Source organism: Aotus nancymaae, unplaced genomic scaffold (assembly GCF_030222135.1).
Source record: "Aotus nancymaae isolate 86718 unplaced genomic scaffold, 86718_ANA_hifiasm-v0.15.2.pri h1tg000040l, whole genome shotgun sequence".
Taxonomy (NCBI): Eukaryota; Metazoa; Chordata; class Mammalia; order Primates; family Aotidae; genus Aotus; species Aotus nancymaae.
In genome coordinates, this window is record NW_026988454.1 from 13883289 (window position 1) to 14027467 (window position 144179).

The 144179-nt window shown below is 36.7% G+C and overlaps 1 protein-coding gene and 1 pseudogene across 4 annotated transcripts; one reads left to right on the forward strand and one right to left on the reverse strand.

Moving 5' to 3' along the window:
• Window positions 1-13070: 13070 nt before the first annotated feature.
• On the reverse strand, window positions 13071-81197 carry OPRM1 (opioid receptor mu 1). 4 transcript variants are annotated; one of them, XR_001107435.2, is made up of 5 exons: window positions 80722-81145; window positions 23828-24180; window positions 22507-23027; window positions 19681-19789; window positions 13071-14330 (listed from the first exon to the last, which is right to left on the reverse strand). XR_001107435.2 is itself a non-coding variant. In XM_012451991.2 (4 exons), exons 1-4 carry the CDS (start codon window positions 81009-81011, stop codon window positions 14053-14055), a joined length of 1194 nt encoding a protein of 397 aa, XP_012307414.1. In that variant the 5' UTR covers window positions 81012-81145; the 3' UTR covers window positions 13071-14052. The 4 variants fall into 4 exon arrangements, 3 of the variants coding, with proteins under 3 accessions (XP_012307414.1, XP_012307389.1, XP_012307359.1); XM_012451991.2 differs by lacking the exon at window positions 19681-19789 and having other exon boundaries at window positions 13071-14082; XM_012451966.2 differs by lacking the exon at window positions 19681-19789.
• A 39024-nt stretch (window positions 81198-120221) lies between these two features.
• On the forward strand, window positions 120222-120530 carry LOC105717995 (cytochrome c oxidase subunit 6A1, mitochondrial-like; annotated as a pseudogene).
• The last annotated feature ends 23649 nt before the right edge of the window (window positions 120531-144179 follow it).

The following is a 144179-nucleotide window of genomic DNA, read 5'->3' on the forward strand; positions in this document are numbered from 1 at the left end:
ATCTGCCTACTGATTTAAGAAATATCATGGTGGTATTACATAACAAAAGGTTGAACATTTGCCACACACTGCAGCTCACAACGCTATCCACATTTGGTTTTGCTTCTGGAGCAGTTTGTAATGTACACAATTCCTTGTACTTTTACATTTTTGATGACAGTGGGGAACATTGACTATGGGTTGAAATTTTTTGTAATTAGATGGATTAAATGGCTCTTAAATGGATGTCCCAGAGTTGAACTCTTTAATTGACTTTTGCCTTAGACCTTACTGGCAGTGGTCTTAAATGGAATCTGCATGCCCTCTTCTATGACTATAGATCCTGAACCATCTCAAACTGGGGGAAATATGGCAGTCCCAGACATTTACAAAGTTTCATGTTCTCACTCTTCTCCTGAGCCCAAGCAATAGACCTGTGAGTAAAGAATTATGTTGAGAATCTAGGCAATAATCTTGATGTTTCTAAAATGGCAGTAAGGATTCCTTGAGAAACTAATTTTCTGTTGGTGGATATTTCTATGAAGAGGATAATATTTCTTCCAGCAACAGTTTTTTGGTTCTGATTGACCTCAAGAATTGTTCGACCACAACTTTGATGTGTGTGGCCAGTTGAGAAGCTGAGAAACTTAAGCTACCGTGTCTTATTCTTAGGCTGCTTTGGCTAGAACCCTCTAGAATTTGTAATACCCTAACAGATAGTATCAGCTTCTACAATATTCATGGCATAAGCTGGAGAAATTTCTAGTGCCATCTTATCTTGGTAATTATCAGTAGATGGAAACTGTATAAAACTCATTATCTTTATTATATGAGAGATGTTGTATGCATCTTATTTCCACATATTTAGATGAAACATTTAATTGAAGCATTACCAAAAATATCTTGTTTTTAGCTTTTAAACATATAAATAGACTTGACTTAAGTAAAGACTTTGAATGCTTTGGGGCTTTGTGATAAATATGGTGAGAATCTTTTCAGAGGTATTTTCTTTGTATCTTAGTTGCATTTCATATCTATGTTTCTGAATTTCAACTTTTGCCTGTATCCTGAGATGTAAAGGGCATGCTGTGATAATGCTGGAAACGGAATTTGTTAGCATTTTTTGGTAATACTAAATGAGCTAAGTGAGACTTTTTCAATAATAAAATTTGCAAGTGAATGGATATCAGTTTTATCAACACAGTCATATTATTGGAGAAAATAAATGTTCTCTTACCTCCTCGTAACTATTTCTTAGAAGAGTTTATTTTAACTGCAACTATTTATTTCAATGTTGAGAAGTGTTTCAAATGGCCAGATTGGGAGTCCTCCTTCTGACAGCCCTGTTGGGGTTGTCTATTACAGAAGGCTCCCCTTGAGGGGCTTCCTGCCTTCTCAAGGAGGTTTCTCTCAGGGTTTTGTGCCAAAGGTGAGCAGAGGTTGTTCTCAGTGAATTCCCCAAGTTTCCCTTGTTGTTTTGGTATCGATAGTTTTCATTTGTAATTTTCATTGCAAATGGAAAGCATTTGCTGCCTGGTAGGCCAAGATTTTGTATATATCATGTCACTTAATCTTTAGCACAATTCAGTAAGGTTGCTATTATCCATGGTTTCAAGGGAAGACTGAAGCTAGGAGAGCTTAAATATGTTGCTCAAAACCACAAAGCCAAAAAATTTCAAAGTGTGTTCAGACATGGGTCTGCATGACCCCGAAGCTCAAATTTTAGCTTCTTCACTATACTCTATTATTCAGCATCATTAAATTGTTAAGGTAGGTCTGGAATGTTACAGCTAGAGGCTTAAAACAAAAGTATGATCAAATCCCCTTCTGAGGACAGATACCCTTTTCCCATGGGGCCATTAATAGCAGAGTCCTAAGGATTCACCATTGCCCCAGCCAAGTCTCTTTCCTCTTCTTTCCTTTCTAATGATTAGCAAGGAAAGGGGGATGTAGGAGCAAAGTAACAGTGGAGACTGAAGGACAAAAGATCACTAACTACTTGGGACACAACAAGCTAGAATTTCCATAGCAAGTGATCAGGTGAAGAAGCAAAACTTCTGCCCCATATCTACAGTCTGCATTTCTGGGATACCAACCCAGGGAGAAATCTCATCCTTAGGCAAGGGAGAAATTAGAAGGAAGAAAAAAGCAGAATATTCTATTTTCTTTATCTTCAGATTTTATCAGAAACCTTAGCCCATCTAGTTGAGTCAGGGTTGTTATGTTGCTACTTACCTTGGAATTGCCAGGAGGTTCTAACAAATTTACCTTAAAAAATGCTTTTGAGTGAAAAATGTTGACAATGCACTTGTTTATTGTTTAGTTTAGAATGTCCCTTAAAAAATAACCCCCTTTATTGTGTATTCTGTATAGAGTCTCAAAAATGACATGGAAGAAACTTGTTCAAACACATGACATTTGTGGGAAAATATAGATCAGGGCCTACTTGAAGACGAAGTTGCTCTCAACAATGTGCCAGGTAATTCATACTAGGAGCTAGTGTTAGACAGAAACAATGATTGTTGAAAAACAGCCTGATGAGCAAAAGCAATACTATGTCGTCCCTTGAGAGAAACCATCATAGCCCATGAAAAGCATGAATTTTCCTCCTCAGTTATTTACATACAAATATTTCATTGTGTTCTGTTTGAATTATCCATTTTACTTATGGAAGCTCTAGTAGTGTATACACGTAAATATATACACACTAATATACTTGTTTAACATTCTAAATCTTTCTAAGGTTCTAGTTTTAGTTACTTTGGTCAGAAAATATAAAAAATTAAACATAATGTATGTCTGTTATGGAACATAATATTTGAGAAATAGAAATTATTACAAACAAACATGAGACTTCATCAGAAGGAAACACTAAAACACTTATTTTGTTTTTTCTCATCTACTGGACACATGGGCTGAGTCCACATAACTAGAGCCAATAGATCTGAGGGTAAATTCAGTTATTCTGATCCATGACAGATGTTTTCCAGAAACATTGCTTTCAGATGTCTGGCACGTATTTGCACCTTGTCAGATCAATGAAGAAATACGAATTTTGCAATGGAGTCTTCTGGCAGATTGTAGACTGAGGAATACTCAGAAGTCAGCAGCCTAGTTTTTTTACTTGTGTCTTCATAGATAACTACATGGTATTTGATTCACTTAATCAGTGCTGACAAAAGTTCAAAGGGGAGAGCTTCTCGGCATAAGCCATCTGACTTGGCTGTCTACCTAGATCAAGTAAAATGGGTGATTGCCAAATCTCTACCGTATTTTACAACAAAGAAAACCAGTCAAACAGAATTGTCTTAGAGAAACTATTTAGAAGACTGACACTTTACAAAGGAAATCTTGACATTAAGCAGAGATCAAAAAGACCAAAATATTGGTGATGATATTATATAAATACAATCTTCAGGAAAATATTTTTGGGCCATTGTTAATATTTCACGTTCAAGTAACTACACAGGATTGAAAAGTAGATGACACACTTTTCTACATGGTCATTTGAGTCTTTCTGTCTTGAGATTACATTTATTGGATCTATTTTTTTAAAAAACAGTTTAAACTGTTCTGGCAATCAACAAAAACATCTGTCATTTTATCACACTGATTCAAAAGGCATAAGAATTCTAAACTGAGTTAAAAAAAGAAAATAATATGTGGGGAACATACAGTATGGAGAAACCAGTGAGAAATAAAGAACACATTTTAATGTTTGACTTCCTGCATGGGTGAAGTGATGAGCTCATTGACGATTACCTTTTGTGAACACTTAAATAGGAGCAAGAAAACTGCACATTTAAAACCAGGAAACAAACCACTGAAGGCCTGAGAATGAAAAATCCCCCATGACAATTCTTTGGAAGTATTTGCAGTGCATGGGAATCAACTTTTCTACAGCCTGACACATTACTGTGTTTCAGATTACCTTTCATGCTAATCTCTTCCCTTGTAGTTGTGGAGCTAGATGAGAGAGAGATGCTATTTTTTCAAACAATACAAAACCAAGAAATGGAGGTGAAAATGATGTCTTAGCCAGATACTAAGTTTAAGGTGAACATTAAAGGTCAAAAAATAGCATAATGCATTCATTGCCTTGCAAAGCACTAGAAGGACTTGGACCTTTCATACACGGTCCTTTGATCAGAGGTAGCATTTACTTTGTGTGTTACTATGGTGAACTTAACAAAAGTGGGTTTTCTTTGATGAGGTCATAAATATTTGCTTGAAAACAATATATTACAGACAGAAGGATCACCCTTTATGATGACTTCAATTCACATACCATGGTGGGTTTTGGTTCCATTGGGTGTCTTGCACAAACTGGACTTGTCAGTGTGGTATATTCCTTTCCTTCCAAATGCTCCACTTACTTTGGCTGTCCCTCTAATGTGCAGAGTGGAGTGGCCAGAGAGGAGAGAGGTTGGATGACCTAAAAGCACACACGTTCCTAGAGAATTAGAGCCTCCTATGCATTCTTGAAGCAACCTGCTTTCACATACATGGTGGCTTCTAAGCTTGGTGAAGGTCAGAATGGCATGAGACCCCGTTAGGGCAATGGAGCAGTTTCTGCTTCCAGATTTTCTAGCTGAAAGGAGAGAAGGAGCAAAGACAGTGAACATTTCAGATGTGGTTGCAGCACACACTTGTTGAGTATCTTCTGCCCATAAGAACTGTTCTGAAGACCTTTACGTATACTTTCACCTGCGATCCTGAGTTTTTCTTAAATGTTAAGACATTAATCAATCTCTTCAGACATTATGAATAGTCTTCTGGCTCATTATGAATATGCTCTTGAATTTGTGTACACTGCTGAGAAGAACTGCATACTAGTCATCATAGAGATATCATTGATAATTTCCTTAGAAAATAGTTTTAATCCAAACCCTTGCTCCCCCTTTTTCACTCTTTCCTTTTCTTTAGCCTAAAATCATTTATGACTTGACCAAGATTTTAAAAGAAAAGCAATGCTTTTTTCAGTACTTCTAAGCTTATTTCCAGATAAAGAGATTTTTATTTTTTCCCAATTCTCAAAATTAATGACTTTTTTCCCCGTAACTGATTTGAAGTACACCCCACCCAACCCCCAGTGTAAAACTGGCATATAGGTTGAACAGTAACAACATTTGCCCAGAGACATGGAAACGTGGTCTGCTATTTTCAGGTAAGGAAAGAGGACTGTGGAATTAGAACAAGTTTTGTAACTAACAAATAATTGTTGCTATCACTCATTATAATATTGCTGAGGAGAAAGAAAGGAGCTGTTTGTATAGTAAGTGTAAAGGGATAAAAGATCATTTAAAAAATTTTTATTTTGGTAAATTTGCTTTATCCATGTGCTTTACCATTTGCTTTCTCTCTCTCTCTCTCTCTCTCTCTCTCTCTCTCTGTCTCACACACACACAGACACACAGACACACAGACACACACACACACACCCCTTTTTAAACCATTTGATGCTTTACCCTTAAATATTCCAGTACAGGTTTCCTAAGAATAAAGAATAGATCAGATCATTCTCCCTTTAGGGACAGGAAGTCCATCATGGGCCAGGAGTGTCCCTGCACATCCTTGCTGACCCTGACAAATTGCAAGGCCTAACTGTCCTCTGACTCTGATCATTTCTGCAGCTGGTCACACAGGCAATTAAGGTAGGCACAGAGAACTACAGCACAAGTGGCTGCTTGCTCCTAAGGGAGGCTTGTTTATTGCTCCCCCAGGTGCTGAGACTTCAGCTCTGGGTTCCTCAACTGTGATACAACCCACTGTGTGTGTACTGCCATCTGGTCCAATCATATTGCCTTGTGGGATTTGGGAGTAGGGAAACTGGCACTATCATGCTAAAGCTTCTGCTATTTGCTGTGCTGTGAGTAGTCAATTGCCTGAGTCTTTTGTCTACTTTTGGCACGTACAGAGTTGTGGCGAAGCAATCTACTTGCTTGCTTAATCATCTCCTTTGGAATCCTGTTACTTCTTGCCACCTGACTTCTAAGAGGTTGAGAGTTTTCCCAAAATGGCACAAAGTGCAGGGTGCCAAGATAGACAAGAACGTTTTGGAAGAATAAAAAGGCAATAACTCATAAGCTGGGTTCAGGGACATTTGTGAACTCCCTGGGTCTGGTAGCAGATATTCTGGCCCAAATGGTGCAGAAGGTGGGCAGCGAGTGGTCCACCTCTGTCCTACCTGCTGATGAACAAGAGTTGAGTTAACAGATGGAGGCTGAGAGGTGAGGGATAAAATCTAACAAGCTGCCATGGTTTTCTGTTTGCTCTCCGATGGGCTAGGGGACTGAGAGAACACTCTGAGCTCTTAGGTGGGGAAGCACAAGTGTGTCAGGTTTAAAGTTACAATTGTATGCATCTGAAGGGCAACATATTCCCAGAGAGAGTACCAAGACGCAGATCCATGGGGAAAGGGAAAGGAAAGAAGTCCAGGGGTGCTTTGATCAGCCGACAGAGGGGATGTTCCACACTTGGCCACTGCATTGGTGCAACGAAGGAGTAAGAAAGGTTACGCCTTAGAGCATGCGCACCAAGGCTGTCTCACGTGGGAACCTATGCTTTAAACCACTGTGCAAATTACATCATTGAGATAGAATCACGTCCTATAATAAGGTTTGCTACTCTGAATTTCTGTTTTAGTGATTACATTATGGCCAGTCCAAGAAGATTTTCTTTTCTTTTCTGTTTTTTTGAGGCAGAGCCTCATTCTGTCACCCAAGCTGGAGTGCAGTGGCGCAATCTTGCCTGACTAGAACCTCCAGCTCCCAGATTCAAGCAATTCTTAATGCTTCAGCCTCCTGAGTAGCTGGAATTATAGACATGTGCCACCACGCCCATCTAAGTTTTGTATTTTCAGTAGAGACAGGGTTTCCCATGTTGACCAGTCTGGTCTCAAGCTCTTAACCTCAAGTGATTCTCCCGCCTTGGCCTCCCAAAGCACTGGGATTACAAGCATGAACCACCGCGCCGCCTATGCCTGTTTTTGATATCCATGCTCAAATGACTAAGTACCAGTTTCCCTTGAGGTCCTTCTCTTGTAAGGAGCACACATTTAATTGACCAAATTTGAAACAAAAAAGAAAAAAAAAAAGGGAAAGGAAGTAACTGTAGTCACCGGGCAAGGTTATTTAGAGCTCTGTTACCTACTACTTTGGCTGCTCTCAGGGCTGAATGTGTAATTGGTATTGATAATTTACATTCTTGTTCTGTAAATGCTCATGATATCTAGGAGAGATTTTCTTGATTGGAAGAGCCATTTGTAGAGAGGGATAGAGGGTTGCATGCACAACTGATCACAGATTGGCTTTGATTCTCTTCTAAGTTTTTTTTTTTAAAAAACAATTTAGAATTCCAGAAGGAGAAAAGGAAACCACAGCCTTGATCAAGGACTTAAATACAACAGGACTCATGAAAAATGTAATATCTCAATGTAACAGCCTTGTGTGGCCAGTGGAAAAAAGCTAATGGGAATCTGGAGGCTTGTGGTAGATCGCTGCCAACTGAATTTACTTGGTGTTATAGTTCTGGCTGTTACAGACATTGTGACTGTAAATGAATCAATTCCCTGTGATAGCACCTGGTGTGCCATTTTGGACTTTGGTCATGTATTTTTCTCAATCCCTTTTGCACCCAAATATTAAGACCTCTTCTCTGGCTGACCCTCTAAAACATGTTTCCTGGGCTGTTGCAGTACTACTTGAATTTTTCTGCTATTTATTGCCAGCAGGTGGATCAAAACACAGGACAACCCTTTCTCTCTCTCTCTCTCTCTCTCTCTCTCTTTTTCACAGAGAAATTAGGCTTATATTGATGATACTCTATTGATAGGCTTCAATAATATTAGCAGATGCTAAATTACATGAAGGTCTAGAAAGACTCTTAATTCTGATAAGATACAGGACTGGCCACCCAAGTCAAAATTTTCAAAGTGATGTGTACTAAGACTCAAAAGTTGATCCTAGACGGTAAAGAAAACATTTTCTGCTCTATGGCTCTCCTAAGAGAAAGGAAGCCTGGCACTTAATTGGACTATTTAGGTTTTAGAGACAAGACGTGCCTTACCTATGCATGCCTCCTGTTGAGTCCTATGTACACCCTGATCAAAAAGTCTGCCATATATGGCTGGGGACCTAAGCTGCAGGTGGTACTTGGGTCAGTGTAGCAGGATGTTGCAGCAGACCACCCAGGGGGCCCTTTTCAACTCCAGGCTTCTGGAAGGGGAAACAGTCTTCACCTGGAGGTAGACCCTTGGCATTATGAACTGACTGCCTCCCTGGCACCACTACCCACTTCATTGGGGAAAGAACACCTTACACCCTGGAGATGCTCAGATGAGGGAATAATCCACGCTGTTTTTGTCTCTGAATCCCAGCCCCTCAGTTAGCAAAATAATCAGAGATAAGTAGCAGCTCTGATTGCCAGCTGGTACCACTGCTAGATTTATCAGCTGGATTTATCATCCTCATCTCTGCGCTGTGACATCAGAAAATCTCCTGATGGTATTTTCTGAATTTGTATGGAGTTTGTATGGAATTCGTATGAATTTGCAGGAGGTGAGTGCCAGCTGTTCCTGTTGTGTTTGGATTAATATCAGGGTACAGTGGAGCAATCTATGGATTGTATGCATATGTATGGTAGAGCAATCTATGCATACCATAAGAAAGGAAGCTAGGTGCTCATCTGAAATTTGACCTGTTGGTCTTCTCTGTGACTTATTCTGTTGGGTCTGGGATCCTGAAGTGCACAGTTGAGGTCAACACTGCAGACTGACGTCATCCTGTGGATTGGATTCTGTTAATCCTATCCACAGGCCTGCTTGGCCTGGAATTATTCTACTGTGCCTGGTGTATCGAAGGCAGCTCCCCAAAATGAATCATGATGCTTTTACCTGCATAATTGCTCAGATAGCTCATACTGATTCATGTGCTTCTCCTGACACTAAGTGCCTTTGAGTCATGCTATGTAGGGCTGGCCAGGTGACAACTACTTGATGACCCTGCCCATAGAGCTTAACCAGACCAAGGTCATGGTGATCAAATCAAATAATATGTTCATATGTGGGAGAGAGTGGTCCAGAGGATATCTATCCACTGGAGCATGGTGGGGAGGTTGCTGTTTGGTTATTCTTTGAGTCCTTGCAACGATTGGCAATGGCACCACTCTTTGGATTACATTCCCACTGTTAGCCCCCTAGGTTAAGAGGGCTGTCCTATCTAAGGGTTACGTGGTTTTCTATTTCCACACAGCAGTGTGAGCACTGTTCCCCAGCAACAGAGTCCACATTTTAAAGACAGACCAGGAGCTATTCTTAAGTTTAGCTACCAGAGCCAATGAGATGGAAGAAACCATAGACGATCAGCAGGTCAGTCTTAGCTCCCTGCTTGTAAATGGATCATTGGCCTTAGACTACTTAGTCTGGCAGAATTGGGGAGAATTTGTATGGTTGCCAACTGTTCCTGTTGTGTTTGGATTAATACCTACGGTGTGGTGGAGCAATCCATGCATACCATAAGAAAGGAAGCTGGGTGATTATCTGAAATTCAACCTGTTAGTCTTCTCTGTGACTTATTCAACCGGTTCTGGATCTTGGAGCACATGATTAAGGTCAATACTGCGAACTGACCTCATCCTGTGGATGGGATTCTGTTGACAATAGCCCTAATCCAGTATTGACTGAAATAAGTGGAAACAGATTTGGTCGTAGTCCTTGTCAGTATGTCTAATTCAAGTTGCTGATGGGGTGGCATAATCATATAAAAATTTAAGTACAGCCAAGGATATGCTAGGCTGAACATGAATTATTGGGAGAGGCAGTCCACTGAACAACCCTGCCCATTCTTGCTGACTGAGCTGAACTGCAAGATCTAATTATCTTCTCACCCTGAGTTGTTTCTACAGCTAGTCAATTAACAACCTTCTCTGCCTGACCACATGAGGACCACAGCGTGACCAATTTGAGACCCTGACTCCTGGAGAAGGAGGACTGGTTTGTTTACTGCTTGCTACAAAAGACACTGAACCTTTGTCTCTGGGCTCCTCAGCTGCTGTGCAACTCATTGTATGTGTAGCAGCAATTTGGGTTCATTGTGTCACATTATGAGATGTAAAGGCAAAGGAGCGGCATTACCATGCTGATACTCCTGCTGTTTGCTGTGCTGTAATAAGTGACTTTTCTCTGGCTCACTGAGTCACATTCTCTATTTCTAGCACGCATAGAATTGTGACAAGCCAACCTGCTTGCTTGCTAAGACATCCTTTGCAGTTTTGGAACTTCCTACCACTTTCTAAAGCTGGGTTTCTTTTCTGATGATAACCACAGTGCAGTTAGTAGATTTGACATTTGACATGAGATATGATACTTAGACATATATGTTAGATAAATAGACATAACACAATTCTCTGCTATCAGTTTTCTATTTTTGTCAACAGTTTTTTAAACTATAGTTTTTCCAAGAAGTCAACTAGCAAATCCCCTTTGGCTGTTTTGTGTCCTATTTTAAAAAATTAAATGTTTGAAAAGCTTTCAAGGTTCAAACTAAAGCTGATTTAAGGCACTTGTAATCTTTATCCACACAAAGATTGGTGTGTATTTCCTGAACTTTTGGAGCTAAAGAAAATTGAAGAGATCCTTTTCAATGTTGTTGATCTATGGAAGCAAACATAACCTTGAGAGGTGAAGTGACATGCCCAGGTGCATTGGAGGAGGAAAGCTGGTTTAATATTTTCATTCTGTGGGCACTCTCCTCCACTTCCATTTTTTCTTTTCTCTTTGTGATGCCATCTAAAGTTACAATTGAAGGCAATAACAGGCTTGGGGACTTTTGAAGCTGATTAGAGTTTCAGCCAGTAATAGGCTTCAAAATCTCATTCATTTCAGAAAGCATAAAAACAGAACCATATAGAAAACCATGAGAGCTGATGGCTCATAGGCAAAGATCTCCATGTACCTAAATAATAATAATAATAGGAAACTTATCCCTTCTTCCAAGCTCCATTGCCTGAATCAGACGTACGGAATCTATAGTACAAGGGCTCCAACTTTAGCAAAGAAGAATTCAAGGCGAGGTGGCATATAATCTGGTAGTTCAAAAGATCCAGACTTGATCTGCCATATGTGTTCTTCTGCTGTGAATATGGCCTTATTTTGTTTAATATAATACATCTTTCTTTCATAAGAGAAAGCTTTGGCCATTACATTTATTGTTCTCTAACAGAAGCTGGTCCTGGAGTCTGAATGGTATAATCAGTCAAACCCAGAAATGAGTCCTAATTCTTGAGCAGTCAAGAAAGCTCAGAAACTCCTGCTTGTGAAGGGATCTCTTAAGCGACCATAAGCAGCCCTTAAGCCATGGGATGACAAACTTACACACGTGGTCTCCACTAGGGCTAGCACCAGAACCCAGGCTCTCTGGCTTCCAATCTCACATTCTTTCACAGGAAAATATTGTAATTGTTAGCCCTTGGTATGCTCACAGTTGAGTATAGATGACTTTTAAAGGAAATCTATTTTCTGCAAAGATATTTCATTCAAAATTAAAACAATGTGCCAATTATAATGCTTATTCTTAGCGTGTATAGTTTAATTCCACGATTTATACCCCAAAGCTACATAGATTTTTTTCTTATAACCAGAAAACAAAGCAAAACAAAAGTGAAAACCCAAATAAAACAAAAGAGAAAACCTTGCTCTATTTTCAGAGATATGAAATTTTAACGTCTTTTTGTATACTGAAGTATTTAGAGCATACATGTTTAATGAGTAAGAATAAGAGTTTAATAATCAATTTTAGGATTCTGATTAATGTCTAGAATTATGAGACCTTGCCATTTATTCCAGTAAAACACTGAATTTTGAATAGATTCATGCCTAACTAGGACTGATGATCTACGGTAGCTTTTAAACATTGCTTAGTGAAACCTTTGTTCTGTGAGATGTCCCTTGAAAAATGGCCCGTGCTCAGATAAATTGGAGAACTGGAGAATTGTGGCTTAGATAATGAGATGTATATGTATGTAATACACACACACACACACACACACACACACACACACACACACACACTAGGGCTTTTCAAAGCATTTTATACATATTATCAGTCCCCAATATGTATAAACATAATAAGATAGGCCAGATTTCCTAATATTTGTCTATAGAGTTTCCCATTCATGAACCACATCAGCATTTCACTGTAGTAGTATTCTACAAGAAGCTGGTAGAGCTTGTGAAAACTGATAACCTTATTCAAAGGGTCAATCCCTCTAATTCCCTAATCATCAAATCTTAATATCTGAATCATCTCAATATCCTTTCATGTAGGCAAAACGCTGACATTTGAATATTAGACTCCAGTAACAAGAAAAACCTCTGTAACCCACAGTTTAGAAAATTCTAAACTTGGCCGGGCATGCTGGCTCATGCCTGTAATCACAGCACTTTGGGAGGCTGAGGCGGGTGAATCACGAGGTCAGGAGATCGAGACCATCCTGGCTAACATGGTGAAACCCCATCTTTACTAAAAATAGTGTGGGTATGGTGGTGCGCATCTGGAGTCCCAGCTACACAGGAGGCTGAGGCAGGAGAATCGCTTGAACCTGGGAGGTGGAGGTTTCAGTGAGCCGAGATTGTACCACTGCACTCCAGCCTGAGCACAAGAGCAAGACTTCATCTCAAAAAAAAATTTCCAACTCATCAAGTTGTATATATTAAATAGGTACGCCTTTTTGTAAGTCAATCACATCTCAAGAAAGTGGCTTAAATTTTTTTTCCTTTGGTTGTACTGGAATAGCATTCTCTGTAATCTCTACCCATTGGCTTTAATAAGTGGGGCTATATTGGTTAAGTCCAATTTCTTGTTCACATTGCTTCAAGTACATGAAGATAACCATGTTGTGCTTTCTGAGCCTTCTATTTCTCAGAGTAATCATGAGCAGTTATTTTAATTCCCTCTACCATCTTCATTATTCATCTCTGCATGCCATCTAGTTTGCTTATTTCATTCCTGAAGCGTATTGTCTATTAGAGTGAGGCTAACATTTCTTTAGTTCTAGACACAAGAATTCTGTTGATGTGACCTATGATTCCAACAGGTTAGATGGTTTATATCATCATATTGTTGGTCCATGAAATAAAATCCCCACAACTTTTTTCTCATATGCTACCACTCACTTTCCAAATTTCTATAGTTGGATTTTTGGACTAAAATTTTTCTCTAGTAACTACTGTATTTTTAATTTTAGCTAACACTTCTAGTATGCTTGATTTTTTATCTTTTATCTACCTAGGTTATCAACTATTCCTCCATTGATTGCAACTATTAAGATGGGAGTTAATTAAAAGTTTATAGATCAAGGTTAGAGACCAGACTTAGGATGGTCAGAGTCCCTTCTAAGATTCAGGGTATTAGAGACCCCTCTTGGTAAAGTCCCTTTCGGCTAAGAACAAGTTTGATGCTTGGGATGTTAATTGCTATTATCTTTGGATTAATCTGTTTTGCACGCTTTGCATTCTTTGCACTCTTTGCTGATGGCTGTAGGTGACAGGGTTGGACATGTACAGTATCGTGGGACATGGGGAGATTTTTCCTCCCTAAAAGGGGAAACTTGAGAGCTAATAGGATTGCTGGAAAAGATCCTTTTGCTACTGAGAAGTAGCCACCTGAAGTTTACAGTGTCACCGCAATGGGTGGGTCTTTCTCTGGTCTCCCTGATCTTCCCCACAGTACCACAGGCGACCCTTTTCTCTTTCTCCTTTTCCTTTCCTATCTTTTCTATTACTCAGGGCAATCATCTTGCCCAGAGACCACGTGCTGAAACTCCAAGTTGGGGGTCAGATTAAAGATAATGGGGCCCATCTGGGGCAGATTTAAGCCTTGCCAGTTTGATATTAGGCAATAAGCAGAGTGTCTAATGTCTATGTTTTGTCACATGTGTTTTGCTCTGGCCAGAATGAAAAAAAGTACTTTTCCTCTAGGATGCAGCTTGGCAATGGTGTTGCAAGCGAGATCACTAGGTCTGCTCAGGGAAAGGGAACCCAGAAGTCTGGCATGCCAGCAAAAGTTTAAGGATTTCTTACCAGTCAGATGTCTGGCTTCTTTCTCTCTATGCAGATGGCTGAATGAATGGTAATAAAATAAAATGAATAAATCAGCGTTTATCTCCTCTGCAAAATTTTGATTAATGCAAAAAAGAACTCTAAGGCCAGTCTTAAGCTTGTGCATTTTGTGTTATGCATTTGTTTTTCTATGTTGAGGGATACTTTAGGATAAAATACGGGCTTAGAATACCTGTGAGCCTGCTTTTCGAGATGATCTAGCAAGCCGGTCAGTAACAAACTTGGCTGTAGGTCCCTGAAACAAACAAAAAAAACTGGATGAAGTATCCACCTTATTTTATGTCCTTGGGAGCTTGACCTTTTAAACACATGGTCTCCGCCTTCAAAGAAACAGGAATGTTACGGTTCATGTCATAGTCAGCTCTAAAAATCATATTAAATAGTTAAAAGCCTTTGCAAACTCAGAATTAACTACTTTAGACTCTTCCTGGGAAGGGAAATGGAGACTGCCCTACATTGTAGCTCAGTAGCCAGGGCTTTGCACTTTCACAGCGGCAGTTCAGGTTCAATCTCCCCTAGAAAGTCAGTCATTTTTGGTTTAATATCGGTGTGAACTTGTCTATTCTCCTCCATGGACTGTCTGAAATTTTTCTTTCTCTAAGCACCAGGGAGGTCATCTTTGGTGAAGTTCAAAAGCCAGAAATGTTGGATCCTTCCAACAGACTGTTATTCTGTTGCCCAGCCTGGAGTGCAGTGGCACAATCAGTACTCATTGCAACCTCAACTTCCTGGGCTCAATCAATTCTCCCATCTCAGCCTCCTGAGTAGCTAGAACTACAGGTATGTGCCACCACATCTGGAATTATTATTATTTTTTTTTTTTGCAGAGATCAACTTTCGTCAAGTTGCCCAGGCTGGTCTTGAACTCCTGGGCTCAAGCAATTCACTGGCCTCAGCCTCCCAAAATGTTGGGATTACAGATGAGGGCCACCGCACCTGGCCGGTCTCTAATTTTTTTTTCATCATGAAAAGTTCCTATTTATGTCAAACTCAGAAACTCTAAAAGGAAACAAATTCTGAGTGTGAAGGAAGAAGACTGATGAAATTGTGGCTCTAGATTCTTTATTTCCAGGGAAATAATAATTAGAAAAGGAAAATTATCAGTAAGACAAATTTTATTCTGGATCCCACAAAAATTTCTATTTCTCATAATGTCCTCTCTAAATTAATTTTGCCATTTTTGTCAAATTTTAGCAATTTACAAATATTTATTTGCAACCTACCAAAACATATAGTGATCAGAATGATATGCAAAAGTTAATAGCTGGTTTGTGATAGGTCATATGCATTCAAATATCCTTTCCTTTAGTGCGAAGGAGAAAATGCAAAAGCAAAAATAAATACTGTGAAACTGCATTTTAAAATCACAGAGGTAGAAGTAAAAATAGATGTGGTGTTGTTGAAAGTTTAAAGAGAAAAAGATGCACCTTTCATATATGGCATCCAAAACTACGTGAGGTAGAAAATAAAGATTGACATGTTCCAAAACACTAAATCTCCGTGAGAATAGTTTTATGAAAAAATGGCTACAAAATAGCAATTCACCACTTAAGATTAACCAAATAAGATGACATCTCATTTTAAGTTAGTTTTTAAAGGAAAAATATGTTGCTTTGTTTTTCAGTTAGTTACATTAGTTGGAACAGTAAGCACAAGAAGATATTGCACCATTTTAGTTAATCTAATCTTTAAATTTCCCTAAATTTCTCAGAGGTCTGACACTACTCTGAGAAGAATGAAAAATAGACTGGCATATATCAGGGCACATTGATTAAAAGTCTGGATTATGAGATGGAATTTAACTGGAGTCAATACTTAGTCACTAATTTTTTAAAAAATTAATTTTTAAAATTTTTTAATAAATTTAGTAAAGACAAGGTCTCACTATGTTGGCCAGGATGGTCTTGAACTCCTGGCCTCAAGCAATCCTCCTACCTTGGCTTCCCAAAGTGCTAGGATAACAGGGGTGAGCCACTGCATCCAACCCTCAGCCTCTACTTTTTAACTATGACCTTGGGCAAGTTTTTCCCTTAAACATTAGTTCCCTCGACTATAGAGTAGAGGTTACAGTCCATATCTAATATGATTAAGTAAGATATCCCATCCCAGACACAAAATGGTCAATATATGTTGTTATTAATAGTCTTAAAGCCGGATTTTTCTAGGAATAAACACATTTTTAATCAAACAACATTTTCTCTCACATATCACAATAATTTATAGAAACATACTAATTTCTCCTGCTATGTATAAAATATTAATTTTAAACCCATATATACTCTAATTCCATACACTCATAAAGAAACACACCTATATCTCACACACACACACACACACACACACACAACTGGAACCATTTTATTTTTAAACTATACAACTGAAAGAATAGCCATTTTGATTTCATTCACAAAATATGTGTTAATGTTGTCCAGTGCTGTAATTTTGGGAGCTATTCTCATTTGAGTTTTTTTCCATTGAATTGAAACCATTTATTTCCCAAATTAACTCTCCACAGATGTCTTGAAAAAAAACAAAACTGAGATCAGCTTTTGAGAGTGATGTAGTTGATATTAAAAGTAGGCTTCTGCTTTTAGTTTAGCTGGGGATAATATAGTTCATAGTTAAACCAAATACAAAGCATCTCCTTCTTGACCTGCTATTTTGATTAAAATGTCAAGAAAGTGCTTTGATAATAGTAATTAGAAGATTCAGGACTGGACTTGCCATATAAATGAAAAGGAATTAGCAGGACATACCACAACATCCGCTTTATCACTATTATATTACTTTTTCCTATAAGACCCACTGATAGAGATATCAGAATATTAAGGCTTTCCCAAGAATAATTACATTATTTCACAAAACACATAACTCATTTGGTGAAAACATTCATGTCAATCAACTTGACTGAAATGGTTAGGCAGGTTAGACTAAACAGTGAATTTGCTACTTTGGAGATGAAGGTGCAGTTTGAAGAAGAGTTTTCAGTTTATCGTTTTATTTGAAATGCAGATTCTTGGACTCTCACATAATGAACCATAATTTCTTAGAGCAGTTCATAAGAACTTACATTCTTCTGGAGCTCACAGGAAATTTTGAGAATCTCTGGCTGAGCTCATGTGATAATAATTGAGTGAAAAGTGGCATTGTGTGGCAAAGCAGAGAAAAGCTGTGGAGTAATATTTGAAGCTGGGGTGCTTGTCTGGATTCTACTTCTTCCTGGCTGTTTGATCTCATATAATGATTTAACTTCCTTGAGCATTTATTTTCTCACATTTACCCATCAGAGTTGTTATAGGAAGCAGATGTGATAATGCCCACGAAAGCACTTTTAAATCTGTACATTGCCATAAAAAGGTAAGGCAGCATTACTATCGTGGTTGTAGTTAGTACTAGCTTGGTGCAAATGCCATTGTGGTGTTTGCCATTGAAAGCAATTGCAAAAACTGCAATGACTTTTATACCAACTGTTTTAGTGATAATTCAACTGATCTAACAGTGTTGCGTTTTTCCCAATACAATGCTAAACGTTTTCAATAAACACCTACATGTCAAAATACAAAACGCATTGGAGGCCAGGAACAGTGGCTGACACCTGTAATCTCAGCACTTTGGGAGGCCAAGGTGGGCGAATCACTTGGGGTCAGAAGTTCAAGACCAGCCTGACCAACATGGTGAAACCTCGTCTCTACTAAAAATACAAAAATTAGTTGAGTGTGGTGGCACATGCCTGTAATCACAGCTACTCAGGAGGCTGAGGCAGGAGAATTGTTTGAACCAGGAGGCAGAGGTTGCAGTGAGCTGAGATTGCACCACTGCACTCCAGCCTGGGCGACAGAGTGACTCCGTCTCAAAAACAAAAAAACAAAAAAGAAAATGCATTAGAGAATACGATTCGGGTTGAAACCAAGTAGGCAAGGCAGGTTAGCAGTGGTCAACAGTTCATGTCTGAGTTGATCCCAAAGTGATCAGAATAAACAGGGAAGTGTTTGAAAGCAAAGTGGAGTTCAATAGGACAACAGCAGTGTAGGGAGTGTGTGGAGAAATTAAATTGCAGTGAAAGCAGATGGAAAATGAATGCCTATGACTGAGTCTACCTAATACAGATATAAATGTCATAAAGACAGCGAGCTGAACATCAATCAGGCACAGATGCTACAGCTGGAGCAGTAGGCTGAGCCTAGGCATGCACAAAGAAACACGAGACCATCTTTTTTATTTTTTTCATATTCAGCCAGGGAAAGACCTCTTTAGGGCACTGAATCTATCTCTTGGTCAGACACCATCAAAAGGACTTGTTAGAAGTAAAATTAGAAAACAACCATGAATGTAACCCATGTTTTGAAAAGTATAACATTGGATCAGAGTAATAAAGGCTGAGGAGGAGAAAAGGAAGAAGGCCTATTTTGAATATTTTCCCATTACTGACGGTAAGCCTGAAATGATGTTAGAGGGTTACACAATCATTTAGATTGTTTGTCAGTTGCATGAGAAAGGGGTCATGTCTGCTGCATCTCCTGAAATATCCTCAGCCCTCTCATCACTCATTCAACAGATATGAATCTGTCCAGTGTTTTGGACGTTTCGGAAGTACTTTCTTTTCTTTTTGACATGGAGTTTTGCACTTGTTGCCCAGGCTGGAGTGCAGTGGCACAATCTGGACTCACTGCAACCTCTGCCTCCTGGGTTCAAGTGATTCTCCTGCCTCAGCCTCCCAAGTAACTGGGATTACAGGCATGTGCCACCACATCTGACTAATTTTGTATTTTTAGTAGAGGTGAGGTTTTATCATGTTGGCCAGACTGGTCTTGAACTCCTGACCCCAAGTGATCCACGAGCTTTGGCCTCCCAAAGTGCTGGGATTATGGGAGTGAGCCACCACGGCCAGCCGGAAGTACTTTCTTTTTAATATGCTAGACACTGTTCTGGGAGAGTAAGACAGATATGGCTCCTATCCTCAGGAAGTAATGGCGTCCCGGTTTCATGCAGCGTGTCCTTATTACAGATTGTCAGCAAAAGTGGTCACAATTATTCTTCTCCCTGTATCCCCATCCTTTTGCAATGTGATTGCAGATCCTATCAGCAAGAGGTGGAGTCTAATTTCCCACTCTTTGAATCTAGGTTGGCAGGATGACTTTATCTGACCTATAAAAAGCACAGAGGTAACTGTATGCCAGTCCCTACTCTATGCCTAAGGAAACTTTCATCTCTTTTGTCTCTCTCTTTCTCTCTTTCAGAATCTGTGACCACTGTGAGAACAAGGCTGGGCTAACATGCTAGAGGGTAAGAGTCCATGTGGAGTTAGTCATTCTTGCTGAGGCCATCTAGATCAGCTAGTTGACCACCTGCCTGTCTGGCAGGTCCCCTCAGAGCAAGCCCAGCTAACAATGGAAGAATGATCCTGCCAACCCCAACCCCAGTCGCTGTTCTACAGAACTGTAAACTACGTGAATGATTGCTTCCAGCCACTAAATTTTGAAATGATTTGTTATATAGCAAAAGCTGACTGAGCAGCTCTTAACTATGTAAGTATGAATCCAAGCTTATTTTGGGCACAGAATTTTCTCATTGGCTTATCAAATTACCTTGATAACTGCCAAATCGCCACTCCACTTTGCGCTGTATGGACATTGGCTCACTGGACAGTTGTCAGAATACAGACACCCTGGGAAGGTTTGATATTGGATCTCTGATCTGCAGAATATGAAGTTGACTAATGTGCTTGAAATGTGACATTTAGAGTATAATATATTCCTCAAAGAAAATACAAATACATAAGGCAGAACATAAACATCTACAACCAGTATAAACTTCAAACAAATAGTTGAAAAGTTAAATGCAAATCCTGTTAGCTTTGTTTTCCAACATGATGACTCATGATGTGAAACTATGACCAAACACCTGTTTGTCACATTCTGGATTTGTATGACTAATTTAACATGTCCTATAGACACAGCCATTGAGTCTCCAATTTCTCCTTCAAGTCATTTTATGATGTTGATATATCATTGAAACTATCACCAGCAGCTTATGTATTGCTCCAGTTGTCTAGATGTAACCGCATTAATTCTAATGATGACATATTAGTGGAAATTAGCAAAAGGGAGCTTTGATTTATTTTAATTTTCAAATATGTCGGAGTGTCTTTCCCTCTTTTCCTGGCAGCCTCTCTTCTGTGTCCAGTTCTCTCAGCTGGGCATTTTGGGACAGCAGCCAATTCCAGGGCTAATGTGTTTCTGCTGTTATCTTACACCGATGCTGCTTCATAGAGGCAGCAATGAAGATAAGCCCTAATTGGATGTATTTTCAAAGCAAACCTTTTAGTTACTTAGAACAGAACTGCTCTAATTAGCTTCCTTTCTCCTCTGTCTGGCCATACAATAGCCACACTGATGTGAAAATGCTGAACTTGGAAGGGAGTCAAGGTCAGTGTTGGGCAACTGAGGAATAATCATGCTTAGCTCAGAGAAATGCTCCACCATACAGGCTGGGAGCTGCCTTTCCACAAAGGCAGGAGGAGTGAAGGATAGCTGGGAGGTCCTATGTGATGAGAGGTCCTTACAGTGGTCCAGGGTACACTACCTAGCAGCCATGCTCTAGAGCCCAGCAAGACAGAGAAGGCACAGGGAGGCACTTAAGGAGAAAGAGTCAATACTTTGTAATGGCCGTTATTTTGCTCCAATGGAAATATTTTACTCCAAAGCAAAATATTTTACCCTTAGCTGAGGACTGGGCATTTTAAATTGTATTCTTTAACATGTTATTCCCAGGTTGGTGAAAATCTATTTTAATCCCTGCCCTTTCTGAGTTATTTATAAATTCAAGCAGCCACCGAATAGGAGAGCTGTTTAGTATTAGGTTGGTGCAAAAGTAATTGCTGTTTTTTGCAGTTACTTTTAAAAAGTAGCTCCTAGTAAAAGGAGTAGGTTTAGAGGTCTTGATGTGTAAAAAAACAGAGGAAAGAAGCAGAGTCAAAACCATTTCTTTCTGGCATTCATTTCTGAAATGAAATTAGAAGTGAGACACAATAAGTTAATAATTTCCCTTTGGCTGGAAGTGGGTCTGCCATCATTACCTCATGCTCTCTAGGGGATACGAGTTCCTGTGTTCCTTTGAGCATCACTGAATACCAGGGGTATGAGGATTAATGCCGCCTATAACAGATGCATCTGGGCCATATTACATTACTCCTCTGGTCAATTAGAAAAGGTGAGCCTGGACTGGGCTGGATGGCAGAGTGTGGTAAAGAGGGGACAGTGAGAGGCCGGCTGTGGTCAAGAGACAGCAGGAGGAAGCAGCTTCACCCTGTGGCGGCGAAGGCGTCCTCTGGTTCCTCATCCATTTGACTTCCTATTCTCTTCTCTGGAGCCATCTGTCCCCAGAGTCCTGACCCCTGACTCTAGGAACTTTAGCCAAGATTCTGGCTCTAGCCTTTACTTCATAGGAAGTTTGAATTTGAATTCACTGTTAAAAAAATTATAAAGGCTGTGATTTTTGGATGCTGGCATCATTTAAAATTTACTTATTTATATTCATATTAATAATTGTCATGTGTTTTATTGATTTTATAGATCAGAGGTCAAATTTAGCCAACTAGTGGCTTAACCAAGTAATATTAACTTGGAGACAGCCTTTTCTCTTTCCTCTTTGTTGATTTACCATATGATTATAATATTGTGTGTAAGGCTTGAATATTCTGTACTCTTCTGGGCGCAGAAGTACACCTTCTAAAAGCTAGTCCCTATTCACCCTATTATCACCAATGAGCATGAAGTCTGTTAAAAATTGTTTAATCTAATGGGCTTAATATTCATATATTAAGTAATAATATATTATTCAGTCTAATATGTTTGATATTTGTGCTAGAGCTCAGGTAGCAAACCAATAGCTTAGGAAAAGTTACGGACGGTCGTTTTTTAATCTTTTCTCCTTTTCCGTGATGCTAATTTTCTATGACTATCTTGCATCCATGACCACAGTGAGCAAGGCACTGACCCTCTCTCTTTAACCACAGAGCTGGATCAAGACTGGCTTTTGAGAAGTAAGAGGGATATAGAAGTGACATCTATGAATTATATAATAGTTCTGGGGAAAAAGTTTCTAGATCAGAATTACTTCTACAATATGCTAAAGTCATACATTTTGCATAGAAGTAAAGGCCATGAAAATAATGATTTTTAATAGTTTCACAGATTTCTCATTGGTGCATCTTTACACCAAAATGAATATGTGAGTCAAATATAAAGAGCACAGTTTATATAACAAATGTCTTCTCTAACACTAGAATCACAATTTGCTCCCCCCTTCCCTCCATTCTAACCCTTGACAATGGATTAAACTCTTCTTCTGTCACAAAGCTCTATGTTTTACTTCATCCCCAGTGGATATACCTAATTCTAGAGACTGCGTACCTGATGATTAGTTCTATCCACTGTATTGGCCGTGGAGGGGTGGTCTCTAGTGTTCTGACGAATTCGAGCTGAGTTTTGTTGCTCAATGGCAGAAGAGGTTGGGATACAGAACTCTCTGAAGCATCGTTTGAAGTTTTCATCCAGAAATGCATAAAGGACTGGGTTGAGGCAGCTGTTTGTGTAACCTAGAGCAATGCAGAAGTGCCAAGAAACAGTCTGGAATGTAGTTTCCGGGATTGTAACCAAGGCTTTAATAATGACGTAAATGTGAATGGGAGTCCAGCAGACGATGAACACAGCCACCACCACCAACACCATCCTGGTGATCCTTCGAAGATTCCTGTCCTTTTCTTTGGAGCCAGAGAGCATGCGGACACTCTTGAGGCGCAAGATCATCAGTCCATAGCACACGGTGATGATGAGCACGGGCATGACGAAGGCGAAGATGAAAACACAAATCTTCAGCAGGTTTTCCCAGTACCAGGTTGGATGAGAGAATGTTAGTGTACAATCTATGGAACCTAGAAGGAAAGAATTTAGAGGAAAAATTAGCAACAACATTTAATTATGTCATAAGGTGTTGATACTGCCATTCTGCTCATTCATTTGTAGCCTTGACCAGAGCTAACTTAAGGCTGTAAGGAAATTGTGGAAGAAACTCAGCTGTTTGCTGATTTTCAAAGAAAGTTTAAATTCTAATTTTTTTTTCTAAATTTCCCATTTTGTGGTCCACTTTGATCACATTAAGCTTTCATTGAGGGAACGATAATGAACCTCTCAATATGAGCTTAACCATTTATGAGGTCTATGTTGATATCGAATGTAATAATTATCCAGAGTCTCTAGGAGGCTCCAGCTAATGAATGTTTTCACTTCTTCTTTTTTTTTTTTTTTTTTTTTTTTTTTTTTTTTTTTTTTTTACAGATTATTCAATATTCTGCTGTTAGGTGTAGAAAGATAAATTTGCCATGTAGTCAGCCACTTGGAAATTTTAAATAAGCCTCAGTATAATACTCTTTGGGTTTAAGCTCCAATTACTCTTGGGAGAGCTATGTTCTAATTTACCACCTCTTTTTATGAAGTAAATACAGAGAAATCAGGAATACATAGATTGTATTATCTGTAAAGAGTTTAATAGGCCTAAAATTATGAGGAAAATTCCTACTTTAAAGTATTCCAAGGTATTTTTTACTAGAAAGAATAATTAAAATTACAATTTGATGAAGACAATGGACCACTCCATAAATACTACTTTGCTCATGACATCACCAACATGTCAGGCTATGAACCCTCCATCTCTCAGGTCTGTAACATCACTCACCTTGCCTGTATTTTGTTGTAGCCATGAACATTACAGGAAGACCAATGGCTGAAGAGATGATCCAGTTGCAGACATTGACAATTTTGGCATTTCGGGGAGTACGGAAATCTAAGGCCTTGACGGGGTGGCAGACTGCAATGTATCGATCAACACTCATGGTGCAGAGCGTGAATATGCTGGTGAACATATTATAGTAGTCTATGGAGATCACTATCTTGCAAAGGATGGTTCCAAATGGCCATGTTCCCATTAGGTAATTCACACTCTGGAAGGGCAGGGTACTGGTGGCTAAGGCATCTGCCAGAGCAAGGTTGAAAATGTAGATGTTGGTGGCAGTCTTCATTTTGGTGTATCTAGGAGATAAAGGAAGAAGAGTGACAGCGTCAGTAAAAGGCACTGATGTAAAATACAGGTAAGCTTCCAATGATAAATTTGCATGAATTAGTAGAAAGCTTCTTTGAGATTAGATAAAAAATTCTTTTCCAGTATTAGCTTGGCTATTTACAATGATGTCAATGATGTGCCTATGGGCTTAATAGCTGTAGTAATAGCAACTATGCTGCTTTGTTGAGTTTCTTTTTTCATTTCTTTTAAGATAGGATCTTGCTCTGTTACCCAGGCTGGAGTGTAATGGTATGAACAGCGATCACTACAGCTTCAACTTCCTGAACTCAAGAGAGTCTCTTGCTTCAGGTTCCTGAGTAGCTGGGACCACAGGTGCATACCACTATACTCTGTTAATTTTTTTAAAAACTTTCGTAGGGACAGAATCTTGACATTTTTCTCAGGCTAGTCTTGAACTTCTGGTCTCAAACAATCTTCCACCCTGAGCCTACCAAAATGTTGGGATTAGAGGTGTGAGCCACTGCACACAATGAGTTTTTTTTTTTTTTTTTTTTGTAATGTGCCAGTCATTGTGATAGGTCTAACAGAAAGAGGGAGATTCCAGTAAAGTAGCAGAGGCAGAGACTGGATAGTTATTCTAAATATAAAAGAGAACATTTTAGGCCGGGCGCGGTGGCTCAAGCCTGTAATCCCAGCACTTTGGGAGGCCGAGGCGGGTGGATCACGAGGTCAAGAGATCGAGACCATCCTGGTCAACATGGTGAAACCCCGTCTCTACTAATACAAAAAATTAGCTGGGCACGGTGACGCGTGCCTGTAATCCCAGCTACTCAGGAGGCTGAGGCAGGAGAATTGCCTGAACCCAGGAGGCGGAGGTTGCGGTGAGCCGAGATCGCGCCATTGCACTCCAGCCTGGGTAACGAGCGAAACTCCGTCTCAAAAAAAAAAAAAAAAAAAAAAAAAGAGAACATTTTAGATACATAAATATAGTTACAATTATCAAGAACTATAGTCATGCAAGTGTCTGTAGGTGTGTACACAAACACATGCACATACAAACACACAGGCTATTACGGGGCACAGAGATGAGGTATCTCACAGAGTGTAAGGCAGGGGGAATAAGAGGACTAAGATGTTGAAGGCATCCTGGAAGTGCAAGTTTAATCCCAAAGTACAAGTGGGATGATCGAGTAAGACAGTTGGTGGGAGCAGTTCATTCCAGATAGAGAGGTAGCAGAGAGCACCCCAGCAAAGGTGTAGAGTTGGAATGGCATGATGTGTGTGTCAAGCACATTCTACCAGGGAATGTCAATGGATCTGATAGGGGAAGAAGAGAGGCCAGTACATGAAGAACTTGTATGCCATGGTAAGAAGATTAGAGTTTATCTAATCCATGATGAGGAACACAGGTATGTTTTCTTTGTTTTTATTTGTTAATAGCTTTACTGAGGTATAACTGACCTATAATAATTAATGCATGATTAAAGGGTACAATTTGATAAACTTTGATACATATATACACGTGTGAAACCATAACCATAATTAAGATCAGAGGTTGGCAAACTATGGTGTGCAGACCCAATTGGGCCACTGCCTGTTTTTATAAATAGTTTTATTGGAACACGGATACACCCATTAAAAAACCCATAAGTGTTTTGATGTTACAATGGCAGAGTGCAGTAGTTGCAACAGAGATCAGATGATATGCAAAGCCTAAGTTATTTACTATCTTGCACTTTACAGAAAAAAATGTCTACCCCTGATCAAGATAATGGTATCAATTGTTTCCAAGAGTGGCCTGTGTAGCTCTTTAATCTTTCCTTCTTGCCCCTCCCTGTCCTCAGAGCCAACCCTTACTATTCCATAGGGAATTGCTGATCTTGGTTTGCTTTCTGTTCTTATAGATTAGTTTGCATTTCCTAGAACATGAAAGTAGAATCATTCAGTATGTACCCTTTTTTTTGTGAAGCTTCTTTCACTCAGTGTAATTATTTTGAGATTCGTCCATGTTGTTGTATATAACAAGAATTCATCCTTTTTATTGACAAGTGTGTGTGTTACATTACATTACATTGTGTGTTTATACTGCACTTGTTTATCCATTCATCTGTGTGTGTTTTTTTTTTTTCTGAGACAATGTCTCACTCTGTCGCCCAGGTTGGAGTACAGTGGTGCAATCTCAGCTCACTGCAACCTCTGCCTCCTGGCTTCAAGTGATTCTCCTGCCTCAGTCTCCCAAGTAGCTGGGACTACAGGCGTGTGCCATCATGCCCTGCTAATTTTTGTATTTTTGGTAGAGATGGGGTTTCACCATGTTGGCCAGGATGATCTTGATCTCTTGACCACATGATCCACCCGCCTCGGCCTCCCAAAGTGCTGGGGTTACAGGTGTGAACCACTGTGCCCAGCCCATTCATCTGTTTTTTAATCCATTCTTCTATTAATGGGAACTGAGTTGCATACAACTTTTGGATATTACAAATGAACTGTTATGAACATTCATGTGCAATTCTTTATATGAACATATGCTTTTCTTTCTCCTGGGTAAGTATCTAGGAGTGTTATATATATTTTTATTTTTATTTATTTTTTCTTTCTCTCTTGTGTTATACGTTTTTAAGGCCTGCGGAAATTAGAAATATCATGATAATAGAATAGATAAGCACATACACTTGCAATAATACATTATATCTGAGGGCAGAAGTATACCTTGCAAATATTTGATAGCAATTTTTTTTAACATTCCACATACATTTACCTTAATTTAGTAATAGTACCTCAATTTCACTCTGGGAATCACTCATTTCCCATCCTCAGTCCAGTTGCTTTGCAATGGACTCCATTACTAGGGTGTGAAGACATTCAGTGACTAGGGCCATGGTGAATGGCCAAGCACGGTCTCATGTTTCAACCAGATTCAGTGAGAGTTTATTTTGAGACTTATGGAGAAAAAGTGCATTAGTTTTCCCGCAGGACCCACACCTGAGAAGATGCATGGTATGTAGTTGCTGGAGGAGCTTGTCTGAAAATGGACCTAATCCAGAGGATGTGGATTGGAGAGCATGAGAGAGAACCCCATACCTGAAGCCAGGCTCTACTTGGGCTTCCGATTTATACCATGCCATCAATTCCTTTTAAATGTTAGCTTGTGTTTACTGTTTTCCCATCACACGATGTTGAGTCTAACTCATTCAGCCCATGACAGCTATTGGTTGGAGGTCCTTTGTTTAGGACTGAATTCAGTGTCCAGGAAAGTGTTGCAGTTTCAGTAACATCAGGAAAGTGATTTCATAAATCTCCTCAGAGTCCACAGGGTGGCTTTGTTACCGGAGCTTTAAAATTCTGATACCGAATCTGGTTTGTAATATTTGCAGAAGTTGCGTTACTGCTAGAAAAGCTACCCCATTTTCAGATTTGGGGCATTTTTTTTTTTTTTTGACTTGCTTTAGAAGTTTTACTTTCTTAAAGGATTTTAAAGAAAAACGTAGAAAGAGCCATTTAACTTGAGGAGAGAAAAAATTTGATTTTACTTTGGACTCTAAATATGGCAAATATAGAAAGATAAGGTAGACAAATACTCCAAAGTACAAAAACCAACGAAAAAGCAAAATTAAAACTGTGGTTTTAAGATTTACAATAATTGACCTTGGTGCTCAAGAAGTTTAAACATTTTTGATTTTTTTTTTAATAAGCAGAAGTTTCTCCCCTAAATCAGAAAATAACTTTTGCTAGATTCACTGTTGGTTATAGACCTGCGTGGTATAAAGACATGCTTCACTGCAGTCGCCGCTTTCCCACCCAGCAGACCTTGCATTTCATGGCTTATCTTCAATAGTGTTTTATGTTAAATAATTGGTTTCTTTACAGTCAGTTTTCTGACTTACCATACTTCTGTCCTTTCCTTCAGGCTTATCTTAGCACTAAGTATTTCCAGTGTATGTTTATTTTAGTTAAAAAAAATCATTTCCTTCTCCAGAATGAGATATTTGTGAAAAAAAAATTATGTCAGGGTTCAACATCGTGAAAGGAAACGTGGTTATGCTTATGTTAATCAGCATGCTAGCCATTCCACAATGTGTGTCTATTTCAAAACATCATGTTGTATATGGTAAATATATATAATTTTATCTGTCCACCTACAAAATAAAAATGATAAAAAATTAAAGTGAATATCTATAAAAGCTCTTTCAGTGGGCATTTTATAGGAATGATGCTTTACATTTTTCTCAATTTATTTAAAAAGCCTTCCTCTAAAGATAGCCAGCATTCTTATCCCAGTTACTCATGCTTTGGATCACAGCAACACATAAAAGGGGGCTCAGCAATCTTCCAAATATGTGAAAAAATGTTATACAAAGCGGAAGGTTTAAGAATTCCAATTGCCTCCAGTATATGTACCCAAAGGCTTTAATCTGAAGAGATAGTTTAATCAGAAAAGGAGTAATGTGGGATGGGCACAGTGGTTCACACCTGTAATACCAGCACTTTGAGAGGCTAAGACATCACTTGAGGTCAGGAGATGGAGAGCAGCCTGGCCAACACTGTATCTACTAAAATTAGAAAAATTAGCTGAAGGTGGTGGTAGGCACCTGTAATCCCAGCTACTGGGGAGGCTGAGGCAGGAGAATCGTGCCACTGCATTCCAGCCTAAGCAACAGAGTGAGACTCTGTCTCAAAAGAAAAAAAAAAGGGCAAGCTTTTCATTCTATTCTGTTCTGATGTGGTGGCATGAATGTTGTCCGAGCAAAGTTCATTGAATGGTCAGAGTCACACCATAAGCCTCACACAGGAGCATAGGACTCAGACTTAGCAAACTAGCCAAAGAAGTGACCTGCAGGAATAATTATTTTTGCCATTCAGTTTACCTGAGTGGGTCCGAGTAGGACTCCTGACTATTAAAACACGAGCTTGCTTCCATCCTCCATGCCTACTGCTTTGTACTATACTTAGTACAAAGTATACTATACTATACTTTGTACTGTACTATGAATGTGTTCTGTGGCAAATGAGCAAAGAGAGACTCATCTGGACTCACAGGCACTCCTGACATAGACCCTTCTTAGGGTAGCATTGAACTCCGTCTTCTGCTGTAAGCAGTGGCCCAAGCTATTTCTTTCTAATTATCCCTTTAACAATTTTTGTAGTAGATATTTCTTTAACTTTGGTCTAGATGGTTAAATAGCTGTTTTGTTTTATGCATGAATTCAAATGAATTTACCGTGTTATTCTTCTTTGAAAATAATTGTGTTCTTCTGAGAACCTTCAATGTTTGACCCATTAGAGTGCTTATGGAGCTTCCAGAAGCATTGAGGAGAAGGCATTGTGAGGCCCATTTGTTGGCAGCTTACCTATTCTTTGATGCTGCATATATGACTTTTGTTTATAAATGTCCTTCCTTTCTTATGGTTATAAAATAATTCCTATTTGTCTTTTGACCTATTCTTCACATATTTCTCAAACTATTGCTACTTACCAAAATGTGATTGATTTCGTGCTAAATGAAGCTAGACTGAATAAATTATTTCTGTATACCTGATGGGTTTGCAAACTTTCGTTTTGTGGTTAATTCTTTGAATTGTGATGATCATGTCTCAGTTCAGAAATAAAACTGATCAAGAGAGCCTGAGAGGAGGAAGGACACTGTTTAGAATCCAGCCTGTTGGTTTTTTATTTTATTCCACATCATGGCCTTCATCTTGCTCAACCACCTTTTTCTTAAGTTCACAATAGAGTCAATTGTGATGGATGGAAGAGTTTCACTTCTTTTGGGGCTGATTTTTCTGCCTTTCATTTTTTTTACCAAGTGGTGTGAAGAAAGATATCTAATTCAGTAAGAATTCAATGAGCCCCTTTTATATGTTCAGCACTGTGCTTGAAAAGATATGTTTATTATTTGCAGTGACTTTTATTGTCCACTTACCGTTACATAGAAATTAACATTTTTAGCAAGAAAAAAAAAACACAACACTGTCTAGAGTGTCATCCTTTAATACTCATAATTAATTAGATCAATCCAATGAAATAAAGATACTTTCCTACATTTCAAGTCATTATTTAGACAAAGAATGTGGTCAAATGAGTATCTACCTGAATTAATTTATCCATCATTATCCATCTATTCCATTCTTATATCCCAGGTGTGTTTTTACTTGTGAGTGTGTGTGTGTGTTTTGGGGGGGCGGTTCTAAAATAAAAAACATAATCCAAACTAGTGATTATCCTCTCGTTTGGTATTAACATGGAGAAAAACTATGTATTAGGTTGTTATTCTGAATTATATTCTCCACTAGTTTAGTGAAGAGGAGAACAGAGGACTTCTCACTTTGCTATAAAGTGTTCTGATACATTTAATTTACATTTATTTCAAAGTGATGGTATGTGGTTAATGACCATATTTCCAATGAGCAACTACCAGCGAAGGGAAAGAGTGGTCATATCAGACCTCTGAATCCTGCAACTAGGAAGGAACTATTGCTTGCTAGTTTGCCTCAAAAAGAGAAGACTGGGAGAGGCGTCTATGAAATAAAGCAAAGGCGCATCTCCATCCAGAGGGCAAGTGGCTGTTTCCATCTCTGTGTATCACCAGAGTTTGATGACTATCAGTCTTGTTGGTTGCATGTCATGCTTTCTCTCCACAGCCTCTTCGCTTTTTTGTCTTCTCCCAATCTTCTCTGCTTTCTTCCTCCTCCAGGTCCCCGAATGACAAGCCATGAGTAAAGTATCTTTCAGAGAGAGCAAGGGGAAGTTGCTTTCTTAGAACCATGATGAACTTTGTATATAGAAAATGTAAAATGAATAACTAATATATTTTTATTCTTGCATCTGGTGCTCAAAAATATCAGAGGAAAATCTGTGTATCCTCAGAATAATTCTGTAGACGTGAACAGCACACATTTCTATTGTGTTACCTCTCCTGCTAATCTCATTGTTTCATTCTCTCCTGGATTCTATTTGCCTGCCTTCTTCTTTATTTCTCTTCTTTTCTGGTATGCATTTTTGTAAGTCTCTTCAAATTCTTGTTTTGGAATTGGAAACTGGGGTGGAGGATGAGGAGAGAACATGGCCGCACATCACTGCACTGCTCCTCTGGGTATAGGAAAGGAAATGGAAAGAGAGATGCTTCCATTACAGCCAACAGATCTTGCTTTCCCGTTTTTGTATTATGCTTTCTGGAAGTACCCATTTCCTGCTTTATTCGATTTCTGAAAATTTTACTTCAGGACGTGAATAGCACTTATCAAAAATTTATATAAAAATGACATGTTTTGCTTCTCTGATTTTTGTATTCTGTGATAAATAGTATTTATACATATTATTACATATATATCAGAGAATATAGCATAGTAATATTTTTAGTAATATATATCATATATTTTAGTAATATATGTCATATATAGTAATATATATAGTAATGTATACACTAATATTTTTAGCAATATATATTAGAATATATATAGATGTATATATGTATCAGAGAATATAGCACAGTAATATTTTTTATATATCAGATGAAATATTCCTACTTGTGGCTTTGGTTTTTGTTTACAAATATATAGAATATTTAGTTTTTTGGACGAAAGACTTTGAAAACAGCATCAGCGCATCCATCTCAGGAGCTAGAGCTCTTTGGTTTACAGAAAACACTGCGGTTTTTATTCTAAGAAACTGTTAACCTTCTAAAGCTAAGCTTAGAAATATCTTAGCTTTCAAACTTCTAACTTCTAAAAGGAAATGACATTTCTTATATTTTAGAACCTGGGTGTTTTATATATGAAAAATCAAGTATGCATTACTAGGCACTTCAAATCACGGTATGGCCCTAGGTATTCCTTTAATATGGAAGGAACAACAAAGAAGACAGCTTCAAAATATGCTAAAACAATTTAATCATTATTAATATTAGAGAATTACCTTTTGTAGAATCACAAGCATATTCTGTAGATTTTAAATTTCTAGAGAGCTTAGACTACTAGTAAAATTATTTTTTATTGCACTTAGTATAATAAATATAAGGCTTCTTGTATACTTTTGGCAAGGACATTGTACATATAATCACTTAATATAAGTAAAATATATAAAGTAACATGGACAAAAAAATTTAACAAAATAAAATAGAAAAAACATCCATTCAGCACAGAACCCAGCACAAGATGGCACCAACAAATGCTTGTTGAATGGAATTAAATAAAGAAATAAGGGCTTGGGTTACTTTATTTTTGTGTGTGTGGAATAACACATTTTTTTTTTCTTAGGAAGCCAGCAATTTTTGAAGTAAAACGAAGAGGGAATATTTGTTTTTACTGTGCCAATTAGTTGTCAAATTAAAGAGAACTTCAATCATAGAAAGTCATGGAATAATGAGAGGTAAGATCCCAATGAGACTTTCAAGATCACCCTGTCTAATCACCTTGTTTGATGGTGAAGGACCTGAGGGACAGAGAAGTACAAGTATTGGAGGGTTTTCTCCCATTTCTCTAGACTCCATCTAAAACTAAAGTGGAGTCTAGACTGTATTGTGAGCCACGTGTATTTCTGGGGGTGCACTGCCTATCATGTTGTAAGCAATGTATCCCAGAAATACTCTTCCACCTCTCCAGCCACACCGAGGTAGGCATGCAAAGTTTTCTTATCTTCCTTTCAAAGATGACTGTGCTGAGAGTATCTTGGAAATCTTGAGACATTTTCTCATTATAGTGAATGCTGTAACATAGTTGTTTAAAGGAAAGCTGAGATTTTTCCATATCCTTTGCTTTATTTTCTTACAATGCATGGTTTGAAACTTTCAGTTCTATGTAAATCGATTCACAGCCTCTCTGTTCCCAGTTTTGTGACTAGGTTTTCTCCTTTCGTTTGGACATCTGTGCCCGCTTGTCGTATTGGTTTCTCAGAGACAATACTTCTCAAAATGCACTTATTCTTTCTCACCTCTTCACCCCACCACGCCCACAATGAGAACAACGCAATAATCCATAAAATCACTTACGAAGATACAACAGATGGAGAATTGAGACTATTAGAAAGAAGGATCAACAAGATTTAATTCTTTTTTAGAAGGAGGGAGTAAAAGAAGGGTGTAATATGACTTCCGCATTTCTAGCATGGGAGAATGGATAGCTGGTGATATCATTATCGAGCAGAGAAGGCAGAGAGGAAAAGCAGATAGGAGACTATTCATTAAGCCATTGGAAATGTCTACAATTTAGCCAGAGCCACTCACGCATGGGTCACCAGACTCTAGATGGTGACTGCAAGCAACTGGGATGGCTCTGTGCTGTAATGCAGAATAGAAAGAATGCCGAAGGCAGAGAAAGACCAAGTTCCAGAAAAGAGCAGAGAGGAAAGGAAGGAGCGAGACAGGGAGGAAAGGTAGGAATACACTTTGCAGGCAACATCAGAAATATGTGAGTGTGAGATAAATGATGTTTGAAATGTCAGAGCCAGAAGCCAGTCTGTGGGAGATTTTTCTAATCATCTGACACACATTTTTCTAAGTAGAGGATATGGTTTTTATCAATATCAAATCAAAGCAATTGTCATTTATCATGACTATAGCTGGTTATACATGTAAAATGCAATTATTCATGGACTATAATTCCTTTGATGGCAATTGTTTGAAATAGAATTTGTCAGAATTCTTGCATTTGAAGGCATTAAGTTTGCTGGAGTACTATAGTCATTCATGTGTCTATATGTGAATCACATATTTTGTGCATCCTAACTACATTTCACTTATGTGACACATACTTTCCTAATAAATCTTATAGCTCATATAAGAAATGATCTTGATAGAAATGTCCCCAAATCTGACAATCTTAAAAATTTAAATTGATTCCAGGATCAATTTGCAAACTAAAAAATTATCTAAAATATCAATAAAAATAAATAAATTTTTGATTAACCATGCTAGAGAAACTAGTTATTATTTCCTTTTCCATACAGAAAATGATAATCTGAAATTGTCATCAAATGATCTGGCATTCCAAAAGTATGCAGCCTATCCTTTAAGAAAGCATGACAGAGGTATGGCAGGGAATTAACTAATAAAAATATTATTATTTTTCTGACCAGGTTCAGTTGGTCACATGTGTAATTCTAAGCTCTTTGGGAGGCCAAGGTGGGAGGATCTACTGAGCCTTGGCGGTCAAGGCTGCAGTGAGCTACAATTATGTCACTGCGCTCCAGCCTGGGCAATAGAGCAAGATCTCATTTCTGAAAAATGAAAACAAATTAAAGATAAATAACAAAATATTATCTTTTCTGAATTTTGTGATATTTGTGGGATTTATTGACTTTTAAAATTTTATATTTCTAAATGATTTTTCCATTGAATTATCTGCTTTAGTTTCTTATTTTTACTTGTGATTTTCTGTCATTTTCTTACGGAGCATTCCAATGTGTATGAGCCTTGAGCCCCACCTCACATATTTCAAGCCCCTCCCCGCTCACCTCTCAGCTCTGGCTCTCAGGGCTGTTCCTGGACTGAGCCTGATGATCTCTCTGGTCTCTGCCCAGGATTTCTGCCACAGGAATCTAGAGGGCTCACTTGCCGCATGCAGCGCAGGTGCCTCTGGCTGGCACAAAAGTTCCCAACTCCATTAACCTCCCGTACCCCATTTTGGGCTCTTCCAACATATTGCAAGACCATCTCAGTTTCTCTTTGCCTAGCGCCACCTGGCCAGATTTCTACTCTCCTCTAGTACTCCAGGGGACCCTGGGGCACTTTGTGAAGTGTCTCACTCCAGAATTCCAGTCAGGTAAGGGGTCACACCTCTTATTGTTTGAGATTCCTTTTATTTCCCAATAAAGAGTTTTTCCTGGAGTGAGGGAATGAGATGATCAGGTGGTAAAAGCAGGGCTCCCACTGAGTTGAATTCTCTTGCTCCCTTTCTTCTATCCTCTCAAATGTCTTTCCCCAGCCCAGAACCCTTTCCTCTCTCCTCTCTGTGTGGCAGAACATCAACATTTTCACCAGCTTTTATTTTCTAATCTATAACCTATGGCATAAGCTATATTCTTTCAGTCTTTTAGGATGAGATTTCTTTTTTCCTCCTGAGAGAAGGTCTGGCTCTGTCTGGAGTGCAGTGGCATAATCATGACTCACTGCATCCTTCACCTCCATATATGACATGATATACTAGATCCTCCTACCTCAGCCTCCCATGTAGCTGGGATCACAGGCATGCACCACCATGCCTGGCTAATTTTTTGTATTTTTTGTAGAGATGAGAGATGGGGTTTTGCCATGTTGCTCAGACTTGTCTCAAATTCCTGGGCTCAAGGGATCCTCCCTCCTTGGCCTCCCAAAGTGCTGGGATTACAGGTGTGAGCCACCATACATGGCCTAGGATGTGTTTTTCATAATTAAGTCCAAGCTTTTAGAATTCATTAAAGATGTTTTCCTTTTTCATCCATCTAGTTTCACATTTGAAAGCTAAAGCTTTCAAAATTCTATAACGGAATTGATAGTCAATTGCTCTCCCTGTGGGTTCTTTTGTAGCCTTCTCTTTCTTGGGAATACAGGCTTACTGTATTCCCAAATAGTCTGGTTTGAAGGATAATAGACCTGCAGTATAAAAAGGAATTACTGAAAGGAAATATACGCAATGGATATTATTTCTTATTTTTGCTAAGTGCCTATTAGGTAACTGGTAAGGAAATTAAATAGGCTGTTGGAATATGGAGTTCAGAAGAGAGGACAGGGCTAGAGGTGTGACTTTGGGAGTAGTTGACCTATGTGTAATTTATAAAGCATGGAACAGAGGAACTTAAGGAGAAAGTATATGCACAGAAGAGAAGAGGGCCTAGGTTAAAGCTCTGAGAAAGATAGAGGAACTAAGGAATGGTCAGAGAATTTCAGCAAGAAACCCAGATCTGGGGTTAAGGAAGCCAAGAGAGGAAAGATTATCATCAAGTCTATAGTGGTCAAATGTGCTGAATGCAGAGAGATTGAGTAAAAGAAATATGTTTACTGCTCTTGGCAAAATAATCTTTAATAACCTTGGCAAATTCCATAGAGTGGTAGGGTTGGATGATAAATAGGTATGAGTTAAAAGAAAAAAAAGAAGACAGAGAGTAAGGATCTGGAAGCCAGCAATTTAGAAAACTCTTTGGAGATATTTTGGTATGAAGAGGGAAGGAGAGAAATGTGAGTTCAAGAAAGAGTTTTTATTTAATTAATTAATTAACTAACTAATTTTTATTTTCATTTTTTTGAGATGGAGTCTTGCTCTGTCACCCAGGCTGGAGTGTGGTAGTGTGATCTGGCTGACCACAACCTCTGCATCCCAGGTTCAAGCGATTCTTCTGCCTTAGTCTCCAAGGTAGCTGGAATTACAGGCGTGTGCCACCACACTCAACTAATTTTTGTATTTTTAGTAGAGATGGGGTTTCATCATGTTGGCCAGGCTGGTCTTGAATTTCTGACCTCAAGTGATCCACCTGCCTCAGCCTCCCAAAGTGCTGGGATTACAGGCGTGAGCTACCATGCCTGGCCTTATTTTGTTTTTTTTGAAAAAACATGATTTGAAGGCTGGGCGTAGTGGCTTATGCCCTAAGTCCCAGCACTTTGGGAGGCCGAGGTGGGTGGATCACTTAAGCCCAGGAGTTTGAGACCAGCCAGGGCAGCATGGTGGAACTCTGTCTCTAAAAACAAAACAAAACAAAATCCCAGAAACCACCCCGTTATGATTTGACATACTAGAGAATATATGTGTGGTATTAAATCATGTTGTAGCAATGGAAGCTGGAAGAAGCAGGGAAAATAGAGCATGAGCAACGTCCTTGAGAAACTGACAGGGGATGTGCTTTGGAGCACATGTGGTTTGGTTGATCTCTTCTCGATTATTACTAGCAATGGAACTAAAAATGTGGATACAGATACAGAAAAGACTTGTAGATCTGTTGAAGACATTTTTGCCTGCTTTTATTTTTTTTTCACTGAAAGCCCTCTCTTAACCACATTTTTTTCTCTTTTATAATTTTTATTTCTATTTTATTTTTCAGCAAAACTTCTAGAAAGAATCCATATTCACTAACTTGAATTCTGTTGGAAAGGAACAAAATAAATATTTGTTGGAGTAATAAATAAAATAAAACCCAGAAGTATCAATGAAAGGAAATGATAGATAAAAAAAGTGGGAGGTCTAGAAGAGAAGAGAACCGGAAAGTAAACTTAGCAAAGAAACATTTGCTCGGCAGTATTTATTAAGCACTCATTTGAAATATATAGTTTATACAAAAAAGGAGTTAGGACGATGGATTGAAAAGCTGTTTTGGGGGAGGTATCAGATTCAGGGGCTGGAAAGGAAGAGGTGTTGGTCTGGAAGGTGGTGATTCTCACAGGGGAGATTTTGAATCTCTTGGTGACCAGTTCTAGGGTATGACTATGGAAGGCTGGGCCAAAATTTACCTACAGTGAAATACTGATAATGAGCCCAATTCAAAGACCATCTCCTTCATGATGTCTTTTGATCCTTTCCACAGGTGTGATCTCTCTTGGGCTGAGTTCTGCTAATGACTACCATCACTATCTCTGTGGTTACTGCTACTGCTACTACTTACTCCTTTTGTTCTTACTCTTGTTATTTTTCTTCTTCCTTCTCTTATTCCTCTTGCTCTTCCTCCATTCTTCTTCTTTCTCTTAATTCTCCTCTTCTGGTTAGTCTCTTTTATATTATGGTTATGACTTGACTATACCTCCTTTAGCACATATGCTCTTTAAAACAAGTATTGTGTCTAACTTGTCTTTTTTTCTATTCAATTTTAAAATTAATTTTAATCAGTTTTTGGAAACATAAATTTTTGTTTACAAAAAACGTGTACACAAGTTTCAAATAATACTAAAGGCCCCTTTAAGCCAATTCCAGTATCATACCTCTTTTTTTCCTCAAATATATACACACGACACACTCTCTTTGTCTCATGAATTTGGACTGTTACATTGCCTTGACAATAATTATGTGCATAAATATGTACTCTTAGAAAATATGCTATGCTGCATTATTTCTTTTCTTCTTCTTTCTTTCCTTCCTTCCTCCCTCCCGCCCTCCCTCCCTCCCTTCCTTTCTTCCTTCATTCTTTTTGATGGAGTCTCACTCTGCAGCTGAGGCTGGAGTGCTGTGGCACAATCTTGGCTCACTGCAACCTCTGCCTCCAGGGCTCAAGCGATTCTCATGCCTCAGCCTCCCGAGTAGCTGGGATTACATGCGTGCACCACCATGCCCAGCTAAATTTTTTAGTATTTTAGTTGAGGAGGGGTTTCACCATGTTGCCCAGGGTAGTCTCAAACTGCTGAGCTCAGGCGATTGGTCTGTCTCAGCCTACCAAAGTGCTGGGATTACAGGCGTGAGCCACTGCACTGGACCTGCATCATTTATTTTCTTAACTTAAATAGTGGCACACTCTATCCACCTTGTATATATTTTATGAGTTCCTTTAACTTATTAGTTAGCAATACAATTTTGTGGGCTCTTCATTTTAATGCCTGTAGACTTAGTTCATTTTTATTTTCAGATGGAGTTTCACTCTTGTTGCCCAGGCTGAAGTGCAATGACAGGATCTCAGCTCCCTGCCACTTCCACCTCCCGGGTTCAAGAGATTTTCCTGCCTCAGACTCCCGAGTAGCTGGGATTACAGGCAACCACCACCATGTCTGGCTAATTTTTGTACTTTCAGTAGAGACAGGGTTTTGCCATGTTGGCCTGGCTGGTCTCAAACTCCTAACCTCAGGTGATCCAACACCTCAGCCTCCCAAAGTGCTGGGGTTATAGGTGTGAGCCACTCCACCTGGCTTAGTTCATTTTTTAAAGCAGCTGTGTAGTAGTATTTTATACGAATTTGCCACATTGTATGTATCCTTTTTGCTTCTTGGCATTTACGATGTTCATTTTTCAATATTGTTAACAATGCTCCAGTGAGTGTTCCTGTACCTGTCCCTTTGTGCAAATCTTTCACTGGGCTGGCGTTAGCAGATCCCGGAGGATCCAAATTTCTGTTTAGAGAAGGTCACCCAAATTACCTGGAAAAGCGGTTGTGCTTCTATCTGAGGCACATGATAGTTTGTTCCTCTCATTCTCCCAGTAATTGAGGTTAAAAAACTAAAACATCTACCAATCTTTTTTTTTTTTTTTTTTTTTTTTTGCCAGAGTCTTGAGCTGTCACCCAGGCTGGAGTGCAGTGGGGTGATCACAGCTCACTACACACTGCAACCTTGACCCCACTGGCTTAAGCGATCCTCCCACCTCAAACTCCCAAGTAGCTGGGACTGCAGGCACACACCACTGCACCTGGCTAATTTTTGTTTACTTTTTGTTGAAATGAGGTCTCCCTAAATAACCCAGGCTGGTCTTGAATTCCTGAGCTCAAATGATCTGCCTGCCTCAGCCTCCAAAAGTGCTGGGATTACAGGCGTGACCCACCATGTCCAGTCATATCTACCAAGATTATGAATGATATGTAATATGCCATTATTGTTTCAATTAACAGTATACTAATTAGAGGTTGAAAATAATTTCATATATTTCTGGGTTAATCATACTGCCTTTTTTATGAATTTATTTTCTTTTTTTGACCATTTTTATTGGGTTGTCTTTTTCTTACTGATTTAGAAAAAATTAAAATATATACTGCAAATATTTCCTCAAAGATTGCTATTGTTTAACTTTATTCATAGTGTTTTTGTCCCTTAGGAGCATTACATTTTGACTACCTGTGGTGTGTATGTTTGCACGTTTTTTTTAATAAAGATCTTACTTATTCTGAGGTTATTAAAAATGATGTCTGAAATTTTCTCCTGACAATTTAAAAATATTGATTCTTTTAAACTTTGTAAAAATAATGCATGCTTACTGTACAAATACACAATATAGGAAAATACAAAGAATAACATAAAAATAAGGTAAAATCCTATTATATGGAGATAGCCTTTCAAGCAACATTCTTTCAAGCATCTCCTTATACATAAGAAGAGTAATGATAATGAATACTACCTACATGCCTGATATTGCATTAAGTAATTTATAAAACTGATGGGATGGGTACCTCATTGTCTCCATTTTACAGGCAAGAAAACTAAGGCTCAGAGAGATCAGCTCCCTTCCCACAACTTGTAAAGCCAGTAAAGGGATTCCCCGGGTCTGTTCACTTTTCTACCCTTCCTCCCTCTAACAGATGGGGAATATCTCAGAGGTGGGGTTGAGTCTTCTGTGTCTTCCAAGCCCTCTGCATAGGAGCACTCAAAATGCTTATTTTAGGCTGAGGTGGGTAGAGCACTTGAGGTCAGGAGTTTGATACCAGTCTGGCCAAAATGGTGAAACCCTGTTTCTATTAAAATTACAAAAATTAGCCATGCATGGTGGTGTGCACTCATAACTACAGCTCTTTAGGAGGCTGAGGCAGGAGAATCGCTTGAACCTGGGAGGTGGAGGTTGCAGTGAGCCTAGATCGTGCCATTGCACTCTAGCCTGGGAGCAGAGTGAAACTCCATCTGAAAAAAAAGTGCTTATTTTAGTTGGTTATATAAAAAACAGATTTAATCTCTATGAAAAAGGTACATAAACATAATTTCATCCTTGTGATGAAAAATGCCAATTCTTTTTACCTTGTCTCATTCCTATTGCTCACAGTATCATTTTCAATACTTGTAACTGATTATTTTGCTATTTACTTCAATATCTCTAAAGAGCACGTTTCTAGTGTATGTTGAGGATGTAACCTCTAAGAGAGCCGGTTTGGCTTAACATTCAAAGTAGTTTTTGTTCACTTTGAAAATGTTACTCTATTCATTGTCTTCTTTGTGCCAATTGTGTTGATAAGAACTCTTATTCTATTCCCTTTAAAAATATCATTTTCTCTTCTCTTGTAGGACTTGCAATCTTATCTCTTTTGTGTGTTCTGGAATTTCATTAAAATGTGGCAAGAATTTTAAAAATATTTATTGTGCTTGGAGCACAGAGACATCAGTTCAGTCTCATCTCTTTCTTTAGTTACAGGATGTTTGGGGATGTTATTTCTTCAAATATTGCCTTTCTTCCATTTCCTTTGTTCTCTTCCTTTAATAGATACATTTAGCGTTTCTGTGTCTATCCTTCTAGTATCTTATATCTTATATGTTTCTTCATACTCTATTTTTATCCCATTCATTTTCTTTTCTTTTTCTTTTTCTTTTTTTTTTTTTTTTGAGATGGAATCTTGCTCTGACTTCCAGGCTGGACTGCAGTGGTGTGATCTCAGCTCACTACAACCTCCGCCTCCTGGGTTCAAGTGATTCTCCTGCCTCAGCCTCCTGAATAGCTTGGGAATACAGGCGCCTGCCATCATGCCCGGCTAATTTTTGTATTTTTAGTAGACTATGTTTCACCATATTGGCCAGGCTGGTCTTGAACTCCTGACCTCAGTTGATCTGCCTACTTTGGCCTCCCAAAGTGCTGGGATTACAGGTGTGAGCCACTGTGCCTGGCCTCCATCCCATTACTATGTTCTTCCAGCTCATTAATATGCTCTTTGCCTTCTCTCTTTCTGCTTTTCAGCTCACCCATAAAATCCTGAAGGTCAAAAATTATGGTTGTTATTTTCAGAATTTCCAATTTGTTCCTTTATTTAACAAACACTTATGTGTCAAATACTGTTCAGAGTGCTTTACTAATGCTAAACTATTTAATTTTTATACCACATATATAAGGTATATACTATGACTATATCCATTTACAGATGAAAAAATGAAGACACAGATTTGATTAGTAATTTGCCCTGGAGACAGCCAGCTAGTGATTATTGGAGGAGCCAGGATTGAAACCCAGGTTGTCTGGGAATTTAGTCACTATGCTTTGTCTGTTAATAACCACCTCTTATTATTTTTGAATTGCTTCCTCTTGTTTCATAGAAACAATTCTCTCCTTTATCTCTCTGAAGATATGTAATATGACTTACTATTATTCTTTTTTTTGAGACAGGGTCTTGCTCTATTGCCGAGGCTGGCATGCAGTGGGGCAATCTCAGCTCATTGCAACCTCCACCTCTCTAGTTGAAATGATTCTGCTGCCTCAGCCTCCCAAGTAGCTGGGATCACAGGTGTAGGCCACCATACGTGGCTAATTTTTGTATTTTTAGTAGAGGCAGAGTTTTGCCATATTGGCTAGGCTGATCTCGAACTCCTGGCCTCAAGTGACTCACCCACCTTGGCCTTCCAAAGTGGTGGGATTACAGATGTGAGCCACTATGCCTGATATGACTTATTTTAAAGTCCTTGCATGATTGCTTTCTTAGTCCATTTCCTCAAATGTAAATTCTTCGGTTTCTTGTTTTCCCACCACTGCTCTATCTCTTTCCTGGTGTAGTCACTCTTCAACAGTGTGATGATTATTGGCTTTGAGATGATCCTTGAAGTTAATATTCCCTGGTAGACTGTTCATTGCTTCTGCTTGTGCAGCCTGGCTGAGGATAAAAGTTAGAATTAGCTCCTGAGCTTTGCACACCATGCAGTTTTCAATAAAAACAGGATGAGACGGGCTTGTTGTAGACATAATACGTTAGTGGCTGGTCATCTGATTTCGACTACTTAATCTTTCCTTCTAATCCTATAGAGAAGTGCTACTTTCCCAGGTATAGCCTAGTATCTCTGCCCTAAGGACTGCATGAGTTTTATAAAGGACACTATTGCTTATGTCTAGCCTGGAAGATATAAAAGAGTAAACTAACATGCCTGCTACCACTGTGGAAATCTGCCTCATTATGGAATATCAATGGGGTTACCTCCACTGCCTGCAGCTTATATTGGCTGTTCTTAGTTTCAGGTATTCTTTCGGCATTTTAGTTTATCTGAAATGGGAGAACCTCCTTTCTTCTGACTTCATGTTTCATGAGTAAAGTAATACATGATTTCTCTCAGTTCCATTATTCACTCCTTTCAAAAGGAGGCGTGACATAGCTAGTTTATATGTTTAAAGAATAGGATATGTATAGCTTTCTCCCTTTCTCTCTTTCTTTGAGATTCAGCTTCCCAAGGAAAACACAAAGATACTCTACATTCTAAATTTCAAAGGGGCTGGTATCCGGATGTGGAGGTCATCAGTGGTCCAAGCAGGCAATCAGGTGGTTTAGTAAGCTGCATTCTGGGATTAGAATTGGGAAGCCATTGTTACCATACTTGGTAACATAAAGATATTTATCAGTTGTGAAGCTGTTTTCTGGGATTAGAATTGGGAAGCCATTGTTACCATACTTGGTAACATAAAGATATTTATCAGTTGTGAAGCTGTTTTCTGGGATTAGAATTGGGAAGCCATTGTTACCATACTTGGTAACATAAAGATATTTATCAGTTGTGAAGCTGTTAACTCATTTTGTCTTATCTCTCAGTTGGTTCAAAAAATGGCAGAGAAAACAGAAATAACCTTTAATAGAGCCCTTTAAAAGATCAAATTGTTTAGTAAGAATTTCTCTATCATTTTCATAAATTCATGTATGGCTGTCCATTGAGTTACTGCTTTATATTCTCTAGAAAAGTAGTTTCTATTGTGTTCTGGAGTTTAGGGACCAGGAGTAAAGTTTTGTGCTTGTTTTCAATTAGTTATGTTGAAAATGAAAGATTTGTACTCACTTTAAAGAAGTACTTAGTTTTAGTATTGAATAAAAGCAAATCTTTTTTTGCTATCAATGAACTTTAAAATACATTTTAACCTTTTGCATGCTTGCATATGAAATCCTAGTGCTATGTAACACATATAATGATTATAGTAGTATTACCTGTTTTATCTATTGGTTTATAAGCTTCTGGAGTACAGAGACCATCTTCAATCTGCACTCAACTGCCTGCCTTGCTATGCCTGAGCAACATGATTCATTCTCTCAATCCCAATGGCCACAGTTATACATACTTGTTTAATTATGACATTCCTGATCATCTCACATTCACAGGAGATTTCCCTCCAATAGGAATAAATGATAGCTTCCCAGCCCTTATTATGTTACCACTCCCACATTGATTTTCATTTTTATCCCCCTCCTATTACCAAAGGAGAATGGACAGTATATAATAGTCAGTTGCATAATTGTGAGAAAGACAAAAAAAAACAAAGTCCCTGACAGCTTTTGAAGAGCAGTCTAGTTGCTAACCATCAGTCTGTGGTATTCCTCCGTGGAACAAAATTCCATAGGAAATAAACATCAGATGAGGACTCTCTGTGGTGTGATGCAACAAGGCAAAAATAAGTTAACCTGGTAACCGTGCCTGCAGTGGAGATAAAACCAAAATCACTCACAACCATAAAAATGCCGAGCATCTCCCTTTCCTGGTTAACATTAAGCAACCACTGCTTCTTACCGTTATTGACCACTGCTCAATGACAACTCTAGCCTGTCATGCTTAATTTCGCCTCCTAGATAAAAAGCTATTGATGCTCATTCATCAAATTTCTCTGGCTTTAAGACAGCATGCTGTCTAGATAGACCTTTGTTTCTTTGAATCCTTTCTCAAATCAAATATAAACTGAAATCCTTGGGTGTTCTGTGTCCCTTGCTGCAGCAAGCTCAAAAAGCCTATTTTATTCTTTTTTAAACTACAGGGATATTCCCGGTAGTTTGAGCTGGTGAGCATGGATAATAGAGTGTACTTGAAGATAACAATGAGAATCAGGCCTCATGATGAGCCAGTTGACAAAAATCAGCAATTAGAGGGAAGCATTAGACGTTTTCCAGTGATGTTGACAGATGGGTACAGGCCACTTAGGGGGCATTGTAGCTACATCAGCTGCTGGACCACTCAAATCTCGGCATATATACTTACCCAGTGTCATATAGCAGGCAAAATTCACCCCAGGAGGACCTGGTGGTATGAAAGCTAGTATACCATCTCACCTTTTTTTCAGAGCTGCTTCCTTCTTTCAGCAGCTATGACTACCCATTGTACTTTTAGCTGGATCTTCCACATTCTCTAGGTTAAATCTCTTTCCATGTTATGCATTCCATATCTCCAAATATCAGTTAAATATGGTCTTTAGGTCTAGAAGTTAACAAAGTGAAGACCTGTTTCCTCAGTTGTAATCAACTGGCTTATACTTACAGTGAGTATTTTCAATACCTTCTAGAGGTATTTTGCACCTTATAATGTCTATCCAATGCTCCCCTAATTAAAATCTTAATTGTTAAAGGATTAAGAAACACAAACTTACCTTTTAAGGTAGAAACATTGCTAGAGATATGCTGAGCCATACCAACTGCTTACTCCATCTTAAGAGCAAATTCAGCTCCATTAAAATGCTGTGAACCGACAGACCAATGAGTAACTAAAACTACCTTGATTTGTTAATTTCCTTCTGTATTTGGCTTCTTAACCAAGTTAGGAGTAAAACAGTCCAGCATATTCTAATAGTAAGAATATTAGGTTTGAAATTAGGATATATAAATCTGAGCACTGTGTCTGTGATGTTAATCAAGTTACTGAGTTTCAGTTTCCATAAATGTGAAGTGGTGAAGATATTACCACAAAAATTATCATGAAAACAAATTAAATGATATTGGAGATAGATACCATTTTTGAGCATTATAATTATAGCCAACATTTGTTGAATGCTAGGCTTTGCTCTAAGGAGTTTACTTGGATTTTTCTTACTTAATCTTCGTCACAGCCTTTCAAGATGCATGCTATCGCCTCTTAAATAACAGTGGCAAAGATTCTGGGTAGATGGACGAGTAGAAGCATCAAGAGTCTGTCTCCCTATCTAGATAACAACTGTATTGGCATCATCTGTTTGTTGTAAATGTTTTTGAACTTTGGAGTGCTATTGAAGGCTTGCAACGTTCAGGGTAATGCTTGACAGTAAACTGTGGTTAATTTTGGTCAATTTCTGCTCTTATCTGGCTAGCAGCTTTCTATGGAGGCAGTGCTTGAGCTGCAGGAGCAGCTTGCATGCAGCTTGCAGGAGCTAGCAATAAGGTAGGCAATAAGAACCTTGTCCTCCAGATATCATAATCTATGTTCTGAGTGCTGACTGCTGCTTCTGATCATCTGCAGACACAAAGGCAGATAGTCATTGTTGTACCTCCTCACCTCCAAATATTGCAAATTCCTTTCCCTATAGCTGAAGCAACTTCCAGGGGATTTAAATTACCAGGACCATTTCCCCCTTACTTCATTTGTTTTCCCTTGTTATCTTTTTTTTTGAGGGTCAGACATTAAAGTCTAGGATACTCTAAAGCAACTACATATACAAGGAAAATATGAAAGTAACTAACAAGCTGAGAGAGAGGCACAGGCTCAGAAAAAAAGGCTGAGAAGAACTTAAGTTTACATCTTAGGCTAATCCTTGGCACAGAGATAACCTACAAGAATTAAAACCAAATTTAAATGTCTATTTTTCAACAAAATTTACTAGGCATACAAAGAAAGAAAGAAGTATGAACAACAACCAACAGAAACTGTTACTGAGAGAAACCAGATGACAAACCTACTAAAGAAGTCTTGAAAACAACTATTTGAAAGCTTCTGAAATAACAAAAGGAAGATATGGAGAAGGTCAAGAAAACAATGTATGAACAAAGTGGAAATATCAATAAGGAAATAAGAAATCAAAAGAAAAACCAAAAAGAAGTTCTAGAGCTGAATATAATAATAACTGAAATAAAAAATTAACCAGAAGGATTCAAAGGCAGGTTTGAGTAGGAAGAAGAATTACCGAACTTGAAAATAGAACAATTGAAACTATCAACTCTGAAGAAGAGAAAGAAAAAAGGTGAAGAAAAGTGAGTACAGCTTAAGGAACCTGTGAGATGCCATGAAATGGACTAACACACATATTGTGGCAGTCCAAAAATATAAACAAACAAATAAATAAAAGAGTGGAGGTGATGGGGAGATTATTTGAAGAAATAATGGTTGAAACTTCCCATGTTAGGTGAAAGACAAGAATATAAACATCCACAAAGCTAATGACCCCTAAGTAAGTTGAACCTAAAGAGACCCACATTGAGATACATAATGAAACTGTTGAAAGACAAAGATAAAGGGAGAATCTTGAAAGCAGAAAGAAAGAAGAAACTTGTCACATATAAGAGATTCTTAGGACACAATCAAAATGTTGAAAAACAAAAATAAAGAGAGAATCTTGAAAGCAGCAAGAAAGAAGAAACTTGTCACATATAAGAGATTCTCAATCAGATTTTCAGCATATTTCTTATCAGAAACTTTGGAAGCCAGAGGCAGTGGGTTGGGTAGTTTCTAAGTGCTAAAAGAAGCAGTTAGCTGTCACCCAAAAATTCTATATCTGTCTTTAAAAAGTGAGGGAGAAATTAAGATATTTCCAGAAAAACAAAAGCTGAAGGAGTTTGTTACCACTAGGCTTGTTTTGCAAGAAATGCCAAAGGGGAGTGATGTGAACAAGATGGCAAAATAGAAGTTCTCATGCTTCACTTCCTCTTCACATAAATCCAACTAGCCACCAACCACAGACAAAAATACCATCCCAAACATCCCAGAACTTGGTAACCACAGAAACTAGCTAACAGCATTTCCAGCCCAGGCTGTACTGGCCATGGCAGTCCTGGATAGGCACTCCCTAGTGCTGAAATAGTTGCAGCAGTAAGGGTCTTAGATACCACAGCAGACAATCTACCCAGAATATTTGGACTACTGAAGGACATTTGCATATAAAGTCAGACTGCAAAGATTAGGATAAGTACTCACTTTTTCAATGCACAGACATCAATGTATGACCATGAAGATCAAGGACAATTAAGGAAACATGACATCATCAAATGGCAAAATAAGGTACTAAGGTCTAACTCTAAAGAGATGGATATATATGAACTATCAGAAAAGAAATTCAAAATACTGTTCTTAAAAAGCTTAGTAAGGCCAGGCCTAGTGGCTCACACCTGTAATCCCAGCACTTTGAGAGGCCAAGGTGGCAGATGACTTGAGATGAGGAGTTTGAGACAAGCCTGGCCAACATGCTTAAACCCCATCTTTACTACAAATATAAAAATTAGCTGGGTGTAGTGGTGCGTGCTTGTACTCCCAGCTACTTGGGAGGTAAAGGCAGGAGAATCACTTGAACCCAGGAGGTAGAGGTTGCAGTGAGCTGAGACTGCACTACTGTACTCCAGCCTGTGTGACAGAGTGGGGCTCCATCTCAAATAAATGACTAAATAAATACATAAATAAGCTAGGTACACTTCAAGAAAATATAGCAAAACAATTCAGAAATGTATCAGAGAAATTTAACAGAGATATTGAAGGAATAAAACATCAAACAAAAATCTTGGAGCTGAAAAATAAAGAACAAAGTGAAAAATGCAATAAAGAGCATCAACAGCATATTTATCAAGCAAAATAAACACAGCAAACACATCTGTGAACTCAAACATGTTATTTAAAAATTTACAGTCAGAGGAGGAAAAAGAGAATGAAAGGATTGAAGAAAGCTTATGGAATTCATGGGCAACATTGGAAGAGCAAATTCAGTTATTGGCATTCAAGAGGGATTAGAGATAGATAAAGGGGTAGAAAGCTTATTTAAAGAATGATAGCAAAGAAATTTCCAAACCTGGAGAAAAATATAGATATCCAGGTAAAGGAAGGTCAAAGGTCTCCAATCAGGCTTAATCCAAATACAACTAAACCAAGACATACTATAAGTTCACTGTTGAAGTTGAAGATTAAAGACAAAAAGAGGATCCTGAAAGTGACAAGAGGAAAGAAGCAAGTAACATAAAAGGAGTTTCAATACATTTAGTAGCAGACTTGTCAACAGAAACTTGTCAACAGCCTGGCCGACACAGTGAATACCCATCTCCACTAAACAAACACACAAACAAACAAACAAACAAATAAAAAACTACAAAAATTATCTGGACATGGTGGTCCATGCCTGTAGTCCCAGCTACTTGGAAGGTTGAGGTGGGAGAATTGCTTGAGTTCAGGAGGTAGAGGTTGCAGTGAGCCAAGATTGTGCCACTGCACTCCAGCCTGAGTGACAGAACCAGACCTTGTGATATGGTTTGACTCTGTGTCCCCATCCAAATCTCACATCCAATTGTAATCCTCATAATCCCCACATGTCAAGGGTGGGACCAGGTGGAGGTAGTTGGATCATGGGGGCAGTTTCCCTCATGCTGTTTTCATGATAGTGAGCGAGTTATCAGAAAGGCTGATGGTTTTATAAGCATCTGACATTTCTCTTGCTTGCACTCACTTCATCTTGCCACCTTGTGAAGAAAGTGCCTGCTTTTCCTTTGCCTTCTGCCATGATTGTAAGTTTCTTGAGGCCTTTCCAGCAATGTAGAACTGTGAGGCAATAAAACCTCTTTCCTTTATAAATTACTCAGTCTCAGATATTTCTTCATAGCAGGGTGAAAATGAAGTAATACATCCTCTCTCTCTCTCTCAAAAAAAAAAAAAAAAAGGCAATGAATCAAACATATAGCTAGAGAAAATCACTCAACCACAAAGGAAGAAAGCAAGAGAGAAAGAAAGGAATAACGGATATGCATAACAGGTAGAAAACAGAAAACAACAAAATGTCAGTAGCAAGCTCTTACCTATCAACAATTACCTTGAATGTAAATGGATTCAAGAATCCAATTAAAAACATAAAATGGCTAAATGAATAATAATAAAAAAAGCTGACTACATGTTGCCTACAAAAGACTCACTTCACCTGTAAGAACAGTCATAGATAGCAAGTGAAGGTATGGAAAAAGATTTTTCATGCAAATGAAAACCATGAGAGAGCAGGAGTAGCTATACTTATATCAGATAAAATAACTTTTAAGTCGAAAACTATAAAAAGAAATAAAAGAGGTCATTATACAACGATAAAGGGGTTCATTCAACAAGAAAATATAACAATTGTAAATACAAATATACCCAACATCAGAGCACCTAAATACATAAAGTGAATACTAGTAGCTCTAAAGGAAGAGACAGACTGCAATACAATAGTAGCAGGAGACTTCAACACCTCATTTTCAGCAACAGACAGGTCATGCAGACAGACAGAAAAATCAATAAAGAAACATTGGATTTAATTTGTACTCTAGACCAAAGGAAACTTACAGACATTTATAGGACATTCTATCCAAAGACTACAGAATATCTCATCTGCACATAAAATATTTTCCAGGATAGATCATATGTAAGACCCAAAACAAGTTTGAAAAAAATTTAAGAACGTTAAAATCGTATCAGGTAACTTTTCTGAACATAATGGTATAAAGGTAAAAATCTTGGAAACTTTACAAAAATGAACATTTAGCAATATGCTTTTGAAAAGCCAATGAATCAATTAAGAAACTGAAAGGGAAATTAAAAAATTACTTGAGATAAATGAAAATAGAAACACAACATGTCAAAACCTATGGAATACACCAAAAGCAGTACCTAGTGGGAAATTTGGAGCAGTAAACACCTACATCAAAAAAAGAAGAAAGATCTCAAATAAAAAAACCCAATGTTGCACCTCAAGGAACCAGAAAAATAAGAATAAAATAAATGAAAACTTAGTGTAAGAAAGAAAATAATAAAGATTAGAGCAGAAACAAATGAGAGACTATAGAAAATTACAAAGGATCAATAAAATAAATAGTTTACTTTTTGAAAAGATAAAATTGACAAATCTTTAGACTAAGAAAAAAGAAAAGATTCAAATGAAGAACATCAGTGATGAAAAGGAGACATTACAACTGATATCACAGAAAAAAAAAAGACTATAATAGACTATTATATGCCAACAAATTGGATAACCTAGAAGAAATATATAATTTCCTGGGAACATATAATCTACCAAGATTGAATTACAAAGAAATAGAAAACTGAGAAGACCAACAATGAATAAGGACATGGAATCATTTAGAAAAAGTCTTCCATCAAAGAGAAGTCCAGTACCTAAACACTCAATTGCCGAATTCTGTCAAATATTTAAAGAAGAACTAATACTTACTATTCTCAAATTATTTCAAAAAAATTGAGGGAGAAAAAATGGTCTAAACTCATTCTGTGAGGCCAGCATTACCCTGATACCAAACCAGACAAGGATAAACACACATATAAAAGAAAAATACAGGCCAGTACTCCTGATGAACATACATGCAAAAATCCTCAATAAAAAACTAGCAAACTTAATTTAACATCCTATTAAAGAGATCGTTCACTATGATCAAGTGTGATTCATCCCAGTGATGTAATGATGGTTCAACATATGCAAATGAATAAACATGATGTATCACATTAATAGAATGCAGAACAAAAACCATAGGATCATTTCAATAGATACGGAAAATGAATTTGATAAAATTTAAAGTTCCTTTGTGATTAAAATTCGCAACAAATTAAGTATAGAAGAAATATACCTCAACACAAGAAATACCATATATGAAAAACCCACCACTAACATTACACTGAATGAGGGAAAGTTGAAAATGTTTCCTTTAAAATCTGGAACGAGACAAGCACACCCACTCTCACTACTTCCATTCAACATAGTTCTGGAAGTCTTAATCTGAGCAATTAGGCAAGAGAAAGAAAAGGTATTCAGATTAGAAAGGAAGAAGTTAAGGTGTTCCTGTTTGCAGATGACATAATCTTATGTATAGAGAATCCTAAAGACTACCAAAAAATCATTAGAACTGATAAAATTCAGCAAAGCTATAGACTACGATCAATGTAAAAAATCAGTAGCATTTTAATACAGTAACAATGCCTATCTGATAAAGGAAATTTTAAAAATCTCATTTACAATAGCTCAAAAAAATCCTTGGAAATAAGTATAACCAAGGAGGTAAAATATGACTACACTGAAAAAAGCTATAAAACATTGATGAAAATATTGAAGAAGACAGAAACAAATGGAAATATATCTCATGTTCCTAGGTTAGAAGAATTAATACTGTTAGACTGTCCATACTGCTGAATCCAATCTATAGATTCAATGAAATCCATGTTAAAAAATGTAATTGTATCAGTTTGCTGAGAATGATGGTTGCAGGATGCATGCAGGATGTGCACATGTACCCCAGAGCCCAAAGTACAATTAAAAAAAAAGGTAATTGTAGTTTTATAAGTGAGAACATGCAGTTTTGGTTTTCTGTTTCTGTGTTAGTTGCTGAAGATAACAGCTTCTAGTTCCACCCATGTCCCTGCAAAAGACATGATCTAGTTCCTTTTTATGACATTTTCTTTGTCCAGTCTATCACTGATGGGTGTTTGGGTTAATTCCATGTATTTGCTATTGTGAATAGTGCTGCAGTGAACAAATGTGTGCATGTGCCTTTATAACAGAATGATTTATATTCCTTTGGGTATATATCCAGTAATGGAATTGCTGGGTCAAATGATATTTCTGATTCTAGGTCACTGAGGAATTGCCACACTGTCTTCCACAATGGTTGAACTAATTTAATTCCCATCAACAGTGTAAAAGCATTCCTGTTTCTCTGCAGCCTCACCAGCATCTGTGGTTTCTTGACATTTTAATAATCTCACTGGCATGAGATGGTATCTCATTGTGGTTTTGATTTGCATTTCTCTAATGATCAATGATGTTGAGCTTTTTTTCCATATGTATGTTGGCTGCATAAATGTCTTCTTTTGAGAAGTATCTGTTCAAGTTATTTGCCCATTTTTTAATGAGGTTGTTTTTATCTTGTAAATTTAAGTTCTTTGTAGATTCTGTTGTAGATTCTGTATATTAGACCTTTGTCAGATGAATAGATTGCAAAATTTTTCTACCATTCTATAGGTTATCTGTTCATTCAGATGTTAGTTTCTTTTGCTGTGCAAAAGCTCTTTCCCATTTGTCAATTGTTGCTTTTGTTGAAGTTTCTTTTGATGTTTTCATCATGAAATATTTGTCCATGCTATGTCCTGAATGGTATTGCCTAGATTTTCTTTTAGGGTCTTTATAGTTTTGGGTTGTACATTTAAGTCTTTAATCTATCTTGAGTTAATTTTTGTATAAGGTGTAAAGAAGGGGTCCAATTTCAATTTTCTGCCTATGGCTAGCCAGTTTTCCCAGCACCATTGATTAAAAAAGGAATCTTTTCCCCATTGCTTGTTTTTGTCAGGTTTGTCAAAGATAAGATGGCTGTAGGTGGGTGGTCTTATTTCTGAGATCTCTATTCTGTTCCATTGGTCTATGTGTCTGTTTTTGTACCAGTACCATGCTGTCTTGGTTACTATAGTCCTATAGTATAGTTTGAAGTTGGGTAGCATGAAGCCTACAGCTTTGTTCAATTTGCTTAGGATTGTTCCATGTGAATTTTAGAATAGCTTTTTTTCTAATTCTATGAAGAATGTCAATGGTAGTTTAATGGGAATAGCACTGAATCTATAATTTACTTTGGGCATTAAGGGCATTTTCACTATATTGATTCTTCCTATCCATGAGCATGGAGTGTTTTTCATTTGTTCGTGTCCTCTCTGATTTCCTTGAGCAGTGATTTGTAGTTCTCCTTGAAGAGGTTGTTTACTTCCCTTGATAGATGTATTCCTAGATATTTTATTCTCTTTGTAGCAATTGTGAATGGGAGTTCATTCACGATTTGGCTCTCTGCTTGTCTATTGTTGGTGTGTAGGGATGCTTGTAATTGTTGCACATTAATTTTGTATCCTGAGACATTGTTGAAGTTGCTTAGCAGCTTAAGAAGCTTTTCGGTTGAGATTACGGGGTTTTTCCATATATAGAATCATGACATCTGCAATACAATGACATTCTTCACAGAAAAAAACTCCTTAAATTCAAATGGAATAATAAAAGACCCCTAAAAGTCAAAGTAATCTTGATCAAAAAGAGCAAAGCATGAGGCAGCACAGTACTTGACTTTAAAGTATACTACAGAACTATAATAATAATAATAATAGTAAAAGGTATGAGCATAAAAACAGACACACAGGCCAATGGAACAGAATAAAGAGTCCAGAAATAAATTCATGCATCTACAATCAACTAACTTTCAACCCAAAGTGCCAAGTGAACACAATGGGGAAAGGAAAGTCTTTTCAATAAATAATGTTGGAAAAACTGAATATCCACATGCAGAAGAATAAAATTAGACCTTATCTTTCACCAAATACAGTATAAATTCAAAGTAAGTTAGCAACTTAAAAGTGAGACCCCCAAACTATGAAACTCCTAAAAGAAAACAGAAAAATGTTTCATGACATTGCTTTCTGCAATGATTTTCTGGCTATGACCTTAAAAGCACAGGCTAAAAAAGCAAAATTAGACAAATGAGATTACGTCAAACTAAAAAGCTGCTGCACAGTGCAGGAGACAATTACCAGAGTGAAGAGACAACATTCAAAATAGGAGAAAATATCTGCAAAATATACTGCTGATAAGGGGTCGATATCCAAAATACGTAAGAAACTCTTACAAGTCAATAGCAAGAAAGCAAATAACCTAATTAACAAATGGGCAAAAGACCTGCATGGACATTTTTCAAAAGACATACACATGGTCAACAGATATATGAAAAAATGTTCAACATTGGTAATCATCAAGGATATGAAAGTCAAAATTACAATGAGATAACAGCTTGTACTTGATAGAATGATGATTACAATAAATACAAAAGGTAAGTGGTGGCAAGGATGAGAAATGAAAATCATCATATAATGTTGGTGGGAATGCAAATTAGTAGAGCCATTATGGAGAAGACTGTGGAGGCACCTCAAAAAACTAAATATAGAATTAGCATATGATCTAGTAATCTCACTACTAGGTATGTATATCCAAAGGGAACAAAATAAATATGTCAAAGAGCTAGCAACATTCCCATGTTGATTGCAGCACTATTCACAATGACCAAGATATGAAATGAATCTGAGTGTCCATTAATATATGAATGGATAAAGAAAATGTGGTTAATATACACAATGGGATACTACTCAGCCATAAAAAAAGGAGTAAGTCTTGTTATTTGCAACAATGGATGAACCTGGAGGATATTATATTGAGTGCAATCTGCTAGGCACAGAAAGACAAATACCTCATCATTTCACTCATATGAGAAATCTACAATATTGGTCTCAGACAAGTAGAGAATGGAATCGAGGCTGGGGTTATTAGAGTGAATTGGGGTTGAGGTGATGTTGATCAAAGAAACATACAGTTAGGAGGAATAAATTCAAGAGATCTATTGTACAAGATGGTGACTGTAGTTAATATTGATACATGGTACTATTGAAAAATGCTGAGAGTGGATGTTGTGTTTTCATTACAAAAATGGTAACTATTAGATTTAACCACCATAGAATGTATGTATACTTCAAAATATCCTGTTGTACATGATTTAAGAAATTTACATGGATTACTTATTGAAATGATAATATAGATATAGTGGATTAAATAAAATATACTATTAAAATTTTTAAAAATGCTAAAGGGAGTCTTGCAGGTTGAAAGGAAAGTACAGTAGGCAATACCTCAAAGTCATGCAGAGAAATAAAGGTCTCAGCAAAGGTAAATACATTGACAGTTATAAAAGCTAGCATTATTGCAACAATAATTTTGTAACTTTACTTTTTGTAAGTGAAAAAGGTTTACAAGTGACAAAGAAAGACATTATATGTCAATAAAAGTTCTACAGCAAGAAGATATAACAATTACAAACACTACTCAACAACAGAATATTAAAAGAGATAAAGCAAAAATGGACAGAATTGAAGGGGGAAAGAGACAGTGCCAATATCTTACTCTGAACAAAGGATAGGATAAGCAGACAAGATAAATAAGGAAATAGAGGACCTACAAAACACAATAAACCAACTAGGTTTAACAGATATATACAGACCACTCTACTCAACAACAACAGAAATCATTCCTCTTAAGTGCACATGGAATATTTTCAAGATAGATTATATGTTAGGCTACAAATGAAATCTTAATAAATTTTTTAAAATAAATGTTATATATATATATATAAATGTATTTCCTCTGACCAAAATTTAAAAAATCAATAACATAATAACATACAGAAAACTGGAAATTCACAGGTTTGTGAAAATTGAGGACACCTTTTTTTTTTTTTTTTTTTTTGAGACTAAGTCTCCCTCTGTCACCCAGGCTGGAGTGCAGTGGTTTGACTTTGGCTCACTGTAACCTCTGCCTCCCAGATTCAAGTGATTCTCCTGACTCATCCTCCCAAGAACCTGAGATGACAGGCGTGTGCCATGATGCCTGCCTAATTTTTGTACTTTCAGTACAGATGGGGTTTCACTATGTTGGCCATGCTGGTCTCGAACTCCTGACCTCATGATCCACCTGCCTTGGCCTCTCAAAGTGCTGGGATTACTGGCGTGAGCCACTATACCTGGCCAGCACACTCTTAAATAACCAATGGTTCAAAAAGAAAAATCACAAGAGAAATTAGAAAATACTGGGAGGGATAACATGGGGAGAAATGCCAGATATAGGTGACAGGGGGATGGAGGCAGCAAACCACATTGCCATGCATGTACCTATGCAACAATCCTGCATGATCTGCACAGGTACCCCATAAAGTACAATAAAAGTAAAATAAAAAAGAGAGAGAAATTGGAAAATACTTAGAGATAAATGAAAATTTAAACACAACACACTGATTTTTGCAATTCCCCTGCCTTGGCCTCCAGAGTAGCTGGGACTACAGGTGTGTGCCACCATGCCCGGCTAATTTTTTGTGTTTTAGTAGAGGCGGGGTTTCACCATAGCCAGGATGGTCTCAATCTCCTGACTTTGTGATCCACCCACCTCAGCCTCCCAACGTGCTGGGATTACAGGTGTGAGCCACCGTGCCTGGCCCAACACACTGAAATTTTTGTGATGCAACTAATATAGTGCTAAGGGAAAATTTGTAGGTATAAATAAAAATCTCAAATTAACAAATTAAAAACTTAAGGAACTAGAAAAAGAACAAGGTAAGCACTAAACTAGCAGAAGAAAGGAAAAACTCTTCTATAGGCTTTTGTGCAAACTGATGTTCACAAAAATTCTAAGACAACTATGATTATTGTACCTATTTTAAAGAGAAAAGTACTGAAATTTTGAACAATTGTCAAAGGCAAAAATGTTTAACATTGTTAGCATTGTACATTTGAAATACCTGGGTGTTTGTTCCCATGCAAGCAAAATATCTAGATAGTTAAGAGTTGTTCTAGTTGTAGTTGTGTGTGTGTGTATGTGTGTGTGTGTGTGTTTTCTGGAGATTTAACCATTTGCAATATTTAATAATAGCACAACACGTTAGAAAGAATTATATAGGCTGGACAGTGCCTCATACCTGTAACCCCAGCACTTTGGGAGGCAGAGGCGGACGGATCATGAGGTCAGGAGTTTGAGACCAGCCTGGCCAGAATGGTGAAACCCTGTCTCTACTAAAGATACAAAAACTTAGCCAGGCATGGTGGCAGGCACCTGTAATCTCAGCTTCTTGGGAGGCTGAAGCAGGAGAATCGCTTAAACCCAGGAGGTGGAGGTTGCAGTGAGCTGAGATTGTGCCACTGCACTACAACCTGAATGACAGAGTGAGACTCCGTCTCAAGAAAAAAAAACAAAAGAACTATATGTCAGGATACTGTGTAGGAAGCTGAAACTGAAATACAGATGTTCTCATTTTTCCTAAGTTTTACAAACAGGAGATTTAATTCAGGTCTATAAAGACTTAATTTCAAATTCTGTTAATGAGCATTCCCTGTTTATCCCGTTTACTGTGCCATATACCTGCTGATGTCTGAATATTTTGGTATTTAATGAATTCCTACAACAGTAGGTTTCCAAAATAGTTTAGGACCAATTGATGGAAAAATAAAGGTAATGCAATTAGTTCCTGTAGATCTTGATTTACATAAAATTATGTATTTTTGATGACTGTTTTCCATCCAAGAATTATGTAGTTATTTATAATTTAACAATCATGTTGACTTGAGATTTTTCTAGGAAACAGAAAGAAGCTTATTGAGAATTTTTTTTTCAGTCAGAGAGCTTTTTTGGAAGGTATTTTCCTCTCCCTGTGGAGAACTCAATAGCATTTGTGAGGAGAAAATATGATTCATGAATAAACCAGTAATTTGGCAAAGCAAATAGTCCTATTAGTTTTTAAAGCCTGCAATTTTAGTCTTATGGTGCAATAAGGTTATTAAATCAATGTAGAGTTGTCTTCCAACTTGGAATAGACTCATTTGGCACTACCAACATTTTTAGCCACAAATTATGTAACTGTTTTTCAATAGGAAAACTCCAAACACTGATTTATATTTTAGTGAAAAAGCTCTCTAATGTGATACTTTATTACTTTTCAGGATAATCTACGACTTCTGATATTTTCTTCTTTTTTATTCATTTTCATATGATTAATTATATTTAATTATATTTTTCTTTATTATACTATTGGACATTCATATTTAAAAATCTGAAGAACACAGAACTAGATAAAAACTAAAATACAAATCACTCTAAACTTAACAAGTACAGCCAAACTCTGAGAACATTTAGGCGTATTTAATACTCTAACTTTGTGATCAAGTTATATATTTCACACTTTTCCTAACTAAAGACAAAAATGTTACTGAACTTTATGTATTAAAGCATTTTAAGAATTATGGGCATGTTTTTAATTTTCATAGAATGCATTTTCATAATTACTTTTGTTCACCATAAAATCTCCTTAGTGTCAACACTGAGTCAACATACATTTATTTAACACCTTTATTTCTTCCAACTATTATTTTTGCTGAAGGTAGTACATGTGCATGTTTGTTACATAGATAAATTGCATGTCACTGAGGTGCACTGTTGAAATGATTTTGTCACTCAGGTAGTGAGCATAGTGCCTGATAGGCAGCTTTTTGATCTTTACCTTCCTTGTACCCTCCACCCTCAAGTAAGCCCCAGTGTCTGTTTTTCCCCTCTTTGTCTGTGTGTACTCAATGTTTAGCTCTCACTTGTAAGTGGAACATGGGGTATTTGGTTTTTCTGTTCCTGCATACATTCCCTCAGGAAAATAGCCTTTAACTTCATCCAAGTTGCTGCAAAGGACATGATTTCATTCTTTTTTATGGCTGCATAGTATTCCATAGTAACACCTTTCTTATTTTTATTTTTGCCAAGCACGTGATAGGCACTGGTTCTACAGTAAGACATGTCTCTCCTAAGTCTGGTGACAAACCAGAACCAAGTGATTTCTAAATGGTGTGTTAGATACTACAGCATGGGTTGGGGGTGGGGTGACACGGCAGTGTTGTGAGGAATACCTAATGCTCATGTAGGTAACAGGAATGTTGCAATTATTCAAAATTTGTTTTATTAGATGGAGAGTGTCTATGAGAATATTAAATTCACTTATCAGTGTCATGTTCCTGACCCATTTTGCTAAGGATTTTGTCTCTGATGGTGGCAGAAAGCCATTAATTTAGGATGGGCCCCAAATTTTCCAGACAAAAATAATAAATCTAGTATTTCCAATTAGCCTGCCATGTGTCTATTTTTCAGAAATAGACATACACCACTGTTAAATATGTTTAAATTAACAAATTTTACTACCCATTTTACTGAGAGTGAGATATTTGTCAATATTTTATTACCAGTGTATTTTCTGCTCTTTGAAGTAGGAATTTCTTTTTCTGACATAAACTCTGTACTTCTGAATATTTGCGAAATAATTGGTGCATAGTAGAGGCTAGAAATTTTCTTGTGTCACCTAGTATAACCTCCTTGTGTGATACATCTCTAAGATGAATCTGCATTTCTTAGTCACACATTGTCTTGTGACTTCTTCCTTCCCATTTTCTAGGGAAGAATTCTACCCTATTGTTCTCCTGTTATTATGGGTCTTGCCATCTCATCTTCTCCCAGGGAAGCAGAAATCCACCGATGTTTTTCAGGGGAAAAATACATACGACTAATAATTCTTCTCTCAGTATTTATCAGTTTTCAGATTATCATATTGATTCAGTAAGTAAAATCTCATTTACTGGAAGTCTCCCCAAATACCTTATTCTTTTCCAACCTGTTTCTAAGACAAAGAATGTGGAATGGACAGGAGTAGTCTATGGGAAAAATTTGGCATGGGAGTTGAACGGGCTGTTTCCATACTTTTGGTAAGTGACCCCATTAGCCATTTGAGAAGCAAAGAAAGAGTTACGGAGAAGAGTCATGAGTTAAAAGGGGGAGTTTCTACTACTTTTCTAGGCACTTTTGTTTCTTTTGGTCTATTTATGTAGGCTCGCGGAAGTACCACCGACATGCCTGGTTACTTGCACTTGGCAATGATTCCAGCTCATTTGCCTTCAGCCTGTCCATCTGGTGTTTTGTTCACTAGGGTACGGATGCAAGGATACGGAGCAGGATTCCTTTTCTTGAATTTAATTAGTGCTGCTTAAAAAAAAAAATCCTTGAGTAAAGCTGTACCTTTTATTCCAGATTGATTCTTCTTCGATTCTTCCAGATTTAATTTGTCTTCTAGATTCAATTTTTCTCAGTTACTGTCTTATAACCCCTCTCCCATTTGGATCCTTGTGACAATAAATTGGAAAAAGGAAAAGGCAGACACTTCATGGGCTTAGGTTCTCTTCTGAACTCAGACGTGGAAAATAACCTTGGAAAATATCTTTGCATCCAAATCAAACAATATTAGCTCTTTTACAATAATTTTAATCTTGGGAATTTCAAGTTTCAACCATTATCTCTCAGTGGAACAATGATCTAAAAGTTACTTTCAAAAATTAGAAATGGAACACTGAGACACAAAGCTGAAATAAATGTAGCATTAACATAGCATTGTAATTAATTCAGTGTAGTGAAACATTTCCACTACTGTCGTCCCACGAGTATTTGTTACTTTGTTACGTTTTGAGATACAAGAATTAAAACAGGCAACCAAACAACAACAACAAAACCAGACACAGTCTGTCCTCAAGGAGCTTGCATTCCCCAAACTGGAAATCTCATTAAAAAAAAAAAGTGTAAAAAAAGGATCATTCATTTAAATGGAGATATGCAAATGTCACAGTGCTTGGCTGAATAATACATCCAGGAAGCCTGACTAGACCTCCAGCTTTCAGCACTGAGCCTGGCCGAGTGGCTGTCTCTTGACCAGTTTGCTGATAGGAATTAGTAGCACTCACTAGTCACACACTGAGTAATGACACTGTCGAGGATAGATGATGACAGCACCTGTAGATCACAATTGAGATTTTGTAAATAGAAGTTCCACCAATAATTAATGGGTTCTATTTTTCCAGGCTAAAAGGCTGACTCAATTAGAGACCTAGATCCAGTTGTCCCAGAGACAAAAGGTCAATTCAAAATGTCACAGCCTAATATGAAGGAAAAGCTCCAGGGTTTGACCTGCAAGGAGACAGCCAACTCATTTCCTTCATTCCCATTTCCATGAGGAAGAGCCTATCAATAAGGAAAATAGGTTGCCAATTAGGGAACATTCTGGGAAGTAAGATATAAAAGCTACCTTAATATACCTGTCAGCCATCCATGAACCCTCAAGAACTGGTTTAAAAATCTCTCATTGATGCAATTGAATAAAACAGTTTTTAAGCACTTAAGTTTCAGGGTAATGTAGCTTCTCAATTCAAATCTTACTTCCATCATTTACTAGTTGGACAAATTTGGGCTTATTACACAAAATTTCTGAATTTTATTTTTCCCATCTGTAATAGATGGAAAACATTAATACTTTCTTCAAGTGGTGGGTGTACAGATGAAAATTTTTTCAATGTAGTGTATTTAAGGATTGTTAGTATGAAATCTGAACTGCCGTTTCTTTCACTAAAAGTCAGTGATGATGATGATAATGCTGATGGTGATGATGATAATGCTTTCTATGGGTTTCAAATTTAATGAGTGCTATTCTCCAGGACACATTGCTAGAGACCAGTATTCTACTATGTTCATGTTTATTTGTCCTTAGAATATGGGCCCAGGTTAAGCATTCATTTTTACTCAAGTGTTACTTTTTGTTTTGATTGTACTAACATTGCTTCTAGATGTTTCTCATGTGTGCTAAAGATAATTGATGCATTCTGACCTACGATTGTTCTGAAAATACAACTGTTTTCAAAGGGCTTCTTTGACCAATTATCTTTCCAAAAATGTTTTTGTCTGCTAAATTTTATAACTTCATCTGTTTCAACTAGAATACTGACCCAATATATTATGCTTTAATATCAACTTAACTTCAAACAACTGTGTGAATAAAAACATGACAGCATCGTTTTTTTTTTATCATTTTACTAGAGTTAGGATTTTTTTTGACATAGTAGAAGACATATATCTTTATATAAAATATTTTCAAAAAGATGAATAAAAGCAAGGGTATGTATAAAGAATGTTAATTTCTTCATTCATATGCTGTTATTTTGAGTTTCTAAATTGCTGAGAAAATAATACTTTTGTGGAAATGATCACTGGTGTGGTTTGTTTGTTTTAAGTTATGCTTTGTGGCATTGATTAATGTACCAAAGTCTTTTGTGGAAATGTGATGTATTTTTATATACAGGCAATTTTTAAAAATTTTTATTTGTTTATATGCAGGCAATTTTTTAAAAATTGTATTTGTTTATATGCAGGTCCTTTTTTAAAAGGTAGTGTCAATTTCTCTTTTGATTGTTACATTTACATTCCATAAAACTGATAAAATACTTTTTAAAATGTGAAAGTTTCAGATTTGACTTCCTGCTTGATTTTTCTCCTGCGTGTCTTCCTGTGATAGGGTATTCACAAGTAGACTGGTCATTTCAATACAATGACACAGTAACAAATGTCCAAAAGGAATGATTCCTGAAATTTTCTTCCTACAAATTCCACTCATACAGGACTCTGCTCTTCTGTGCTGATATCCTTACTATTTGTAAAATTTTTACAATATCTACTTTGAGAAAGATACTTGTTAATTATGGTCAATAACATTTTTTAAATTCTTTTATGAAAATGAACCAAGGCCTTTTCCACTTACTTCTCTCTATCTTGCCTCTGAGACATGAATAATACCTTTAACAAAATTTGAGAAATGGAATAAAGACTTAAATTAAAAGTTATCCCATTCATTGACGGGCTTGGTGATGGAGTAAGATGAGCTGTAGTAATTGATTGTAATAAACCTTGAGAACAGTGTTTCTCTGATAGTGTGATGGAAAGAACACAAAGTCAGTTATTATAGTCCTATTCTTGGCATTTATTAACTGGCAAAATTGTTTAATTTTCTTATCCACTATAGTGTACCTTTGGAAAAAAGTTGGTCTGTGTCTATTTTGCTCACCGATATCTGAAACTCCTAAGAGAGTGCTTCGTACATAGTACTCAACAAATTTAGTTCATGTTTCTTCTTTAAAATTCATCTATTTCTTTAAAATGAATCTGTTCAATTTCTTCCCTGTCTAGACTCACAAAAGTTTTATGAGAATCAAACTGCTCAATATAGGAAAAAGTTTAAAGTTCTGTAAAATTTTAAGGCATTATCTTTAGTCCTTATATATGTGTTTTATTTATTTTATAAGGAAGTTGAAAAAGCTTCCTTTTGTCATCAGCAGGAAAGACTATTTGAAGGATTTCAATTAATGATATCTGCTTTTAATAGGACTAGCAATTTCAGTGGCCTTGGATCTTGAACATGCTCATACTTAATTTTATTCAGCCCATGTGGTTTGCTTTCCAGAGCTGATGGGGGCTGAGTAAGAATGAAATTATAATGTTGATAATAATTTCCCTTGTTCTTCTTGGCAGACACAATGAGGTTCTGATGTTCAGGTTATAGTGCTGGCAATGTTTTTCAATTAACCTTTAATACTCCCCCAGAAAAAGCTCAACTTCTCACTGGCACTGAACCCAGCGTTTCAGTGAAAAAAATGTTCGGAAACAAAGAGGCTTTCCCTTCCATTGATCTCCTTGTTCCCATAGCTTCTGTACTTGGAAGAGTCTTAGTTCTCAGGGGCATCATAAGATTCAAGGTTGTTATTCTCTGCTACATCCTGTGCTTGCTTTATTTATAGAGTTTACTGTCCTGAGTTAGGAAGTTGACAGACATTGCATTGCAAGTACTGGAAAAGTCCATCATAACCTGTTAGAAATAGACACACAGACCCATGGAATTGTCATTAATGCATCCTTTATGAAGAAAAGAGCTCCACCATTCGACCAATTTTACTGTGATTAGAGAGTCAGACTCAATAGGGGTCAGGATGATTCTTCACAGGGATGAAATTAGAAATGCGTAAATTCTCAAAGCTACTGTTTAGAAAATGCCATTGTTATGTTATTTCTCTTATTCAAACGAACAATGCTGATAGGGACAAAGGAGTTTTGTTACATGCAGTTAACATTTAGACTTAATCCTGCTCAAGACTCTTTCACTCGAAGACTTAAGTAACAAAAATGCTATTTTGTTCGAACAATCATCAGTTTGCATATTTCCCCCCACTGACTTTATTAGGCAATATAAAAAGACTTATCAACAGGGAACCAAATGAGTTGCAGTTGCTTGTCCTTAGAATTCTCTTGACATCATTGTGGTCCCTGACAAGATGGTTTTGGAATGATACATTTCAGGTGGAAGGAGTTGATGAGAATGAAGAGAAGAATGACAACAGTGACACTCATGCAAAACTTCTCTTCTGCAGAACTTATGACTCGAGAAAGATAAACTGTAATTACAAATATTATAATGGATAATCTGTCTGACCTAGAGAAAGGCTAAAGCCCTGGGTGAGTATTGGTAGGCTGTATACTGATGGTGTGAGTCCGGTGGGAGGGAAGATAATTAGGAGCAAATAAAACTGTTCAGCTTTTTTTTTTTTTTTGAGATGATGTCTCACTCTGTCGCTCAGGCTGGAGTACAGTGGCGCCGTCTTGGCTCACTGCAACTTTCACCTCTCAGGTTCAAGCGATTCTCCTGCCTCAGCCTCCCAAGTAACTGGGATTATAGGCGCAAGCCATGTTGCCCAGCTAATTTTTGTATTTTTAGCAGAGATGAGGTTTCACCATGTTGGCCAGGCTAGTCTCAAACTCCTGACCTCAAGTGATCTGCTTGCTACAGCCTCCCAAAGTGCTGTGATTACAGGCATAGCCACCACACCCAGCCAAGCTTTACAGAGCACTTTAGTGTTTACCACATATTTTCACATGTTTTTATTATCGAAATATTATCTATTTGGACCTAAAGCCAAATAGATAGAGTTTGAATATAGCTATTTTTCCTTTATTAAGGATTAACTAATGCGATTCAAGTAGGTTAGGTGACCAGTGTAGTCACTAGTAAGGGGCAGAAATCTAAACATGTCTTCTTTTCAAATTTTTTTAATTTCAATTTTTGTGGCTACCTAATAAGTGTTAGGTGTGTATATTTATCAAGTACATGAGATGTTTTGATACAGGCATGCAATGCATAATAATCACATCGTGGGGAATAGGGTATATATCCTCTCAAGCACTTATCTAAAGATGTCTTCTCATTACCTGTTTACTACTCCAGCTCCTCCACTATGCCTACTCTGAAGAGAGTTGATTGGTCAAATTTAGAGAAATTTTCAGAACATCCTGAGCTTTCACTTTTCTGGGAGGTAATTTAATTTACTACTTGTTTTATAAATAACCTCTTAAAGTTCAGAGAAGTAAAATATATGGACAGATCCGTTAAACATTTTTCACAAACAGGACTCACTTTTCTCATCCATAAAATGGATAGGTTGGACCAGACCAGTGCTTCTTGATCTTGGCTGCATGGTAGAGTCACCAGGGGAACTTTTACACCTACCTACGCCCAGGAGCTACCCCTAAAGATTCTGCTTCAATTAACCTTAGCTGGGCTTCCTTTTTTTAAAAAAACTTTCCAGGTAATTTTAATATACCACCAGGATTCAGAACCACTGGACTAGAAGATCTGAAAGTACTCTATATGATGTCTAAGCATGTTGTGGGGATTTATACAATGGCTCTGATGTTCCATGTGTTAATTGGAAGGAGACTCAATTATTATTCATTTTATCCTGTCTGGGTTCCTTGCTAGAATTTAGATCCAATTCTCACTTAAGAGAGTCTAGGAATTATAAAATTTTGCAATGGATTCTATGTCACCCAGTTGAAACTCTCCTTTAATTTAACTTTTTGCAAACTTTTTCCTGATAGTCATCTGGCTAATCTAAAGAATTCCTGAACATGTGAGAAAGTTTTCTCTGAGCTTGGCAGATCAAAGGAGCAGTCATTTAGGTATGGATGGATGGGGACAAAGATGTAGAGTCAGGCAGGAAGAAGATTTCAGTGAGACTTAAGGAAATCATCGAACAAAACTGTGGACAAGAAGCTAAGGCATTACAAATATTCTTAGAACACCTTGGCCTACCCTAGTACCCCTTTTTACCCAGCTAGACAGTCTGAGGTTCAAAGAATAAGTAATAGCATTTTCTAAAGCAATTTTTGAGAACTGCAGAAAACATTTTTTTTTAAATGAACAACAATGCAAGTCAGACAGAAATGATTAACTATCCAAGCAATGAGCTTTTATGTTTGAAATGGCATAAAGAGAGTTTGAAGCTGCCACTCACTATCTGGTCATATGCAGTGGGTGCAGGGTCACAGGTGTGCAGGCATAGGTGTCTTGGAGGACAGATTTTATATTTGCCAAGAAGTCAATATGAATTTGCAGTTGACAGTTTCCATTTTTCCTGAAAGCTTCCAAAAGATTGCTATGAGAAGCCTAGCATATTACACTTATTTAAGATCACAAAGCATATCCAATAGACAGAAATTCTTCAGGAATGCTCTTTTCTAAGCACTTACTCCTTAATCACTGGCTAAGGCTGGTAATGAACTTTGCTGGTTGTCTGAGCCAAATAAAGAGTTGAGGGTTAGAGATGGGGGCCTGGGGTGAAATAGAGATAATTTTGTGTGATAATTATTATAACACAACTTCAACATCAATTCCAGAGAGCAATCTATGGCAACTGTTCTGGTTTGTGCTAACTTCATATTTGTGCTGCTATTTTCTGATGTTGAAAAATACTGTGAGTTGGTCTAGGGTTTTTGTTAATTTTTAATTTTTGTGTGTATATACATACCCCATAAATATATATACCTACTAAGTACTAGGTTATTTTAACAAAAGGCTTTGCCTTCATGTACTAAACAATATGTAATCAAATTTTCTAAAGAATATGTGTTCCTATTTCATGACCACTGCAAGGATAAACTTTTATTTAAGATGTTCTGTATCAGAGTTTGGCAAATGATAGCTTGTGGGCAAAACCCAGCCTACCACTTCTTTCTGTGGTCTTCCAGCTAAGAACAATTTTACATTTTTAAATGGTTGAAAGAAATCAAAAGCAAAATAATGTTTTGAGGCATGTGAAAATTATGTGGAAATTCAAATGTCAGTGTCCACATAAAGTTTTGTTGAAATGAAATCATATCCATTCATGTATGTGTTGTCTATGGCTTCCTCTGGGCTGCAACAGCAGAATTGAGTAGTTATAACAGAGATTATCTGACTGTAAAAACCAGAAATATTTACTTTCTAACTATTTTATTTTATTTTACTTTAAGATCCAGGACACATGTGCAGAACATGCAGCCTTGTTACATAGGTGGTTTGCTGCACCTATCAACCATCATCTAGGTTTTAAGCTCCTCAGGCATTAGCTATTTGTCCTAATGTTCTTTGTCCCCTTGCCACCGCCCCCAGGGTGTGTTGTTCTTCTCCCTATGTCCACATGTTCTCATTGTTCAACTCCCACTTAATGAGTGAGAATATGCAGTGTTTGGTTTTCTGTTCCTGTGTTAGCTTGCTGAGGATGATGCTTCCAGCTTCATCCCTGTTCCTGCAAAGGACATGATCTTATTCTTTGTTATGGCTGCATACTGTTCTATGGTATACATGTACCACATTTTCTTTATCTAGTCTACCATTGATGGGCATTTGGGTTGGTTCCATGTCTTTTCTCCTGTAAATAGTGCTACAGTAAACACACGTGTGCATGTGTCTTTAAAGTAGAATGATTTATATTCCTTTGGGTATATACCCAGTAATGGGATTGCTGGGTTAAATGATATTTCTGGTTCAAGATCCCTGAGGAATTGCCACACTGTCTTCCACAATGATTGAACTAATTTGCATTACCACCAACAGTGTAAAAGTGTTCCTCTTTCTCCACAGCCTCACCAGCATCTATTGTTTCTTGACTTTATAATAATCACCATTCTGACTGGTGTGAGATGGTATCTCATTGTGGTTTTGATTTGCATTTATCTAATGATCAGTGATGTTCAGCTTTTTCTCATATGCTTTTTGGCTGCATAAATACTTTCTCTTATAGGAAAGACTGAGCAAAGCCACCTCTATTCATCCAATGAATATGAGTCTTACGTGTCTCTAAATATAGTAAAATGAGATGAGAGTCTTACCTCAGAATCATTTAGATCCAAACTTTACTTTGGCTAGTAAAAATATTTTGGTATAAAATAGGATTCTGTTTTCCAGATGAAATGCCTAGTTTACTTGTGCCTTTTCACCATTCTCAATGTGGAGGGAGCAGGCTAATTCACAGTCCTAGAGCCATTCAATTGTAGGTAGAGCCCTTTACAGTTTTTTTAAATCAAAAATTAGAGCAAGGATTTTGTGGCTTAAAAATTTTTTCCCAAAGTTTACTAAGTGTAAATATCAAGTAAGTGTTGTGATTTTATAGCTATAGTGCAGTTATTATTTATTAGGTAAAAGTTTCCTTTCTGTGTTTTAGAGCTTTACTGAAAATAAAAGCATAAGAGTTCAGACAAACAAAATCCTACATTGTAAGGATAATTTTGACATTCATGTACTTGCATTACAAAATCCAAATTTTACTTAAACTTCTATTTTAGAAATATACAAGAATCAATTTAGTTTTGAGAATTTTATTTCAACATGCAAAATAAAACATGCTTATATATATTTTAATTTTTAAATTATTTATAATTTTTTGTGGGAATACAGTATGTGTATATATTTATAGGGTACATGGAATTTTTTTTTTTTTTTTGAGATGGAATCTCACTCTGTTGTCCAGACTGGAGTGCAATGGTGTGATCTCTGCTCACTGCAACCTCCACCTCCCAGGTTCAAGCGATTTCCCTGCCTCCCCCTCTTGAGTAGCTGGGACTACAGGCACATGCCACCACACCCAGCTAATTTCTGTATTTTTAGTAGAGACAGAGTTTCACCATATTGGCCAGGCTGGCCTTGAACTCCTGATCTCAGGTGATCCACCCACCATGGCTTCCCAAAGTGCTGGGATTATAGGCATGAGATAAACATGTCATGGGGAGTGAGGTATACATCTTGTCAAGCATTTATCCTTTGAGTGACAAACAATCAAATTACATTTTAATGTTATTTTAAAATATGCAATTAGCTTATTATTGATAACAATAAGTCACCCTTTGTGCTTTGAGATAGTAGGTCTAGTTTATTCTATCTAATTTTCTTGTTTCCATTAGCCATCCCCACCTCCTCCTACCCCCCACCAGCCTCCATTACCCTTCCCAGCCTCTGGTCACCATCCTTTTACTCTCTAAGTTTATGAATTCAGTTGATTTTAACTTAACACAAATTAAGGGAGAACATGCAAAGTTTGTCTTTCTGTGTCTGGCTTATTTCACTTAAGAGCATAATCTCCAGTTCCATTCATGTTGTTGCAAAGGACTGGATCTTATTCTTTTTAATGGCTGTATAGTATACGATTGTGTTTGTGTGCCACATTTTCTGTATCCATTCTTCTACTGATGGACTTTAAGGTTGCTTCTGAATCTTTGCTATTGTAAACAGTGCTGCTGCAACAAACGTAGAAGTGCAGATATCTCTTTGATATACTGATTTCCTTTGTTTTGAGTATATACATACAACCTACCGTAATTGAACCAGGAAGAAAACCAAAAGCCAAACAGATCAATAACAAGTACTGAGATCTAAGCCATAATAAAAAGTCTTCCAGTAAAGAAAAGCCCAGGACAAGATGGCTACACTGTTGAATTCTACCAAACATTCGAAGAACTAATATTATTCCTACCCAAACTATTCTAAAAAATAGAGGAGGGAATGCTTCCAAACTCATTCTATGAGATCAGTATTACCCTGATACCAAAACCAAAGACATATCAAAAAAAGAAAAATCTAGGCCAATATCTCTGATGAATATTAATTCAAAAATCTTCAACATAATACTAGCAAACAGAATTCAATAAAATATTAGAAAAATCACTCATCATAATCAAGTGGAATTTATTCTTGGGATGCAAGGATGGTTCAACATATGCAAATAAATCAATGTGCTATGTATATTTTTAATTTGTGTAATGTGCTTAGGTATCTGGTGACCAATGAGTGAGTTATATGGGAATCCATTTTGTTGTCAAACAATTCTGATTATTTTTATTTTATTATTATTATTTTTTGAGATGGAGTCTTGCTCTGTCACCCAGGTCGATCTCGGCTCGCTGCAACCTCCACCTCCCAGGTTCAAGTGATTCTTCTGCCTCATCCTCCCGAGTAGCTGGGACTACAGGTGAGCACCACCATACCCTGCTAATTTTTATATTTTTAGTAGACACAGGGTTTCACCATATTGGTGAGGCTGGTTTCAAACTCCTGACCTCATATTCTGCCCTCCTCAGTCTCCCAAAGTGTTGGGACTACAGGGCTGAGCCACTGTACCCGGTCCATCTTCTACCTGATTATAATAAAACATACATCTTCATGTTGTGAACTTGCTACCATATTTAATATGGAACATAGCTTCCTGATTTTCTTCTTATTAGTATTTTAGAAGTATTTCCTTGAAGAACATTATATATATATTTGATTATCATTATTTGAGGATTCTGTGTTTGAAAATTGGCATGTTCACTAAAATCCATTAATATTTAACCCCAAAATAATACTTGGCTTTTGCCGTCATTTGAAGACCTGTGTGGACATGTGTAGACCAGCAAAGAATTTGAGTTGCTCTCTGTGCAAGTTTCCAGGTAAGACCAAACAAGGCAATGCTCTGCTGTCTTGTTTCAGCTTGTACTGCCAACAAGTGTCTTTTTCACAATCTATTTATTGCTACATTTTTCACATTTTTGTGTGTTTTTTTGTTGCTGTTGGTGGTGACTTCACTGTTTAAAATGGTATCAAACATAGTGTGGAAGTTCTACCTGTATCCCTAAGCCAAGAAGACTGTGATGTACCTTATGAGGAAAGTACTTGTGTTAGAGAAGCTTTGTTCAGGCATGATTTATAGTGCTGTTGACCACAAGTTCAATGTTAATGAATCAGCTATATATTAAATAAAGTGTATTTAAACAGAAACACACATAAAACAAGATTATGTATGCGTTAGCTGATAAAAATTTTATAATTGGGGCTCACATGAACCTAACCCTATATGTCCCCTAGAATAGAGCTTCAGTATTCACGAATTCTATAGTCATAATGACTTCATGGAACATAACTATCATGAATAATGGGAATTGATTATATTAACTTTTTATTTCTTTCACTTCTTCAAATTATACTTTGGGCATTTTTATTATAAGAGTAGCCATACATTCCCTATTTAAAGTTTGTAAACTTAGGAATATATGCATATAAGACATGTATGTGTTTCTATTTGAATTTATGATTTGCTAATATGTGTCTATAGTATAGATCACTTTTCATGACTCAAATGATAAAAGCTAAATATGCATGAACAAAGTGAATTGAGAAAATTATTTAAATTAGAATTTATACTTGAATAATTTGAGGTAAATCTGAATTGCTAAAAGCTTAGCATTGCATAGTATTTTAAAGACATACAGTTCTGTTGGTCAACTTCGAATGTTGGATGTCTCACCTAAAAGCAAAGAGATAGATGTAGTTCAAGTCTTTAAGTTTTATCAAGTGACATTTTATAAGGCCATAAGAAAATGTATAGTTTTTTTTTTTTTAACAATGGTAGCATGTATTTTGGATTATACTGTAGGGAAATTGGTTGTAGGGGTACTTTGGAGATGCTGTAAAAAAAGAATGGATTTAAGTTGATACTTGAAGAATCAGAAAAAATTTGATAGGAAAAGAATGAGAAATATGTTATGGGAAAACAGAGAGAAAGAAAAATAAAGAAAACAGTATAGAAGAGATAAATATGAAGCATATTGGAAGACAGTGAAAGAATCAGGTTGGCCTAATTTATTTAAACATTAGTTTAAATCACATTAATGGTTTTTAGTGAATACGAGAGGTTAATATTTGAATCACTTAGAAACCTACTGTAAACTGAATGCATTCCCCTCAAATTCATATGTCGAAACCTATTCCCCAATGTGATGGTATTTGGAAAAGGTGGTCAGGTCGTGAGAATAGAGCTGTTATGAATGCAATTAATGCCCTTATGAAAGAGGCCCTAGAGAGCTCCCTTGCCCGTTTGCCTTGTGAAGACATGGAGAGAAGATAGCTGTCTATTCAAGTAGACCCTCACCAAATGCAGAATCTGTGGGTGCTTTGATCACGAACTTCTCAAGCCTCTAGACTGTAAGAAATAAATTTCTGTAGTTTGTAAGCCACCCAGGCTATGAAAGTTTGTTATAGTAGCCTGAATAAGACACCTGCTTCTACACAATGCATAAGCTACCATATTATTTAAAACAAACAAACAACAAACAAACAAACAAATGAAAACTGTACCTGACAACATTTTTGCCTGGACAGAAACTTTTATCCAGAACAGTATGATCTCTCTCTCGTTTAAACCCATCACACAGTTCATCTTATGGGAGAGCCCTATCCATTGGTTTATGAAAGTTCACTTGATTAAATTTGGTAGAACCTCTTTGCATCTGATTTGGAATACAACATCCAGGATATGACTAATATCTGAAGGCAAATATTAAAACAATCTCCTATAAATTAAACAGAGAATGAAAGAGAGAGGGAGAGAGAGAAGAATTTTGCTCCGCCTCACCTTTGCCAATCACGCTCTTAGGTGTTATGCATTCCTCACCCTTACGGAGGCAGCACATACTCACTCAGTGTTTTTTATTCCCTTGTCTTTCCCTATCTCTCACCCAGGCCCTGGGGTCCACAAAACAGCAGGACCTTTTGCTTGGGAATCCCTGTACAGTAAAAAGATCACTCCCCTTTCCCCTCTCCTTCCTGCGTTTCTGCTCAAACATGTGATGCTCGCCTGGTGGCTTCAGTGGGGAAAAAAAACGGAACACTGTGGGGTTGCACCTTTTCCTACATATCCTCTTGCCTATACTCTCGAAGCATATGAATAAAGGCTTGACTGAAACTTTCTGCTTCACTTACTGTCCTAGTCATAAACACGATACCTGGTAGTTCAGCGTGCACTCGTTCTTTCTCCCTCTGACAGAAGCTATTCGAACTTAGAATCCAATAGGCTGTGATGGAACGGGAACTACGATTGTTTAGTTTTGTGGATGATTCCTCTTTTCCTCTAGATAGTATTGCTGGGAAAAACATGCTCTTGATAGTCATTGAAGTTGCCTTAGGACATTTTAGCACTAGAAAGGATTTAAGATGTTTTTAGTCCAATTTGCACTTTTTTACAGATAAGTAGAGTGAGGCACAGAGTGCTTTTAAGTTGAGTCACAACTGACACTTGGGGTCCTGAGCCAGGGCAAGGTTTTTCTTCCTTGTTGTTCTTCCTTTCTAAATTTATCTCTGAGAAATTGACAGGGAAAGAAAAAAGTTACCTGAGGGAAGAAAGGATGGGTATGGAAAGGAGTTGCTTGGCAAGCTTGATATGTGATGCTTCTTGTGTATGACATTTCTGGTATTTGATGCTTCAGCCTGCTTTTGAAGACAGATTTTCTTGAGCTCAATTAATCACAAGATACTCTTGAAGTTACTATATGACATGAAATTAATGGAAAAGGGAGTGGTAGTTTGTTTTTCTTCTATCCTCAGATAATTTGCCAGAAGGCATAGGAGGCTTTATTTCTTTTATATAGCTCAGACAAATCTGCTTTTGTCACCCTGAACTCAAGAAGAAGTAAACTGAACACTGGACATGATTGGTGCCCACTCCCTCTCCATTCAGCAAAACTTACCAGAAAAAGCCTTTCCTGAATCCCAAGGCAGGAACAAAAATGGGAGGAAAAGCTTATCTTATGAACTCTCTTGGTAGCTCTAGTTGGGGCTGCCTATTAGAATTTTTCTTATGAGATTTTGATAGTTAAGGATAAACTTTTATTGAAAGGTCTGTAAGAGCTCTATTTATTAACCAGATTTTACTGTGCTAACATATAGTGACCAATTATAAAACAACAGGAAAGATACTCAGCAGAGTGTGAGAAATGACCTTGTGTGAAGCTGAATCATTTTGAAAAAGTGTTTCCAGGGGAGAGGAGTGGGGAACTAGAAGAGTAAACCAGGGAAGAGGAAAACAAGGCATGCTCTTGAGATGGTCATAACGTGGGCAGGGCCTTCTGAGTGCCTTGTCGTTGGCACTTCAGAATTGTACACCTAAGGAGAGGGGAGTGAGGGCGGCATTTGTCCACAGGCTTCCACCTCCTGGTCAAGGGTTTTCCATGTGGCATTGACTTCCCTGAAATTTCAAAGAGTGCCTTTGTGAGTACCATGCTGATTCCTCTGGAGGGCAATTACTCCAACAGAGAAGCCTGAGGGCAGAAAGTGAATGATATTGATGCAGTCAAGGTGAAGTATTGGACAAAACTGGCTGCCATATCAAGGACTGAGGTAGAAGGCAAGGTAAAGGACACGAGGTGGACACAAGAAGGATCTGAAACCATATGAAAGCCATTGCTTTCAAATGTTGCCTGGTGGAGCCCTAGAAATTCTATGAAGGCCCTTTGGGGACAGTACTGGCAGGAGGTATGGGTGCCAGGTAAGCAGTGCTCTTGGCCCCAACATGCGATTACGTCCGGACAATTGTTCTGTGATCTGATTTGTATATTGTGTCCCAAGTTCTTGAAATAAGTGTCTACATCTAAACACAAGTTTGAAGACTGTTGTCACATATAATTGTTTCAGTTAGATAAACATTAAACTTAATGAGGATTAAAGACTTGAAATTCTTGTATTTTAAAATTATATGCTCTGTTTCATCTTGGTATTTACCCCTCGTACTTTTTTTTTAATTAAAAAAAAATTGATCTTTTTTTGTTTGAGACAGAGTCCCGCTCTGTCCTCCAGGCTGGAGTGCAGTGCTGCGATCTCTGCTCCCTGCAGCCTCTGCCTCCGGGTACAAGCAATTCTTGTGCCTCAGCCTCCCAAATAGTTGGGATTACAGGTGTGCCCCATCTGGCCTGGTTAATTTTTTTATTTTTAGTAGACACAGGGTTTCACCATGTCGAACTCCTGACCTCTGGTGATCCTCCGGCCTTGGTATCCCAAAGTGCTGGCATTGTAGGTGAGAGCCACAGTGCCCAACCAACACTAGTATACTTTAAAACCTCATATTGATGTATGTTATTTATCAAAATGAGCTTAGTTTTTCTTGCTGCTGACCTTAAAATATTAAGGTGAGAGCCAGACACCTATAGGTGAGAGGCACAGTGCCCAATCAACACTAGTATATTTTAAAATCTCATATTGATGTATGTTATTTACCAAAATGAGCTTATTTTTTCTTGATGCTGACCTTCTAGAATTCCATTTAAGACAGTAGCTGAAAATAGTAGTTTCAACTACTGCCTTAAATGGAATCCTAGAAGAAATAATATTTTCAACTTTTATATGTAAAGAATCTTATTAGATGCTCAAAATCTCAAAGTGAATATTGTCAGCATTTATTATTTGAATACATACAGACACCAATTAATTATTTTTATTTTCTTCTTAGCAGTAGAGACATTATTATTTATTTAAATTTATTAACAGATTTAGTTTTGTAGCAGTAGCTGAATTTTTTCTAAATATACCTAAACATTAATTAAAGCACATATTTTTCTTAATAAGTTCGGTTAAAAGTACTCAGAAGAGTTAATGGCCAGAATGTTTGTTTTATTTGACATCTATTTTCTAGCATTGGCCTACTGGAACTACACCACCTTGGGGTAATTAGGGAAATTATGTGTTAAAGCTTAAACATATGATATGATACCAATTATAAAAAGTTTTGAGAACAGACAAAAACACTTACTACATAAGTGTGTTTTCATATGTTTACTACATATATGTGTTTCCATATATAGTAAATTTTTAAAAACATGCTTGCGAATACGCACCACTAAATTTGTGATAGTGGTAGTCTCATTGAAAGAAGGGTAATGGGAGCAGGGAAGAGACTTCAACAGTTTCAATCTATCTATCTATCTATTATCTAACTATCTATCCATCCATCCACCCATCCTATAAGAGAAAAGTTGCTCTGTAATTATACATTTTTTATCTTTGGAGATGTTTCATAAAATATCAGATAGGTCATTCTTTCAAGAAAGAAAAGAGAGAGGGAAGAATATAAGAAACTCGTTGATTGGTAATGCCATGCAAATGACAAAGACACAGCTTACAACCAAGGAAAGTAAAAACAATTTAGTGTGTTTAGGGGACATGGAAGAAGAGTTGTTCTCCTCTGAATTAGTATCTATATGGAAAATAGCAATTAAAGCTCAAACTGTAACAGATTCAAGAAGCTCTCCCTTACTAAGTGAAAGGCATGCAATTAAGTACTTTTTAATATAGGCCATTAAATTAAGAATTGAATTTTATTTAGTGTTTTCCTCTTTAAATTCATCCTCTAAGATATTTTGTGAATTTTGAAATAGTAAAGTTTATTAATATTTGTTTTCTAAATAAATATTATCTTTTCATTTTATGAACATTACTAATGTTCATATTTAGTGATATATGCATTCAATTAAATTCAAATATATATATGTGTGTGTGAATAAATGTATATGTATATATACACACACAAACACATATATATCCTTAAATTAGATAAAACATTATTATTCACTAATTTCTAGCTACCTAAATCTGGATTAAGTTTAAGAACTTATACTTCTGTTTCAATCAAGTATAATTGATCATTTTAAAATTTAAACCTGAATCAAATATTTAGTATAGAACAAGTATAGGCTTCCAGGACTTTTTCTAAAATCAGAAAACTTGTTAGGAAGGAGAAATGACAATAATGTCTTGCATGTATTTAAATGCTCTTCTCTGGTAATTAGTTATGTTGAGTATTTATCTAACCAAATAAAGAAATAATCTTAAAAATGAAGACACTATTTCTTGTCACTCTTCATTTGAAATTTACTGGAATGATGGTTTACACAGCCCACAGAGATCTTGAAGTTTCTAGCCCTCCACTTTTCAAGTGTCTGTGCATACCATGTTCATAGCTACATGAACAAACCTTGGAAAAAGAATCTCACAACATAAACACAACCTGGGTCTATATTAGTTTTTGCAGTTATGGGTAATTTTATAGTTTGGTTCAGTTATTAAATATTTTTAATAAGTGAAACATCTCTGGTGGCTGTAACTTTTTGTTTTGATTTTTTTCTTTACTATTCCTGACAATGCTATACTATCATCCCATTTTAAGTGATTGCTATTTTTATAATATTTTCATCATTATATTTTCTAAAATCTTTGTGGTAATTTTCATAAGCTTATTCTACAATCATTATTTTCCTTTAAAACCAAAATGGTTACTGATAACATTTTCATCATCTGGATTTAAAATCTTTAGAACATATAACAATTTCTCCTTTCCTCCCTAGTATTTCTTGGAGCAGCCCTGTTTAAAAATCTCATTTAAGTCATACTACTTAATAATGTTGTTGATGAAGGGATGATGATGATGGCGTTAGAAACAAAGCCAAAGAGTTAATCACAGCGTCCATGTTAGCAGTTATTCTTGTTGTTGCCATAGCCATCTGAGCTTCATGATTCACTCAATGTACTAAAGCATTTTAATAAATATTACCTTAATGTAATCAGAAAACTGCAACTACTTGATCATTCAATAGTTTTTTTTTTTGAATTTTAAACAGGGAAGGAAGTGAGCATTTCTCCTCAATACTTAATAGATGTAACATTATATCCAGCCTTTTAGCAAGAACAATACATTCCTGAACTGATCATTTTGTAGTTTAAACATCGCAGCTTGGAGACAGTCAGTTAAATATTCTCAGCTAAATAGACATACTTGCTTCAATCCCCAGATGCTTTTCCTGTCACTTCATCTGTCACTAACCTGCCCATTTTTCTGTTTCATGGTCACATTCTGAGAGGGTTACCTGACCCTGCAATTAAAACTCAATCTGCCACAGGTGGGTGTCTGGGATGACCTTTCAAATAGTACTGCATTTTGTAAGAACTTTCAGTACTGAGAATAAAGCATAATATCATGTTCTCAGTAAGATACACTGTCACCATCTTTCTCCAAGTCAACAAGAGGCCAGAGGTAATACATTTAAAACTAACTCACCCAACCAGCAACCTCTTCTATACTGGAATAAGACGTATCTGCTAATTTCACAGCCAGTTGCCAGTCTATTGGCTCTCTCTGTATATGAAAGCATAAACTAAAGAGAAGAAAAATTAGGAAGGAAAATACCAAGGAGAAGCAATAAAAAGGAATTAAATATTATGTTTTGGATGGCAGGATTCCTAGATGCTTTGGTAATTTCTGTTTCATGCTTTTTCCCTACAGGGTTCCATACAGAATTTGGGGATCATTTGCTATTTCCAAGTTGTTATTGCTATTATCAACCCACTCTGTCAACCTAATAGTTGAATTAACTCAAATCATGATTTGCCAGCATAATGAACTCAAAATTACGTTAGCTAGGAAAGATTCAGTGGCAATGAATTAATGAACTATCTGTTCTTGGAGAAAATCATTTACATGTTCTGTGCCTTAGTTTACTTAGCACAGATAATCTCTAGAGTCCCTTGTAGCTTGATTAGTTTATGAGTCTATGAATTTCTTGTAGAAAAAATGAGAAACATATTTTCTTTCCACAAAGCCGGCCTTTAATTATAACTTTTATCATCATAGCTGCAGAATGAGACTTGGTTTTTAATCTTTAATGTGAATCATTGTATTGAATTTCTTAAAGTAAATGTTTTTAAAAATAAATTCTTCCATTGATCTTCTTGCATTTTTCCTTCTGTTGTTAGCCTTCCTCTCAATAGATGGTGCTCTTTTCTCAGAGACAATACTTATCTTATTCCTCATGAAAAGATCAGGGAAATTAGCTTTATTCTTTAAAAATCATTAATTAAAGAAATCAGACACATGAGTGGAAAGAATTGCTTAAAGCAATTTGCAGCACCTTGGTAATAAAAGCATACTGGGGAGAGCAATTGTTAAATGATTTAAGAGCTCCACTCAAACCTGCAATACTTGCTGAATAGGTGAAACAAATACTGTAACTAAATGTGAAAATGCCATGTTTCCTATTACACATACCCCTGGTTTAAAAAAACAAAAAAAAAAAAAACAAAAAAAAAACACAACTCTTAACTAGGAGCCATTTTAAAGTGTTAAAATATTTATCTTCTTTAACAAAAACAGATATATGACATTCACATTCACATGTAGTATTTGAATATACATGTCAACACCAACACAATCAGTATCAATCACAGTCAATATTGAGAGCTTGCACACTCTGCCAAATACAGGTGGAACATCTGGGTAAACAGAAAGTGGACCACAATTCTTTTGAATTAATTTTATCTGATAAGAACACTTTGTTTAGAGCACCCATCACAACTTCCTGTATAAGAGTTTCTATAGTTTCCAGTGTGGAATTAGGGTGCTTTTGGTCACTCCTAATTAGCTCCAACTTGTGGAGGCATTGAAATACAGCCATGCCCTGCGGTTCTCCTGAACCATCCTACCATTCCAGATGCAGTTTGTGACTTAGGCGATCTGAAGCTACCAACGGCAAACTAGTCTAGGCAACACAGCTGTCATGTTTGTTATAACAGAGCAAAACTACCATGGAGAGATGCTAGGAAAATTTCCTTTATCTAGTGTTGCTTCAGGATGAAAGGAAGAGTTAGGTAAGGGCTGCTACGGCAGGGGAGGAGAAAGGGTGGGGTTGTGGTACAGGGAGGCACTGAACCAGCAGAAGTAGGAAAGTTGCCAAGGTTCATCTCAAAACAACTAAGAAGACTTGCGACCGACCGCCCCCTCCTCCCCACCCCCAACCAAATTTGGGAAAGCTAACTAGAATTTCTAGAATTTCTCTCCCATTTTTCACAACTTACTCTTTCCATAGCTCCTGCAGAGGGACTGAGTGTAGGACTCTTGATAAGAGCCCTCTTTGTTCAGTATAAGGAAGAGCTCTAAGTCTACACTTATCTTCACCCCCCACGCCTAGACCTTTGTAGCTTTTACCAAAGCAACTTCTCTGCTTCTGAAATTTTGGAGTATTTCTTTAGTAATTGGGGAAATATAGAAAAGTAGGTTTTCACACAGAAATAGCAATCACTGTCCGTGGTCGCCTCCAGAGTTTCCCCGGTTTACCTCCCCTCTCTCATCCTCCCGCCCAAGATTGAGCCCTGGGGGTCAGGTGTCTCTTTGTACCCCCGTGAGCCTCTGAATCCTCCGCTTGGAGCCCCGGTGCCTTCCTTACCTGACAATCACATACATGACCAGGAAGTTTCCAAAGAGCCCCACCACGCACACGATGGAGTAGAGGGCCATGATGGTGATGGCCGTGATCATGGAGGGGCTGCCGGTCGGAGGGCACGGGCTGTCGCTCCCGCCCAGGTCGGTGCGGTTCGGACCGCAGGGGTCGGACAGGTTGCCATCTAAGTGGGACAAGTTGACCCAGGAACCAGGGCTGGGCGCTGGGGAGCAAGTTGAGGGCGCCAAGGGATCAGTGCAATTACTGGCGTTCGCGGGGACTGCGCTGCTGTCCATGGTGCTGACGGCCGGCCGGACACCGCGGTGCGAGGTAGCCAGGAGCACCGGGACTTTTCGGGTTCCAAGCGCCTCAGCCGCTTCCTTTCACCGCTGCCACAGCTCTTGCTATTTCTTACAGAGGCCAGTCCTGGCAGAGCCAGAGAGGAGCGTCAGGCGAAGGGGATCGAGCTGAACATCTGACATTCTCCTCTGCCTATAGCCCCCTCCCACCTTGGTAGTTCACAGAGGCTCATCCCTGACCCTGCGCGGCTGCGGGAGGGGAGGGTGGGCCCTGCGGGATTCGGAGGCTGGAGAGGAGGGAGGAGAGAATAGGGGTGGATTTTGCGCAAAGCGATCCAAGGAGTCGGTCTCCTCACTGGGCACTCTTCCGTGCAAACACATCTAAGGGAGACAGCGAGAGAGAAGGACTGGGGAGAGAGACAGAGTAAGTTTTTGGCAGCAGTGAAAAATAAGAAAGGGGGCTAAAATCACTCCATTTTCCAGCTCTTTTTTCTCCTTATAATCTGGCAGGGAATACATTGGCTTGATGAAACCCTAACAACCCTAAAACCCCAATGCTCTTTCATCCCTACTGCCAATTTTGATTATTTGGGAGTAGGGGACACACAATCTTCTTTTGCAGTCCTTGTTGCTAACATCTAAGAAAAGGTAATAATGCTTTTCCAATTTTCTTCCCTATGAACCTGTTGGAAACAACAGCGATCCTCTATTTTCTGAAAAAGAAATAAGAAACAAATAAACTTTGGGGGAGAAAACCTGTTCCCCGCTTTCCCCAGTTTCTCTTAGGGTGAAGCTCTGCCTCTGATTTTGTCTTAGTGGGGAAGAGGCACAAGAACAGGTTACAGACATCAGAAGGTTGTGGCATCCAGTAAAGTCAGCTAAAGATAATGTTGATCTTTCACATCTTAAATCTCATAGACCTGTTTGGAATTATTTATCCTTGTTAACTCCAGACTTTCTCGATAGGCATATGCTTCTGAGAAGAAGGTTGTTAACACCAAACAAAATTTGCATTCAGTCTGTTTGCTAGTGTAGAAAATCTAGGAAGAGCCACATAGCATATGGAATTAGAGTGGCCTACAACAAGATCCTTGAGAAGCATGGATTCGTTTTTGAATTTTATACCTTACTTTAGAAGTGAGGTATAAAAAATGAACTTACTCTTTGTATTTACAAATTTGTTTATAAAATAGAAGTCCACGAGTGCTTCTATTTTATAAACAAATTTGTAAATACAAAGAATAAGTTCTTTTTCTGTAAAGTTAACACCAATTCTGAAGTAATTCTCATTTCTGTATGTGTATATATTTGTGCATGTATCTATCTTTTAACCATAAACATTGAAAATACATATTCCCAGTTGGTCTTGAAAAGTGAACTGCACTCTTGGGAAGCATGGAGGGAAGACCTTGAAAGGAATATTTAATTCCAATATTACTTTTAGGCATTTAGCTTAGAAACAGGTAACTCATAGGTAAACTCGATTAATCATAGGCTATTTTGCCAATGTTCAGTATTATTTTTATCCTCATATTAAAGGATATAGTTTTCACAATAAAATGTTACAGAGATTTCCTAGAGACTAACAAAAATACCTTAAAACATCTCCTTCCATGAACTAATGTAACAATTCTCTTATACTGAGCTGAAATTTGTCTGCATGCATTCAGTTCCTTTGTGCTTAGGTCATGTGGAATACAAGACACAGTGTAATAATTCCTGGCCTTGAAGTCAAATCATTTTATGAATCAACTTTGTAACTTTGTAGCTGTATGAATTTGGATATGTTACTTTACCTTGTAGGATGACAATTTTCTCACTACTTAAAAAAAAGGGGGGGTTGGGGCTAGTGATATCCAACCTCATATGTCTGTTAGCAGGATTAAATGAGTATATATTGCAATAGTGATTGGTTGATAACTGATAACTCATTACCATTATACTTCATGTATTTGAAATCAACTGAGTATCCTTCAGTTGTTTCTTATAAGATGTAGTTCTGAGATCTTTTAGTGGCCTTACTGTTCATCCATTCTCATTATAGTTTTTCTATCTGCTCTTAAACTATGGTTCCAGTGTTAAAAATAATGATCTACATTTGCCCTGACCAAAAAACAAACAACAAAAAGAAACTGAGCTAAATTATAAACTTTATCTTTCCACCAGTAAAATGAAAGTTCCATTTTTTTTTTTAAATTTTTATTTTTTGGTGATGTTGCTCTCTCAACTCTCCTTAAGTTTACCAATAGCAAAATTTCCTAACCACCATCCAAGTCAATTCCACAAATACTAAAGATCTGCTTTGGACTAGTTGCTATGATAGGAGATGGAATTTAAAAAGATAGATACAACTGTTCTTGATTATAGAAGCTTTATTCTTATGCCCGGTGAGTACTGTGCTTCATCTCCTATAAATTCATAGTTGCTTTGGAAGGAGCTCAGTACAACACTATAGACTTTTTTACTTTTAAGTTACATCTTGTTAGATCCAGTTCATGATTCTTATCCACCAAGATCTTTTGGAATGGTGATTCTGTCATCTTTTGTATGCCTTTTGTAATATACCTTTTTTTACTCTCCTAGCTTTGTAATCTGTCTAATAAGGTTCTTAAGGGAGACCTGCTCATGAACACAGTACTTAATACATAGTGGACTCCCTCCCTCACTCTCTGTGTTTCTTTCTATATTAAATATAAATGAATATGCATGTGCATAATATTTGATTTCAATTGAAGAAATAATTAGTGTGTATTTTATGCCATTATCTATTTAATAAAATAATCTGGGTGAATTTTTAATATACAACTTGAAAATAAAACACCTTTATGGGAAATCCTTAATGAATTTTGTCCTTTTTGACTCAATGTAGTGTGCTAACCAACCAGGATTTAACTGTATAGATTTATGGACTAGGCATATGCCTTTTCTTCTAGAATTATAGACAAGGAGCAACCCAATTCCCATTGCACTTTTCTAGAAACAGTTGTTTTTCATTGTTTTGTAAAGAAATTCAATTGCTCTTTAGAGCAGGAATTGAACTTTACGCTTCATCTTCTCAGTTGAGATTAATGTTTTCTTTTTCTGTTGGTCTCTATGATGTTTCGCTGAGGATAGTTTTTATCCTTCTATTTTGAATATAAAATCTTCTGGTTATCATTGCATGTCCTTCCTTAAGTTGTATTAACATTTATATCTTGGTATCTTCCACCCATTTAATGCACAATTTGGGAAACTGCAGAACAAATTTAATTTTCTTTCAAATGAGAAATCTAGAGAACTGTTGCAGATATAATAAATGAATATCACTTAGTATGTAGTATAAAAAGACCTCAATTTCAAGCTTTTTTTTTATTTCAGAGTTGCCCTATGGTATATTCTCCCTTTCCTCCATAACTGTTCATTTCCTACTCAAGTGGTCTGAAGTCTATTGTGAAAGCTCAAGTCTCTCATAAAAGGAGATGGATTGTAAATAAATGAGTCAATTTATTAGAAACCTAATTATTTTATACAGTATTGATCCCAAGCATATAATCTTATTTCACTGAGCCTTAATATGTAATCTGTACAATGGAAATATCTGTCTTTTTCTTGATGCTTCTTGCTTAGCACAGGTTTTCTATTTGAAGTAAGAATATTTTATTATCCATTTAGATTTAACATTGCTATCAAACACATATCTTGCAACCTTTTTCACAAAAATTATTTGTTTCAAAGCAATGTATTTATTCATAGCATGGATGAATCCCAGGAAAGTGCTAAAAGTCACTTCTCTTTGAATTTCAACACCTATTGGCTTAGTTATTCATAGAATTGCCATCATTCTACACTTACTTTAATAGCTTAATCCTGATTCTGTTGAGAGTGGCTGTTAATGGAACACATGATTAATGGCTATTAATGAGGAACACAGACATAAATGCTGTGCAGGAAACAATTACAGCGGTTTGAAGCTCAGAAGAAGGGACATCCAAGGTTTCATTGGAAGAACATTTTATGTATTTGTTTATAGCTATGCTCTATGTTATCTAACATTTAAATGTGCATAGCTAATGAGAATGCAAATGCATTGTAATACAGTATTATCCTTGATAGCTGGTTTGTTGCATACATATCAATAAAAATGGAATAGGCACTCTTTATTTGCATGGCAAAAAATAAATCAGTAAATGAAAGCAAAAAACTCCTCACACCAACTTCTACTCAACAAACCTAAAACAAAGGCATCTAGAATAAAGTGGATAAAAGTCCTGGACTTTTGATAAAAAAAAAAAAAGCAGTTCAAAATCTAGGCTCAACTGTTTACTTCCTTGTGACTTAGTAAATTACTTATGCTTCCTGATACTTGGTTTTCTTTTCTGTAAAATAAAAATATGAGAATCAACTTCAAAGGGAGTTTATAGGATTACACACATATGAAAGAATTTATCCTTTGTCTTTTGGCTTTTTATATCCTGTTGTATGTGGCCTAGAAATTAGCAGGAAGAATTATTATAAAGATTACACTGTGTTTAGTAGTATGGAATTGACCTTAAACAATCTGATTTTTTTAAGGGTCTGAAGGTAGTATCTAGGTTCCAACTAAATCAACTTTTTTGAAAATTTATACCAACAACTAGTTTAAAGGATACATAGGGTTAAATGTCTTTCTAAAACCTAGAACCTCATTTCTATGCAAGTTTTGCTCTTCAGTTTCCAGTTACAGAAGTTTGCCATTACCCTAGTGCGGCCCCTTATCACTTTCTATTTAGATAAACGGTTGTCAGATGTTTCAGTCTCAGGACTCTTTGCACATTTAAAAATTATTGAGGATCCGAAAAGCTTTTCTTCATGTAGATTATCTTTATCACAGTTGCTTACATTAGAAATTAAAACTGAGAGATTTATAAAAACGATTCTTTTTCATTATATTTTAAATAACAAAAACATACCTATTACATGGAAACAAGAATATTTTCTAGGAAAAAGAAGCCCTATATTTTTCCCAAACAAGAAAATATTTAGTGAGAAGAGTGGAATTGTTTTACATTATACAATTTTTTATTATTATTATTTTTATTTTACTTTAAGTTCTGGGATGCATGTGCAGAACATGCAGGTTTGTTACCTAGGTGTACACGTGTCATGGTGGTTTGCTGCATTCATCAACCCATCATTTACATTAGGTATTTTTCCTAATGCTATCCCTCCCCAACTCCCCATCCCTTGACAGGCCCCACTGTGTGATGTTCCCCTCCCTGTGATCACGTATTCTCATTGTTCAACTCCCACTTATGAATGAAAACGTGGTGTTTGGTTTTCCTGTTCCATTCTAGTTTGGTGAGAATGATGGTTTTCAGCTTCATCTATATCCTTGCAAAGGACATGCACTCATTTTTCCTTCATAGCTGCATAGTATTCCATGGTGTGTATGTGCCACATTATCTTTATCCAGTCTATCATTGATGGGCATTTGGGTTGGTTCCAAGAATTCTTTTAATGTCTGCTTTAGAAGAAGGCAGTTGGATTCTCATATCTGCATCTGCATTCAATCAGTTGCAATACATTGTTTAGTTGAAGTACATAAACAAAAATATGGACTTATAATTACATATATGTGTTTGGAAAAAGGAAGGTTATTTTAATAGCCTTTACAAATAATTGTGGATATTTTTCTTTAATACTAAACCTAAACTTAAGAAGTGCTAGTTTTTTAAGGGTTAGTTGATACGTGGAGATTAAAAGCACATCAGTGAATTTTTTTTGTACTTTAGCACATTTAATTCTATTGATCTGTCTTCTACTTTGAATGAATCTGCTACTCCTGCATGGTTTTATAATAGATGCATTGAACATTTAGAAAATACTAGTTCACTGCATTATGTCACTTTCCAAATGGTAGAACATGTCATTATAAAATAGCAACAAATCACATTTGTTCATAATACAACTGGTCTTACAGGAAATTTCTTCCAATATTGGTATGCTGTTAAGCTTCCAGTGGGGGACAATTTTCCAAGTTCCAACTTCTCTTGAAAGCCTAAACTTAATCATTGGTAATAGATACTTTTAGCTTTCCTTGAGGTGATACATTCAGTTCTTTCATTTCAGGAAGATATCTGCCAAACGCAGGATTCCAGATAAATGTAGTTTATTGTTTAGTCATTCTTTAAACAGAAATAGTGATCCACTGAAAAGGTGGTTAGTTCAGTTCACAGCTCAAACAGTCATGCGTGTGCTGTTCCTTGGGACAAGCAGCCTACTTTGTTTGTGGCAGAAGCTTATGTGTCCTTCCCATTTCATCACACACAGATTTAAAGAGACGTATTCACGGGCCAAGATGTAATCAAATTAATACCTTACTGATCCATTAATTATATTTTTAAAAATGGAACTTCTTTTGTATTTTTATTCTGTGTGTGCGTGTCTGTTAAGAGTACAGTGACTCCTAGTATGGCATGGGTTACTGTCTCGATTCCTGCTGAGGTATCAGCAGTTGAAGTCACGATTGCTTATGCACCATTCGTGCAAAAATTCAATATGGTGAAAAAGCCATTTAACTTTCCATAATTGTTATGAAAATTGTTTTGACCTCGTTGATCCATTGAAGGAGTCTTAGAGATCCCATAAATCCACAGACCACACTTTCAGAAGCACTGATTTAGGTCACTATAAAAATGTCTCACTTCTTGCTTTTGTTTCCTTTTACTCCATTGAATATTTGTATCAGTGCCATATAACTCTTTCTAAAATCACTTGAGCAAATCACAATACTACTCTTCTGCATTATAGCCTTCAATGACTCTCCAAAAAAAAAAAAAAAAAATCGTATGAACCTGCATTCTTATCTCTGTACTAATGTCTGTGCTTCCTTTCTCTTGATTCTTTTTCTCATTCTCCCCTCCCTGAACTTCATGCTCCAGGGATCACAGAGAAAGCAGTGGGGAAACCACCTTTCTAGCACTTTAATTCTGCTTTCAAACTATTGCACATGTGCCTTTGTATAAAAGACTCTCGGTGGTGTTAATATCACGGAACTCTTCCATTTTCATTAAAAACTGGCACTTTACTCATGTTTTCATCACTAACTCAAGGCCTGGCTTCAATTTTCTCTGTTTTTCTCAGCTTCACTTTCTCCTCCTCTACACTTTAAAATCTGGCCTTTATTTCAAAGGACATTAGGGACTTTCATAATGTTAAGTCTATTGGTGTTTTAGTCTTTATTTTATAGCATCTCTCTTTTTGATATTCTTTATTATCTCTCCCTTCCATAACTTATTTTTTTAAAACTATTTTCCCACCCTGTCCATTTCTTTTGGTTTATCTTAATGCTTTCTTCTTCCTTTGCTTGCATTTTAAATGTTGATGTTTTCCAGCATTCTCTCTATTATCCTTTTCAACGTGCTCTAAAGTAATCTCAAATCATTCTTGTCTTGATTTTAATCTGTATGTTGACTGATTCAACCTACATCTCTAGGTCTGTTGTTCTCTAAAACTTCAGATTCTAATGCAGATAAGTTACGTAGACATTTCCACTTAAATAACTCATGAGCACTGGAAATACAACATGCCCAAATCATTTTCACCTTCTTAGCCAAACATAGTTTTCTTAATGGCATCACCATCTGCTGAGTTCCCCAAGGCAAAAATCTGGCAGTCTTCCTTGGCCTTCTAGGTAGGCAGCACTTCTGTTCAGTGGTTAGAAATATACACTCTGGACAGGGTGAGGTGGTTCATACCTGTAATCCCAGCATTTGAGAGGCAGAGGTGGGAGGACTGCTTGAACCCAGGAGTTTGAGACCAGCGTGGGCAACAACACAGGATCCCATCTCTACAACAACAAAATACTTTCCAAGTGTTGTGGTGCACACCTGTAATCCTAGCTACTTGGTAGGCTGAGGTGAGAGGATCACTTGAGCCCAGGAGGTCAAGGCTGCAGTAAGCTATGACTGTGCCACTGCACTCCAGTCTGGGTGATAGAGAGAGACCCTATCTCTAAAAACGGTTTTAAAATAAATATAAACTCTCATGCCCCATTTCTTGCTAAAATCTTGCTTTAATCACGGGCAGGTGGTGTGACTGTGGACAACTTAATCAACTTGTTAATGGCCTGATTTTTTCATTTATAAAACTGGGTTTTCAATAGTGCTTGCTTTATAGGACTTTTATAGGTATGAAGAAAATCATAGACCATTCTCACTGCCTTTCCCACATTCAGTTACCATGACTGCTGATTCTACCTTTTGGTATCATGTTGGTTGTTCAGACTGTCATGGCTTATACAGAGTTGTACAGTTTGCTCTTAACTGACCTATCTTCCTCTATGTTCATCCTATACACTGTATTCAAAAAGAGATTAAAAAATGGAAATCAGACAGTGTCCTTGCTGATCATGCTTGTTGGCTCCCTATAATTTACAGGATAAAGTTAAATCTCCTGACTTCTAAGGTCCTTCAGGACAAACTCTTCTAGCTGCATTTCTGGATACCCACTGTTTGCTCCTAGCTCCCCATGAATCCTGAACAGCTTATAATTCCCTTTACTTGCCATGCTCTTTTTCCTCTGATTTTGCTCATTTTTTCCCTCTAGCACACAGTAGATATTTAATAAACATTTTATTTTTACTTTTCTGAGATGGAGTCTCACTCTGTCACCCAGGCTGGAGTGCAATGGCACAATCTCGGCTCACTGCAACCTCTGCCTCCTGAAGTCAAGCAATTTTCCTGCCTCAACCTCAAGAGGAAGTGGAATTACAGGCATGTGCAAACATGCCCAGCAATTTTCTTTCTTTTTTTTTTTTTTTTGTATTTTTAGTAGAGAGAGAGTTTCACCACGTTGGTCAGTCTGTTTTCACACTCCTGACCTCAAATGATTTTCCCTCACAGTCTCCCAAAGTGCTGGGATTACAGGCGTGAGCCACCACACCCAGCCAATAAACATTTCTTGACTCACTGTAAGGCACTGGTTCTGTTGACATTCTAGACTGGCAGTTACGGAATGTCGCAGCTCCTCTGTCTTTTTTGTAGCAACTGATTGCCAGGAGAGTGGTGCAGATTCAAAGGCTTGGTTCCTTCTAGACAAATGCAACAGAGTCGCTCAGAACTTAATGACTTGTGCCAAACAATTAAATGATGTTTCCCTTTAAGCACCTTTAGTAAAATAATAATTTAAAATTATCCAAATACCAATATTTTATGTTAACAGTAAGAGACTGTATTTTTGAAAGGAGATTTAAGGAAATGTGAGCTACTCACAGAGCTTTTGGTGGGATTAAACTATCATAGAAAATTTTATTTTTTTCATTGCTTTAAATGTAGAATTAAAACAAACTTCTAATGTAACCTTAGAATTAAGTTACACTTCGATTCTTTGTGGCTGAAATTTCTGCTTCTTATCTTAGATTTTGTATTCTAGGTTTCATTTGCATCCATTAGCAGGTTAAGAGAGCAATACTAGCGTAACTTGTCTGTGTGTTTGTCTGCTCTGTGACTGTTTCATGTAAGAATAATGAAAGCAATCCATGTACTTTAATGTTGTTTACCACTTTGGATCTTTCTCATCTTCATAGAATGTTTCTTCTTTTCAGTGAAGAGATTGCAAAAGTTGATATAGAAGGTTTATTACCCAAATTTCTTTCCTAATCTCTCTGTACTTTCCAAATCTTATAGGGGAAAATATAACCAATAAAAAATAATAACTACAGAAACATTTCAAGACATAGTACAATAAGATATAAATCGAAACTACAAAATGTTAAAAAGTAGGGGGACAAAGTTAAGGTTTAGAGTTTTTGTTTTCTTTTTGCTTGTTTATGCAAAAAGTGTTAAATTGTTATCACATTAAAATAATGGGTAACAAGATAGTATTTGCAAGCCTCATGGTCACATAAACTCCCCCAAAATACAAAGAATGCACAAAAACATAAAGAGCAAGAAACAAAACCATATCACTAGAGGAAATGACCTTCACTGAAAGGCAGATAGAATGGGGAAAAAAAAGAAGATAAAACCACAAAACAACCAGGAAGCAAATAAACAAATGGCAGGATGATTTCTTACTTATCAATAATAACATTGAATATAAATGGACTAACCTCTCCAACCAAAACATAAAGAGTGCCTGAATGGATCAAAAATCAGGACCCACTGATCTGTTGCCTAAAATAAACAAACTTTACCTATAAAGATACATGTAGACTGAAAATAAAAAGAAAAAAGGCATTCCATGTCAATGGAAACCAAAAAAGAACAGGAGTAACTATACTTGTATCAGACAAAATAGATTTCAAGATAAAAGCTGTAAGGAGAGACAAAGAAGGTTACTGTATATAAAGGGGTCACTTCAGCAAGCAGATATAACAATTTCAAATACATTTGTACCCAACATTGGGCACCCAGATATATAAAGCAAATATTGTGAGAGCTAAAGAGAGATAGGCTCCAATATAATAATAGCTGGAGATTTCAACAGCCAACTTTCAACATTAAACAGATCGTCCAGACAGAAAATCAACAAAGTGACCTCAGAGTTAATCTGTGCTATGGACCAAATGGACTTAACACTTACAGAACATTTCATGCAACAGCTACAGAATACACATTATTCTCCTAAGCACGTGAATCATTCTCAAGGATGGACCATACATTAAGTCACGAAACAAGTCTTCAAACATTCAACAAAATTATATAATATCAAGCATCTTCTCTGATCACAATGGAATAAAATTAGAAATCAGTAACAAGAGGCATTTTGGAAACTGTACAAACACATGGAAATTAAACAATATATTCCTGAATGACCAATGAGTTAATAAAGAAATTGAAAAAAGTCTTGAAACAAATGATAATGGAAACACAGCATACCAAAACCTATGGGATATAGCCAAATAGTACTAAGAGGGAAGTTTGTAGCTATTAAGTACCTACATCAAAAAGAAAAAGAAAAAAACCTTCAAATAAACAACCTAATAATGCGTCTTAAAGAACTAGAAAAGCAAAAACAAACCAAAGATAAAATTAGTAGAAGAAAAGAAAGGATAAAGATCAGAGCAGAAATAAATGAAACTGAAATGAGAAAAAAATACAAAAGATTAACAAACAAAAAGTGAGGTTTTTGAAAAGATAAACAAAATTGACAAACCTTTAGCCAGACTAAGAAAAAAAGAGGGAAGATCTAAATGAATAAAAGTCAAGGATTAAAAAGAAGACATTAGAACTGATACTGCAGAAATTCAAAGGATAATTAGTGACCGCTATGTGTAGCTATACGCCAAGAAATAGGAAAATCTAGTGGAAATGGACAAATTATTAGACACATACAACCTACCAAGATTGAACCATGAAGAAATCCAAAACCTTAATACACCAATAACAGGTAATGAGACACAAGCCAGAATAAAGGTCTCCCAGTAAAGAAAAGCCCAGGAACTGGTGGTTTCATTACTGAATTTTACCAAACCTTTAAAGAATAACTATTACCAATCCTACTAACATTATTCTGAAAATAGAGGAGGAGGGAATACTACCAAACTCATTCTATGAGGCCAATATTACCCTGATACCAAAACCAGACAAAGACAACTACAAAAAAAGAAACTCAGAAACAAACAAACAAACAAACAAACAAACAAACAAAAAAACTATAGGCCAAGACCTCTGATCAATACTGATGCAAGAATCCTCATGAAAATAGCAGCAACCTGAATTTAATAATATATTAAAAAGATAATTCATCGTGAGCAAGTGGGATTTATCTCTGGGATGCAAGGCATACACAAATCAATCAATGTGATACATCATATCAACAGAATGAAGGCCAAAAACCATATGATCATTTCAGTTGATACTGAAAAAAAGCATTTGATAACATTCAATATCCATTTATAATAAAAACCCTCAAAAAACTGGGGATAGAAGGACCATACCTTGACATAATAATAGCTATATATGACAAGCCCCCAGTTACTATCATACCAAATGGGGAAAAACTAAAAGCCTTTCCTCTAAGAGTAGGAGCATGACAGGGATGCCTATTTTCACCACTGCTATTTAACATAGTACTGAAAGTACCAGCTAGAGCAATCAGACAAGAGAAAGAAAGTCCATCCAAATTGGAAAGGAAGAAGTCAAATTATCCTTGTTTACAGATTATATGATCTTAGATTTGGAAAACTCTAAGGACTGAACCAAAAAACAATTAGAACTAATCAATAGATTTAGTGAAGTGTCAGGATACAAAATCAACATACAACAACCAGTAGCACTTCTATATGTCAACAGTGAACAACCTGAAAAAGAAATCAAGAAAATAATTCCATTTACAGTAACCACAAGTAAAATTAAATACTTAGGAGTTAACTTAGCCAAAGAAGTGACAGATGTCTATAATAAAAACTATAAAAAAGTAATAAAATAAATTTAAAAGGACACCCCAAAAATGAAAAAGATTCCATTTTTTATGCATTGAAAGAATCAACATTGTTAAAATGTCCATGCTACTGAAAGCAATCTATGAATTTAATGCAATTTACATGAAAATCCGAATGACATTCTTCACAGAAAGAGACATCATAGTTCTAAGATTTATATGAAACCATAAAACACCCAGAATAGCCAAGGCTCTCCTGAGCAAAAAGAACAAAACTGGAGGAATCATATTACCCTACTTCAAATTGTACTGCAGAGCTAAAGTAAACAAAATAGCACGGTACTGGAATAAAAACAGGCATATAGACCAATGGAACAGAATAGAAAACCAGAAACAAATCTATACCCTTACAGTGAACTCAGTTTTTTACAAAGGTGCCAAAAACATACACTGGAGGAAAGACAGTCTCTTCAATAAATGGTGCTGGGAAAACTGGATATCCATAAGCAGAAGAATGAAACTAGACTCCTATCTCTCACCATATACAAAAATCAAATCAAAATGAATTAAAAACTTTAAGTCCTTGAACTATGAATCTATTACCAGAAAACATTGGGGAAACTTTCAAGGATGTTGGTCTGTGCAAAAATTTACTGAGTAATACTCCACAAGCACAGGCAACCAAAGCAAAAATGGACAAATATCAAGATTAAAAGCTTCTTCACAGCAAAAGAAACAATCAACAACCTGAAGAAACGACCTACAGAATGGAGAAAATGTTAGCAAACTACCCATCTGACAAGAGATTAATAAACAGATTATGTAGGGAGGTCAAACAACTTTATAGGAAAGAATCCAATGATCTGATCAAAAAAATGGGCCAAAGATTTGATTGGACATTTCTCCAAAAAAGATACGCAAATGGAAAACAGGCATATGAAAAGATGCTCACCATCATTGATCATCAGAGAAATTAAAATCAAAACTACAATGAGGTATCATCTCCAGTTAAAATGGCTTATATCCAAAGGACAGGCAATAACAAATGCTAGTGAGAATCTGGAGAAAAAGGAACCCTCATAAACTGTTGGTAGAAATGTAAATTAGTACAACCAGTTGGAAGTTCCTCAAGAAACTAAACATAGAGCTTATTTATGATCCAGCAATCCCACTGCTGGGTATGTACTCCAAAGAAAGGAAATCAGTATGCCAAAGAGACAGCAGCACTCTATTGTTTATTGCAGCACAGTTGACAATAGCCAAAATTTTGAAGCAACCTTAGTGTCCATCAGCAGAAGAATGGATAAAGAAAATGTAGTATTCATATATAATAGAGTACTATTCAGCCATAAAACAGAATGATATTGTCATTTGCAACAACATGGATGGAACTGGAGGTCATTATGCTAAGTGAAATAAGCCAGACACAGAAAGACAAACTTTGCATGTTCTCACTTATTTGTGTTCTCTAAAAATCAAAACATTTGAACTCATGGAGATAGAGGGTAGAAGGATAATTGCCAGAGGCTGGGAAGGGTAGTCAGTGGGTATGGGGGAGGTGGGGATACTCACTGGGTAAAAAAAAAAATCGTTAGAGTATATAAGACGTAGTATTAGATAGCACAATAGGGTGACTATGATTTAAGTGTACATTTAAAATTACTATTTTTGTGTGTGTGTTGTAACACAAAGGATAAATGTTTGAGAGGTTGGGGTGCTCTATTTTGCATGATGTGGTTATTACACATTGCATGTCCGTATCAGAACATGTCATGTACCCTAAAAATATATATACCTATTAGACACCTATAAATTTGAAATTTAAAATTTAAAAAATGGTAATATTGTTAAGGAATGTGTGATATAAGAAAAAGCAAAATTAATGAGGGATAAATTATGTGTTCATAAAGAGAAGTTGTTAAGAGAGGTTGGAATCAGGTTCTTGGAAAATAGCCTGATGTTGGATATAAGGAAGGTGGGCCTTGCACCCAAATAGAACACACTTTGTTTTTCCAGGGATGTATAAAACATGAAGAGAAAGGTTATACTGGGTCTGGGAATTGAGTCTTCATTCCTGAACCTGCAGTTTGGGCAGGAGAATGACATTGTGATTAGAAAAGAGTATCAGATGTTTTATCTAGGGGCAATATAAGTAGACTTAATCTGTTTTTATTATTTGCTAGGACTGTAATAGGTTTTAGTCTCCCACTTGTTTGGTATGCAGGACCAGAAAAGACAAAAAAGGGAATTAATGGGGCACAAAACCAAATAAGAAGAGACTTGGAACCCAAGGAGGTATATACATATATATGTATTTTTTTTCTTCTTTTTTTTTTTGTTTGTTTTTGTCACCCAGGTTGGAGTGCAGTGGCCTGATCTCAGCTTACTGTAACCTCTGCTTCCTGGATTCAAATGATGCTCGTGCCTCAGCCTCCTGAGTAGCTAGAATTACAGGTGCAAGCCATCATGCCTGGCTGATTTTTTGTCTTTTTAGTAAAGACAGGGTTTCGCCATGTTGGCCAGGCTGGTCTTGACTCCTGACCTTAAGTCATCCATTCACCTCAGCCTCTCAAAGTGATGGGATTACAAGCGTAAGCTACTGTGCCCAGAATATATTCTTTATGGTGGAAAAAAAATCTCTTTGTTTATAACTGAGTGCTTGCAGCTGCATGCTAAACAGAAGTCAGAAGACTTTAGTGAATCTTTTGTCTGTGGTTTCCCGTGGGGTTGCTGTGAATACCTACATTATTCTACATAGTGAATAGTTCAGTGCCTCTCACTTGGTGTGTGATCATTAATATGTACTGTTCGATTGATTGATTGAACAGTTGGCTTAACTAAGTGGATTGAATGGGTAGATAACAAAGGACACAGCACAGTTATATAGTAACATACCACTTTCACTTAAGTGGTCTTATTTGACTTTTTATTGAGCAGGAATTATTTTATTTCAACGTTTCTAATTCAGAAGCTGGTGTTCAAATTATTCCAAAAACTTAACAATGGTCACCTGTATGAAAAATAGCAGAATGGGAAATTGAGGAAGTTAGGTATTAGGGAGTCTTTATGACTCCTTCAGACATCTTCTCTTTACCCCTTTTCATAACTCAATGGGTATAAAGAATAAATTTTCTTGACAGTCCACCAGACAGTGTATTGGGTACTTTCTTTGAATAATCATATGAGATAGGTTCTGTCCTAAGTCTCCGTATCCAAGTGCTTGAACTAGGCTCTGTGGGAAGATGGAGTGAATGCCTTCAGGGACTATCCTCTTTAACCATGACAGTCTGCCCTGATCTCACGTTCATCTGTGCCCCAGTGCCATCAAAAGCCTAGAAGAGATGCTGTCCATCATAAATACCTGGATTAATACACATGACAAAATGTACTGTGACCATATAAAATCTCAGGTAGATTTTTGACTGTGACAAATAAATAATACACATTAATTTACTTAACAGATATTTACTGGCATCACCTATTTGTCAGACTCTAGTACAAAGTACTTAATTAAAAGAGTAAAAACACAAAGTCCCTGGTTTAATGGAGCTTACATTGTAGAGGGAGGAAAGAAAGATGTGGTGTGAGAAGAAAGGAAGAGAGAGGGAGAGAGGAGAGAAATTAGTTTCATGTAATGTCAGATTGTGATAAATGCTACAGAGAAAAATAAGTCAATTTTGTGTCAAAATCAGCTTGATAGCCAAATGAGAAAGTAAGCTAAAAAGTAAACTGAGATGTTTGTATTTGATTACATAAACAGGATCATAACCATTAAGGGAATAAACCTCAATCATTGTTTCTGGATACAATTAGTAAACATTGTGTGTGTGGTTTTTTTGTTTGTTTTCAAAGAACTATTTTTCTGTTTATTTGGCTGGTGACCTGATTTCCAATTGAGATATTCTCCACCAGACTCAATCTCTTTCTGCTATATACTAGAGCTCCTATCACGGTGAAAAATACAATCACACATACTGCATTTTCACACATGCCAAAATAGCTGTTGTGTATTCCTAACTTTGGAAAATAACTTAATGTTATGTTACAAAAGTTGAATTAGAATTCCTAAACTTAAAAATAACTTTCAGCATAAGTCCTTCAAATTCACTTCTAAAAATTAAAGTGTTGCAATATGTTTTATCAGCAATTTAAATTCTTATCAGAGTCAAGTATACAAAGTAAAATACTTTCGAAAGAAATTTAGCTACTCTTTGCTCACCGCCTTTTCCCCTTCTTCTCTCACTTATAGCCAATTTAAAAATTTTCTTTACTCCATAAATTGTTACCCTAAACAGATATGTATATGTATTAATAGTATTTTCTCTTCTATTCTTAGGTAATTGTTGTCACACTATACAATTTTATCTCCTCCCTGCTTTCTTATGCTTTTTGTGTATAAATTTGTAATCTGCTATTTTGATATAGTTTCCGGCAATAGTACATAATGATATGCAGAGATATTTGTAATTGTAAACATTTTTTTTTGTGTGTGGAATTACCATAGTTTATTCAGTACCTTATTAATGAACATTTGAGTTGTTCTCTGACATTCGCTTTTCTAAACAATACTACAGAGAATTGCCCTATGCATTTTGGACTTTTGCCAGTGTGACTTTGAGGTAGATTCTTAGAGTTATTGCTGGGTGAAAGGATACATGCATATGTAATTTTGCTAGTTATTATTAACTTTCTTTCCTTGAGAATTGTACATTTTGCAACTGTATAAGAAATGTATATGAGAATCTGATTCTTCATGAATTTGACAACAGAGTATAATTTCAACCTTTTGGATTTGTGCTGATCTAGTAGGTGAGAAATGGTATCTCAATGTAGGTTTAATTGTATTTCTCTTACCAGTGAGGTTGACCATCTCTTAGAGTTAAGAGCCGTTTGCTTTTTTGTGAGATATCTTTAATTCTCAATCCTATTTAAAAATAGGGATTTTAGTCTTTTTTCTTTATTTTAGAAGATCTTTATATATTAGAGATATTGCACCTAGCTATTTTTTCAGTTTGTCATTTGTCTTTATTTGCTCAAGATTTTGCCATACAAAAAATATCTTTTTATTTTATGTATTCATATTTATCAATTTTTCCTGTATTACTTCTGGACTTTGAGTAGTAGTATGTCAATTTTCCCATTCTCAGATTACAGAATTTATGCATGTTAACATCTAGTACTACAGTCTTTAATTTTTTAGCATCCACTTTTTATTCCTTTTGGAATTTATTCTCAGGTATGAGGTAAGAGACTGATTGCATTTTCGGCTTTTTCTCTATGTCTATCCAATTATCTCAAGTCAACTTACTAAAGGTTCACTTTTTTGCCTCAGACTTGAGATGCCACCTTTATTGTATCCTATATTTCCTGTGTGTGTATGTATATGTAACTCAGTTGATTTCTGAATTTTTAAATTTTGTTCCATTAGTCTGTCTTTTTATATAACACATTCTACACTGTTATGAGACTTTCAGTGGATTTTAATAACAAATAAGACTAGTCACTCTCCCCAGGTGTTTGCTTTTTTTCACAAATGAACTGTATAATTAAATTCTCAAGCTCTAGAAAAGAAAAACCAATGGTGTCCTATTAAATTTCTAAATTACCTGAGGGAGAACTACTGATCTCCTTATAAGGTTGGTTCTTCCTATCTGAGTACACGGTATGTCTTTTCATTTGTTTAAGTTTACTTTTGTGTCTTTGAAGAGTGTTTTCTAGATTTCCTCTTAAAGATGCAAACATTTCTTTCTAAAATTTAGCCTAGATATTTTATATTATTACATCTTTGGCTATATCAAATACAGTCTTCTTTTCCACTGTATCTTCAAGTTAGTTATGTGTACATACAGGATACTGCTTTTGGTAGGCTAACTTTTTATACCCTATGACTTATTCAATTCTCTTATTGTTTAAAGCAAATTTTTTACTTTGGAGAATTTTAATTTCATTTTTCCATGGGGTTACATATATTATAGTAATGGAAAAATTACTTCATTTTAAAATTCAAAACCTCATAGACCTTTTAGAAATGCATATACGACATTAATGAAAGTGTATCTGTGCTCAGTGAGCCTAGCAGTAATGTATTCAAGGACATAGCTTATGATGCAATCTTCGCTTAGCTGGGCTTTTTTCTAAATTCAGCATAAGCAAATTTTAAATCACCTTACCTTCAATAGTCATTAAATTTCCTTTAAGGTACCAGGTATTAGTTTTGTATATATGGTCCTGCATGTCAAATTTATCAGTTCCTCTCATTGTCTGTCACTCTTAATCTTCATTTTTTTTTTTTTCTAATGATGACCAGTAGCCTGTTCAGCTTTTTGTCCATGGTAGGAAATCTCTTAAATATTAGGTTATGTTTTTCCTTCCTTCATAATCCTTACCTGGCTTCTCATCTTACTTAGAGTAAAATCAAGTTTCTTCAAATGACCTACAAGGCCCTACAAGATTTGTGTCCCAACTCACTCCACCACCTCTGTGACCTCATTTCTACCACATTTCCCTCATTTCTTCCTTACACCTCTGCACTTGAAATATTTCTCCCAGATATTTCTGTGGCTCATTTATTTACTTCCTTAAGATGTCTTATCAATTAGATCAAATAGTTGAGTAACCTCTTTCCTGAACTCTCCTTTAGCATCCACATTATGGTACATGCATCCTTGGCCCCATTTCTTATCTTTCCTTGTCTCTATATCCTTTACTATATTGAGTTCCTTCTCTCAATAGATAGGATGACCTGCTCTGTTCTTTGACTCTAGGATCAACAATATGGCTTTCTTTAACCAATAGAATGAGCTGGAAGTGACAGTGTGTTAGTGTAATTCTAGGTCTCAAGAAGCCTTGGCTGTTTCCATTTGTCTTCCCAGCCCTTCCAAAGCCTTGATAACCTGCTCAGCCTAACATGCTGGAGGTGGAGACACATGCTTGTTGCTCCAGTCACCTTAGCCAAGGTCAGCTTTGATCATCCTTCAGTCAGCCAACCCCTGCCAACATCAGCATAGTTGACAGATCTCAGACACATGAGCAATAAACATGTATTGCTGAAATGTGACAATTTTGTGGCAATAGTAAACTAATGGACACATTATTGATACTTTATTTTACTAAGCTTTATTATACATTATTCATTATTCAATCTACTAAATTTTACTTATGTGTTTGTTGTTTTCTACTCTTTGATGTTAACTCCATGAAGGCAGGGAATTTTGTCCAATATGAAATTGGTTCTCCATAAACATTTGTTAGATGAATAAATTCACAAATTCTTTCTATAACTTTTGCCAACCTGCATTGATTATTTCAGGCACTTGAATGGCATTGCTTATAGAATTTCTCAGTTGATTCACTCTCTCTCACAGGCAGACATAAAAAGATTTAAATTAAATGAACATAGCTATTTATAACCTCTTTGTAGAATTTCATATATTAGTTTTTGGAAGTTTCCTGGCTATAACTGGGTGGTATTCTCTGCATCACATCCTTCATTATTATTGTTCTGTCTTGATTATTGGGTAAAAAAAGCAGGAATCAAAATGTTTGGGGCTCAAGCTAATGTCCACTTGAAAACTCTCTTCCTTTTTTTGTAGGCCTAAATCGACAGGGATATGATGCAATAAATACTATGAAACAAATTTATTCATATGCTATTTGTGTCCCTCCCACCCCCACCAACCGAATTCACATGTCGAAACCCTATTCCCCAATATGATGGCATTTGGAGATGAAGCCTTTGGCAGGTGGTTGGGTCATGAGGGTGGAGCTTTCATGATGGAATGAGTGCCCTTATGAGAACAGACATAAGAAGGCTTTCTTCCTCTCTCCTTGCTCTCTGCCATGTGAAGACACAGCAAAGGATAGCTATCCACAAACTAGGAAGAAAGTGCTCACCAGAACTTGATCTTGGACTTCCCAGAACTTTGAGAAATAAATTTCTGTTGTTTAAACCACCAGTCTATGGTATTCCATTATAGCAGCCCTAATCGATTGAGACACATTTCATTCATTTTTAGAAAATATGTCATAGATCCTATTTTTACTTTTGAATATTGTTGCAAATGAATACATTTAAAGATAGAAAAAATAATTAATGAAAATATAATAGAAACAGCAATTATGATGAAAATTCTACCTTTGAGTTTAAGACTCCAGGCCAGACACTTTTTGCCACTTTAATTCTTTGGAGAGATGATACTTAAGAGGGCTCTGAAAATAAAATGATACCATAAAGGCCACTGTTTTGCCCAAAGTGGGAACTACAAAAAATTGTATTTTCAGCTTAAGTCTGCCCAATGTATCTTCGGGAAAAGAAGACATTATCTATTCATGATCCAGAGCCAAAGTTGATGATACATTTACTGCTACTTTCTGAGAAGTAAAAATTCCCAATAATTTAAACATTGTGGAAAGTTTGTATTATGACAGAGATGAAAAAACAAATGTTTATTTCTACTGAGCTTTACGTGGTTGAGATTATTTCAGAAATGTGCCAACTATTAAAACACAGTTATTAAAAATCATAGCTTGTTACACTTCTATTTTTTAGCCCATAGTTATGTCCAAATCTTTTGTTCTAAGCTTTTGTTTTGTCCAAATTTTTGGTTGAAGCAATAATTGTAAATACTCAATTCCATTGGTGGTGTTATTGATTTGGTCTCATCACATAAATGCTAAAAATGTAATTAAGGAAGATATTTCAGTTTTTACATTTGGAAGTGGAAATCCAATAAGTCATTTAGTTGATAATTGAAGTATTGCTTGAATTGCTTGGAAAGTAGACTCACCTTGACTCTCAAAGTATCACCCTTTTTATTTCTGAATGAATCTTTTTTTATATTTAAAGTTAAATCCAAGTTCTCTACAAACATTGATGCGACATAATTTTAATAGTACCATCTGTGTTCATTGTCCATCTGTGAAATACATAAATAAATGGGCCTGTTTTGTGCTCATTCTAATGACTGTCAAAGATTATTTTTTTTGAAAAGAGGAAATGTTCTAAAATAGTCTACACACAAATAAAGTGAAAAACTGTGACATCATTTAAAAAATTGTTGTGGTCAGAATGCTTTTTTTACTTTTTCTTGAACATTCATGTAATTGAAAAATATGTGTTTTTTCAATTAAAATTACTTGGGCTTAAATTCTTTGTATGTGTGACCATTGTGTAAATACACATGCACATAGGTGTACAATGATAATTATGAAGTCTTGAGGCAGTTTATACTTACACTAAAAAATACCACTTTTGTGAAATTTTTTAATCTGTCAAAGCTTTTCTTCTCTTTGCCATTGGTTAATTTATGTAAATATTTAATTTCCTTAACTGGGAGTCCTAGATTTCTCTACAAGTTGTCCAAGCTGCCAACTGTCTGATAAAGTTAAGAAGTCACCATAGGAACTCTGAAATAATTTCTATAAAACCATAATTTGGGCAGGGCATAGTGGCTCATGCCTGTAATCCTAGCACTTTAGGAGGCTGAGGCAGGAGAATTGCTTGAACTTGGGAGATGGAGGTTGCAGTGAGCTGAGATCGCACCACTACACTCCAGCGTGGCGTCAGAGTGAGACTCCGTCTCAAAAAACAAACAAAAAACAACAACAAAACCCCCCCCCAAAACCCCCCATATAATTTGGCATAAATATAATTTACTCCATGGCCACTCTGGGAAAACACAGACATGTACACACACACTTTATCATTTAACCCACAAAACTGTTAACTACTCTTTTTATGTGTGGCATTCCTCATTTCCTGCTCTTACATCACAGGGATAAGGTAGAATGTATGGCATTCAAGAAATGAGTGTCAAGTAGTACTTACTCCTGCTCTTCTAGCAAATGCAATGAAAGGATTTCTTCAACAAAGTAAATGAGCCATACCCTGCCCTGGACCATGCTATTTCAGCACTGTGCCTTGCACTGCTTCCCCTGCCACAATGTGAGAGGATATCAGAGTTCTGTGCTCCCGGTTTCCAGGAAACGTTTTGTTGGGATGTAAGGGCTGGTTCTTCCCATAGAATTACATTTATTGCATGTAGCAACCACAAGTATAAAGGGCTGCAATTACATGAAAAGTAGGAGCCCTTTTCTGTTACCTCAGAGCAACCCAGTTCTGCCACATCCACTTGACTGAATTCTGTTTGTAGGAGAAAGGGGCAATTCGTGCAGGCAAAGTCACTAACCACACACTGAATCGAGAAGCCTGTCTGACCCAGCTGCTTTTTCATCCTTGCTTTCCTATTTTCCAATGAGTTTTCGGGACGCAAACTTAGTGCAGGCATACAATATTGTGACAGATCACACTTCCTTTGAGCTCCGAGGAGTATTCTCTTCCAAATGAATCTGGAGGGCTTCCCAGCTTTGGTGCTGATGGATTTAGCCCTCGTCATTTTCTTTACAGGAAGACAAACAAAGTAGCGGTGGGAAGGAAAGCTTGAACAACAAGCAAATGCATATGCAGTGATGAGCCAAAGAAAATTTTGTTTTTGGACAAGAGGATTTTGAAATTAAAATTCTAGTTGCCTCTATTCAGATATAAGATCAAAATAGAGGCTAATTTGGTTTAGGGTGATTAGACTGAGAAACATCTCTGCTCACTAAAGTAACCAAGAATACTCTTATTGAAGGGGTGACTTTCCAAATAGAGAGAGACCATTTTTTTCTTAAGGGAAGATAATATACTAACAGTTGTCATTTATTAAGGTCTATGGTCCAGACACTGTTTAAATTCATTTAATCCCTATAACAATGCTATGAAGTAAGCATTTTCCTTACTCTCATTGTATAGCTTGCAAGCTGGAAAAGGATATAAAAATAACGTGCACAAGTTTATAGAGTTAGTATGAAGTATGAAGTAAAATTGAGTATCATTTGGGTAGTCTGCTTCCTAGTCTATGTTTCTAACCATTTTCCTCTACTCTTGCTCATTACAATGTATCTTTAGCATTTGCTTTGGCAATGGACAAGCCGGCCTTCAACCCTGGATCTGACACTTCCCAACTAACTTCCACAAATCTGTTTCTTCATCTGGAAATTTAAGATAATAGAGTCAACCTCATTGTGTTTAGAGAAAATGAATAGAATATTCTTGGCACACTTACTTGTATAAAAACTTTTAAATTAAAAATTAGTCCCTTTATTTAAACTTAATATATTGTCAGATTAAATACCGAAACAAGTTTCTTGGCTGCCTCCTTGCAGTGAGAGGCTCTCCCCATTCCTTCATCTGTGCTTATTTATCTGTCTTTCGTTTATCTGTATGTCTCTCACATGTGGGAGAAGAACAGAAGATTTTTCATATTCGCTGAAAATATCCTGCAAGTTTGGCTGTTTTTTTTTTTCAGTGAAATTATAGGATAACCTCATTTTGAAGTGACATCCGAGGTCAAGTTCTCTGTCTTTGTTCTGGTAGTGCTTGGTTTTATATAGTCAGTGAGAAAATGTTTTCATAGTGATCTACATCACAGGAATGACTGCAATTTTATAAGAATCTATTACAAATCATTATGTCTTGTTAAACAGAAAGAATATTTTATTCAGGGTTTATTTTGTGAGAAACATGAGGAAATATATGTAAGTACATTAGAAAACCACCTACATTTATAAATCCCCTCCTTCATGCCACATCTCCTTCTATCCACCATTCCACGTATTTCCCTCAAATTCATTACTTCCAACTCGTCACTCATTCAATCTCGATTTCTTCACTTCCTATCACTTTTCAACCTATTTAACCCAGCTTTCACTTTCAATATTTCATAGAAATGGCTCTTGATAAGATCACTCTTGACTTTTATTCTGATAAAAGTAATTGATCCAGCTCTTTCCTCAACCTACTCATCTTCTCTTTTCTCTAATTTTTGTAGGTACACAGTAGGTGTATCTATTTATGGGGTACATGAGATTCTTTGATACAGACATGCAATGCGTAATAATCACATCATGGTAAATGACATACCCATCACCACAAGCATTCATCCTTTGTGTTACAAACAATCAAATTATATTCTTTTAGTTATTATAAAATGTACAGTTAAATTATTATGAGCTGTAGTCACCCTCCTGCGCTATCAAATACTAGGTTTTATTCATTGTATGTTTTGTACCCATTAACCATCTCCACTTCCCCCTGTCCACCCCCTACTAACCTTCCCAGCTTCTGGTAATCATCCTTCTATTTTCTATCTCAATGAGTTCAATTGTTTTAATTTTTAGCTCCCACAAATATGCAAGAATCTGTGAAGTTTGTCTTTCTGTGTCTGGTTTATTTTATTTAGCATAGCGACATCCAGTTCCATCCATACTGTTGAAAATGACAGGATATTATTTTTTATGGCTGAATTGTACTCCATTGTGTTTATGTATGACATTTTATTTATCCATTCATCTGATGATGGACACTTAGGTTGCTTCCAAATCTTGGCTATTGTGAACAGTGCTGCAAGAAACATTGAAGTGCTGATATCTCTTCTATACTTTGATTTCCTTTCTTTTGGGTATATACCCAGCAAGGTGTTTGCTGGACTGTATGGTAGCTCTATTTTTAGTCATTTGAGGAATCTCCAAACTGTCCTTCACAGTGATTGGACTAATTTACATTCCCACCAACAGTGTATGAGAATTTCATTTTCTCCACATCCTTGTCAGCATTTGTTATTGCCTGTCTTTTAGATATAAGCCATTTTAACTGAAGTGAGATGATACCTCATTGTAGTTTTGATTTGCATTTTTCTGATGATCAGTGATGGTGAACATATTGTCATATGCCTGTTTGCCATTTGCATACCTTCTTTGGAGAAATGTCTAATCAAATATTTTGCCCATTTTTGATCAGATTATTATTAGACATTTTCCTACAGAAAAAAATTTTCCATAGGAAACTTTTATCATTGATATTATTCAGTATCTTAATTGTGGTAGTGATAAAATTACTTCTCATATATTCTGTGGGTTGTCTCTTCACTTTGTTGATTGCTTCCTTTGCTGTTCAGAAGCATTTTAACTTGATATGATTCCATTTGTCCACTTTTTTCTTTGGTTGCCTGTGCTCTGGGTATTACTCAAGAAATTTATGCCCAGATCTATGTCTTATAGTTTTTGCTAAGTTGTGTTTCCAATATCATTTATTTCAATAAATTTATAAATTTCCTTCTTAGTTTATTCATTGACAAATTGGTCATTAATATTGTTTTTCATATTTTTTACAGTTTCCAAAATTCCTCTTGTTACTGATTTATAGTTTTTATTCCATTGTGGTCAGAGAAGATGCTTGATATTATTTCAACCTTTTTGGATGTTTTAGGACTTGTTTTGTGACCTAAGATATGATCTATCCTTGAGAATGATTCATTTACTGAGGAGAAAAGTGTGTATTCTGCAGCCATTGGTTGAATTGTTCTGTAAATATCCATTAGGTCTATTTGTTCTGTAGTGCAGATTGTATCTGATGTTTCCTTGTTGATTTTCTGTCTGAAAGATCTGTCCAATGTTGAAACTGGGCTGCTGAAATATCAAATTGTTACTGTATTGAAGTCTACTCCTCTCTTTACCTCTAATAATATTTGTTTTGTATATGCGAGTGCTCCATTGTTGGGTGCATTATATATTTACAATTGTCATATCCTTTTGCTGAATTGATCCCTTTATCATTACATAATGACATTGTCTCTTGAAATGTACATCACATGTTTGTCTTGAAATCTATTTTGTCTGATATAAATATAGCTATTCCTGCTTTGTTTTGGTTTTCATTGGAATGGAATATCTTTTTTCCATCGCTTTATTTTGAGTCTATATGTATTTTCATAGGTAAGGTGTTTTTCTTTAAGGCAGCAGATCGATGGGTCTTATTTCATCATCTATTTAGCCACTCTTTGTGTTTTGATTGGAGAGTTTAATCCTTTTACATTCAATGTTTTTATTGATAAATAAGGACTTACTACTGCTATTTGGTCATTTCTTTTCTCTTTCTTCTTTGCTTCTTTTCTATCTTCCTTTTGGTGAAAGTAATATTCTCTAGTGGTATGATTTAATTTATTGCTTTTTATTTTTTTGTATCTGTTGTATGTTTTTTGATTTGAGGCTAGCAGGAGGCTTGAAAATGCTGTCATATAGTTCATAGCTTTAAACTGATGACAGCTTTACACTGATTGCATAAACAACAACAACAACAAAAACAAGCAAAAACCCAAAAAATGAGTAGAGACTCTACACTTTAACTTCATCTCTTTGCTTTTTAACTTTTGTTTTTTCTCTTTTTGTCTTATTGTTCTGTCTATATCTTGGAAAGCTGTAATAGTTATTATTTTTGATTGGTTCATCACTTAGTCTTTCTCCTTAAAATATGAGTAGTATATGCCCCACAATTATGTGTTACAATATTCCATGTCTTCTTTATTCTTAGTATTACCAGTGAGTTTTGTACCTTAAGATGATTTGTTATTGATCATTGACATCCTGTTCTTTGAGACTGAAGAACTCCCTTTAGCATTTCTTGTAGGACAGGTTTGGTGTTAATAAAAATCCTTCAGCTTTTGTTTGTCTGGAAAAGTGTTTATTTCTTTTTCATGTTTGAAGGATATTTTCACTGGATATCTTATATAGGGTAAAAGTGTCTTTTTTTCCTTCAGTATAATAAATATGTCATAACACTGTCTCCTGGCCTCTAAGGATTCCACCTAAAAGTTTGCTGCCAGACATATTGAAGCTCCATTGTATATTATTTGTTTATTTTCTCTTTCTGCTTCTAGCATATATATATATATATATATATATATATATATATATATATATATACACACACACACACACAGAAATGAAGTTTCAATTTGTTGCCCAGATTGGAGTACAGTGGCATGATCTTGGCTCACTGCAGCCTCCATCTCCTGGGTTCAAACAATTCTCCTGTCTAGGTCTCCCAAGTAGATGGGACTACAGGTGCATGCCACCATGCTTTTCTAAGTTTTGTAATTTTTTAGTAGAGTCTGAATTTCACCATGTTGGCCAGGCTGGTTTCAAACTCCTGACCTCAAGTGATCCTCCCACCTTGGCTTCTCAAAGTGATGGTATTATAGGTGTGATCCACCACAACTGACCACCACTATTATATTTTAAAATGTCACATTGTTGTATGTTATTTATCAAAATGAGCTTATTTTTTCTTGCTGCTGACCTTAAAATTTCTGTTTCAACTACTGCCTTAAACAGAATCCATCTCAGTCCCCTCTGAAACTTTGGGTGCCAACTAGCTCAGGGACAAAGTCTGGCATGGGACTTAGGGCAGGCCTTGGTGGGCCTGCAGGCATTCCTCAGAATGAAGAGCCTGAGTGCTGCAGATGGCCTGTTGATGGCAGTGGGAGGCAGACAGGTTCCTAGCTGGGCAGGGATGGGTTCTCAGTGAAACCTCATCTTCACACTAGGGATGTCCTGAAGCCTGGGGGCCAGGCTAGCTGTTCCTGGTGGAATCTGTGACCAGGAGTGAGAACTTATACCTTTTGGCAAACCGGACGGTGCTTTTTCAAGGTCTGCCCATGGCCACCCATGGACCAGTCAGCATGCACTTCCTCCATTCTGAGCACATAAAAACCGCAGACTCAGCCAGACTCAGGCACTTATTGGGATGATCTGCTTGCAGAGCTACCCATTTTAGGTCTCCCAAAAGCTCTTCTGTCTCTCAGTAAAGCACCTCTCCACTTTTCTCACCCTACAGTTTTCTGTATAACCTCATTCTTCCTGGACATGGGGCAAGAACTATTCAAATGGCAGGAACGAAAAGAACTATAACATGTTCCCAACTGGCTTGCTGAGTTGCAGGCAGTGACACACTCCTGGACTGTGGGAGGGAAGATTAGCGACCCTTCTGGAGACTCAGATCTTGGGGTTCTTCAAGCCAGAGCTGCTGTAATACTATAGCTCTTCTGCCCTCCATTAGCTCCCAGTGGTCATCCCATGCAACAGGAAGCAGTGGTGGGGCCGGGCCAGTCCAGGAGCCAAGGGCCAGAGTCAAGTGGTGGGACTGAAAGAGCTATACACTAATGGGCTAAAACATGCCTCTCCAAAACATGCCCTAACACCAGTGCTCATCACACTGTGGGTGGCAAGAAGGAGAGAAGAGCTGTGGCCCTTCTGAGAGCCCAGACTTTGAGGTTCCCTGATCCTGGGCTGTGACAAGCTGTAATATCCTCTTTGGGGCTCTGCATTCCTGGCATCTCTGAGCTTTTGGGCACATCTGTGTTCCCTGGTGTCTGCAGTGGAAGTTACTTATGGTATGCCTGGTTCAGTGGCAGCCTTGCACAGAGCCAGTGCTTGTGCTGGCACCTGGAGCTGCCCACTCCACTGCAGCCAGTGTGCCTGGCCATGTACAGTGGCTAGACCCTGCATTCACTCACTCACACACCCATTGCCACTCATTCCTAGCTCCCCCTTAGCAGGCATGAGATCCAGGCCAGTAGTACGAGCTGAGTGCAGCCCAATGGGACGAATGAGCAGGCATGATTGCAAGCATGAGCCACCATACCTGGCCCAAGCCCAGTGGGTACAAGAAAAACCCAAGCAGAGGCACCACCTGTCACACAGGTTTCCGGTTGGTTAAACGACACCCTAAGGCTCCTATGGCGATGCCTTTAAATATAACCTACATTCTAACAACTACCACATTGTATTTATATTTCAAACTCCTCTTCTGAAACATTTATTTCAGCTTATTAGTTAGTGTCTCCATTTTGATAACTCCTAGCATCCCAAACCTAATGGACCCAAAGCTTAACATTTTATTTCATCTCTAAAACCTTTTATCACTCAGTTTGTTCTCATTTAGCAAATGACATCATTGTTCACTTAGTTCCCCAAACCAGAAAGATCTTCCCCTGCTTTAAACGGCTACTGCATTCAGGCCCTTGAGTTGTGTGCTTTTGCTGATCTTCCAAACTCATCTGGTTTTACTTTCTCCTTTGCTGTGCTTCAGCCACAATGACTTTATTCCATTTCCTTGAACACACCAAGTTCTTTCTTAATATTTCAGCATGAACATACCCCTTCACCTACTCTCTTTTGTGCTACTCTTGTGATGAGTTATTTTCAATTAGTGGGTTAGTTCATATGTTCCTGTTGTAGATAGGACTCCCCTATATTATGAAAATTGATGGGCTTTTGATTCTAGCATAGCTGCTTAATTTCCTTCCTAGCATCTAACACAGTTTGTATTGATTTATTTATCTTTTTTGAGATGAGGTCTAGCTCTGTTGCCCAGTCTGGGGTGTAGCAGTGCAATATCAGCTCACTGCAATCTCCGGCTTCCAGGTCCAAGCAATTCTCCTGCCTCAGCATCCCTAGTAGCTCGGATTACAGGTATTTGTCACCATACCTGGCTAATTTTTATATTTTTAGTAGAGACAAGGTTTCACCATGTTGGCCAGGCTGATCTCGAACTCCTGACTTCTGATGATCCACCCACCTTGACCTCCCAAAATGCTGGGATTACAGGCATGAGCCATGGCCCCTGGCCACAATTTGTATTTAAATACATATTCATTTGTTTACATGTATTACCTATTTCCTACCGTATTAAGTATTTTATTAGCTCAGAGCCTAATCTTTCATCTCATGTATTATATGCTTAGTGTCTCATACAGTATTTTGACATAGTAAGTACTCAATAAATACTTATTAAATAAATACAGAAGTTAAAAAGAGTGGAAAATTGTTTTGAAATATAATGAGTGCTAGTATCCCTTAGAGCAGAGCAAAATAAAGAGCAATTATAGTTGTAGAGTTTGGAACATGGTTTATGAGCTCTCAGGGTTTAAATTCATGAACTTCAACCCAAGTACAACGTGAAGTCCATAAAGAAGCAGTCAAAGGAAAATACAACTGAGCACTGTTTATCATCTTCACTTGCCTGAATCATTCCCAGGGTGATTCTTTATGTTGTTCTCAGTGCAGAAAAAGGTGTTCAAAACAAATAACAGCTATCCAGTCACTGCATTTGGTGAAGTGTTCTCCCTCTGATGTAGCTGATGGGAGAATTAATAGTCCATAGCAGTTTAGAAAGTAAGGGTAGTAGCAGACTCAGATGCCTTTAACGGAAAAATTAATTCTTCCCTTTATTGTGTATGAAGTGAAAAAAGCTAATAAATATCAACTCTTTCTATTATTAGCTATCCAGCTTTTTGCACCAATAGTTCAGCAGAATCAGGGAATCCAATGTTAAATTTGGATTCTTTTTCTATTTGGGATCAGTATTTTATAAATTTAAAACCTTAATTCTTCGACTTTTGCTTCCAGTAGAAATGGAATTACAGAGATTAGATTTAACCTCTACCTGAGAAAATGATTTTCAACTTATCGGACATCAGAAAACAAAGAACAGTGATGCCTGGGAAATGTGAAACACACAAGGTGAGCCTGAAAATTTCCTTCTTGAAGAAAGTTTTGAGGATGCAACATGGGGAGGAAAAGTCCAAACAGAACCTGGTGGTCTCCTGAATTGGGAAGAGAGAGCTGGGTAACCCTGGAGGACAAGGTGGCTTGAGTAACTATGGCAGAATACCAGAGAAGAGAGTGCTGCATATAGACAGAACTGCATGGGTACCTCTCAGAACTTCAGGTGTTTACTAACCAGTACATACATGTGAGGAAATTGAGGCCAGCTGAAGAACTACCTGAAAGCATTAAGAGCCAACAATGCTTCCACTAGGGTTAAGAATAGTTCTTCTTCCACCAGAGTTAACCTCCTAATTCATGGGCATCAAGAAAGGTACTCAAATGTCTTCCACCTCAGTAGTGGGGAGTAAATGCTTCTCTGCACCTCCCTAACAAAGCTTAAAAGTAAGACCTGTAAAAATCTCTGTTTCTAAGTAACTTATCTTCTGTCCCAGAAAAAAGATTAAGAATATTTATAAAAATGCAAAAATAATTTAGCATCCAACAAGGTAAAATTTATAATGTTGGCCTATAATAATAACACATTACCAAATGTGATGGTTAATACCGAGTGTCAACTTGACTGGATTTAAGGATGCAAAGTATTGATCCTGGGTGTGTCTTTGAGGGCGTTGCCAAAGGAGATTAACATTTGAGTCAGTGGGCTGGGAAAGGCGTATTCACCTTTAATCTGGGTGGGCATCATCTAATCAGCTGCCAGTGTGGCTAGAATATAAAGCAGGCAGAAAAAACTGAAAAGGCTAGACTGGATTAGCCTTCCAGCCTACATCTTTCTCCCATACAGGATGCTTCCTGCCCTTGAATATTGGACTCCAAGTTCTTTAGCTTTGGGACTCCAACTGGCTTCCTTGCTCTTGAGCTTGCAGATGGCCTATTGTGGGACCCTGTGATCATGTGAGTTAATACTTCATATCTATATATCTCTCTATATATATCTATATATATCTCCTATTAGTTCTGTCCCTCTGGAGAACTCTAATACACCAAGTGTACCAAAGAAGCAGAAAAATATGATCCATAATGAAGAAAAAAAATCAACCAATCCAATCCCCAAATAGTAATAGAATTACTAGACAAGAAAATAAAAGTTATTTTTATTATAGTCCATATGTTTAAGAAGCTATGAAAGAGCCATATTAAGTAGAGATATAGGAAAAATCTCTATATCAAACTTCTTGAAATGAAAACTATAATAATATATATAATAAATACACTAGATGAGATTAACAGCACATTAGACAATGTAAAAGAAAAATTTATAGACTTAGCAATAGAAAATCTTCAAAATAAAATACAAAGAGAAAAAGAATGAACAAAATGAAGATAACATCAACGAGCTGTGGGAAAACTTTACGTAACCTAATATATGTAAAATAGAATCTCCAAAGAAAAAAGGAATAAGAAAAAGAGATAAAATAACAAATAAGTTAGAAAGTAAAGTGGTTAAAAAAATGCCATGCTAATAGTAATCAAAGGAAATCTGGGGCACCTATATTACATTAGGCTAAGTGGATTTAAGAATAAATAATATTACTAGCAATAAAGAGAGGCATTATATGGTATAAAGGGATCAATTCATTAAGAATACATCATCCCAAATATATATGCATTTAATAGTAGCACCTAAAATCCATCAAGCAAAAACAAAAAAACTAAAAGCACTCCAAGGAGAAATAAGACAAATCCATAATGTGTGTTGAATATTTAAATACCCATTGTGAATACTGACAGACCAAGTAGACAAAAAACCAGTAAGGATATGGAAGAGTTGAATAACACTATCATCTAATTTGACCTAATTGACATATACAGAAAATTTCTTTGAGCAAGACCAAACTCCATTTTTGTAAGTGCACATGGAACATTTAATAAGGAAAACCATATCCTGGAACACAGGGTAAGTCTCAGTAAATTTTAAAAGCTTCAAGTCATAGAAAATACGTTCGATGAGCAAAATGGAATTAAGTTACAAGGCAATAATAAGAAATATCTCTGAGTGATTTCTTTAAGATCTATATTTCTAAGATCTACAACCTTAAGTGAAATTAAAAAGTATTTTGAAGTGAATGAAAATGAAAACACAGTGTATTAAAATTTGTGTGATGTAGCTAAAGCAATATGTTGAGGGAAATGCATAGCATGGAAGTCCTATACTAGACAAAATAGTGTCTCAGATTAACGACTTCAGCTTCTACTTTAAGATACTAAAAACAGAAGAGAAAATTAATTCCAAAGTAAGCAAAAGAAAGAGCATAATACAGGTCAGAGAAGAAAACATTGAAATAGAAAACAGGAAAATAACAGAGAAAATCAATGAAACTCAGGCTGACTTTCAAGAAGATAAATAAAATTGTGAAAACATCATTCTCCCTCCTAAACCATCTACCTTTGTAAGTTTTTAAAAGTATTAGATTAGGGGATGTTTTGACTACTCTACACAATGCCCCATAAAATATGACAGTTTCCTATCTTGTTAGTAGGAATAGGCAATATTTTTAGTGCAGGATGAGTATGAGGTACTATTCCCTCTAATTGTGTTTGGGTGGTTGGGTGGTTCTTTTTCAAGCCTTTGATAGCTTCCTCCGCACTGTTCAGTATTATGTTGAATACTCAAGAGGGACCAAATGCAGATTCCAGGGTTCTTTATCTGTGCAACCCTCTCCTCTCCCGTATTCTGCTCAGTGAGTTCTAGCCGCCTTGCTTTTCCTGGACTCTTTGCTTCATCTCTTCACAGCTCAGATGCTCTGCCTTTGTTTCCTCTTCCTGTGCTGTGGCCTGGAAACTCAAGGCACTAAGCCAGGGCAACCATAGGCTTACCTTGTTTCCCATCTCCCAGGGATCACCGTTCTTTGTTGCTGGACATACAACGTCTTGATTTTTTTTTATATACTTATTCCCATTTTATTATTTCAGTGAGGGTTAATGGAATATCTGTTACTCTATCTTGGCTAGAAAGAGAACCTTAAGTCTGTTTTGTTTTTAAATCTATGTCTATCATATTATGTTGTCTTCTCTTTGTATTTCTTTTCTGTGGCCCCATCCCATTTGCTTGGCCCTTAAGAAATCGTTTGAGTTCTTAATTGTCTCCTAAATTGAAATAGAATTTATACATCCTACATTTTTTCTTTTTGTGATTCCAATAACAGTGGCAGTCAAAAAGTGTTTAATTGCTAAAGAATACTCATAGGACCTAGAATTACAATGATTACAAACTTATGGTTTTCTTTAGAAAAAGGATATTGTATAGTCACTTAGGAAAATTTAATTACTCTAAGACAGCAATTCATGAAGTGCTTTTGATATCCCGTATTGGTTTGTAGTGATATGATACCAAAATAAACATTGAAATCAGTCAATGAGTAGCATTGAGAATGTGTTTATAAAATACAAAACTATTACTGGGCTTTTCAAGTTTCACCTTTCATGCTACTGTTGTCTAAATATTGCATGTCACCTTGATTTGATCCATAAATCACTTAAGGCAACTCATAATACATATAATAAATTAAGATTGTCAATGCTGTCTGGACAAAGTCAACCAGAAATTTATCTGTAACAGAACAAGTTGAAAATATTGCTTGTATCAACAAAGGCCATAGGAAACTGTGAGTTACCTTAGTAGAAGAGTTTTAGAAAAAATTGTTTTTACGTAGAATTCTGGCTTGAGGTTAGTGATTTTCAGAAGAGTTAAGGAAACAGGCTTTACTCTGGATTGGATACTCAGAGACTGGGGTTATTCTGTCTTGGTAAATCACATCCAGAAGGAGGGAAAACTAGGTTGAAATCAGCCACTCATCTTGGCTATAACAAGGGTATGTTTAAACAGTTTTGTGGTTTCAACAATATCAATAGTTTTGCCTGTATTTGGACACGGTTTTGGAGTGGTCTTGTCTTTGGATTAATCCATCATAGTCACAAATTGTCCTTGTCTGATATTGATATTCTCTGAAATTATGTTACAGAGGAGAACATCAAGGCCTAGCTCTGAGTGCCATGCCAGCCCCTGGCTGTCAAAGACAGATTTTCTCTTTTCTAAGATAAATTAAAATGAAACCAGGTAAGGGAGATCAAAGAGGAGTAAAGAATAGAAAACTGTGTTAAAATAGAAAGAATGATGAGTGTACAAAATGTGTACCATCAGATTAGTCAGGGTTCTCCAAAGAAACAGAACCAATATAGAAAGAATATAGAGAGTATATAGAGAACTGTTTTATGAAATTGGCTTTCTCTAATATGGAGGCTGTCTAGTCCCAAATCTTCAGGGTGAGCTGGTAGGTTGGAGATCAGGGAAGAACCAATGTTGCAGTTCAAGTTCATCTTCTGACAGAATTCTCTCTTTCAGGGGAGGTCAACCTTTTGTTCTACTCAGGTCTCTACTGATTGGAGGATGCCTGCCCATGTTAAGGAAGGCAAGCTGTTTTACTCAAAGTTTAATTTAAATGTTAATCTTGTCCAAAATACTCTCACAGAAATATCCAGTATGTTTGATCACATATCTGGGCAATGTGGATCAAGCCAGTTGATACAAAATTAACCTTCATAACCACGAAATGTTATACACGTACTAGAAAAGGAAAATAAGCAGTTATGTGTCTGATAGCATCCGAAAACTAGTGGCTCTGGAGAAGCACAATCCTTCCTGCTACTGAGACCAGAGATATCTCCTTTTTTCTGGCTCTCATAATGGATAGACAAGTCACCTGGCTGTTGGATGAGGTATCAGTCTGCATCCAAAGCAATACATCTCTGGGTATACTGCTTTGAAAATGTGCCCCACTCTGTCCTCTAACTTGTTATATTTAGTCAGATCACAACATACTTTGAGGCTGAGATTCTATAAGAGTGGGTGCTCTTGTCTGCAAGACAGCTTGCATTATCGGACTTCAGAAGTTAGTGATGAAAGGCTGCTCTCTGATGTTTTATCTTAAGCACACGAGCATGTTTGTCTGCAGGATAAGGCAAGTTTTGAAGTATAATTGGTCCTTGAATGACTTGGGGATTGGGGCACTGCCCCTACTCCCCACCCCCACACAGTCAAAAATCCATGTATAACTTTTGACTTCCTCAAAACTTAAACGACTAATAACCTCATTTTGTCTGGAAGCCTTAATGATAATTTAAACAGTCAAATAGTATATATATGTGTATTATATGTTTTATAGGTTGTATTCTTACAATAAAGTAAGCTAGGGAAAAGAAAATGTTATAAAAAAGTCATAAGGGAGAGAAAATACATTTATAGTGTTGTACTGTACTTATCCATATGGTAAGTTGACATCCGTTTGCAAGATGATTTGTCTGTCTCAAATGGTGGGCAACCGTAGCTGCAGACCTCAATCTAGGGTATATATCAAGCAGTCCAACTTTTTTTGTAATGTCTTAATTCCAGCGGCACTGGTGGCACTTTATATCAAAGTTTATGGTATTGTGCTAAACACAATGAAAAATAGGTGAGAACAGTGAGAGATCACTTTTTACTACCATGTGCAAGTTACTGGAGACAGAAACTACTCAGGTGGAGACGATTAGCATGATAGGGGATTTGAAGTGGATACTCACACTTAAGCTCACTGCAATAGCAACAAAATATGGTTATAAAATGATTACACTAGTGTAGTTATTGTTATACAGTTATGATTTAATACTGCATCTTTACATTTGTTTACATTTATCTCAACTGCCAATGGTACCCTATATGGTCTGTGTTTGTGTGTGAGTTTTGATGTATTTAACTTTTTATTATAGATATATATATATTTTATTATAGTACATGATAAAATACACTAGTATCTACACATGCTTTATGCATTCATGACATACCAACCTTTTTCTTATTTTTTTTTTTTGACATTTCTAGGCTATGTGGTTCATGAGGCTTTTCAAATTGTCCCAAACCTTCACAAAGTTTCCAAGTATATTTATTGAAAAAAATCTGCATGTAAGTGAACTCATGAAGCTGAAACCTGTGCTGTTCAAGGCTCAATTGTATATTTTGTAATTCAGATTGTGAGATTGTGAGCCAGATTGATAATATAATATTTAGATCAAATATGTGGCTCAGAAACTCACTAAAAAATGTCTGTATCTTGTAATACCCCTCAACTATTTGTAGGGAATAACTGTTTCAATAACAATGGAGAAGCATTTATGCTTGGTTGTGATGTGAGAAGCAGTCTATGCCTAGATCTTCCAATAAGAGGTCATAAACTTTTTAAAAAGCTTTTCACACATTCACTTTACTTTAGTTTTGCATTTGTGGCTAAATCTCTTGCTTTGTTCTCACATTGCCTTGTATCTATTTTTCATTCCTTTAGCTACATTTCAAACTTCTTTTAGGCAGAAGTCATGGCTTCTGTTTACTTTGTAGTGGTAGCATGGCCTACAAAAGAATTGCATAAATTGGAAGGGTGTGGCATTTACAAATATTGTTGAATGTACAAAAGGAGAAAAGAAAGTGTGAATATATTGACACATGAATAAATACCAGGTAGGGAGAAAAAGAAGTTCAACTCACCTTAGTCCAACTTAGAAAAAAAAAAAAAAGTCAGGCACAGTGGCTCATGCCAATCCCAGCACTTTGGGAGGCTGAGGTGAGTGGAACACAAGGTCAGGAGATCAAGACCATCCTGGCTAACATGGTAAAACCCTGTCTCTACTAAAAATACAAAAATTAGCCAGGCATGGTGGCACATACCTGTAGTCCCAGCTACTTGGGAGGCTGAGGAAGGAGAATTGCTTGAACCTGGGAGGCAAAAGTTGCAGTGAAACGAGATCTTGCCACCGCATTCCAGCCTGGATGACAGAGCAAGACTCCACTTCAAAGGAAAAAAAAAGTCTCTGGGAAGACTCCATTTTGTGCTCACATGTCTCTGGTTAGTATTTACAATGAAAACAGCAAGTTCCAAAGGAGCACTTTGCAATGTAATTTTTATCCAGTAACTGAATTGAGGGGATAAGACAGCACACAAGTATAAATTGATACACGTTATCTTTTCTTTTTCAATAGTGGTATCTCTGAGTTTCCTCTCTTTGGTCTTTTATTATAAGACAGTAAGAAGAATACTGAGCAAGTAATTAGAAGAGTTAGTTCTGTGTTCTGGATCAACCGCTTATTACATCTCTAACATTCGACAAGTCACTGTGTTAAAAGATTTGGGTTCTTAATCTGAAAATGAGAGAAGTAATTCTCACTCTGCCTGTAATGCCATTGTCAAGAGATGTGATGAATATAATGGGCATCTATATGCAATAAAGTCCTAAAAAGTGATTTAAATTGTATTTGTGACTGTCTCAGCTCTGCAGGAACAATAATTTCTTATCTGTTCATCTTGTGCCTGCGACTTTGTTTAAATGTGAGTTTCCTGGGGTCCTCCTGAGACTATAAATGTCAGATGCACTAAAGAATGGAGGCAATTTTCCCGATAATTTAGAATACCAGAACACTGTGTGGAGTATCCAAGAGACTGGGAGTGAATAATATTAGCGAGGAATCCAAGAGCAAGACCATGTAGGATCTGGTAGGCCATGCTAAGGACTTTGAAATTTATCCTGAGTTAGATGGAGAGTCTTTGGGAGTGTTGACAGCAGAGGGTGACACGATGGGATTTCTGTTTGAAAGGATAACTCTGGAGAATGTGCAGCTAGCCTCCAAAGATGGAGCCCAAAGGCCCACACTCTTCAGAAGCCATATTTTTCTCAAGTCCTCTCCTACCACCCTGAGTCTGGGCTGGCCTTTGACATATGTTACCCAATAAGTATGACAGAAGAGATGTTGTGCTCATTACACATCTAGAATTTATGAGGACTGTTCCCTTCTGCTTCCTCTTTCTTGAACCACTCACTTTGGGAGTCTTTAGCTACCATGGAAGAAGCCTGGTTACTCTGCTGAAAGATCACACAGGGAGGACAGGCCCTGAGATTCCATAAGAGAGGGAGGTCCAGCTTTCTCACTGCCCAAGTCACTCTCTACCTCCAACTGTGTTAAAGACAAGAGAGAGCAGCCAAATAATCACTCAGCCAAGCCCAGTCCACACACAGAACCATGAAAAACAATAAAATCGTTGTTTTCAAGTTACTTGGCCCTAATGAAGTTTGTCACATTGCAATAGATAACCAGACTACGAATGTAGAAAGGCGAAAGAAGAAACAGACAGATGACTTACAGGCTTATTCAGTTTCCAGGTGAAAGGTAATGACTGAGCTCTCAGACTGAGTTCTAGAGGTAAGAAGAAGTTAGAGATGACATGGTCTGTTAATGGATTGCTGGTGGGGTTTGGGATAAAGAGGAGAATCAAAAGTTACTCTATATTTGTTGGCTGGAGCAACTAGGATAACAGTGCTACTACTTAGACTTGAAAAAAAAAACCTTAGGGGCTTCTGGCGCTGCAGCGGTCCGAGCTGAAGACAGCCACAGTTGTGTCTCCGATTTCTCAGCTGCTGGGTCAGTCCCACCCACAGCTGGGGCGGCCTATGTTGAGTGCTGCCCATGGTGGAGAAGGCTCAGCTCACATGTGAAGGACGCTCATCTTCTTTGTCGTGTTCCCTGGGGTGGGAGTTAGTATGCTGAATGTATTCCTGAAGTCACACCACAAAGAGCAGGAAAGACTTGAGTTCATCTCCAGCCCCCATCTCCACATTAGGACCAAGCCATTTCCCTAGGGAGAGGGTAACCATACTCTATTCCATAACCCTCATGTGAATCCACTTCCAACTGGCTATGAAGATGAATAAAGAGAGTCTAGACCACTACCCAGGCACCGGGGACCACAGCACTGGTTTGGACCATTACTCTGCACACAGACCAGAAAAAGTATATGGGAACTTAAGCTCACCTTCTTTAGCCGTATCGAGTGATGACTGGTATACTGATCTTCCATCCCTTTGCTTGTGGCAGGAGATGGCTTAAATAAATAACTTAAACTTTAAAAGAAAAAAACAACCTTAGGGAAGAACAGATTTTAGAAGGGCAAACAGAAGTTTAGCTATTAGCTGTCACTATTAATATGACTATTAGATATTGATAGATACCACAGGGCATGCTAGAGCTGAGTTCTAATTATTGGAGTAACTAATTTATGGATGATATTAACACGTGGTTCTGTGAGAGATCACTTGGAGAAGAATTGCTGTTAGAGATTAGACATGGTCCAAGATGTAGCCCTAGACTATGCCAATATTTAGAAGTCTGGAACACGTACAGCATCCAGAAAAAAGGGGGAGGATGAGAAGAAATGGTCAGTGAGAGTGAAAGATAATCCAAAAAGTATGTTTTCTTGTCCCCATATCCAAGTGAACAGGTGTTTCAAAGAAGTAAGTGTGAACAGTTGAGTTAAATACTGCTGAGAGATCACGGAAGAAGAGGGCTAACCATGACTATTGGATGTGACATATGAATGTCATTATTGATCAAGAAAAAGATTAGCTTCAGTGGAGTGGTGAGGATAAAAGCTTGAACTGATGAGTTCAAGAGAGAGTGGGTGATTAAAAATAGTGGAATCGATGAGGCTAAAAATAATTTTATTTTATTTTTCTATAAAAGGGAGCAAGAAATGTGTGCAAAGCTGGTGGTATGAGGGCTGCAAGAGGGTTTTTAAAAGGTGGGAGTTGTCACATGATTGCTGTCATTAGAATGCTCCAGTGAACAGAGAGAACTTGATCCCAGGGGACATGGTCTTGGTAATCTCAGGAGCAAGTTTCTGAGTAAGTGAGCAAGGCTGGGATCCAGGACACAGGTGGGGAATTGACTTCATCTAGGAGAAAGGCTGTTCCTCCATAATAGAGGAGAGTTGTGGTACACATGAGCACAGATGCTTGATCTTGGTGGACTTGGTGGACTAGGAGGAGGAGGATGTCTTCTGAGTGCTTCTGCTTTTGCTGCTAGAACATTTGGAGAGGAGATGTTGGAGTACTGAGGAGAAAAAAATATCATGAAATAGTCATCGGGGTAGAGTGAATGGGCTAGACATTCAGAAGCATACCTGCAGTTCTGAGTTTCTGTTTCTCCACAGAAGAGTGATTTCATCTCGATCCTCTGTCCTGTTGCTACATGGTCTGCTGATGTGTCCAAAAGTCATGTTGAAATTGTTCTGAACTGATGTTGCCATAGAGCTCATGTATATAGGCTTAGTGAATTGCCCCAAATTTCATATATGTTGGGGACAGATTCAGGATTGGTGTGCCGCTCTATGGGACACTGATCAGGACATTCTATTAGACTCTATATAGGCAGAATGCTGAAGGACCTTTGCCAGTTATTGTGAAAATTTTAGCAGCATTACCATATAGAATATTGCCAAAAATACGAGTCCATGCTGAAAATAGAAGATATGTTTGCTCTGTTTATGTCTGCTGAGTGTTGAAGCCATTCAGCTGGCCTCGAGTGGTTCCTTGTGCTTCAGGTAACTGTGAATTATTATCATGGTGTTATTCTATCTTGCTGCTTCAGCATTCTTGATAACACATTTTCATCCATCAACAAAGGTAGGTTTTTCTCCTTGGTTATTTTTTTTTCCTGGCTTATTCTTTGCTTATCAAAGAATAACCATAGAACCCCAAGAAAGCCTTAAATTCCTGAATAGCATGAGTTTTGAGTAGTGTTCAGAAAAACCTGGAGTCTTATGTTTCTGTCTTCCCTAAGAACAATTTACACACACACACACCCTTGTGAGTCTTTCTAGTAGCCACTAATTTTTTAAAAGACAAAGATTCAATTATTCAAACAGTTAAATTTAAAAAACACTTCCAGCAGAACTTGTCTAAGCTTAAAAATACACAGTTTACTGTAGATTTTTTAATAAATAGAACTATCTAGCACTATGGAAGAGATAGAGACAGTCTAGTGATAGAATCCCTGGATAAGTAAGAGGGTCATATGATTTGTCTTTCCCAGTGCCAAAAAAAAAAACCCATCATGACCATCTATTTTTGAGCCACAAGTTAGGTAAAACCATGGTTGTATGAAACAAAGTCTTACTAGCTAGAACAATTAAGTATTCACGGGTCATGAAACACATTGACACAAAGAATGTAATTATAAAAGATAAGTTTTTAGCTGGGTGTGGTAGCTTATACCTATAATTTTAAGGAATTGGAAGGCTGAATGGAGAGGATCACTTGGGGCCAGTAGTTCATGACCAGCTTGGGCAGCATAGAGAGATCCCTGTCTCTAAAAAAGTTAAAAAATTAGGTGTGGTGGCACACACCTGTAGCCTCAGCTACTTGGAAGGTTGTGGTGGGAGGACCACTTGAAACCAGGAATTCGAGGCTGCAGTGAGCTATGATCATATCACTGCATACCAGCCTGGGTGACAGAGCTAGACACTGTCTCTAAAAAAGATAAAATTTTGGTGCTAGCTCAGAAACGCTCTGAGCACTCGAATGTTAAATAAAATCCTTTGGTCAATTTCAGAATGTCATTTTCTCCACTTCAGTATATTTGCAATTTTAGACCAAATGTAGGACTTTTCACTTGGGGATAAAAACCTCTGGCTTTGAGTCACTGAACTGTCTAATAGAATAAGCAGTAGAAGCATTCAGCAGTGATAATGGGCAGACAACTTAAACATGCTCTTTAGCGTCCTCAGCTTCTCTAGGGAATAAATATTTCATTCTGTGGAACGAGAATCAGCTTTTGAAGTAACAGTGATAGCACCAGAATTTTTTCAGCTCTATAACTCTAGAGACACTACCTAGTCTAAGTAATTGAACTTTCGAAAATGGGGCTAGGCTGAGGTTTAGATTCAGATGAACGCCTGACAGAAAATTATTTGGGCCTGTAATAAATGGATGTGATGGGGCATAGCAAATGCCAATTATTCTGAGAACCCTTGGCTAAGATAGAGGGAGTATATGTTCTATCCCCTGTCCCCAGAGCCTGGAGGGTGCCTGAGGATGCTTGCCACACAGAATATAAGAGGGATAACTCAAGCTTCCGATATAAACACTGAGGATTAGAATTGTAACTACAGCTGGATTAAGCAGTGTTAAAGTCCCTTGGTTTTCATTCTTACCAGTAAAGTGAAGCCACATGATATTAATTTGCATTTTAATTGTCTTCGAATGTTTCATGTTTCCTCTAATTGAAATATAAAATGATGTAATTTTGGGCGTTTTTCTGACCTACTGATCCTAGGGATGAAGGAGGGACTCTGGCACTTTACTGATAGTCAAGCTTTCTTAGGATACACATACCAGAATGTTTTGAGCTTAGAAGCAGAGTAGGAAGAAGGCCATTAGAATAAACAACTGCTAGTAAAGGGTCAAAGCAATGCTTGCAATAAGGGGAAAGTATTTGTTCTCTTTCATATACATATATGTGTTTTATCAGAAGATACAGTGAGACTGCTTCTGATTCCATTCTGTCTACAACAGGATATAAATACAAATCTACAATTTTAAAAACTAAAGTGAGTTAATTTCTACAGAACCAAAAAGTCTGCAATTACTAAATAGTGGTCCTGGCAATTATTATACCTCTTACTTGAGGGGTTTAGATAAGTAATATCTAGAAGTGACTAATGTAATTCTAATCTTAAGGTCCATGGGAAATATTTTATAGAGAAAAGACCAACAATAATAACAAACTTACTTCTAGAAAAAGAATGCCATTTTTAGATGATTCAATAAATCCAGCTCCTCAAATGCTCCCTTCTCTCCCATAAATGGCTATATGAAAGGTAAACAATTAAACATAAAGCAAAAACACAGCAGCCAGGTATTTTTACTTACTTGACTCCTAGCAGTTGGGTTCAGGTAAGGTCTTGGGTTTTCTTGGAGTCTAGGCAAAGAGAACTGTGCAGAGCTTTTGCTGCATTTCTTGGAGTTCTTGGATGAATTCGGGGAAGTAGCAGACTGGGAAGAGTTTTCCATCCACTGAGTGTGTTGAGTCTCCCTGATCATCCAGAGAGTAAGAAGGAACTGAGGTGTACTAAGTCATTTCTGTCCTTGAGGGTGGTAGAGTCGACGATTTGGAGATAGAAAGATTCTTCAGGTGCAGCAGCAGGAAGCATGCCCAGTTCTATACCACAGGCACATCGAGACAGAAAGGGATGAATAGTACGAGTTTGTTATTCTCCTTATCTTTCATTACCGTTGGTCAAAATAGGTTTTAAAACTGAGAAATCAAGTAATATCACTGAAAAAGTATGTTTCTCAAAAATTGGATGACAGAGAAATAAAGCAGGAAAAGGAACAAAGGGGACAATATTAATTCTGTTATGATCATATAATGTGTTAAGTCAAATACCGTAGAAAATAACAATAAATAAGGTATTATTTAGATATACAGGTATGAAAGTAATCACTGGAACACAAATATTAATTGTAGACATTATTTGAAGAAACAGACTAAAAACAAAATAAAACAAATAAAGCAGAAGACATAGTAAAAAGAGAAAGTATAAAATTTAAAGTATAATAGAATATGTGATATCAGAGATCAGACCAAGATAATGTATTGATCAATACAAATGGTCTAAGGAACCCATACAAAGAACACTTTCTGATTGAATTACAAAGTAAAACACAAATAATAGTTGCCTCATAAGATACATCTTTAAAAAATAATTTAGACACTGGGCATGGTGGCTTATGCCTCTAATACCAGCCCTTTGGGAGGCCAGGGCAGGTGGATCACGAGGTCAGGAGTTCAAGACCAGGGTGGCCAACATGGTAAAACCCTATCTCTACTAGAAGTACAAAAATTAGCTGGGCATGGTGGCAGGCTTCTGTAATCTAGCTACTTGGGAGGCTGAGGCAGGAAAATCATTTGAACCTGGGAGGCAGAGGTTGCAGTGAGACCAGATTGCACTCCAGGCTGGGTGACAGTGCAAGACCACATCTCAAAAAAAAAAAAAAAAGTTAGACATGCTGAAACTGAAAGCATAGGAAAAGACATAACAAGAAAATACAAACAGGCCAGGCAGGGTGGCTCATGATTGTAATCCCAGCACTTTAGGAGGCTGAGGCAGGAGGATCGCTTGAGGCCAGGAGTTTGAGACCAGTCTGGGCAACATAGCAAGATCTCATCTGTACCAAAATAAAAAAATTATCTGGGCATTGTGATGCATGCCTGTAGTTCTAGCTACTTGAGATGAGAGGATTGCTTGAACCCAGAAGTTTGAGGATGCAGTGAGCTATGATCACACCACTGCACTCCAGCCTCATTGACAGAGTAAGACCGTATCTCTAAATAAATAAATAAATAGATAAACAAACAAACAAAGGAAATACAGCAAAAAGTAAAGGACTTACCATCTTAACTTCATACTAGAGTGAAATTAAATAAAAATAGATTACATGAGAAAGTATAATAATCTATTAATATCTGTGCACCAAATAACATAGTATCAGTATTCATTAGGCAAAGACTATGAGAAATACAGATGAAAAACTCATTAAGGATAGTCTTTAGTCCACTATTATCCAATCATATCAGATAAAGCAAACAAAATTTAAGCAAGACTACAAAAGGTATAAATAACTTGAATAATGACATGGGTTCATATGCTTAGAAAACAGATGTTATGTCCTTTTTAAGTGTCCATGGAGCTATAAATAAAAATTGACCATGTATCAACATAATCTCGGTAAACTTCATAAATTTAAAAAGACTCATTTTCTGATCAAATTTAGTATTAATGAATTTATGAGATTATTGCAGAATAAGGCAACATCTATTACAAGAAAATAAAAAGTATAAAAAACAGGTAAAAAGCATTCTTAAAAATTATTTGGTAAAAGAGAAAATCTGTACCACATAGCAAAATATCTGGAATACAAAAATAATCGGAAGACTATATATCTGGACCTTTGGCATACATATCAGATAAAATAACTATCTAAATAATCAAGAAAACAGCAACAACGACAACAAAATTAAAACACCCAACACAAGGACTTAGAAAAACTAACTAAAATAAACTTATAGGAAAAAGAAGGAAAAAAGTAAACAAAAATGATAGAAACTGAAAACCATTAGAAATAATGAATAAATCTCATATTAGTTATTTGGGGGAAAAACAGACCATAAAACTGTTAAAACTGTTAGCAAAACCAGTCAAAGAATAAAGAGGGGAGTATGCCAATAAACCATAAAAAATGATAATGGGGAAATAATAATAATTGAAAGAGGCAAAAGAGGTGGCTCTATCCAAATTATGCTATTTAATTTCATGAAATATATTTTCTACAGAATGTGAATGGTCTAAATTGCCCCCAGAAGAAATAAGACAATAGCATTAAATGTTGTCTTTTTTCTGTGCCAGGCACTGTTCTGAGAGCTTAATTCTTTTATTCTTTGCAACAAACTTATAAGGTATTATTATTCTTACTGTTTTAATTATTCTCATTTTTCGAATTAAGAAATAGAGGCACAGAAGAAGTGATCTGCCTAGGGACACAGCTAGTAAGTGATGACATAAAGAGTCTAACCATGGTTTTCTGGCACCAGATTCCATGCTTTCAGCCAGTTTACTACATTGACAGTAAGAAAACATAAGTAAGTCAAACGCCACAGAAGAAATAAGAGTTGCTGTCAAATTATTACCTCCTGGAAAAAATCAGACTAGAGAGTGGCAAAGAAAATTCTCCTATGCTTTGAATTTAATCTAATCAATGCTCTTTGACCAGTTCTAGATAAGAGAAACAGAAACACTACTAGGTTTTTTTTTTTTTTTTCTGAGACAGAGTCTTGCTCTGTCACCCAGGCTGGAGTACAGTGATGTGATCTCAGCTCACTGCAACCTCCACCTCCCTGGATTAAGGCAATTCTCCTGCCTCAGACTCCCAAGTAGCTGAATGACAGGTGCACACCATCACGCCCTGGCTAATTTTTGAATTTTTAGTAGAGACAGGATTTCACCATCTTAGCCAGGCTGGTCTCTCAGGTGATCCACTTGCCTCAGTCTCCCACCAGTTTCTTTTATGAAACAAACATAACCTTGATATTAATGCCCCCAAAATATAGTACTTAAAATGTCAACAAGCCAAGCTTGCCTGCGGATGATAATAAAAGCATTCCAAGTAAACAAAATTCTAAGCAAACAATTGATTGACACGTTAACAGCATAACAAATTGCATTTTATTCTGGTTATACAACAAAGATTCAGTGCTAGGAAACCTAGTAATTTATCAACTAACCCATAAAAATATAATAATCATACATATACATAGATATTGAAAGTTAAATTGATAAAAATTAATATTTCTGATTAGAAAACATTGTGGTTAAATCGTAAAGTCTTGAAGCAGGAAATAGAATTGCAAATAGATAGTATATATGCAGCGATTATTAGAGTGGTACTCCAAGTGATATGTTCCTCATATTGATAAAGAAGCTAGAAAAATAAAGTTAAATATTGAGAAATTAAAAGAATAACACAATGTGATTCTGAAATACACTTCTGAGAATGGCTATAATTAAAAAGACCAAACATAAGAATATTGGCAGGAATGTAGAGGAATTAGAACTTTCATATATTGCTCTTGTGGGTGTCAACTGGGACAGTCACTTTGAAAACCAGTTTTGTAATATCTCCTAACACTGGATGTTTACATATTCCTTCACCCGCAAATGTTATGTATCCTTATAAATATGTATATAAATATGTCAGAGAGAAATTATGTGAACACCTAAAGACACATGTCCAAAATATGTTTATAAAATTCTTTGTACAGTAAGTAACAGCTTATTCATGATAGCCCTAAATTGTAAACAATGCAAATATCCATTAACAGTAGAATGGATAGATATATTGTGGTATATTTATTTAATGGAAAGTCACACAGCTGCAAAATAAAACTGCTACCTACAGCAACATTGATGACTCTCACTGTCATAAGATTATTGAATAAAACCAGACTCGAAATACTATGATTCCATGTATATGAAGGCAAAAAAGAAAACATTAATGTATAGTCATAGAATAGGTGCTATGGGGGATCGGGAGGAGTAGGTTTTGACTGGGAAGGCAAAAAGGAACTTTTTAGGCTGCTAAAAATCTCTCTGTCTGTATGGTAATTACAAGGGTTTACACATAGATAAAACACTCATCAAACTGTACACTAAATATCTGTTCTTTTTGTGTATCTCAGACTTCAATAAAACATTATAAAATCAAATGTACATAAAGTAAATTATATAAAGCAAAATTTGAGAGTTTTGAATATAACACAAAGATTTCTGTTGCACATATAGCATCATGGACAAATCTTTAATTTAGAAAAAGTAAGACAGGTATGACACTAGTTAGCCAGGAAAGGATGTAATGAAGCAACCCACATAAAGGAACATACATACTGATTATTCCGTTGCATTAGTGAGGAAAATTTTAAAACTAACAAAATTAAGGCACAAATAAAAAATATTTGAAATAAATGAAAACAGAAACACAACATACCAAAATCTCTAGGATGCAGCAAAAGCAGTGTTAAGAGAAAAGTTTATAGTGCTAAACGTCTACTTCAAAGTTAGAAAGCTCTCAAATTAATGACTTAACAATCACACCAAGAAAAAACTAACCCCAAAGGTAGCAGACAAAAAGAAATAACTATTAGAGCAGAACTGAATAAAATTGGGACCCAAAAATATATACAAGAAAAATCAACAAAACCAAAAAACAATAAGTGAGATTGATAGAATGCTAGCTGGATTAACAAAGCACAAAAGAGAGACGATCCAAATAAGTTTAATCAGAAACAACAAAGGTGGCATTACAAATGATCTCACAGAAATACAAAAGAAAGATCCTCAGAGACTACTATGAACATCTCTATGCACACAAATTAGAAAATCTAGAGGAAATTGATAAATTCCTGGAAAAAACCTCCCAAGATTGAATCAGGAATGAATTAAAACCCTAGACACATCAATATTGAGTTCCAAAAGGATTTAGAAAAAAACAAAACCAAAACTAAACAAAACCCTCCTACTAGACCCCAAAAGCCAGAAGCAGATGAATTCAATCCAAATTCTACCAGAAGTACAAAGAAGAGCTGGTACCAATTCAACTTGAAGTATTCCAAGACATTGAAGAGAAGGTACTCTCCTCTAACTCATTCTACAAGGCCAGCATCACCCTGATACCAAAACTTATATCTATGTAACATTCCTGCAAGATCTGCACATGTGCTCCAGAACTTAAAGTATAATAATAATAAAACAAACAAACAAAAAAACCAGATACAAAGAAAAAAGAAAACCACAGGCCAATATCCCTGATGAACACAGATGCAAAAATTCTCAGTAAAATCCTAGCAAACCAAATCTAGCAGCACATCGAAGAGTTAATTCATCACAATCAAGTAGGCTTTATTCCTGGGAAGCAAAGTTGGTTCAACATTGCACAAATTAATAAATGTGATTCATCACATAAACAGAATTAAAAACCAAAACCATATGATCATTTCAATAGACACAGGAAAAAACTTCAATAAAATCCAACATCCCTTTATGATTAAAACCCTTGAGAAACTGGGCATTGAAGAAACATGCCTGAAAATAATAACAGACATCTAGGACAAACCTGCAGCCAACATTGTACTGAATGTGCAAAAGCTCGAAGCATTCCCCTTGAGAACTGGAACAAGACATGAATGTCCACTCTCACCCATTCTATTCAACACAGTACTGGCTAGGAACTAGCCAGAGCAATCAAGCCAAAGAAAGAATAAAAGTCACCCAAATGGAAAAAGAAGCCAAAAGATCTCTCTTTGCTGATAATATGATTCTATACCTAGGAAATCCTAAAGACTCCACCAAAAAGGTCCTTGGAACTGACAAATAATTTCAGTGAAGTTTCAGGATACAAAATCAATGTACAAAAATAAGTACTATTTCTATACAACAACAATATTCAATCTGAAAGTCAAATCAAGAATGCAATCCTATTCACAAGTCACATGCAAAAATAGAAAATACTTAGAAATACACCTAACCAAGGAGGTGAAATGTCTTTATGAGAAGAACTACAAAAAATTACTGAAATAAATCAGAGATGACACAAACAAATGGAAAAATAATCTATGGTCATGGATTGAAAGACTCAGTATCATTTAATATCTACAGAATTAAAGGTATTCCTATCAAATTACCAACATTTTTTTTTCACAGAACTAGAAAAAAGCTACTCTAAAATTCATATGGAACTAAAAAAAGAACCTGAATAGCTGAAACAACTTGAAGCAAACAGAACAAAGCTAGAGACATCTTATTGCTCAACTTTAAATTATACTATAAGGCTACACTAACAAAAACAGTATGATACTGGTACAAAAACAGGTACACAGACCAATGGAACAGGGTAGAGATCCCAGAAATAAAGCTGCACACCTAATGCAGACATCTGATCTTTGACAGAGTCGACAAAAATAAGCAATGTGGAAAGGACTCCCTATTCAATAAATGGTGCTAGGATAACTGCCTAGATATATGCAGAAGAATGAAACTGGACTCCATATTTCACTGTATACAAAAATTAACTCAAGATGGATTGAAGATTTAAATATAATGCCTCAAACTATAAAAATCCTAGAAGAAAACATAAAAAATACCATTTTGGACTTTGGCCTTGGGAAATAATTTATGACTAAGTCCTCAAAAGTAATTGCAACAAAAACAAAAATTGACAAGTAAGACCTAATAAAAAAGAGCTTTCTGCACAATAAAAGAAACTACCAACAGAGTAAACAAACAACCTACAGAATGGCAGAAAATATTCCCAAACTATGCATCTGACAAAGGTCTAATATCCAGAATCTATAAGGAACTTAAACAATCCAACAGGCAAAGACAAAACCAACAACAACAGTAACAAAAAACAAAAACAAAAAACGTTGAAAAGTGGAAAAGCGGGCAAAAGACATGAATAGACACTTCTTAAAAGAAGACATGGCCAGGCATGGTGGCTCAAGCCTGTAATCCCAGCACTTTGGGAGGCCAAGGCAGGCGGATCACAAGGTCAGGAGTTTGAGACCAGCCTGGCCAATATGGTGAAACCCTGTCTCTACTAAAAATACAAAATTTAGCTGGGTGTGGTGACAGGCACCTGTAGTCCCAGCTACTTGGAAGGCTGAGGCAGGAGAATCACTTGAACCTGGAGATTGGGAGACAGGTTGTAGTGAGCCAAGATCATGCCACCGCATCCCAGCCTGGGTGACAGAGCAAGACTCTGTCTCAAAAAAAAAAAAAAAAAAAAAAAAGACATACAAGTGGGTGACAAACATGTAAAAAATGCTCCACATCACAAGTTATCAGAGAAATGCAAGTCAAAATCACGCTAAAATGCCATCTCACACCAGTCAAAATGTCTATTATTAAAAAGTCAAAAAAATAACAGATGCTGGCAAGGCTGCAAAGAAAGGGTAACACATATATTGTTGGTGGGAATGTAAATTAGTTTAGCCACTGTGGAAAAGAGTTTGGAGATCTTTCAAAGAACATAAAACAACTACTATTTGACTCAGCAATCCCATTACTGGATGTATATCCAAAAGAAAATAAATCATTCTATCAAAAAGACATGTGCACTTGTATGTTTGTTGCAGCACTGTTCACAATAGCAAAGACATGGAATCAACCTAGGTGCCCATCAGTGGTGGACTTAATAAAGAAAATGTGGTACATATACATCTTGGAATACGACACAACCATGAAAATGAATGAAATTATATCCTTTGCAGCATCATGTTTAGAGCTGGAGGCTGTTACCCTAAACAAATCAATGTAGGAACAGAAAACCAAATACCACATGATCTCACTTATAAGTGGGAATAAACCTCAGATACTCATGGACATAAAGATGGCAACAATAGACACTGGGGGCTATTAGAGGGAAGAGGAGGGAGGGGACGAGGATTGAAAAACTGTTGGGTACTATGCTCCCTACCCGGGTGATGGGATCATTCATTCCCAAATCAGCATCAAAGCCATGTTTAAATAATTAGTTTAACTGGTATATGATATACACATACTGTTTACTACTTTAGAATACCCTGAGCAGTTTTCCACTTGGGGGGTTAGCATGGTTTTCTTTGCTGTTGCTCTCAGCAAACAATATAGTTCATCATACACTCAGCATTCCATTTTCAAAATTGCAACTTATAAAGCTAAATCACATAAAAATAAATTGGAAAAAGCAAGAACTAAATAAGAGTAACATCATTTATAACATACCTTTTTCTGGAAGATCTTAATGAGCTCAAGCTTTATCTTATCTTTATTTTTGAGTATTTGATTGAAATCAAAATATGGTTACATCTGCTTCAATTTGGAAGATGCTATGATTTTTTGATTTCTAAAGATCTAAGTGTCAGAAAAATTGACCAGATTTATTCTTTATCAATCTAAAACTTCTAGTTTTGCTGATACAATGTAATTATATAGCTTATGAAAATATACAGTAATACTTGTTATCTATAGAGTTTTGTATAATAATATTAACTAGTCAAATCTTGGATAAAACCTAATAAACCAAGAATATTCTTGAATAATAATACTCAGAATGGCTTATTATTTCCTTAGTATAGATATGACTTTTTATTGTTACTGTAGCTCGAATTTAATGAATAATCAATTTTTAAAATTCTATTTGTTTCACCCTGAAAAAAACTACCAATGCAATTTTATTGATACTATTAGCACCATGCCAGATTCCTGGAAAATTTAAAAATACTGTAAAAACTATAACTATAACCACAATTTTCATATCATTGTACCATACTAAATTTATAGACAAACTAGTTCTTGTTAATTTTGTTAAATAAGAGTGAAAGTCACGAGTTATAAAAGGCCATGATTTTTATGTAGTGCAAATGTGCAAATGTTTACAATCTATAGATCAACAGGTCACACACTGGAAGAAGTTAATATTAATCAACAGATTATGATTATTTAATTGTTTAATTTTTTTTTTGTTTCATTTTGAGCAAATCAAAGGAAGTCTGTAGAATGTGGTGGTTAACAGCACCAACTTTGGAGCCACATTCAAATAGTCACTCCCCACCTAACAATCTGGGTCACAGTTCATAAGATGTTTGATCTTAATTTGCCCCAGCTTCCTCATGTGTTAAATTGGGGAACTGTCCTTACAATCTCTTATTAGGGTCCAGCTAACTGGTACCCAGAATATAGAGTCAGAGAATCCAGCAAAATGAAGCTTAGCCAAAAGCATCTCGCCAACAGTTGCCTCTGCTTTAGCACAAACCTCCCCCAGAGCTCATCAGAGCAGGCAAGTCTGTGATAAACTCAAGTTCTTTGCTGTTGGCAAGCAAAATGAGCAACATCTGGCACTAATTACCTCACTGCCACAAGCTGGTCAGCAGTGAACCAACCTGATGACTTTTTTAGTGATCAGATGCAGAGCTTATTGCCTTCCATCAGGATCAACAATTCTATGTTGCTGCTAGGCAGAGTGGATGCTTCAGGTGCCCAAGGATTGACTCACACAGTGGCAGGTAAGGTCTATTAAGGTAGGCAGGGACTCTTGGTGGGTGCAATAGCCTTGAACCCTGTATTTCTGTCTTCACATATATTAGTTTGTCCTTTTATGGTGAATACACCCCTTTTTATATTTATGTTAGCTTCAGGATATTGCTCTAACAATGCATGCATATCCTACAAATTAGATCTTCATCAATAATTTTAAACAGTTGAATTGACAATGTTGAATTAGCTTCAAAATCCATTCTCACTTTCATAAGAAATTTCAACATTGATTTGTCAATGAAATACAAAGAAGAGCTGTTCAAATCTTTACATATGATTTCAACTGTGGTATTTTTTTCTGCAAGCTTATTATGAACAAAGTTTTATTGATGATCACACAAAGAACTTTAAAATATCATCATTTAAAAGGTTTGTCCAGAAACTGCATCTTACCATTTCAAGCACAAGATCTGATACTAAAAAGAAATGTTCAGGCCGGGTATGGTGGCTCATGCCTGTAATCCTAGCATTTTGGGAGGCCGAGGTGGGTGGATAGTTTGATGTCAGGAGTTCAAAACAAGACTGGTCAACATATGAAGCCCTGCCTCTACTAAAAATACAAAAGCTAGCCAGGCATGGTTGCAGGGGCCTGTAGTCCCAGCTATCTGGGAGGCTGAGGCAGGAGAATTGCTTGAACCTGGGAGACAGAGGTTGCAGTGAGGAGAAATTGCACCACTGCACTCCAGCCTGGGTGACAGAGGATGGAGAGAGACTGCACCTCAAACAAATAAACAAACAAAAAACATGTTCAGAGAAACAAATTTAAATTTCTCATTTAAATTTTGAAAAGCTGAGACTTGAATGTTTTATAGACATTAATTACACACTATATGACCAAACAGTGTTTTCCTAATAATTAAGTAATATAAAGAAAGTGCAATGAAAACATTTTTGTTTATCAAGCAGCATGTGGATATCTCTAGCATGACCCAATCTCCCATGTATTTGCTCCATTTTTCCATGGAAATATTATTTTTCTGGTGTGCCATGCATCAATAATCGAGGGAATTTAATAATTTAACCCAAGTATGGTATAAGCCAAAACTGAAGTGCACTGCAAACATTAGAACAAGAAAGTAGATGTATATTACTAAGAAGGGAAAATCTCCAAGCATAGTAGACATTGCTAGTTCTTACCAATAATGGCATCTTCCTTTCTTCCTTGGCATTTGGGAGACTGCATGTCTTATCATTCTCGCGGTTGGGCATGAACAATTATCTAGTTCTGGATAATACTATGTGAGAATACACGACACGTATCACTTCTGGTGTGAGATTTTCCAGTTTTCTGTTTTTCTCTGCCTTGCAACTAACAACATTCCAGATGGTGGAGCACCAGTAACTCTGGACCACTGAGTAAATGACTATATGGTCAAAGGAGCTGTCCTCAAACCCAACGATCTGCAGCACATCTAAACATTTATGTGTAAATCCACTGTCAGTAGGTTATTTGTTCTCTCAGCATAAACGTAGCATATCTTGATGCACTCGTCAAAATATTAAATAAAAAAGATTGTAAAATTCACTGGGGCTTATATCTAGACTCAATTAAGAATTATTAAAAGATAATAGAAAAAACAGATGATCCTGTAAAATTATGAGCAAGTATCCTGAACACAAAAGATACACATATGCTCAAAATATGTTAAGCACCTAAAGAAAGGTGCTTAACTTTAGTAATGAAAGAAATGCAAATGAAAACATAGCAAAAGACCGCACATATACCATCATGACTAAATGAGACAAACCCAATCCCACATTTAGCAAGGTTTCAAAGCAATGGAAATTCTGGCAGAAATGCCAATTGGACCAACCATTTTGCCCTACAGTTTGGCATTATTTACTAAATTTGAATCTATTTAGTTCAATAGCTGAGCCTATGACTCAGCTATTCCATTAAGAATCAACTACGTATCAATGTAAAAGATGCAACACCTGAAAATAAAAGTAGAATAGATAATTAGATAATAGATAATTAGAGAGTGGTGTGTTCACATACTGGCGTATTTATTATTCACCAATAAAGGCAAACAAACTATAGCAAGACATAATTACATGGATAAATTGCATAATATAACATTGACTAAAAAAGCCATAAACAAAAGACATATTATATGTTTCCTTTTCATAAATTTCAAAACTTGCAGAAGTGTCTATTTAGTCAGAAGTCAGAATCATGTCACCATCAATGAAGAGACAGAAGTAGTGATTGAGCGGTTGCATGAAGGACTTCCTTGTGCTTGAAAATTGCTATCTTTCCTTGAGTGGTGGTTACCAGGGTGTTCATTCTGTTCTAATTCACTGTGGATAATATTTGTTCTGCACATGTTTTCTGTGTGCTTGTTATTCTTAAAGAGCTAGGAATGTTACTAACTCAAAAATTCTTTCTGATAAATATGTGGGTAGGCAAAGAATATAGTCTGAGAGTATGCATTTCAAGTGAATTACACTGTATGGTAAAATTATAAATGGTTTTATATTATTCTTCATATTTTTTATTTTATATATTTTATTATACTGTTTTAATTTGGAAGGAAATAAAACTATTATAAATAAAAACAAATACCTTATCCTTATGGCAGGCTACAAAATTTCCTTCATAATTTTCTTCAACTTACACCTCTTTCACAAATTCTTATTTTTCAAAGGCATTACATTTAATATAATATTAAAAATATATCTTTGCATTTCCATTTGATTTAATTACTACTGTTTTAGCAGTAAAAGTCTTACTGCATGATTAGTAATTTATTTCAACTTTATTTAAAATATTAGTAGGCTTGGCTGGAAACTGAGCCATCATTTTTATTTATTTATTTTTTTGTCATAAGAAGGTTATAGCTAAAGTAGTAGTTTTCAGAATATGTTTTGTGAAGATTATTTCCGAGAGATGTTACACATCTCAGGCACACACACAGGCACACACACACACACCCCTACCTCTTGTTTTCAGAAGTATTGGGGAAGTGATGTACTCTTTAACTCCCCTTGGAGATTGACAGATCTCATTAGAATACCTAGGACTACAAATCATAAACAAATGAGCCTTCTTTATTGACCTTAACACATTCTTCCCCACATTTGCTTAAAACAGAACATTTTCCTCACAGACCACAGCTTTCAACATTCCCAGTTCATGAAATCCTGGCTTACATCTAAGGCATATTTGCTACAGTCATCTGTGATCATCAAGCGTGACGCCCCATTTCGTCTCTATGTAAAACACGTTTGAGTAATTCTTTGCCAGAAATCTGAAGAATGAGGATTCTCATCTTTCTCCTCTCCTTCCCTTAAAATGCCTTTGTTTTATGCAGTTTTAACCACAGTGGTAAAGCCAGTATGTGGTCTGGATAAAATTGTTAAACAGGCTTTGTCCTACATTGTCTGCCCCTATGCCCCCATTTCTATGCCACTTCTGGAGACCCGCATCTCCCCTGCTGCAAACCAAGGCCCAGCACATCCCAATAGCCTCACCCCTGATGATCAGCACGTCTCCCCAGGGCCCACAGAGCCATTTTCCTGTGGGATCTATTATTTAAAAAGGGCCTTTCATCCTCTCATCTATTCTATTAAAACTTCCATTTTCTGGGTATGGTTGTTTGGAGAAAATCATTTTCACAATTTCACATAGTTAGGATAGCATAGCCTAATGCATTTTTCCCTCTAAAATGGTAGCTTTTTTTTCTTTTTCTTTTCTTCTTCTTTTGTTTTTTTTCAAAGACTGAGACTTCTAAGTTTAGAATTAGAGCTAGAAAGATAATCAAGTACATTTTATCAGGAAAGAACCTGGGGAGATATTTTTCAGAATTCATGTATCAGACCATATAGGAGTGATAAACTCCAACCTTGTCCAAGTTCTGTACTGGGCTTACTCGGGTTCCAATGGCATTGGCTTGGACAGCAGGAGCCACCTGTAGTAGGCATATTTCCACTTATACTTGCACTGCTTAGAACAGGGATTGAAAACTATGGCCCAAAACATGAGCTAATAATGATTTTAACATTTTTCAATAGTGTAGAAAAATATCAAAAGAAGAATAATATTTTGCAAAATATGAAAATTATATGTTTCTATTTCAGTGTCCACAAATAAAGTTTTATTGGAACATGGCTAATGGTCATTTGTTTTTGTGTTGCCTGAGGCTGTTTTTGCATTAAAGCAGCAGAGTCCCTAGTTGTGACAAAGACTACATGGACTGCCAAGCCTAAAATATTTACAACCTGGCCCTTTACACAAAAGTTTGCACACACTAACGTAGAAGAGAGAAAAACATCCAAATGCAGCTGCAGGGTCACCTCACCTCACCACTTTCTGATCTAGAATACACTGCATGTGCCTTCTATCCTCACACTAATTCTAACATGTAGGTCCCTCAGGGAAGAGTTTTTTTTTTTTTTTTTTTTTTACGTTTGCTTCTTGAGGTCTTAAACATTTTATTTTATAAATTGCCAAAGTAACACTTGCTTTTCAGGACAAATTAAAGAGTTAAGAGATGGTTTTAGAAAACAGTAAAACTTTCTTTATAAACCTGTGAAATTCCTCTATCTAAAGTAAGCAACATTTACCATTTGATATATATTATTCCACAAGTTGCTCTAAGTTTAGTAAAACAGAAACAAGCATATACAGGATAGAATAATTCAATCTTTGAAAGTAGAGCTAATCTGGAGAGCAAAAAGGCAAACTTGGATTAAAAAGTTATGGACATATAACTTATATAATATATATACATACTTATAACACATATAACATATAACACATACACATGCACACAAATGGTACTCCATACTTTTATAAAAAGACGTATAAGGAAGGTGTAGTTATTAAAACACACATATATACACACACAAAACCAATGCTCCACACTTTCAGTAAAGGGCAGACACTGACCGGTGTTTCATAACCCATTGTTTTTAGTTGTTCCTAATAGTTTAGGATGTACCGTGATTTATGTAGCCATTCACTTTTGGATATACATGCATTTTTCCTTCTTAATTCTAATCTAGCTGTGATAAACACATTACATATACATCCTTACATAATGGAGATTTTATTTCTGTAAGATAGAATCCCCAGTGTGTCAAAAGGTTTGTGGATAGGAAGGGTAGTGGGGTTTGAGGGTGAGTTGGGAATGGTTAAAGGGTACAAAAAATGGAACATATGAATAGGGTTATAATTTAACTGTGCATTTAAAAATAGCTAAAATAAATAATTGGATTGTTTGTAACACAAAGGATGAATGTTTGAGGGGATGACTACCCATTTTCCATCATGTAATTATTACATATTATGTGCCTATATCAAAACATCTCATCTAATCCATAGATACACCTTTGTACCCACAAAAATTAAAAGTACAAAATAATTTAAAAAAAAATTTTTTTATTTTTATTATTTTATTGCGTTTTAGGTTTTGGGGTACATGTGAAGAACATGCAAAATTGTTGCATAGGTGCATACATGGCAGTGTGATTTGCTGCCTTCCTCCCCTTCACCTATATGTGGCATTTCTTCCCATGCTATCTCTCCCCAACTCCCCACCCCCCCGCTGTCCCTCCCCTATTTCCCCCCAACAGACCCCAGTGTATAGTGATCCCCTCCCTGTGTCCATGTGTTCTCATTGTTCAACACCTGCCTATGAGTGAGAACATGCGGTGTTTGATTTTGTGTTCTTGTGTCAGTTTGCTGAGAATGATGGTTTCCAGATTCATCCATGTCCCTACAAAGAACGCGAACTCATCGTTTTTGATGGCTGCATAATATTCCACGGTGTATATGTGCCACATTTTCCCTGTCCAGTCTATCATCGATGGGCATTTTTAAAAGGTTTGAGGCAGGAGAATAGGGTTTGGAGGCAGAGAACCAAAGCTGATTCATACTGACTTCCTGGAAATAAATCAAAAGGAAAACCCCAATTTTCCATGTCCAGGTAACAAAAACAGAGGCTACTCCCTTTTTAAGCCCCACCCTTTCTGAGTGCAGATGAGAAATGAAAAGTGCCTCTAATTGGTCTCCTCCTGCAATCAATCAGACATTTGCATAGGGTGTAACTTTGTAACTTTACTTCAGCCTTTGTGACCAGTCAGACTGGTCAAGGGTCACTCCTTCATTTAGATAGGGTGTAAACGAACTAATTAATGGGAAACCTCTAGAGGGTATTTAAACCCTAGAAAATTCTGTAATCAGAGCTCTTGAGGCACTTGCTCGAGCCAAAGTACACTCCACAGAGTGTACTTTCAATAAATCTGTGCTTTCTTGGTTCATTCTTTCATTGCTTTGTGCATTTGGTCTAATTCTTTGTTCAAAACACCAAGAACTTGGATGACTCGTAGTCCACTGGTAACAGGTTTTTGCCATGTTCTTACGAAATAAAAAGCTAGTTTTCAGCTGGGCACAGTGGCTCACGCCTGTAATCCCAGCACTTTGGGAGGCTGAGGTGGGTGGATTACCTTAGGTTAGTAGTTGGAGACCAGCCTGGCCAATGTGGTGTAACCCCATCTCTACTAAAAATACAAAAATTAGCCGGGCATGGTGGCACATGCCTGTAATCCCAGCTACTTAGAAGGCTGAGGCAGAATTGCTTGAGCCCTGGAGATGGAGGTTGCAGTGAGCCTAGATTATGCCACTGCACTCCAGCCTGGCAGACAGAGTAACACTCTGTCTCAAAAAAATACTACATAAATAAAAATAAAATAAAAATGAATACAAAGAAATACAAAGAATACAAAGAAGATAAACACAAATGATATGTGTTTTTTTGAATACAAAGAAATACACAGAAGATAAACACATTTGCAAGAGCACTAAAAGAAATTTAAATACATTTCATTACACCTTGATTTTTTAGAGTCAGTATTACAGTAATACCAAATCTCTGTTCATGTTAATTTCGTGCCCCTCCTTGATTTATTTGACAGTATATGCTGCAAAGTTAACCCTGGTTGAAATTATTAATCAAAGTCTGTTTCTTGTTGTTATACTTGCCTGATTTATATTTTCATTCTTTTAATCTATCTGAGGCATTTATTTTTAGTTGAGTCGACAGTATAAAACACATAGCTAATTTTAATTTATGCAGCAAGGCATGAGTATTTATGTTTAAATAGAGAAATTTACTCCCCATTTAAAATTACCAATAAAACATATCTGACTAGAATTAATTTCTTAATCTAATCTTATTTTTGTGTGTATTTCCTGTGTTCTATTTTTGCTCATCAGATTTCCTTTTCTTTGTCTTGCTTTGTGTGTAATAGAATGAGTGAGCAAGTGTCTATGTGACTGTATTTTTAAGGTTAACAGTTCTTTTAGTGGATACCTGTGTATTTACAATACTTACCCCTTTCTCTTTGTGTAACTATTGTAAGCAGAATTTATTAATGTTCCACTTTGACAGATGAGCAAATCAACATACTTACACTATCTCTGAGATCTTCCTTTTGTAGATTTTATTTCTTTTGTTTTAATACATTTATTTAATTAGCTTATACTTTTCACCCTTGATTTATTCATTTTAAGCATGACTATTAAGTTTTAAGAACTATGATGCAATTACATGTATTCTTCAATTTATTGTCTGTCACTATCTCATAGTTCTTTTTTTAACCTTGATCAAACATTTTTATTTTTTGTAATTTCAACTTTTAGATTCAAGGGGTACATGCACAGATTTGTTATGTGGGTATATCACGTGATGGTGAGGTTTGGGGAACAATTGATCCCGTCACCCAGGTAGTGAGCATAGCGCACGAAAGTTAGTTTTTCAACTCTTGCCTCCTTCCCCTTTCCCCACTCTAGGAGTCCCTAGTGTCTTTTTTTGCCATCTTTACATCCATGAGTACCCGACGTTTAGCTCTCACTTACAAGTGAGAACACATGGTATTTGGTTTCCTGCTTCTGTATTAATTTGCTTAGGATAATGGCCTCCAGCTGTAGCCATGCCGCAGTAAAGAACGTGATTTTGTTCTTTTTTATGGCCCCATAGAATTCTGTAGTATATAGGTACCACATTTTATTTATTCCAACTACCACTGATGGGCACCAAGACTGATTTATGTCATTGCCATTGGTCTTACAGTTTTTATTCGTTCAAATATTATCTTTGATTCTCACATCTGTGGCCGTATATCATATGGTTGTCTATATTTACTCCCTATTATTAGAATGGAGTCAATGCTCATAAGCCATCAGAATTTTGACTACAATATGTTCTCCTATCACTTGGTCACCTAGATTCTATTTCTGAGTTTCATTTTTAAGAATGATTCAAGTCCTTTAAGAATGATTACTAGGGTCCTTGAATCTTTTAAATTGTATGTCATCCCTGATACAATACTCTTGGGTCATACATTCCCTCTGTACTTTGTTATTGTATCTCTGTGGTTCTCAATGTGGGAACAATTTTAACCCCACTTTCCGCTTTGAAGACATCAGGCATCTGGACACATTTTTGTGTGTCACAACTTAAAAGAGGAGTGCTGTGTACTGGCATCTTATAAATAGAAGCACTGGGCAGGTCCTCATGACCAACAATTGTCTCACTCAAAATAACAATCTTGGGTTCATTTTTATTCCAGAATCAAATGTATCTGGGTAAAACTATCAAGTCAGCCCAATTTTTATCTCTTTGTATATTGCTTAATTTTTTGCACAAATACCTGAAGAATTAATTTTTGAGTTGATTATGTTACATAGTTACTATATCAGTGTTAAATACTTGCTTCAGATTTTTTAAATCCAAGTTTGTCTTTTTGTTCTCCAGATTAGCTCTACTCTCAAGGGGTGAATTATTAAGGTTTCCACTGAAGGCTATGTGACATCTCTCCACTTCGGGTGGTCAGAACTACAATCTGTGCCAACACCACGTGATCTCCAGCATCTCCACTCAGCTTAGAATCCCCAAGAACTCTTTGCCTGCCTGGAAGTCTTGCCTTTTGTATGAGTATTTCAGCATTTAGTAAAAACTACAAATATGGATATTTCTTAACCAACTCTTCTGAGAGGCTCCCATCTCATTAATGCTGATCACTTCAGCCTCCTTGAAACTTAATTTCAGTTTCTTCCATGCAGTAAGACTGATTAATACTGTTTGGGCTCTGTTTCTTGGGGTCATGGGTTGACACCTCTCAGCAAGAGGAAACCAAAATGAATGTTGAGATTGTTTATTGGGTTTCCCTTCTCTCAGGCATCACAGCGCTTCCATGCTTGTTCAGTGCCTGTAAACAATTTTGCTTTATGAATTTTGTTTTTGTGAGTACCAGGTACATTTGATGTCTGTTATTCTCCCATGGCTGAAACTGGAAGGCAGGTTTTGCATTTAAAACTTTGTCTTCCACTTTATTCATAAAAATGTATTCTGATATTTTATTAAAAGCATTTCATAGTTTTATGTTTTTCTTTAACTCTTGTGTTTTAATATGATGTGAAAATAATCTACTTCTTATTTCATTTTTTCTATGTACTGAATTCATTTGTCCAATACCATTTAATTAGTTATCAATCTCTTGTCCACTTATGTGTTGGAAAGGCTGCAAAACAAAATGGTTCAACTACCTGGTCTCAAGCTCTTTGTTAGTTTCATGACTTTGGGCAGATCACATCATTTTTCTGGCTCAATTTCCTTATTTGTAATATGCAAACAAAAATACCACGTATATCGTCGAAAGTTGTGACTTAATTTATGAAAAGAGCTTAGAGTCATATATGGCACATTGTGAGCATTTGTTGCAAGCACAGCTGTTACATAATCACTTGTGATATGATATATTTTATATCTAGACTTTCTATTTTGTTCCAGTGGTACTCTTTGTCTGTTCCTATCCAGTATTATATTATTTGCTATTTGCTATAGTTTTTGTGGTTATTGTTTCTGATGAATAAAACTGAATTCAAATTTGTATG

What these genes read in the sequence shown, in the direction of transcription:
- OPRM1 (XM_012451936.2), bottom strand. Translation starts at nt 81,011, where the DNA reads ATGGACAGCAGCGCAGTCCCCGCGAACGCCAGTAATTGCACTGATCCC. An exon ending in GTCATGTATGTGATTGTCAG is followed by an intron (nt 24,181 to 80,721) that starts GTAAGGAAGGCA and finishes TTTATCTCCTAG; the next exon opens with ATACACCAAAATGAAGACTG. An exon ending in TACAACAAAATACAGGCAAG is followed by an intron (nt 23,028 to 23,827) that starts GTGAGTGATGTT and finishes CTTTCCTTCTAG; the next exon opens with GTTCCATAGATTGTACACTA.